The sequence below is a fragment of the Phyllobates terribilis genome, unplaced genomic scaffold (genome assembly GCF_046119375.1).
Source record: "Phyllobates terribilis strain yellow unplaced genomic scaffold, ASM4611937v1 Scaffold_6__1_contigs__length_29720123, whole genome shotgun sequence".
NCBI lineage: Eukaryota > Metazoa > Chordata > Amphibia > Anura > Dendrobatidae > Phyllobates > Phyllobates terribilis.
In genome coordinates, this window is record NW_027362766.1 from 4,494,521 (window position 1) to 4,634,972 (window position 140,452).

The following is a 140,452-nucleotide window of genomic DNA, read 5'->3' on the forward strand; positions in this document are numbered from 1 at the left end:
GGAACTCGGGAAAGTTGGGAGGAGAGTGGGACGAAAGAAATAAATAGGGAAAGTTGGGTGGAGAGAGGAACGAAAGAATGAACATGGGAAAGTTGGGTGGAGAGAGGAACGAAAGAAGGAGCTTGGGAAAGTTGGGTGGATAGTGGTTGAAAGAAGGAGCACTGGAAAGTTGGGTGAAGAGAGTGAAAGAAGTAGCACGGAAAAATTGGGTGTAGAGAGGGACGAAAGAAGGGTCAAGGGAAAGTTGGGTGGAGAGAGGGCAAAAGAAGGAGCTCGGGAAAGTTGGGTGGAGACAGGGCGAAAGAAGGGTCAAGGGAAAGTTGGGTGGAGAGAGGAACGAAAGAATGAACATGGGAAAGTTGGGTGGAGAGAGGGCGAAAGAAGGAGCCCGGGAAAGTTGGGTGGAGAGAGGGCAAAAGAAGAATCAAGGGAAAGTTGGGTGGATAGAGGGCGAAAGAAGGAGCTCGGGAAAGTTGGGTGGAGACAGGGCGAAAGAAGGGTCAAGGGAAAGTTGGGTGGAGAGAGGAACGAAAGAATGAACATGGGAAAGTTGGGTGGAGAGAGGGCGAAAGAAGGAGCCCGGGAAAGTTGGGTGGAGAGAGGGCAAAAGAAGAATCAAGGGAAAGTTGGGTGGATAGAGGGCGAAAGAAGCAACAAGGGAAAGTTGCGTGGAGAGAGGGCGAAAGAAGGAACTCGGGAAAGTTGCGTGGAGAGAGGGCGAAAGAAAGAAATAGGGAAAGTTGGGTGGAGAGAGGGCGAAAGAAGGAGCCTGGGAAAGTTGGGTGGAGAGAGGGCGAAAGAAGGAGCTTGGGAAAGTTGGGTGGAGAGAGGGCGAAAGAAGCAACAAGGGAAAGTTGGGTGGAGAGAGGGCGAAAGAAGGAGCTTGGGAAAGTTGGGTGGAGAGAGGGCGAAAGAAGGAGCTTGGGAAAGTTGGGTGGAGAGAGGGCGAAAGAAGGAGCTTGGGAAAGTTGGGTGGAGAAAGGGCGAAAGAAGGAGCTCGGGAAAGTTGGGTGGAGAATGCGAAAGAAGGAGCTTGGGAAAGTTGGGTGGAGAGTAGGCGAAAGAAGGAGCTTGGGAAAGTTGGGTGGAGAGAGGGCGAAAGAAGGAGCTCGGGAAAGTTGGGTGGAGAGAGGGCGAAAGAAGCAACAAGGGAAAGTTGGGTGGAGAGAGGGCGAAAGAAGGAGCTTGGGAAAGTTGGGTGGAGTGAGGGCAAAAGAAGGGTCAAGGGAAAGTTGGGTGGAGAGTGGGCGATAGAAGCAACATGGGAAAGGTGGGCGGAGTGAGTGCGAAAGAAGGGTCAAGGGAAAATTGGGCGGAGAGAGGGCGAAAGAAGGAGCTTGGGAAAGTTGGGTGGAGTGAGTGCAAAAGAAGGGTCAAGGGAAAGTTGGGTGGAGTGAGAGTGAAAGAAGGAACTCGGGAAAGTTGGGAGGAGAGTGGGACGAAAGAAAGAAATAGGGAAAGTTGGGTGGAGAGAGGGACGAAAGAAGGAGCTTGGGAAAGTTGGGTGGATAGTGGTTGAAAGAAGGAGCACTGGAAAGTTGGGTGGAGAGAGGGACGAAAGAAGGGTCAAGGGAAAGTTGGGTGGAGAGAGGGCGAAAGAAGGAGCTCGGGAAAGTTGGGTGGAGAGAGGGCGAAAGAAGAATCAAGGGAAAGTTGGGTGGAGAGAGGAACGAAAGAATGAACATGGGAAAGTTGGGTGGAGAGAGGGCGAAAGAAGGAGCCCGGGAAAGTTGGGTGGAGAGAGGGCAAAAGAAGAATCAAGGGAAAGTTGGGTGGAGAGAGGGCGAAAGAAGGAACTCGGGAAAGTTGGGTGGAGAGAGGGCGAAAGAAGGAGCCCGGGAAAGTTGGGTGGAGAGAGGGCGAAAGAAGAAGCTTGGGAAAGTTGGGTGGAGAGAGGGCGAAAGAAGGAGCTCGGGAAAGTTGGGTGGAGAGAGGGCGAAAGAAGGAGCCCGGGAAAGTTGGGTGGAGAGAGGGCGAAAGAAGAAGCTTGGGAAAGTTGGGTGGAGAGAGGGCGAAAGAAGCAACAAGGGAAAGTTGGGTGGAGAGAGAGGCGAAAGAAGGAGCTTGGGAAAGTTGGGTGGAGAGAGGGCGAAAGAAGGAGCTTGGGAAAGTTGGGTGGAGAGAGGGCGAAAGAAGGAGCTTGGGAAAGTTGGGTGGAGAAAGGGCGAAAGAAGGAGCTCGGGAAAGTTGGGTGGAGAATGCGAAAGAAGGAGCTTGGGAAAGTTGGGTGGAGAGTAGGCGAAAGAAGGAGCTTGGGAAAGTTGGGTGGAGAGAGGGCGAAAGAAGGAGCTCGGGAAAGTTGGGTGGAGAGAGGGCGAAAGAAGCAACAAGGGAAAGTTGGGTGGAGAGAGGGCGAAAGAAGGAGATTGGGAAAGTTGGGTGGAGTGAGGGCAAAAGAAGGGTCAAGGGAAAGTTGGGTGGAGAGTGGGCGATAGAAGCAACATGGGAAAGGTGGGCGGAGTGAGTGCGAAAGAAGGGTCAAGGGAAAATTGGGCGGAGAGAGGGCGAAAGAAGGAGCTTGGGAAAGTTGGGTGGAGTGAGTGCAAAAGAAGGGTCAAGGGAAAGTTGGGTGGAGTGAGAGTGAAAGAAGGAACTCGGGAAAGTTGGGAGGAGAGTGGGACGAAAGAAAGAAATAGGGAAAGTTGGGTGGAGAGAGGGACGAAAGAAGGAGCTTGGGAAAGTTGGGTGGAGAGAGGGCGAAAGAAGGGTCAAGGGAAAGTTGGGTGGAGAGAGGAACGAAAGAATGAACATGGGAAAGTTGGGTGGAGAGAGAGTGAAAGAAGGAGCCCGGGAAAGTTGGGTGGAGAGAGGGCAAAAGAAGAGTCAAGGGAAAGTTGGGTGGAGATAGGGCGAAAGAAGGAGCTTGGGAAAGTTGGGTGGAGAGAGGGCGAAAGAAGGAGCTTGGGAAAGTTGGGTGGAGAGAGGGCGAAAGAAGGAGCTTGGGAAAGTTGGGTGGAGAAAGGGCGAAAGAAGGAGCTTGGGAAAGTTGGGTGGAGAATGCGAAAGAAGGAGCTTGGGAAAGTTGGGTGGAGAGTAGGCGAAAGAAGGAGCTTGGGAAAGTTAGGTGGAGAGAGGGCGAAAGAAGGAGCTCGGGAAAGTTGGGTGGAGAGAGGGCGAAAGAAGGAGCTTGGGAAAGTTGGGTGGAGAAAGGGCGAAAGAAGGAGCTTGGGAAAGTTGGGTGGAGAATGCGAAAGAAGGAGCTTGGGAAAGTTGGGTGGAGAGTAGGCGAAAGAAGGAGCTTGGGAAAGTTAGGTGGAGAGAGGGCGAAAGAAGGAGCTCGGGAAAGTTGGGTGGAGAGAGGGCGAAAGAAGGAGCTTGGGAAAGTTGGGTGGAGAGAGGGCGAAAGAAGCAGCTTGGGAAAGTTGGGTGTAGAGAGGGCGAAAGAAGGAGCTCGGGAAAGTTGGGTGGAGCGAAGGCGAAAGAAGGAGCTTGGGAAAGTTGGGTGGAGAGAGGGCAAAAGAAGGAGCTCGGGAAAGTTGGGTGGAGAGAAGGCGAAAGAAGGGGCTTGGGAAAGTTGGGTGGAGAAGGGCGAGAGAAGGAGCTCGGGAAAGTTGGGTGGAGAGAAGGCGAAGGAAGGAACTTGGGAAAGTTGGATGGAGAGAGGGCGAAAGAAGGAACAAGGGAAAGTTGGGTGGAGAGAGGGCAAAAGAAGGAGCACGGGAAAGTTGGGTGGAGAGAGGGGGGGGGGATCAAGGGAAAGTCGGGTGGATAAAGGGCATAAGAAGAAGCCCGGGAAAGTTGGATGGAGAAAGGGAGAAAGAAGGAACTTGGGAAAGTTGGGTGGAGCGAAGGCGAAAGAAGGAGCTTGGGAAAGTTGGGTGGAGAAAAGGCGAAAGAAGGGGCTTGGGAAAGTTGAGTGGAGAGGGGGCGAAAGAAGGAACAAGGGAACGTTTGGTAGAGAGAGGGCGAAAGAATGTGCTCGGGAAAGTTGTGTGGAGAGAGGGCGAAAGAAGGAGCTCGGGAAAGTTGGGTGGAGAAAAGGCGAAAGAAGGGGCTTGGGAAAGTTGGGTGGAGAGAGGGAGAAAGAAGGAACAAGGGAAAGTTTGGTGGAGAGAGGGTGAAAGAAGGAGCTTGGGAAAGTTGGGTGGAGAGAGGGCGAAAGAAGGGTCAAGGGAAAGTTGGGTAGAGAGGAACGAAAGAATGAACATGGGAAAGTTGGTTGGAGAGAGATTGAAAGAAGAAGCTCGGGAAAGTTGGTTGGAGAGAGGGCGAAAGAAGGAGCTCGGGAAAGTTGGTTGGAGAGAGGGCGAAAGAAGGAGCTCGGGAAATTGGATGGAGAGAGAGTGAAAGAAGGAGCTCGGGAAAGTTGGGTGGAGAGAGGGCGAAAGAAGGAGCTCGGGAAATTGGATGGAGAGAGAGTGAAAGAAGGAGTTCGGGAAAGTTGGGTTGAGAGAAGGCGAAAGAAGGATCAATGGAAACTTGGGTGGAGAGAGGGCGAAAGAAGGAGTTCGGGAAAGTTGGGTGGAGCGAGGGCAAAAGAAGGGTCAAGGGAAAGTTGGGTGGAGAGAGGGCAAAACAAGGGTCAAGGGAAAGTTGGGTGGAGATAGGGCGAAAGAAGGGTCCAGGGAAAGTTGGGTGGAGAGAGGGCGAAAGAAGGGTCAAGGGAAAGTTGGGTGGAGAGAGGGCGAAAGAAGGGTCAAGGGAAAGATAGGTGGAGAGAGGGCGAAAGAAGGAGCTTGGTAAAGTTGGGTGGAGTGAGGGCAAAAGAAGGGTCAACAGAAAGATGGGTGGAGAGAGGGACGAAAGAAGGAGCTTGGGAAAGTTGGGTGGGTAGTGGTTGAAAGAAGGAGCACTGGAAAGTTGGGTGAAGAGAGTGAAAGAAGTAGCACGGGAAAATTGGGTGTAGAGAGGGACGAAAGAAGGGTCAAGGGAAAGTTGGGTGGAGAGAGGGCGAAAGAAGGAGCTCGGGAAAGTTGGGTGGAGACGGCGAAAGAAGGGTCAAGGGAAAGGTGGGTGGAGAGAGGGCGAAAGAAGCAACAAGGGAAAGTTGGGTGGAGAGTGGGCGAAAGAAGGAGCTTGGGAAAGTTGTGTGGAGAAAGGGCGAAAGAAGGAGCTTGGGAAAGTTGGGTGGAGAGAGGGCGAAAGAAGGAGAGCGGGAATGTTGGGTGGAGTGAGGGCAAAAGAAGGGTCAAGGGAAAGTTGGGCGGAGAGAGGGCGAAAGAAGGAGATTGGGAAAGTTTGGTGGAGTGAGTGCGAAAGAAGGGTCAAGGGAAAGTTGGGTGGAGAGAGGAACGAAAGAATGAACATGGGAAAGTTGGGTGGAGAGAGGGCGAAAGAAGGAACTCGAGAAAGTTGGGAGGAGAGTGGGACGAAAGAAAGAAATAGGGAAAGTTGGGTGGAGAGAGGGACGAAAGAAGGAGCTTGGGAAAGTTGGGTGGGTAGTGGTTGAAAGAAGGAGCACTGGAAAGTTGGGTGAAGAGAGTGAAAGAAGTAGCACGGGAAAATTGGGTGTAGAGAGGGACGAAAGAAGGGTCAAGGGAAAGTTGGGTGGAGAGAGGAACGAAAGAATGAACATGGGAAAGTTGGGTGGAGAGAGAGTGAAAGAAGGAGCTCGGGAAAGTTGGGTGGAGACAGGGCGAAAGAAGGGTCAAGGGAAAGTTGGGTGGAGAGAGGAACGAAAGAATGAACATGGGAAAGTTGGGTGGAGAGAGAGTGAAAGAAGGAGCCCGGGAAAGTTGGGTGGAGAGAGGGCAAAAGAAGAGTCAAGGTAAAGTTGGGTGGAGAGAGGGCGAAAGAAGCAACAAGGGAAAGTTGGGTGGAGAGAGGGCGAAAGAAGAAGCTCGGGAAAGTTCGGTGGAGAGAGGGCAAAAGAAGGAGCTCGGGAAAGTTGGTTGGAGAGAAGGCGAAAGAAGGGGCTTGGGAAAGTTGAGTGGAGAAAGGCGAGAGAAGGAGCTCGGGAAAGTTGGATGGAGAGAAGGCGAAGGAAGGAGCTTGGGAAAGTTGGATGGAGAGAGGGTGAAAGAAGGAGCTCGGGAAAGTTGGGTGGAGAGAGGGCGAAAGAAGGAGCTCGGGAAAGTTGGGTGGAGAGAGGGCGAAAGAAGGAGCTCGGGAAAGTTGAGTGGAGAGAGGGCGAAAGAAGGAGCTCAGGATAGTAGGGTGGAGATATGGCGTAAGAGTGGTCAAAGGAAAGTTGGGTGGATAGAGGGAGAAAGAAGGCGCTTGGGAAAGTTGGGTGGACAGAGGGCAAAAGAAGAAGCACGGGAAAGTTGGGTGGAGAGAGGGAGAAAGAAGGAGCATGGGAAAGTTAGGTGGAGAGAGGGAGAAAGAAGGAGCACGGGAAAGTTGGGTGGAGAGAGGGAGAAAGAAGGGTCAAGGGAAAGTTGGGTGGGGAGAGAGCGAAAGAAGGAACAGCGGAAAGATGGGTGGAGAGGGGGAGAAAGAAGGAGCACGGGAAAGTTGGGTGGAGAGAGGGTGAAAGATGGAGCTTGGGAAAGTTGGGTGGAGAGAGGGCGAAAGTAGGGTCAAGGGAAAGTTGGGTGGAGAGAGGGGGGGGAAAGGATCAAGGGAAAGTCGGGTGGATAGAGGGCATAAGAAGAAGCCCGGGAAAGTTGGATGGAGAAAGGGAGAAAGAAGGAACTTGGGAAAGTTGGGTGGAGCGAAGGCGAAAGAAGGAGCTTGGGAAAGTTGGGTGGAGAGAGTGCAATGGAAGGAGCTTGGGAAAGTTGAGTGGAGAGAGGACGAAAGAAGGAGCTCGGGAAAATAGAGTGGAGAGAGGGAGAAAGAAGGAACAAGGGAAAGTTTGGTGGAGAGAGGGCGAAAGAATGAGCTCGGGAAAGTTGGGTGGAGAGAGGACGAAAGAAGGAGCTCGGGAAAATAGAGTGGAGAGAGGGAGAAAGAAGGAACAAGGGAAAGTTGGGTAGAGAGGAACGAAAGAATGAACATGGGAAAGTTGGGTGGAGAGAGAGTGAAAGAAGGAGCTCGGGAAAGTTGGGTGGAGAGAGGGTGAAAGAAGGAGCTCGGGAAATTGGATGGAGAGAGAGTGAAAGAAGGAGCTCGGGAAAGTTGGGTGGAGAGAGGGCGAAAGAAGGAGCTCGGGAAATTGGATGGAGAGAGAGTGAAAGAAGGAGTTCGGGAAAGTTGGGTGGAGAGAAGGCGAAAGAAGGATCAATGGAAACTTGGGTGGAGAGAGGGCGAAAGAAGGAGATCGGGAAAGTTGGGTGGAGCGAGGGCAAAAGAAGGGTCAAGGGAAAGTTGGGTGGAGAGAGGGCAAAACAAGGGTCAAGGGAAAGTTGGGTGGAGAGAGGGCGAAAGAAGGGTCAAGGGAAAGTTGGGTGGAGAGAGGGCAAAAGAAGGGTCAAGGGAAAGATGGGTGGAGAGAGGGCGAAAGAAGGAGCTTGGTAAAGTTGGGTGGAGAGAGGGCAAAAGAAGGGTCAACGGAAAGATGGGTGGACAGAGGGACGAAAGAAGGAGCTTGGGAAAGTTGGGTGGAGAGAGGTAGAAAGAAGGAGCACGGGAAAGTTGGGTGGAGAGAGGGCAAACGAAGGAGCATGGGAAAGTTGGGTGGAGAGAGGGAGAAAGAAGGGTCAAGGGAAAGTTGGATGGGGAGAGAGCGAAAGAAGGAACAGGGGAAAGATGGGTGGAGAGGGGGAGAAAGAAGGAGCAAAGGAAAGTTGGGTGGAGAGAGGGCGAAAGATGGAGCTTGGGAAAGTTGGGTGGAGAGAGGGCGAAAGATGGAGCTTGGGAAAGTTGGGTGGAGAGAGGGGGGAAAAAGGATCTAGGGAAAGTCGGGTGGATAGAGCGCATAAGAAGAAGCCCGGGAAAGTTGGATGGAGAAAGGGAGAAAGAAGGAACTTGGGAAAGTTGGGTGGAGCGAAGGCGAAAGAAGGAGCTTGGGAAGGTTGGGTGGAGAGAGTACAAAGGAAGGAGCTCGGGAAAGTTGGGTGGAGAAAAGGCGAAAGAAGGGGCTTTGGAAAGTTGAGTGGAGAGGGGGCGAAAGAAGGAACAAGGGAACGTTTGGTAGAGAGAGGGCAAAAGAATGAGCTCAGGAAAGTTGGGTGGAGAGAGGGAGAAAGAAGGAACAAGGGAAAGTTTGGTAGAGAGAGGGCGAAAGAAGGAGCTCAGGAAAGTTGGGTGGAGAGAGGGAGAAAGGAGGGTCAAGGGAAAGTTGGGTGGAGAGAGGAACGAAAGAAAGAACATGGTAAAGTTTAGTGGAGAGAGAGTGAAAGAAGGAGCTTGGGAAAGTTGGGTGGAGAGAGGGACGAAAGAAGGGTCAAGGGAAAGTTGGGTGGAGAGAGGGCGAAAGAAGGAGCTCGGGAAAGTTGGATGGAGTGAGAGTGAAAGATGGAGCTCGGGAAAGTTGGGTGGCGAGAGCGACGAAAGAAGGGTCAAGGGAAAGTTATGTGGAGAGAAGGCGAAGGAAGGGTCAATGGTCAGTTGGGTGGAGAGAGGAAAGAAGGAATGAACATGGGAAAGTTGGGTGGAGAGAGAGTGAAAGAATGAGCTCGGGAAAGTTGGGTGGAGAGAGGAACGAAAGAAGGGTCAAGGGAAAGTTGGTTGGAGAGAGGACGAAAGAAGGAGTTCAGGAAAGTTGGGTGGAGACAGGGCGAAAGAAGGGTCAAGGGAAAGTTGGGTGGAGAGAGGGCGAAAGACGGAGTTCAGGAAAGTTGGGTGGAGAGAAGGCGAAAGAAGGAGCTTGGGAAAGTTGGGTGGAGAGAGGGCGAAAGAAGGAGCTTGGGAAAGTTGGGTGGAGAGTGGGCGAAAGAAGGAGCTTGGGAAAGTTGGGTGGAGAGAGGGTGAAAGAAGGAGCTTGGGAAAGTTGGGTGGAGAGAGGGTGAAAGAAGGAGCTTGGGAAAGTTGGGTGGAGAGAGGGCGTAAGAAGGAGCTTGGGAAAGTTGGGTGGAGAGAGGGCGAAAGAAGGAGATCGGGAAAGTTGGGTGGAGAATACGAAAGAAGGAGCTTGGGAAAGTTGGGTGGAGAGAGGGCAAAAGAAGGAGCTTGGGAAAGTTGGGTGGAGAGAGGGAGAAAGAAGGAGCTCGGGAAAGTTGGGTGGATAATACGAAAGAAGGAGCTTGGGAAAGTTGGGTGGAGAGTAGGCAAAAGAAGGAGCTTGGGAAAGTTGGGTGGAGAGAGGGCGAAAGAAGGAGATCGGGAAAGTTGGGTGGAGAATACGAAAGAAGGAGCTTGGAAAAGTTGGGTGGAGAGAGGGCGAAAGAAGGAGCTCAGGAAAGTTGGGTGGAGAGAGGGTGAAAGAAGGAGCTCAGGAAAGTTGGGTGGAGAGAGGGTGAAAGAAGGAGCTCGGGAAAGTTGAGTGGAGAGAGGGCGAAAGAAGGAACAAGGGAAATTTGGGTTGAGAGAGGGCAAAAGAAGGGTCAAGGGAAAGTTGGGTGGAGAGAGGGCAAAAGAAGGGTCAAGGAAAAGTTGGGTAGAGGGGAACGAAAGAAGGAGTTCGGGAAAGTTGGGTGGAGAGAGGGCGAAAGAAAGGTCAAGGTAAAGTTGGGTGGAGAGAGGGACGAAAGAAGGGTCAAGGGAAAGTTGGTTGGAGAGAGGGCGAAAGAAGGAGCTCGGGAAAGTTGGGTGGAGAGAGAGTGAAAGAAGAAGCTCGAGAAAGTTGGGTGGAGAAAGGTACGAAAAAAGGAAAACAGGAAAGTTGGGTGGAGAGAGGGCGAAAGAAGGGTAATGGGAAAGTTGGGTGGATAGAGGGAGAAAGAAGGAGCACTGGAAAGTTGGGTGGAGAGAGGGCGAAAGAAGGAGTATGGGAAAGTTGGGTGGAGAGAGGGCAAAAGAAGCAGCACGGGAAAGTTGGGTGGAGACAGGGCAAAAAAAGGGTTAATGTAAAGTTGGGTAGAGAGAGGGCGAAAGAAGGGTCAAGGGAAAGTTGGGTGGAGAGAGGGCGAAAGAAGGAGCTTGGTAAAGTTGGGTGGAGTGAGGGCAAAAGAAGGGTCAACGGAAAGATGGGTGGAGAGAGGGACGAAAGAAGGAGCTTGGGAAAGTTGGGTGGATAGTGGTTGAAAGAAGGAGCACTGGAAAGTTGGGTGAAGAGAGTGAAAGAAGTAGCACGGGAAAATTGGGTGTAGAGAGGGACGAAAGAAGGGTCAAGGGAAAGTTGGGTGGAGAGAGGGCGAAAGAAGGAGCTCGGGAAAGTTGGGTGGAGACAGGGCGAAAGAAGGGTCAAGGGAAAGGTGGGTGGAGAGAGGGCGAAAGAAGCAACAAGGGAAAGTTGGGTGGAGAGAGGGCGAAAGAAGGAGCTTGGGAAAGTTGGGTGGAGTGAGGGCAAAAGAAGGGTCAAGGGAAAGTTGGGCGGAGAGAGGGCGAAAGAAGGAGATTGGGAAAGTTTGGTGGAGTGAGTGCGAAAGAAGGGTCAAGGGAAAGTTGGGTGGAGAGAGGGCGAAAGAAGGAACTCGAGAAAGTTGGGAGGAGAGTGGGACGAAAGAAAGAAATAGGGAAAGTTGGGTGGAGAGAGGGACGAAAGAAGGAGCTTGGGAAAGTTGGGTGGGTAGTGGTTGAAAGAAGGAGCACTGGAAAGTTGGGTGAAGAGAGTGAAAGAAGTAGCACGGGAAAATTGGGTGTAGAGAGGGACGAAAGAAGGGTCAAGGGAAAGTTGGGTGGAGAGAGGGCGAAAGAAGGAGCTCGGGAAAGTTGGGTGGAGACAGGGCGAAAGAAGGGTCAAGGGAAAGTTGGGTGGAGAGAGGAACGAAAGAATGAACATGGGAAAGTTGGGTGGAGAGAGAGTGAAAGAAGGAGCCCAGGAAAGTTGGGTGGAGAGAGGGCAAAAGAAGAGTCAAGGTAAAGTTGGGTGGAGAGAGGGCGAAAGAAGCAACAAGGGAAAGTTGGGTGGAGAGAGGGCGAAAGAAGAAGCTCGGGAAAGTTGGGTGGAGAGAGGGCAAAAGAAGGAGCTCGGGAAAGTTGGTTGGAGAGAAGGCGAAAGAAGGGGCTTGGGAAAGTTGAGTGGAGAAAGGCGAGAGAAGGAGCTCGGGAAAGTTGGATGGAGAGAAGGCGAAGGAAGGAGCTTGGGAAAGTTGGATGGAGAGAGGGTGAAAGAAGGAGCTCGGGAAAGTTGGGTGGAGAGAGGGCGAAAGAAGGAGCTCGGGAAAGTTGAGTGGAGAGAGGGCGAAAGAAGGAGCTCAGGATAGTAGGGTGGAGATATGGCGTAAGAGTGGTCAAAGGAAAGTTGGGTGGATAGAGGGAGAAAGAAGGCGCTTGGGAAAGTTGGGTGGACAGAGGGCAAAAGAAGAAGCACGGGAAAGTTGGGTGGAGAGAGGGAGAAAGAAGGAGCACGGGAAAGTTAGGTGGAGAGAGGGCAAAAGAAGGAGCACGGGAAAGTTGGGTGGAGAGAGGGAGAAAGAAGGGTCAAGGGAAAGTTGGGTGGGGAGAGAGCGAAAGAAGGAACAGGGGAAAGATGGGTGGAGAGGGGGAGAAAGAAGGAGCACGGGAAAGTTGGGTGGAGAGAGGGTGAAAGATGGAGCTTGGGAAAGTTGGGTGGAAAGAGGGCGAAAGTAGGGTCAAGGGAAAGTTGGGTGGAGAGAGGGGGGGGAAAGGATCAAGGGAAAGTCGGGTGGATAGAGGGCATAAGAAGAAGCCCGGGAAAGTTGGATGGAGAAAGGGAGAAAGAAGGAACTTGGGAAAGTTGGGTGGAGCGAAGGCGAAAGAAGGAGCTTGGGAAAGTTGGGTGGAGAGAGTGCAATGGAAGGAGCTTGGGAAAGTTGAGTGGAGAGAGGACGAAAGAAGGAGCTCGGGAAAATAGAGTGGAGAGAGGGAGAAAGAAGGAACAAGGGAAAGTTTGGTGGAGAGAGGGCGAAAGAATGAGCTCGGGAAAGTTGGGTGGAGAGAGGGCGAAAGAAGGGTCAAGGGAAAGTTGGGTAGAGAGGAACGAAAGAATGAACATGGGAAAGTTGGGTGGAGAGAGAGTGAAAGAAGGAGCTCGGGAAAGTTGGGTGGAGAGAGGGCGAAAGAAGGAGCTCGGGAAAATAGAGTGGAGAGAGGGAGAAAGAAGGAACAAGGGAAAGTTGGGTGGAGAGAGGACGAAAGAAGGAGCTCGGGAAAATAGAGTGGAGAGAGGGAGAAAGAAGGAACAAGGGAAAGTTTGGTGGAGAGAGGGTGAAAGAAGGAGCTCAGGAAAGTTGGGTGGAGAGAGGGCGAAAGAAGGGTCAAGGGAAAGTTGGGTAGAGAGGAACGAAAGAATGAACATGGGAAAGTTGGGTGGAGAGAGAGTGAAAGAAGGAGCTCGGGAAAGTTGGGTGGAGAGAGGGCGAAAGAAGGAGCTCGGGAAATTGGATGGAGAGAGAGTGAAAGAAGGAGCTCGGGAAAGTTGGGTGGAGAGAGGGCGAAAGAAGGAGCTCGGGAAATTGGATGGAGAGAGAGTGAAAGAAGGAGTTCGGGAAAGTTGGGTGGAGAGAAGGCGAAAGAAGGATCAATGGAAACTTGGGTGGAGACAGGGCGAAAGAAGGAGATCGGGAAAGTTGGGTGGAGCGAGGGCAAAAGAAGGGTCAAGGGAAAGTTGGGTGGAGAGAGGGCAAAACAAGGGTCAAGGGAAAGATGGGTGGAGAGAGGGCGAAAGAAGGAGCTTGGGAAAGTTGGGTGGAGAGAGGGCAAAAGAAGGGTCAAGGGAAAGATGGGTGGAGAGAGGGCGAAAGAAGGAGCTTGGGAAAGTTGGGTGGAGAGAGGGCAAAAGAAGGGTCAACGGAAAGATGGGTGGACAGACGGACGAAAGAAGGAGCTTGGGAAAGTTGGGTGGAGAGAGGTAGAAAGAAGGAGCACGGGAAAGTTGGGTGGAGAGAGGGCAAACGAAGGAGCATGGGAAAGTTGGGTGGAGAGAGGGAGAAAGAAGGGTCAAGGGAAAGTTGGATGGGGAGAGAGCGAAAGAAGGAACAGGGGAAAGATGGGTGGAGAGGGGGAGAAAGAAGGAGCACGGGAAAGTTGGGTGGAGAGAGGGCGAAAGATGGAGCTTGGGAAAGTTGGGTGGAGAGAGGGCGAAAGATGGAGCTTGGGAAAGTTGGGTGGAGAGAGGGGGGAAAAAGGATCTAGGGAAAGTCGGGTGGATAGAGCGCATAAGAAAAAGAAGGGTCAACGGAAAGATGGGTGGACAGACGGACGAAAGAAGGAGCTTGGGAAAGTTGGGTGGAGAGAGGTAGAAAGAAGGAGCACGGGAAAGTTGGGTGGAGAGAGGGCAAACGAAGGAGCATGGGAAAGTTGGGTGGAGAGAGGGAGAAAGAAGGGTCAAGGGAAAGTTGGATGGGGAGAGAGCGAAAGAAGGAACAGGGGAAAGATGGGTGGAGAGGGGGAGAAAGAAGGAGCTTGGGAAGGTTGGGTGGAGAGAGTACAAAGGAAGGAGCTCGGGAAAGTTGGGTGGAGAAAAGGCGAAAGAAGGGGCTTGGGAAAGTTGAGTGGAGAGGGGGCGAAAGAAGGAACAAGGGAACGTTTGGTAGAGAGAGGGCAAAAGAATGAGCTCAGGAAAGTTGGGTGGAGAGAGGGCGAAAGAAGGAGCTCGGGAAAGTTTGGTAGAGAGAGGGAGAAAGGAGGGTCAAGGGAAAGTTGGGTGGAGAGAGGAACGAAAGAAAGAACATGGTAAAGTTGAGTGGAGAGAGAGTGAAAGAAGGAGCTTGGGAAAGTTGGGTGGAGAGAGGGACGAAAGAAGGGTCAAGGGAAAGTTGGGTGGAGAGAGGGCGAAAGAAGGAGCTCGGGAAAGTTGGATGGAGTGAGAGTGAAAGATGGAGCTCGGGAAAGTTGGGTGGCGAGAGCGACGAAAGAAGGGTCAAGGGAAAGTTATGTGGAGAGAAGGCGAAGGAAGGGTCAATGGTCAGTTGGGTGGAGAGAGGAAAGAAGGAATGAACATGGGAAAGTTGGGTGGAGAGAGAGTGAAAGAATGAGCTCGGGAAAGTTGGGTGGAGAGAGGAACGAAAGAAGGGTCAAGGGAAAGTTGGTTGGAGAGAGGGCGAAAGAAGGAGCTCGGGAAAGTTGGGTGGAGAGAGGGTGAAAGAAGGAGCTTGGGAAAGTTGGGTGGAGAGAGGGCGAAAGAAGGGTCAAGGGAAAGTTGGGTGGAGAGAGGGCGAAAGAAGGGTCAAGGGAAAGTTGGGTGGAGAGAGGGCGAAAGACGGAGTTCAGGAAAGTTGGGTGGAGACAGGGCGAAAGAAGGAGCTTGGGAAAGTTGGGTGGAGAGAGGGTGAAAGAAGGAGCTTGGGAAAGTTGGGTGGAGAGAGGGTGAAAGAAGGAGCTTGGGAAAGTTGGGTGGAGAGAGGGAGAAAGAAGGAGCTTGGGAAAGTTGGGTGGAGAGAGGGCGTAAGAAGGAGCTTGGGAAAGTTGGGTGGAGAGAGGGCGAAAGAAGGAGATCGGGAAAGTTGGGTGGAGAATACAAAAGAAGGAGCTTGGGAAAGTTGGGTGGAGAGAGGGCAAAAGAAGGAGCTTGGGAAAGTTGGGTGGAGAGAGGGAGAAAGAAGGAGCTCGGGAAAGTTGGGTGGATAATACGAAAGAAGGAGCTTGGGAAAGTTGGGTGGAGAGTAGGCAAAAGAAGGAGCTTGGGAAAGTTGGGTGGAGAGAGGGCGAAAGAAGGAGATCGGGAAAGTTGGGTGGAGAATACGAAAGAAGGAGCTTGGAAAAGTTGGGTGGAGAGAGGGCGAAAGAAGGAGCTCAGGAAAGTTGGGTGGAGAGAGGGCGAAAGAAGGAGCTCGGGAAAGTTGAGTGGAGAGAGGGCGAAAGAAGGAACAAGGGAAATTTGGGTTGAGAGAGGGCAAAAGAAGGGTCAAGGGAAAGTTGGGTGGAGAGAGGGCAATAGAAGGGTCAAGGAAAAGTTGGGTAGAGGGGAACGAAAGAAGGAGTTCGGGAAAGTTGGGTGGAGAGAGGGCGAAAGAAAGGTCAAGGGAAAGTTGGGTGGAGAGAGGAACGAAAAAAGGGTCAAGGGAAAGTTGGTTGGAGAGAGGGCGAAAGAAGGAGCTCGGGAAAGTTGGGTGGAGAGAGAGTGAAAGAAGAAGCTCGGGAAAGTTGGGTGGAGAAAGGTACGAAAAAAGGAAAACAGGAAAGTTGGGTGGAGAGAGGGCGAAAGAAGGGTCATGGGAAAGTTGGGTGGATAGAGGGAGAAAGAAGGAGCACTGGAAAGTTGGGTGGAGAGAGGGCGAAAGAAGGAGTATGGGAAAGTTGGGTGGAGAGAGGGCAAAAGAAGCAGCACGGGAAAGTTGGGTGGAGACAGGGCAAAAAAAGGGTTAATGTAAAGTTGGGTAGAGAGAGGGCGAAAGAAGGGTCAAGGGAAAGTTGGGTGGAGAGAGGGCGAAAGAAGGAGCTCGGAAAAGTTGGGTGGAGAGAGGGCAAAAGAAGGGTCAAGGGAAAGTTGGGTAAAGAAAGGGCGAAAGAAGCAACAAGGGAAAGTTGGGCGGAGAGAGGGCGAAAGAAGGAGCTTGGGAAAGTTGGGTGGAGAGAAGGCGAAAGAAGGAGCTCGGGAAAGTTGGGTGGAGAGAGGGCAAAATAATGAACATTGGAAAGTTTGGTGGAGAGAAGGCGAAAGAAGTAGCTTGGGAAAGTTGGGTGGAGAGAGGGCGAAAGAAGGAGCTTGGGAAAGTTGGGAGGAGAGAGGGCGTAAGAAAGAGCTTCGGAAAGTTGGGTGGAGAGAGGGCGAAAGAAGGAGATCGGGAAAGTTGGTTGGAGAATGCGAAAGAAGGAGATTGGGAAAGTTGGGTGAAGAGTAGGCGAAAGAAGGAGCTTGGGAAAGTTGGGTGGAGAGAGGGCGAAAGAAAGAGCTTGGGAAAGTTGGGTGGAGAGAGGGCGAAAGAAGGAGCTTGAGAAAGTTGAGTGGAGAGAGGGCAAAAGAAGGAGCTCAGGAAAGTTGGGTGGAGAGAAGGCGAAAGAAGGGTCAAGGGAAAGTTGGGTGGAGTGAGTGCGAAAGAAGGAGATCGGGAAAGTTGGTTGGAGAATGCGAAAGAAGGAGATTGGGAAAGTTGGGTGAAGAGTAGGCGAAAGAAGGAGCTTGGGAAAGTTGGGTGGAGAGAGGGCAAAAGAAGGAGCTCAGGAAAGTTGGGTGGAGAGAAGGCGAAAGAAGGGTCAAGGGAAAGTTGGGTGGAGTGAGTGCGAAAGAAGGGTCAAGGGAAAGTTGGGTGGAGAGAGGAACGAAAGAATTAACATGGGAAAGTTGGGTGGAGAGAGAGTGAAAGAAGGAGCTCAGGAAAGTTGGGTGGAGAGAGGGACGAAAGAAGGGTCAAGGGAAAGTTGGGTGGAGAAAGGGCGAAAGAAAGAGCTCGGGAAAGTTGGGTGGAACGAAGGCGAAAGAAGGGTCAAAGGAAAGTTGGGTGGAGAGAGGGCAAAAGAAGAAGCACGGGAAAGTTGGGTGAAGAGAGGGTGAAAGAAGGGGCTCGTGAAAGTTGAGTGGAGAGAAGGCGAAAGACGGGTCAAAAGAAAGTTGGGTGGAACAAAGGCGAAAGAAGGAGCTTGGGAAAGTTTGGTGGAGAGAGGGCGAAAGAAGGAGCTCAGGAAAGTTGGGTGGGGAGAGGGCGAAAGAAGGAGCTCGAGAAAGTTGAGTGGAGAGAGGGCAAAAGAAGGGTCAAGGGAAAGTTGGGTGGAGAGAGGAACGAAAGAATTAACATGGGAAAGTTGGGTGGAGAGAGTGAAAGAAGGAGCTCAGGAAAGTTGGGTGGAGAGAGGGACGAAAGAAGGGTCAAGGGAAAGTTGGGTGGAGAAAGGGCGAAAGAAGGAGCTCGGGAAAGTTGGGTGGAGAGAGAGTGAAAGAAGGAGATTGGGAAAGTTGGGTGAAGAGAGGTACGAAAGAAGGAACACGGGAAAGCTGAGTGGAGAGAGGGCGAAAGAAGGTTCAAGGGAAAGTTGGGTGGATAGAGGGAGAAAGAAAGAGCTCGGGAAAGTTGGGTGGAGAGAGGGCGAAAGAAAGATCTCGGGAAAGTTGGGTGGAACGAAGGCGAAAGAAGGGTCAAAGGAAAGTTGGGTGGAGAGAGGGCAAAAGAAGAAGCACGGGAAAGTTGGGTGAAGACAGGGTGAAAGAAGGGGCTCGTGAAAGTTGGGTGGAGAGAAGGCGAAAGACGGGTCAAAAGAAAGTTGGGTGGAGAGAGGGCAAAAGAAGGAGCTCGGAAAAGTTGGGTGGAGAGAGGGCAAAAGAAGCGTCAAGGGAAAGTTGGGTAAAGAAAGGGCGAAAGAAGCAACAAGGGAAAGTTGGGCGGAGAGAGGGCGAAAGAAGGAGCTTGGGAAAGTTGGGTGGAGAGAGGGCGAAAGAAGGAGCTCGGGAAAGTTGGGTGGAGAGAGGGCAAAATAATGAACATTGGAAAGTTGGGTGGAGAGAAGGCGAAAGAAGAAGCTTGGGAAAGTTGGGTGGAGAGAGGGCGAAAGAAGGAGCTTGGGAAAGTTGGGAGGAGAGAGGGCGTAAGAAAGAGCTTCGGAAAATTGGGTGGAGAGAGGGCGAAAGAAGGAGATCGGGAAAGTTGGTTGGAGAATGCGAAAGAAGGAGATTGGGAAAGTTGGGTGGAGAGTAGGCGAAAGAAGGAGCTTGGGAAAGTTGGGTGGAGAGAGGGCGAAAGAAAGAGCTTGGGAAAGTTGGGTGGAGAGAGAGCGAAAGAAGGAGCTTGAGAAAGTTGAGTGGAGAGAGGGCAAAAGAAGGAGCTCAGGAAAGTTGGGTGGAGAGAAGGCGAAAGAAGGGTCAAGGGAAAGTTGGGTGGAGTGAGTGCGAAAGAAGGGTCAAGGGAAAGTTGGGTGGAGAGAGGAACGAAAGAATTAACATGGGAAAGTTGGGTGGAGAGAGAGTGAAAGAAGGAGCTCAGGAAAGTTGGGTGGAGAGAGGGACGAAAGAAGGGTCAAGGGAAAGTTGGGTGGAGAAAGGGCGAAAGAAGGAGCTCGGGAAAGTTGGGTGGAGAGAGAGTGGAAGAAGGAGCTCGGGAAAGTTGGGTGAAGAGAGGTACGAAAGAAGGAACACGGGAAAGCTGAGTGGAGAGAGGGCGAAAGAAGGGTCAAGGGAAAGTTGGGTGGAGAGAGGGCGAAAGAAAGAGCTCGGGAAAGTTGGGTGGAACGAAGGCGAAAGAAGGGTCAAAGGAAAGATGGGTGGAGAGAGGGCAAAAGAAGAAGCACGGGAAAGTTGGGTGAAGAGAGGGTGAAAGAAGGGGCTCGTGAAAGTTGGGTGGAGAGAAGGCGAAAGACGGGTCAAAAGAAAGTTGGGTGGAACAAAGGCGAAAGAAGGAGCTTGGGAAAGTTTGGTGGAGAGAGGGCGAAAGAAGGAGCTCAGGAAAGTTGGGTGGAGAGAGGGCGAAAGAAGGAGCTCGAGAAAGTTGAGTGGAGAGAGGGCAAAAGAAGGAACAAGGGAAAGTTTGGTGGAGAGAGGGCGAAAGAATGAGATCAGGAAAGTTGGGTGGAGAGAGGGCGAAAGAAGGGTCAAGGGAAAGTTTGGTGGAGAGAGGGCAAAAGAAGGAGATCAGGAAAGTTGGGTGGAGAGAGGGCGAAAGAAGGGTCAAGGGAAAGTTGGGTGGAGAGAGGAACGAAAGAATTAACATGGGAAAGTTGGGTGGAGAGAGAGTGAAAGAAGGAGCTCAGGAAAGTTGGGTGGAGAGAGGGACGAAAGAAGGGTCAAGGGAAAGTTGGGTGGAGAAAGGGCGAAAGAAGGAGCTCGGGAAAGTTGGGTGGAGAGAGAGTGAAAGAAGGAGATTGGGAAAGTTGGGTGAAGAGAGGTACGAAAGAAGGAACACGGGAAAGCTGATTGGAGAGAGGGCGAAAGAAGGGTCAAGGGAAAGTTGGGTGGATAGAGGGAGAAAGAAAGAGCTCGGGAAAGTTGGGTGGAGAGAGGGCGAAAGAAAGATCTCGGGAAAGTTGGGTGGAACGAAGGCGAAAGAAGGGTCAAAGGAAAGTTGGGTGGAGAGAGGGCAAAAGAAGAAGCACGGGAAAGTTGGGTGAAGAAAGGGTGAAAGAAGGGGCTCGTGAAAGTTGGGTGGAGAGAAAGCGAAAGACGGGTCAAAAGAAAGTTGGGTGGAGAGAGGGCAAAAGAAGGAGCTTGGGAAAGTTGGGTGGAGAGAAGGCGAAAGAAGGGTCAAAGGAAAGTTGGGTGGAGAGAGGGTGAAAGAAGAAGCACGGGAAAGTTGGGTGAAGAGAGGGTGAAAGAAGGGTCAAAGGAAAGTTGGGTGGAGAGAGGGCAAAAGAAGGAGCTTGGGAAAGTTGGGTGGAGAGAAGGCGAAAGACGGGTCAAAAGAAAGTTGGGTGGAGAGAGGGCAAAAGAAGGAGCTTGGGAAAGTTGGGTGGAGAAAGGGACGAAAGAAGGGTCAAGGGAAAGTTGGGTGGAGAGAGGGCGAAAGAAGAAGCACGGGAAAGTTGGGTGAAGAGAGGGTGAAAGAAGGGTCAAAGGAAAGTTGGGTGGAGAGAGGGCAAAAGAAGGAGCTTGGGAAAGTTGGGTGGAGAGAAGGCGAAAGAAGGGTCAAAGGAAAGCTGGGTGGAGAGAGGGCAAAAGAATAAGCTCGGGAAAGTTGGGTAGAGATAGGGCAAAAGAAGAGGCACGGGAAAGTTGTTTGGAGAGATGGAGGAAAGACGGAATACGGGAAAGTTGGGTGCAGAGAGGACGTAAGAAGGAGCTCGGGAAAGTTGGGTGGAGAGAGGGCAAAAGAAGGAGCTCGGGAAAGTTGGGTGAAGAGAGGGCAAAAGAAGGAGCCATGGAAAGTTGGATGAAGAGAGGGCAAAAGAAGGAGCCATGGAAAGTTGGGTGGAGAGAGTGCGAAAGAAGGAACAAGGGAAAGTTGGGTGGAGAGATGGCAAAAGAAAGAGCTCAGGAAAGTTGGGTGGAGAGAGGGCAAAAGAAGGGTCAACGGAAAGTTGGGTAGAGAGAGGGCAAAAGAAGGATCAAGGTAAAGTTGGGTGGAGAGAGGACAAAAGAAGGGTCAAGGGAAAGTTGGGTGAAGAGAGGGCGAAAGAAGGGTCAAGGGAAAGTTGGGTGAAGAGAGGGCGAAAGAAGGGGCTCGGGAAAGTTGGGTGGAGAGAAGGCAAAAGAAGGAACTCGAGAAAGTTGGGTGGATATAGTGTAAAAGAAGGAGCACGAGAAAGTTGGGTGGAGAGAGGGACGAAAGAAGGGTCAAGGGAAAGTTGGGTGGAGAGAGGGCAAAAGAAGGAACTTGGAAAGTTGGGTGGAGAGAGGGCATAAGAAGGAACTTGGAAAGTTGGGTGGAGAGAGGGCAAAAGAAGGAGCTTGGGAAAGTTGAGTGGAGAGAAGGCGAAAGAAGGAGATAGGTAAAGTTGGGTGGAGAGAGAGCGAAAGAAGGAAGGAACAAGGGAAACTTGGGTGGAGAGAGGGCGAAAGAAAGGGCTCGGGAAAGTTGGGTGAAGAGAGGGCGAAAGAAGGGGCTAGGGAAAGTTGGGTGGAGAGAAGGCAAAAGAAGGAGCACGAGAAAGTTGGGTGGATAGAGAGCAAAAGAAGGAGCGCGAGAAAGTTGGGTGGAGAGAGGGCGAAAGAAGGAGCTCGGGAAAGTTGGGTGAAGAGAGGGCGAAAGAAGGGGCTCGGGAAAGTTGGGTGAAGAGAGGGCGAAAGAAGGGGCTTGGGAAAGTTGCGTGGAGAGAAGGCAAAAGAAGGAGCACGAGAAAGTTGGGTGGATAGAGAGCAAAAGAAGGAGAACGAGAAAGTTGGGTGGAGAGAGGGCAAAAGAAGGAACTTGGAAAGTTGGGTGGAGAGAAGGCGAAAGAAGGGTCAAAGGAAAGTTGGGTGGAGAGAGGGCAAAAGAATAAGCTCTGGAAAGTTGGGTAGAGATAGGGTAAAAGAAGGAACAAGGGAAATTTAGGTGGAGAGAGGGCAAAAGAAGGATCATGAGAAATTTGGGTGGATAGAGGGAGGAAAGACGGAATACGGGAAAGTTGGGTGCAGAGAGGCCGTAAGAAAGAGCTCGGGAAAGTTGGGTGGAGAGAGGGCAAAAGAAGGAGCCATGGAAAGTTGGGTGGAGAGAGGGCGAAAGAAGTAACAAGGGAAAGTTGGGTGGAGAGAGGGCGAAAGAAGGATCATGGGAAAATTGGGTGGAGAGATGGCGAAAGAAGGAACAAGGGAAAGTTGGGTGGAGAGAAGGAGAAAGAAGGATCATGGGAAAGTTGGATGGAGAAAGGGCGAAAGAAGGATCATGGGAAACTTGGGTGGAGAGATGGCGAAAGAAGGAACAAGGGAAAGTTGGGTGGAGAGAAGGAGAAAGAAGGATCATGGGAAAGTTGGATGGAGAAAGGGCGAAAGAAGGATCATGGGAAACTTGGGTGGAGAGAGGGCAAAAGAAGGAACAAGGGAAAGTTGGGTGGAGAGAGGGCGAAAGAAGGATCATGGGAAAGTTGGGTGGAAAGAGGGCGAAAGAAGGAACAAAGGAAAGTTGGGTGGACAGAGGGTGAAATAAGGATCATGGGAAAGTTGGGTAGACAGAGGGCGAAAGAAGGATCATGGGAAAGTTGGGTGGAGAGAGGGTGAAAGAAGGAATAAGGGAAAGTTGGGTGGAGAGAAGATGAAAGAAAGAGCTCGGGAAAGTTGGGTGGAGAGAGTAAAAGAAGGAACAAAGGAAAGTTGGGTGGATAGAGGGCAAAAGAAAGCTCGGGAAAGTTGGGTGAAAAGAGGGCGAAAGAAGGGTCAAGGGAAAGTTGGGAGGAGAGAGGGCGAAAGAAGGGTCAAGGGAAAGTTTGCTGGAGATAAGGCGATAGAAGGGTCAAGGGAAAGTTGGGTGGAGAGAGGGTGAAAGAAGGAACAAGGGAAAGTTGGGTGGAGAGAGAGCAAAAGAAGGAGCACGAGAAAGTTGGGTGGAGAGAAGGCAAAAGAAGGGTCAAAGGAAAGTTGGGTGGCGAGAGGGCAAAAGAATAAGCTTGGGAAAGTTGGGTAGAGAGAGGGCAAAAGAAGGAGCACGGGAAAGTTGTTTGGAGAGATGGAGGAAAGACGGAATACGGGAAAGTTGGGTGCAGAGAGGACGTAAAAAGGAGCTCGGGAAAGTTGGGTGGAGAGAGGGCAAAAGAAGGAGCTCGGGAAAGTTGGGTGAAGAGAGGGCAAAAGAAGGAGCCATGGAAAGTTGGGTGAAGAGAGGGCAAAAGAAGGAGCCATGGAAAGTTGAGTGGAGAGAGGGCGAAAGGAGGAACAAGGGAAAGTTGGGTGGAGAGAGGGCGAAAGAAAGAGCTCAGGAAAGTTGGATGGAGAGAGGGCAAAAGAAGGGTCAAGGTAAAGTTGGGTGGAGAGAGGGCAAAAGAAGGGTCAAGGGAAAGTTAGGTGGAGAGAGGGCGAACGAAGGGTCAAGGGAAAGTTGGGTGAAGAAAGGGCGAAAGAAGGGGCTCGGGAAAGTTGGGTGGAGAGAAAGCAAAAGAAGGAACTCGAGAAAGTTGGGTGGATAGAGTGTAAAAGAAGGAGCACGAGAAAGTTGGGTGGAGAGAGGGACGAAAGAAGGGTCAAGGGAAAGTTGGGTGGAGAGAGGGCAAAAGAAGGAACTTGGAAAGTTGGGTGGAGAGAGGGCAAAAGAAGGAACTTGGGAAAGTTGGGTGGAGCGAAGGCGAAAGAAGGAGCTTGGGAAAGTTGGGTGGAGAGAGTGCAAAGGAAGGAGCTCGGGAAAGTTGGGTGGAGAAAATTCGAAAGAAGGGGCTTGGGAAAGTTGAGTGGAGAGGGGGCGAAAGAAGGAACAAGGGAACGTTTGGTAGAGAGAGGGCGAAAGAATGAGCTCGGGAAAGTTGGGTGGAGAGAGGGCGAAAGAATGTGCTCGGGAAAGTTGGGTGGAGAGAGGGCGAAAGAAGGAGCTCGGGAAAATAGAGTGGAGAGAGGGAGAAAGAAGGAACAAGGGAAAGTTTGGTGGAGAGAGGGTGAAAGAAGGAGCTCAGGAAAGTTGGGTGGAGAGAGGGCGAAAGAAGGGTCAAGGGAAAGTTGGGTAGAGAGGAACGAAAGAATGAACATGGGAAAGTTGGGTGGAGAGAGAGTGAAAGAAGGAGCTCGGGAAAGTTGGGTGGAGAGGGGGCGAAAGAAGGAGCTCGGGAAAGTTGGGTGGAGAGAGAGTGAAAGAAGGAGCTCAGGAAAGTTGGGTGGAGAGAGGGACGAAAGAAGGGTCAAGGGAAAGTTGGGTGAAGAAAGGGCGAAAGAAGGAGCTCGGGAAATTGGATGGAGAGAGAGTGAAAGAAGGAGCTCGGGAAAGTTGGGTGGAGAGAGTGAAAGAAGGAGCTCGGGAAAGTTGGGTGGAGAGAGGGACGAAAGAAGGGTCAAGGGAATGTTGTGTGGAGAGAAGGCGAAAGAAGGATCAATGGAAACTTGGGTGGAGACAGGGCGAAAGAAGGAGTTCGGGAGAGTTGGGTGGAGCGAGGGCAAAAGAAGGATCAAGGGAAAGTTGGGTGGAGAGAGGGCAAAAGAAGGATCAAGGGAAAGTTGGGTGGAGAGAGGGCGAAAGAAGGGTCAAGGGAAAGTTGGGTGGAGAGAGGGCGAAAGAAGGAGCTTGGTAAAGTTGGGTGGAGTGAGGGCAAAAGAAGGGTCAAGGGAAAGTTGGGTGGAGAGAGGGCAAAAGAAGGGTCAAGGGAAAGTTGGGTGGAGATAGGGCGATAGAAGCAACATGGGAAAGGTGGGCGGAGTGAGTGCGAAAGAAGGGTCAAGGGAAAGTTGGGCGGAGAGAGGGCGAAAGAAGGAGCTTGGGAAAGTTGGGTGGAGTGAGTGCGAAAGAAGGGTCAAGGGAAAGTTGGGTGGAGAGAGGGAGAAAGAAGGAACTCGGGAAAGTTGGGAGGAGAGTGGGACGAAAGAAAGAAATAGGGAAAGTTGGGTTGAGAGAGGAACGAAAGAAGGAGCTTGGGAAAGTTGGGTGGATAGTGGTTGAAAGAAGGAGCACTGGAAAGTTGGGTGAAGAGAGTGAAAGAAGTAGCACGGGAAAATTGGGTGTAGAGAGGGACGAAAGAAGGGTCAAGGGAAAGTTGGGTGGAGAGAGGGTGAAAGAAGGAGCTCGGGAAAGTTGGGTGGAGACAGGGCGAAAGAAGGGTCAAGGGAAAGTTGGGTGGAGAGATGAACGAAAGAATGAACATGGGAAAGTTGGGTGGAGAGAGGGCAAAAGAAGGAGCCCGGGAAAGTTGGGTGGAGAGAGGGCAAAAGAAGAATCAAGGGAAAGTTGGGTGGATAGAGGGCGAAAGAAGCAACAAGGGAAAGTTGGGTGGAGAGAGGGCGAAAGAAGGAACTCGGGAAAGTTGGGAGGAGAGTGGGACGAAAGAAAGAAAGAGGGAAAGTTGGGTGGAGAGAGGGCGAAAGAAGGATCTTGGGAAAGTTGGGTGGAGAATGCGAAAGAAGGAGCTTGGAAAGTTGGGTGGAGAGAGGGCGAAAGAAGAATCTTGGGAAAGTTGGGTGGAGAGAGGGCGAAAGAAGGAGCTCGGTAAATTTGGGTGGAGAGAGGGCGAAAGAAGCAACAAGGGAAAGTTGGGTGGAGAGAGGGCGAAAGAAGGAGCTCGGGAAAGTTGGGTGGAGCGAAGGCGAAAGAAGGAGCTCGGGAAAGTTGGGTGGAGAGAAGGCGAAAGAAGGGGCTTGGGAAAGTTGGGTGGAGAAGGGCGAGAGAGGGAGCTCGGGAAAGTTGGGTGAAGAGAAGGCGAAGGAAGGAGCACGGGAAAGTTGGATGGAGAGAGGGTGAAAGAAGGAGCTCGGGAAAGTTGGGTGGAGAGAGGGCGAAAGAAGGAACAAGGGAAAGTTTGGTGGAGAGAGGGCAAAAGAAGGAGTTCAGGATAGTAGGGTGGAGATATGGCGTAAGAGTGGTCAAAGGAAAGTTGGGTGGATAGAGGGAGAAAGAAGGAGCTCGGGAAAGTTGGGTGCACAGAGGGCAAAAGAAGAAGCACGGGAAACTTGGGTGGAGAGAGGGAGAAAGAAGGAGCACGGGAAAGTTGGGTGGAGAGAGGGCAAAAGAAGGAGCACGGGAAAGTTGGGTGGAGAGAGGGAGAAAGAAGGGTCAAGGGAAATTTTGGTGGAGAGAGGGCAAAAGAAGGAGCTCAGGATAGTAGGGTGGAGATATGGCGTAAGATTGGTCAAAGGAAAGTTGGGTGGATAGAGGGAGAAAGAAGGAGCTCGGGAAAGTTGGGTGGACAGAGGGCAAAAGAAGAAGCACGGGAAAGTTGGGTGGAGAGAGGGAGAAAGAAGGAGCACGGGAAAGTTGGGTGGAGTGAGGGCAAAAGAAGGGTCAAGGGAAAGTTGGGTGGAGAGAGGGCAAAAGAAGGGTCAAGGGAAAGTTGGGTGGAGATAGGGCGATAGAAGCAACATGGGAAAGGTGGGCGGAGTGAGTGCGAAAGAAGGGTCAAGGGAAAGTTGGGCGGAGAGAGGGCGAAAGAAGGAGCTTGGGAAAGTTGGGTGGAGTGAGTGCGAAAGAAGGGTCAAGGGAAAGTTGGGTGGAGAGAGGGAGAAAGAAGGAACTCGGGAAAGTTGGGAGGAGAGTGGGACGAAAGAAAGAAATAGGGAAAGTTGGGTTGAGAGAGGGACGAAAGAAGGAGCTTGGGAAAGTTGGGTGGATAGTGGTTGAAAGAAGGAGCACTGGAAAGTTGGGTGAAGAGAGTGAAAGAAGTAGCACGGGAAAATTGGGTGTAGAGAGGGACGAAAGAAGGGTCAAGGGAAAGTTGGGTGGAGAGAGGGTGAAAGAAGGAGCTCGGGAAAGTTGGGTGGAGACAGGGCGAAAGAAGGGTCAAGGGAAAGTTGGGTGGAGAGATGAACGAAAGAATGAACATGGGAAAGTTGGGTGGAGAGAGGGCAAAAGAAGGAGCCCGGGAAAGTTGGGTGGAGAGAGGGCAAAAGAAGAATCAAGGGAAAGTTGGGTGGATAGAGGGCGAAAGAAGCAACAAGGGAAAGTTGGGTGGAGAGAGGGCGAAAGAAGGAACTCGGGAAAGTTGGGAGGAGAGTGGGACGAAAGAAAGAAAGAGGGAAAGTTGGGTGGAGAGAGGGCGAAAGAAGGATCTTGGGAAAGTTGGGTGGAGAATGCGAAAGAAGGAGCTTGGAAAGTTGGGTGGAGAGAGGGCGAAAGAAGAATCTTGGGAAAGTTGGGTGGAGAGAGGGCGAAAGAAGGAGCTCGGTAAATTTGGGTGGAGAGAGGGCGAAAGAAGCAACAAGGGAAAGTTGGGTGGAGAGAGGGCGAAAGAAGGAGCTCGGGAAAGTTGGGTGGAGCGAAGGCGAAAGAAGGAGCTCGGGAAAGTTGGGTGGAGAGAAGGCGAAAGAAGGGGCTTGGGAAAGTTGGGTGGAGAAGGGCGAGAGAGGGAGCTCGGGAAAGTTGGGTGAAGAGAAGGCGAAGGAAGGAGCACGGGAAAGTTGGATGGAGAGAGGGTGAAATAAGGAGCTCGGGAAAGTTGGGTGGAGAGAGGGCGAAAGAAGGAACAAGGGAAAGTTTGGTGGAGAGAGGGCAAAAGAAGGAGTTCAGGATAGTAGGGTGGAGATATGGCGTAAGAGTGGTCAAAGGAAAGTTGGGTGGATAGAGGGAGAAAGAAGGAGCTCGGGAAAGTTGGGTGCACAGAGGGCAAAAGAAGAAGCACGGGAAACTTGGGTGGAGAGAGGGAGAAAGAAGGAGCACGGGAAAGTTGGGTGGAGAGAGGGCAAAAGAAGGAGCACGGGAAAGTTGGGTGGAGAGAGGGAGAAAGAAGGGTCAAGGGAAATTTTGGTGGAGAGAGGGCAAAAGAAGGAGCTCAGGATAGTAGGGTGGAGATATGGCGTAAGATTGGTCAAAGGAAAGTTGGGTGGATAGAGGGAGAAAGAAGGAGCTCGGGAAAGTTGGGTGGACAGAGGGCAAAAGAAGAAGCACGGGAAAGTTGGGTGGAGAGAGGGAGAAAGAAGGAGCACGGGAAAGTTGGGTGGAGAGAGGGCAAAAGAAGGAGCACGGGAAAGTTGGGTGGAGAGAGGGAGAAAGAAGGAACTTAGGAAAGTTGGGTGGAGCGAAGGCGAAAGAAGGAGATTGGGAAAGTTGGGTGGAGAGAGGGCGAAAGAAGGGGCTTGGGAAAGTTGAGTGGAGAGGGGGCGAAAGAAGGAACAAGGGAACGTTTGGTAGAGAGAGGGCGAAAGAATGAGCTCGGGAAAGTTGGGTGGAGAGAGGGCGAAAGAATGTGCTCGGGAAAGTTGGGCGGAGAGAAGGCGAAAGAAGGAGCTCAGGAAAGTTGGGTGGAGAGAGGGAGAAAGAATGGTCAAGGGAAAGTTGGGTGGAGAGAGGAACGAAAGAATGAACATGATAAAGTTGAGTGGAGAGAGAGTGAAAGAAGGAGCTTGGGAAAGTTGGGTGGAGAGAGGGACGAAAGAAGGGTCAAGGGAAAGTTGGGTGGAGAGAGGGCGAAAGAAGGAGCTCGGGAAAGTTGGATGGAGTGAGAGTGAAAGATGGAGCTCGGGAAAGTTGGGTGGAGAGAGGGCGAAAGAAGGGTCAAGGGAAAGTTATGTTGAGAGAAGGCGAAGGAAGGGTCAAGGGTAAGTTGGGTGGAGAGAGGGCGAAAGAAGGAACAATGGAAAGTTGGGTGGAGAGAGGAAAGAAGGAATGAACATGGGAAAGTTGGGTGGAGAGAGAGTGAAAGAAGGAGCTCGGGAAAGTTGGGTGGAGAGAGGGACGAAAGAAGGGTCAAGGGAAAGTTGGTAGGAGAGAGGGCGAAAGACGGAATTCAGGAAAGTTGGGTGGAGACAGGGCGAAAGAAGGGTCAAGGGAAAGTTGGGTGGAGAGAGGGCGAAAGAAGCAACAAGGGAAAGTTGGGTGGAGAGAGGGCGAAAGAAGGGTCAAGGGAAAGATGGGTGGAGAGAGGGCAAAAGAAGGGTCAAGGGAAAGTTGGGCGGAGAGAGGGCGAAAGAAGGAGCTTGGGAAAGTTGGGTGGAGAGAGGGCGAAAGAAGGAGCTCGGGAAAGTTGGGTGGAGAATGCGAAAGAAGGAGCTTGGAAAAGTTGGGTGGAGAGAGGGCAAAATAATGAACATTGGAAAGTTGGGTGGAGAGAAGGCGAAAGAAGGAGCTTGGGAAAGTTGGGTGGAGAGAGGGCGAAAGAAGGAGCACGGGAAAGTTGGGTGGAGAGAGGGAGAAATAAGGAGCACGGGAAAGTTGGGTGGAGAGAGGGCAAAAGAAGGAGCACGGGAAAGTTGGGTGGAGAGAGGGAGAAAGAAGGATCAAGGGAAAGTTGGGTGGGGAGAGAGCGAAAGAAGGAACAGGGGAAAGATGGGTGGAGAGAGGGGGGAAAAAGGATCTAGGGAAAGTCGGGTGGATAGAGGGCATAAGAAGAAGCCCGGGAAAGTTGGATGGAGAAAGGGAGAAAGAAGGAACTTGGGAAAGTTGGGTGGAGCGAAGGCGAAAGAAGGAGCTTGGGAAAGTTGGGTGGAGAGAGTGCAAAGGAAGGAGCTCGGGAAAGTTGGGTGGAGAAAAGGCGAAAGAAGGGGCTTGGGAAAGTTAAGTGGTGAGGGGGCGAAAGAAGGAACAAGGGAACGTTTGGTAGAGAGAGGGCGAAAGAATGAGCTCGGGAAAGTTGGGTGGAGAGAGGACGAAAGAATGAGCTCGGGAAAATAGAGTGGAGAGAGTGAGAAACAAGGGTCAAGGGAAAGTTGGGTGGAGAGAGGAACGAAAGAATGAACATGGTAAAGTTGAGTGGAGAGAGAGTGAAAGAAGGAGCTTGGGCAAGTTGGGTGGAGAGAGGGACGAAAGAAGGGTCAAGGGAAAGTTGGGTGGAGAGAGGGCGAAAGAAGGAGCTCGGGAAAGTTGGATGGAGTGAGAGTGAAAGATGGAGCTCGGGAAAGTTGGGTGGCGAGAGGAACGAAGGAATGAACATGGGAAAGTTGGGTGGAGAGAGAGTGAAAGAAGGAGCTCGGGAAAGTTGGGTGGAGAGAGGGACGAAAGAAGGGTCAAGGGAAAGTTGGTTGGAGACAGGGCGAAAGAAGGGTCAAGGGAAAGTTGGGTGGAGAGAGGGCGAAAAAAGCAACAAGGGAAAGTTGGCTGGAGAGAGGGCGAAAGAAGGAGCACGGGAAAGTTGGGTTAAGAGGGGGCGAAAGAAGGAGCTTGGGATAGTTGGGTGGAGAGAGGGTGAAAGAAGGAGCTTGGGAAAGTTGGGTGGAGAGAGGGCAAAAGAAGGAGCTTGGGAAAGTTGGGTGAAGAGAGGGCGTAAGAAGGAGCTTGGGAAAGTTGGGTGGAGAGAGGGCGAAAGAAGGAGATCGGGAAAGTTGGGTGGAGAATACGAAAGAAGGAGCTTGGGAAAGTTGGGTGGAGAGTAGGCAGAAGAAGGAGCTTGGGAAAGTTGGGTGGAGAGAGGGAGAAAGAAAGAGCTCGGGAAAGTTGGGTGGAACGAAGGCGAAAGAAGGAGCTTGGTAAAGTTTGGTGGAGAGAGGGCGAAAGAAGGAGCTCAGGAAAGTTGGGTGGAGAGAGGGCGAAAGAAGGAGCTCGGGAAAGTTGGGTGGAGAGAGGGCGAAAGAAGGAGCTTGGGAAAGTTGAGTGGAGAGAGGGCGAAAGATGGAACAAGGGAAATTTGGGTTGAGAGAGGGCAAAAGAAGGGTCAAGGGAAAGTTGCGTGGAGTGAGGGCGAAAGAAGGGTCAAGGTAAAGTTGGGTAGAGAGGAACGAAAGAAGGAGCTCGGGAAAGTTGGGTGGAGAGAGGGACGAAAGAAGGGTCAAGGGAAAGTTGGGTGGGGGAAGGGGAAAGAAGGGTCAATGGAAAGTTGGGTGAAGACAGTGCGAAAGAAGGAGTTCGGGAAAGTTGGGTGGAGAGAGGACGAAAGAAAGGTCATGGGAAAGTTGGGTGGAGAGAGGGCGAAAGAAGGAGATCGGGAAAGTTGGGTGGAGAGAGGGACGAAAGAAGGGTCAAGGGAAAGTTGGTTGGAGAGAGGGCGAAAGAAGGAGCTTGGGAAAGTTGGGTGGAGAGAGAGTGAAAGAAGAAGCTCGGGAAAGTTGGGTGGAGAAAGGTACGAAAAAAGGAAAACAGGAAAGTTGGGTGGAGAGATGACGAAAGAAGGAACAAGGGAAAGTTGGGTGGAGAGAGGGCGAAAGAAGGGTCATGGGAAAGTTGGGTGGATAGAGGGAGAAAGAAGGAGCACTGGAAAGTTGGGTGGAGAGAGGGCGAAAGAAGGAGTATGGGAAAGTTTGGTGGAGAGAGGGCAAAAGAAGCAGCACGGGAAAGTTGGGTGGAGACAGGGCAAAAAAAGGGTCAAGGGAAAGTTGGGTAAAGAAAGGGCGAAAGAAGCAACAAGGGAAAGTTGGGCGGAGAGAGGGCGAAAGAAGGAGCTTGGGAAAGTTGGGTGGAGAGAGGGCGAAAGAAGGAGCTCGGGAAAGTTGGGTGGAGAATGCGAAAGAAGGAGCTTGGAAAAGTTTGGTGGAGAGAGGGCAAAATAATGAACATTGGAAAGTTGTGTGGAGAGAAGGCGAAAGAAGGAGCTTGGGAAAGTTGGGTGGAGGGAGGGCGAAAGAAGGAGCTTGGGAAAGTTGGGAGGAGAGAGGGCGTAAGAAAGAGCTTCGGAAAGTTGGGTGGAGAGAGGGCGAAAGAAGGAGATCGGGAAAGTTGGTTGGAGAATGCGAAAGAAGGAGATTGGGAAAGTTGGGTGGAGAGTAGGCGAAAGAAGGAGCTTGGGAAAGTTGGGTGGAGAGAGGGCGAAAGAAAGAGCTTGGGAAAGTTGGGTGGAACAAAGGCGAAAGAAGGAGCCTGGGAAAGTTTGGTGGAGAGAGGGCGAAAGAAGGAGCTCAGGAAAGTTGGGTGGAGAGAGGGCGAAAGAAGGAGCTCGAGAAAGTTGGGTGGAGAGAGGGCGAAAGAAGGGTCAAGGGAAAGTTGGGTGGAGAGAGGGCAAAAGAAGGAACAAGGGAAAGTTTGGTGGAGAGAAGGCAAAAGAAGGAGCTCAGGAAAGTTGGGTGGAGAGAGGGCGAAAGAAGGGTCAAGGGAAAGTTGGGTGGAGAGAGGGCAAAAGAAGGAACAAGGGAAAGTTTGGTGGAGAGAGGGCAAAAGAAGGAGCTCAGGAAAGTTGGGTGGAGAGAGGGCGAAAGAAGGGTCAAGGGAAAGTTGGGTGGAGAGAGGAGCGATAGAATTAACATGGGAAAGTTGGGTGGAGAGAGAGTGAAAGAAGGAGCTCAGGAAAGTTGGGTGGAGAGAGGGACGAAAGAAGGGTCAAGGGAAAGTTGGGTGGAGAAAGGGCGAAAGAAGGAGCTCGGGAAATTGAATGAAGAGAGAGTGAAAGAAGGAGCTTGGGAAAGTTGGGTGGAGAGAGGGACGAAAGAAGGGTCAAGGGAAAGTTGGTTGGAGAGAGGGCGAAAGAAGGAGCTCGGGAAAGTTGGGTGGAGAGAGAGTGAAAGAAGGAGCTCGGGAAAGTTGAATGAAGAGAGGTACGAAAGAAGGAACACGGGAAAGCTGGGTGGAGAGAGGGCGAAAGAAGGGTCAAGGGAAAGTTGGGTGGATAGAGGGAGAAAGAAAGAGCTCGGGAAAGTTGGGTGGAGAGAGGGCGAAAGAAAGAGCTCGGGAAAGTTGGGTGGAACTAAGGCGAAAGAAGGGTCAAAGGAAAGTTGGGTGGAGAGAGGGCAAAAGAATAAGCTCGGGAAATTGGATGGAGAGAGAGTGAAAGAAGGAGCTTGGGAAAGTTGGGTGGAGAGAGGGACGAAAGAAGGGTCAAGGGAAAGTTGGGTGGAGAGAGGGCGAAAGAAGAAGCACGGGAAAGTTGGGTGAAGAGAGGGTGAAAGAAGGGGCTCGTGAAAGTTGGGTGGAGAGAAGGCGAAAGACGGGTCAAAGGAAAGTTGGGTGGAGAGAGGGCAAAAGAAGGAGCTTGGGAAAGTTGGGTGGAGAGAAGGCGAAAGAAGGGTCAAAGGAAAGTTGGGTGGAGAGAGGGCAAAAGAATAAGCTCGGGAAATTGGATGGAGAGAGGGTGAAAGAAGGGTCAAAGGAAAGTTGGATGGAGTGAGAGTGAAAGATGGAGCTCGGGAAAGTTGGGTGGCGAGAGGGACGAAAGAAGGGTCAAGGGAAAGTTGGGTGGAGAGAGGAACGAAGGAATGAACATGGGAAAGTTGGGTGGAGAGAGAGTGAAAGAAGGAGCTCGGGAAAGTTGGGTGGAGAGAGGGACGAAAGAAGTGTCAAGGGAAAGTTGGTTGGAGACAGGGCGAAAGAAGGGTCAAGGGAAAGTTGGGTGGAGAGAGGGCGAAAAAAGCAACAAGGGAAAGTTGGCTGGAGAGAGGGCGAAAGAAGGAGCACGGGAAAGTTGGGTTAAGAGGGGGCGAAAGAAGGAGCTTGGGAAAGTTGGGTGGAGAGAGGGCGAAAGAAGGAGCTTGGGAAAGTTGGGTGAAGAGAGGGCGTAAGAAGGAGCTTGGGAAAGTTGGGTGGAGAGAGGGCGAAAGAAGGAGATCGGGAAAGTTGGGTGGAGAATACGAAAGAAGGAGCTTGGGAAGGTTGGGTGGAGAGTAGGCAGAAGAAGGAGCTTGGGAAAGTTGGGTGGAGAGAAGGCGAAAGAAGGGTCAAAGGAAAGTTGGGTGGAGAGAGGGCAAAAGAATAAGCTCGGGAAATTGGATGGAGAGAGGGTGAAAGAAGGGTCAAAGGAAAGTTGGGTGGAGAGAGGGCAAAAGAAGGAGCTTGGGAAAGTTGGGTAGAGAAGGCGAAAGAAGGGTCAAAGGAAAGCTGCGTGGAGAGAGGGCAAAAGAATAAGCTCGGGAAAGTTGGGTAGAGATGGAGGAAAGACGGAATACGGGAAAGTTGGGTGCAGAGAGGACGTAAGAAGGAGCACGGGAAAGTTGGGTGGAGAGATGGCAAAAGAAAGAGCTCAGGAAAGTTGGATGGAAAGAGGGCGAACGAAGGGTCAAGGGAAAGTTGGGTGAAGAGAGGGCAAAAGAAGGGTCAAGGTAAAGTTGGGTGGAGATAGGACAAAAGAAGGGTCAAGGGAAAGTTGGGTAGAGAGAGGGCAAAAGAAGGGTCAAGGTAAAGTTGGGTGGAGATAGGACAAAAGAAGGGTCAAGGGAAAGTTGGGTGGAGAGAGGGCGAACGAAGGGTCAAGGGAAAGTTGGGTGAAGAGAGGGCGAAAGAAGAAGCTCGGGAAAGTTGGGTGGAGAGAAGGCAAAAGAAGGAACTCGAGAAAGTTGGGTGGATAGAGTGTAAAAGAAGGAGCACGAGAAATTTGGGTGGAGAGATGGCAAAAGAATGAAGGAACAAGGGAAACTTGGGTGGAGAGAGGGCGAAAGAAGGGTCAAGGGAAAGTTGGGTGGAGAGAGGGCAAAAGAAGGAACTTGGAAAGTTGGGTGGAGAGAGGGCAAAAGAAGGAACTTGGAAAGTTGGGTGGAGAGAGGGCAAAAGAAGGAGCTTGGGAAAGTTGGGTGGAGAGAAGGCGAAAGAAGGAGATAGGTGAAGTGGGGTGGAGAGAGAGAGAAAGAATGAAGGAACAAGGGAAACTTGGGTGGAGAGAGGGCGAAAGAAAGGGCTCGGGAAAGTTGGGTGAAGAGAGGGCGAAAGAAGGGGCTCGGGAAAGTTGGGTGGAGAGAAGGCTAAAGAAGGAGCACGAGAAAGTTGGGTAGATAGAGAGCAAAAGAAGGAGCACGAGAAAGTTGGGTGGAGAGATGGCAAAAGAATGAAGGAACAAGGGATACTTGGGTGGAGAGAGGGCGAAAGAAGGAGCTCGGGAAAGTTGGGTGAAGAGAGGGCGAAAGAAGGGGCTCGGGAAAGTTGGGTGAAGAGAGGGCGAAAGAAGGGGCTTGGGAAAGTTGGGTGGAGAGAAGGCAAAAGAAGGAGCTCGAGAAAGTTGGGTGGATAGAGAGCAAAAGAAGGAGAACGAGAAAGTTGGGTGGAGAGATGGCAAAAGAAGGAACTTGGAAAGTTGGGTGGAGAGAGGGCAAAAGAAGGAACTTGGAAAGTTGGGTGGAGAGAGGGCAAAAGAAGGAGCTTGGGAAAGTTGGGTGGAGAGAAGGCGAAAGAAGGGTCAAAGGAAAGTTGGGTGGAGAGAGGGCAAAAGAATAAGCTCTGGAAAGTTGGGTAGAGATAGGGTAAAAGAAGGAACAAGGGAAAGTTAGGTGGAGAGAGGGCGAAAGAAGGATCATGAGAAATTTGGGTGGATAGAGGGAGGAAAGACGGAATACGGGAAAGTTGGGTGCAGAGAGGCCGTAAGAAAGAGCTCGGGAAAGTTGGGTGGAGAGAGGGCAAAAGAAGGAGCCATGGAAAGTTGGGTGGAGAGAGGGCGAAAGAAGTAACAAGGGAAAGTTGGGTGGAGAGATGGCAAAAGAAAGAGCTCGGGAAAGTTGGATGGAGAAAGGGCGAAAGAAGGATCATGGGAAACTTGGGTGGAGAGATGGCGAAAGAAGGAACAAGGGAAAGTTGGGTGGAGAGAAGGAGAAAGAAGGATCATGGGAAAGTTGGATGGAGAAAGGGCGAAAGAAGGATCATGGGAAACTTGGGTGGAGAGAGGGCAAAAGAAGGAACAAGGGAAAGTTGGGTGGATAGAGGGTGAAAGAAGGATCATGGGAAAGTTGGGTGAAAAGAGGGCGAAAGAAGGAACAAAGGAAAGTTGGGTGGACAGAGGGTGAAATAAGGATCATGGGAAAGTTGGGTAGACAGAGGGCGAAAGAAGGATCATGGGAAAGTTGGGTGGAGAGAGGGTGAAAGAAGGTAACAAGGGAAAGTTGGGTGGAGAGAAGACGAAAGAAGGAGCTCGGGAAAGTTGGGTGGACAGAGGGCGAAAGAAGGATCATGGGAAAGTTGGGTGGAGAGAGGGTGAAAGAAGGAACAAGGGAAAGTTGGGTGGAGAGAAGACGAAAGAAAGAGCTCGGGAAAGTTGGGTGGAGAGAGTAAAAGAAGGAACAAAGGAAAGTTGGGTGGATAGAGGGCAAAAGAAAGCTCGGGAAAGTTGGGTGAAAAGAGGGCGAAAGAAGGGTCAAGGGAAAGTTGGGAGGAGAGAGGGCGAAAGAAGGGTCAAGGAAAGTTTGCTGGAGATAAGGCGATAGAAGGGTCAAGGGAAAGTTGGGTGGAGAGAGGGTGAAAGAAGGAACAAGGGAAAGTTGGGTGGAGAGAGGGTGAAAGAAGGAGCACGAGAAAGTTGGGTGGAGAGAGTTCGAAAGAAGGGTCAAGGGAAAGTTGGGTGGAGAGAGGGCGAAAGAAGAAGCACGGGAAAGTTGGGTGAAGAGAGGGTGAAAGAAGGGGCTCGTGAAAGTTTGGTGGAGCGAAGGCGAAAGAAGGAGCTTGGGAAAGTTGGGTGGAGAGAGGGCGAAAGAAGGGGTTTGGGAAAGTTGAGTGGAGAGGGGGCGAAAGAAGGAACAAGGGAACGTTTGGTAGAGAGAGGGCGAAAGAATGAGCTCGGGAAAGTTGGGTGGAGAGAGGGCGAAAGAAGGGTCAAGGGAAAGTTGGGTAGAGAGGAACGAAAGAATGAACATGGGAAAGTTGGGTGGAGAGAGAGTGAAAGAAGGAGCTCGGGAAAGTTGGGTGGAGAGAGGGACGAAAGAAGGGTCAAGGGAAAGTTGGGTGGGGGAAGGGGAAAGAAGGGTCAATGGAAAGTTGGGTGAAGACAGTGCGAAAGAAGGAGTTCGGGAAAGTTGGGTGGAGAGAGGGCGAAAGAAAGGTCAAGGGAAAGTTGGGTGGAGAAAGGGTGAAAGAAGGAGATCAGGACAGTTGGGTGCAGAGAGGGACGAAAGAAGGGTCAAGGGAAAGTTGGTTGGAGAGAGGGCGAAAGAAGGAGCTCGGGAAAGTTGGGTGGAGAGAGAGTGAAAGAAGAAGCTCGGGAAAGTTGGGTGGAGAAAGGTACGAAAAAAGGAAAACAGGAAAGTTGGGTGGAGAGATGACGAAAGAAGGAACAAGGGAAAGTTGGGTGGAGAAAGGGCGAAATAAGGAGCTCGGGAAAGTTGAGTGGAGAGAGGGCGAAAGAAGGAACAAGGGAAAGTTTGGTGGAGAGAAGGCGAAAGAAGGGGCTTGGGAAAGTTGGGTGGAGAAGGGCGAGAGAAGGAGCTCGGGAAAGTTGGGTGGAGAGAAGGCGAAAGAAGGGGCTTGGGAAAGTTGGGTGGAGAAGGGCGAGAGAAGGAGCTCGGGAAAGTTGGGTGGAGAGAAGGCGAAGGAAGGAGCTTGGGAAAGTTGGATGGAGAGAGGGTGAAAGAAGGAGCTCGGGAAAGTTGGGTGGAGAGAGGGCGAAAGAAGGAGCTCGGGAAAGTTGAGTGGAGAGAGGGCGAAAGAAGGAACAAGGGAAAGTTTGGTGGAGAGAGGGCGAAAGAAGGAGCTCAGGATAGGAGGGTGGAGATATGGCGTAAGAGTGGTCAAAGGAAAGTTGGGTGGATAGAGGGAGAAAGAAGGAGCTCGGGAAAGTTGGGTGGACAGAGGGCAAAAGAAGAAGCACGGGAAAGTTGGGTGGAGAGAGGGAGAAATAAGGAGCACGGGAAAGTTGGGTGGAGAGAGGGCAAAAGAAGGAGCACGGGAAAGTTGGGTGGAGAGAGGGAGAAAGAAGGGTCAAGGGAAAGTTGGGTGGGGAGAGAGCAAAAGAAGGAACAGGGGAAAGATGGGTGGAGAGGGGGAGAAAGAAGGAGCACGGGAAAGTTGGGTGGAGAGAGGGCGAAAGATGGAGCTTGGGAAAGTTGGGTGGAGAGAGCGCGAAAGTAGGGTCAAGGGAAAGTTGGGTGGAGAGAGGGGGGAAAAAGGATCAAGGGAAAGTCGGGTGGATAGAGGGCATAAGAAGAAGCCCGGGAAAGTTGGATGGAGAAAGGGAGAAAGAAGGAACTTGGGAAAGTTGGGTGGAGCGAAGGCGAAAGAAGGAGCTTGGGAAAGTTGGGTGGAGAGAGTGCAAAGGAAGGAGCTTGGGAAAGTTGGGTGGAGAAAAGGCGAAAGAAGGGGCTTGGGAAAGTTGAGTGGAGAGGGGGCGAAAGAAGGAACAAGGGAACGTTTGGTAGAAAGAGGGCGAAAGAATGAGCTCGGGAAAGTTGGGTGGAGAGAGGGCGAAAGAATGTGCTCGGGAAAGTTGGGTGGAGAGAGGGCAAAAGAAGGAGCACGGGAAAATAGAGTGGAGACAGGGCGAAAGAAGGAGTTCGGGAAAGTTTGGTGGAGCGAGGGCAAAAGAAGGGTCAAGGGAAAGTTGGGTGGAGAGAGGGCAAAAGAAGGGTCAAGGGAAAGTTGGGTGGAGAGAGGGCGAAAGAAGGGTCAAGGGAAAGTTGGGTGGAGAGAGGGCGAAAGAAGGGTCAAGGGAAAGTTGGGTGGAGAGAGGGTAAAAGAAGGGTCAAGGGAAAGTTGGGTGGAGAGAGGGCGAAAGAAGGGTAAAGGGAAAGTTGGGTGGAGAGAGGGCAAAAGAAGGGTCAAGGGAAAGTTGGGTGGAGAGAGGAACGAAAGAATGAACATGGGAAAGTTGGGTGGAGAGAGGGCGAAAGAAGGAACTCGGGAAAGTTGGGTGGAGAGAGGGACGAAAGAAAGAAATAGGGAAAGTTGGGTGGAGAGAGGGACGAAAGAAGGAGCTTGGGAAAGTTGGGTGGATAGTGGTTGAAAGAAGGAGCACTGGAAAGTTGGGTGAAGAGAGTGAAAGAAGTAGCACGGGAAAATTGGGTGTAGAGAGGGACGAAAGAAGGAGCTCGGGAAAGTTGGGTGAAGAGAGGGCAAAAGAAGGAGCCATGGAAAGCTGGATGAAGAGAGGGCAAAAGAAGGAGCCATGGAAAGTTGGGTGGAGAGAGTGCGAAAGAAGGAACAAGGGAAAGTTGGGTGGAGAGATGGCAAAAGAAAGAGCTCAGGAAAGTTGGGTGGAGAGAGGGCAAAAGAAGGGTCAAGGGAAAGTTGGGTGGAGAGAGGGCGAACGAAGGGTCAAGGGAAAGTTGGGTAGAGAGAGGGCAAAAGAAAGATCATGGGAAACTTGGGTGAAGAGAGGGCGAAAGAAGGAGCTCGGGAAAGTTGGGTGAAGAGAAGGCAAAAGAAGGGTCAAGGTAAAGTTGGGTAGAGAGAGGGCAAAAGAAGGGTCAAGGTAAAGTTGGGTGGAGAGAGGGCAAAAGAAGGGTCAAGGGAAAGTTGGGTGGAGAGAGGGCGAACGAAGGGTCAACGGAAAGTTGGGTAGAGAGAGGGCAAAAGAAGGGGCTCGGGAAAGTTGGGTGGAGAGAAGGCAAAAGAAGGAACTCGAGAAAGTTGGGTGGATAGAGTGTAAAAGAAGGAGCACGAGAAAGTTGGGTGGAGAGATGGCAAAAGAATGAAGGAACAAGGGAAACTTGGGTGGAGAGAGGGCGAAAGAAGGGTCAAGGGAAAGTTGGGTGGAGAGAGGGCAAAAGAAGGAACTTGGAAAGTTGGGTAGAGAGAGGGCAAAAGAAGGAACTTGGAAAGTTGGGTGGAGAGAGGGCAAAAGAAGGAACTTGGAAAGTTGGGTGGAGAGAGGGCAAAAGAAGGAGCTTGGGAAAGTTGGGTGGAGAGAAGGCGAAAGAAGGAGATAGGGAAAGTTGGGTGGAGAGAGAGCGAAAGAATGAAGGAACAAGGGAAACTTGGGTGGAGAGAGGGCGAAAGAAGGAGCTCGGGAAAGTTGGGTGAAGAGAGGGCGAAAGAAGGGGCTCGGGAAAGTTGGGTGAAGAGAGGGCGATAGAAGGGGCTCGGGAAAGTTGGGTGGAGAGAAGGCAAAAGAAGGAGCACGAGAAAGTTGGGTGGATAGAGAGCAAAAGAAGGAGCACGAGAAAGTTGGGTGGAGAGATGGCAAAAGAATGAAGGAACAAGGGATCCTTGGGTGGAGAGAGGGCGAAAGAAGGAGCTCGGGAAAGTTGGGTGAAGAGAGGGCGAAAGAAGGGGCTCGGGAAAGTTGGGTGAAGAGAGGGCGAAAGAAGGGGCTCGGGAAAGTTGGGTGGAGAGAAGGCAAAAGAAGGAGCTCGAGAAAGTTGGGTGGATAGAGAGCAAAAGAAGGAGAACGAGAAAGTTGGGTGGAGAGTTGGCAAAAGAAGGGTCAAGGGAAAGTTGGATGGAGGGAGGGCAAAAGAAGGAACTTGGAAAGTTGGGTGGAGAGAGGGCAAAAGAAGGAACTTGGAAAGTTGGGTGGAGAGAGGGCAAAAGAAGGAGCTTGGGAAAGTTGGGTGGAGAAAAGGCGAAAGAAGGGTCAAAGGAAAGTTGGGTGGAGAGATGGCAAAAGAATAAGCTCTGGAAAGTTGGGTAGAGATAGGGTAAAAGAAGGAACAAGGGAAAGTTAGGTGGAGAGAGGGCAAAAGAAGAAGCACGGGAAAGTTGGATGGAGAAAGGGCGAAAGAAGGATCATGGGAAACTTGGGTGGAGAGAGGGCAAAAGAAGGAACAAGGGAAAGTTGGGTGGAGAGAGGGCGAAAGAAGGATCATGGGAAAGTTGGGTGGAAAGAGGGCAAAAGAAGGAACAAAGGAAAGTTGGGTGGACAGAGGGTGAAATAAGGATCATGGGAAAGTTGGGTAGACAGAGGGCGAAAGAAGGATCATGGGAAAGTTGGGTGGAGAGAGGGTGAAAGAAGGAACAAGGGAAAGTTGGGTGGAGAGAAGACGAAAGAAGGAGCTCGGGAAAGTTGGGTGGAGAGAGGGCAAAAGAAAGAGCTCGGGAAAGTTGGGTGAAAAGAGGGCGAAAGAACGGTCAAGGGAAAGTTGGGAGGAGAGAGGGCGATAGAAGGGTCAAGGGAAAGTTGGGTGGAGAGAGGGTGAAAGAAGGAACAAGGGAAAGTTGGGTGGAGAGAGGGTGAAAGAAGGAGCACGGGAAAGTTGGGTGGAGAGAGAGCAAAAGAAGGAGTACGAGAAAGTTGGGTGGAGAGATGCCGAAAGAATGAAAGGACAATGGAAAGTTGGGTGGAGAGAGGGCGAAAGAAGAAGCACGGGAAAGTTGTTTGGAGAGATGGAGGAAAGACGGAATACGGGAAAGTTGGGTGCAGAGAGGACGTAAGTAGGAGCTCGGGAAAGTTGGGTGGAGAGAGAGCAAAAGAAGGAGCTCGGGAAAGTTGGGTGAAGAGAGGGCAAAAGAAGGAGCCATGGAAAGTTGGGTGAAGAGAGGGCAAAAGAAGGAGCCATGGAAAGTTGAGTGGAGAGAGGGCGAAAGAAGGAACAAGGGAAAGTTGGGTGGAGAGATGGCAAGAGAAAGAGCTCAGGAAAGTTGGATGGAGAAAGGGCGAAAGAAGGAACAAGGGAAAGTTGGGTGGAGAGAGGGTGAAAGAAGGATCATGGGAAAGTTGGGTGGAAAGAGGGCGAAAGAAGGAACAAAGGAAAGTTGGGTGGACAGAGGGTGAAATAAGGATCATGGGAAAGTTGGGTAGACAGAGGGCGAAAGAAGGATCATGGGAAAGTTGGGTGGAGAGAGGGTGAAAGAAGGAGCTCGGGAAAGTTGGGTGGAGAGAGGGCAAAAGAAAGAGCTCGGGAAAGTTGGGTGGAGAGAGTAAAAGAAGGAACAAAGGAAAGTTGGATGGATAGAGGTTAAATGAAAGCTCGGGAAAGTTGGGTGAAAAGAGGGCGAAAGAAGGGTCAAGGGAAAGTTGGGAGGAGAGAGGGCGATAGAAGGGTCAAGGGAAAGTTTGCTGGAGAGAGGGTGAAAGAAGGAACAAGGGAAAGTTGGGTGGAGAGAGGGTGAAAGAAGGAGCACGGGAAAGTTGGGTGGAGAGAGAGCAAAATAAAGAGCACGAGAAAGTTGGGTGGAGAGATGCCGAAAGAATGAAACGACAAGGGAAACTTGGGTGGAGAGAGTTCGAAAGAAGGGTCAAGGGAAAGTTGGGTGGAGAGAGGGCGAAAGAAGAAGCACGGGAAAGTTGGGTGAAGAGAGGGTGAAAGAAGGGGCTCGTGAAAGTTTGGTGGAGAGAAGGCGAAAGAAGGAGCTTGGGAAAGTTGGGTGGAGAGAAGGCGAAAGAAGGGTCAAAGGAAAGTTGGGTGGCGAGAGGGCAAAAGAATAAGCTCGGGAAAGTTGGGTAGAGATACGGCAAAAGAAGGAGCACGGGAAAGTTGTCTGGAGAGATGGAGGAAAGACGGAATACGGGAAAGTTGGGTGCAGAGAGGACGTAAGAAGTAGCTCGGGAAAGTTGGGTGGAGAGAGGGCAAAAGAAGGAGCTCGGGAAAGTTGGGTGAAGAGAGGGCAAAAGAAGGAGCCATGGAAAGTTGGGTGAAGAGAGGGCAAAAGAAGGAGCCATGGAAAGTTGAGTGGAGAGAGGGCGAAAGAAGGAACAAGGGAAAGTTGGGTGGAGAGATGGCAAAAGAAAGAGCTCAGGAAAGTTGGATGGAGAAAGGGCGAAAGAAAGATCATGGGAAACTTGGGTGGACAGAGGGCAAAAGAAGGGTCAACGGAAAGTTGGGTGGAGAGAGGGCAAAAGAAGGGTCAAGGTAAAGTTGGGTGGAGAGAGGGCAAAAGAAGGGTCAAGGGAAAGTTGGGTGGAGAGAGGGCGAACGAAGGGTCAAGGGAAAGTTGGGTGAAGAGAGGGCGAAAGAAGGGGCTCGGGAAAGTTGGGTGGAGAGAAGGCAAAAGAAGGAACTCGAGAAAGTTGGGTGGATAGAGTGTAAAAGAAGGAGCACGAGAAAGTTGGATGGAGAGAGGGACGAAAGAAGGGTCAAGGGAAAGTTGGGTGGAGAGAGGGCAAAAGAAGGAACTTGGAAAGTTGGGTGGAGAGAGGGCAAAAGAAGGAGTTTGGGAAAGTTGGGTGGAGAGAAGGCGAAAGAAGGAGATAGGGAAAGTTGGGTGGAGAGAGAGCGAAATAATGAAGGAACAAGGGAAACTTGGGTGTAGAGAGGGCAAAAGAAGGAACTTGGAAAGTTGGGTGGAGAGAGGGCAAAAGAAGGAACTTGGAAAGTTGGGTGGAGAGAGGGCGAAAGAAGGGTCAAGGGAAAGTTGGGTGTAGAGAGGGCAAAAGAAGGAACTTGGAAAGTTGGGTGGAGAGAGGGCAAAAGAAGGAACTTGGAAAGTTGGGTGGAGAGAGGGCAAAAGAAGGAGCTTGGGAAAGTTGGGTGGAGAGAGGGCGAAAGAAGGAGCTCGGGAAAGTTGGGTGAAGAGAGGGCGAAAGAAGGGGCTCGGGAAAGTTGGGTGAAGAGAGGGCGATAGAAGGGGCTCGGGAAAGTTGGGTGGAGAGAAGGCAAAAGAAGGAGCACGAGAAAGTTGGGTGGATAGAGAGCAAAAGAAGGAGCACGAGAAAGTTGGGTGGAGAGATGGCAAAAGAAGGGTCAAAGGAAAGTTGGGTGGAGAGAGGGCAAAAGAATAAGCTGTGGAAAGTTGGGTAGAGATAGGGTAAAAGAAGGAATAAGGGAAAGTTAGGTGGAGAGAGGGCGAAAGAAGGATCATGAGAAATTTGGGTGGATAGAGGGAGGAAAGACGGAATACGGGAAAGTTGGGTGCAGAGAGGCCGTAAGAAAGAGCTCGGGAAAGTTGGGTGGAGAGAGGGCAAAAGAAGGAGCCATGGAAAGTTGGGTGGAGAGAGTGCGAAAGAAGTAACAAGGGAAAGTTGGGTGGAGAGAGGGCAAAAGAAAGAGCTCGGGAAAGTTGGATGGAGAAAGGGCGAAAGAAGGATCATGGGAAACTTGGGTGGAGAGATGGCGAAAGAAAGAGCTCGGGAAAGTTGGATGGAGAAAGGGCGAAAGAAGGATCATGGGAAACTTGGGTGGAGAGATGGCGAAAGAAGGAACAAGGGAAAGTTGGGTGGAGAGAAGGAGAAAGAAGGATCATGGGAAAGTTGGATGGAGAAAGGGCGAAAGAAGGATCATGGGAAACTTGGGTGGAGAGAGGGCAAAAGAAGGAACAAGGGAAAGTTGGGTGGAGAGAGGGCGAAAGAAGGATCATGGGAAAGTTGGGTGGAAAGAGGGCGAAAGAAGGAACAAAGGAAAGTTGGGTGGACAGAGGGTGAAATAAGGATCATGGGAAAGTTGGGTGGAGAGAAGACGAAAGAAGGAGCTCGGGAAAGTTGGGTGGAGAGAGGGCAAAAGAAAGAGCTCGGGAAAGTTGGGTGGAGAGAGTAAAAGAAGGAACAAAGGAAAGTTGGGTGGATAGAGGGCAAAAGAAAGCTCGGGAAAGTTGGGAGGAGAGAGGGCGAAAGAAGGGTCAAGGGAAAGTTTGCTGGAGAGAGGGCGAAAGAAACAGCTTGGGAAAGTTGGGTGGAGAGAGTAAAAGAAGGAACAAAGGAAAGTTGGGTGGATAGAGGGCAAAAGAAAGCTCGGGAAAGTTGGGAGGAGAGAGGGTGAAAGAAGGAACAAGGGAAAGTTGGGTGGAGAGAGGGTGAAAGAAGGAGCACGGGAAAGTTGGGTGGAGAGAGAGCAAAAGAAGGAGCACGAGAAAATTGGGTGGAGAGATGCCGAAAGAATGAAAGGACAAGGGAAACTTGGGTGGAGAGAGGGCGAAAGAAGGGTCAAGGGAAAGTTGGGTGGAGAGAGGGCGAAAGAAGAAGCATGGGAAAGTTGGGTGAAGAGAGGGTGAAAGAAGGGGCTCGTGAAAGTTGGTTGGAGAGAGGGCGAAAGAAGGGTCAAAGGAAAGTTGGGTGGAGAGAGGGAAAATGAATAAGCTCGGGAAAGTTGGGTAGAGATAGGGCAAAAGAAGGAGCTCGGGAAAGTTGGGTGAAGAGAGGGCAAAAGAAGGAGCCATGGAAAGTTGGGTGAAGAGAGGGCAAAAGAAGGAGCCATGGAAAGTTGAGTGGAGAGAGGGCGAAAGAAGGAACAAGGGAAAGTTGGGTGGAGAGATGGCAAAAGAAAGAGCTCAGGAAAGTTGGATGGAGAAAGGGCGAAAGAAAGATCATGGGAAACTTGGGTGGACAGAGGGCAAAAGAAGGGTCAAGGTAAAGTTGGGTGGAGAGAGGGCAAAAGAAGGGTCAAGGTAAAGTTGGGTGGAGAGAGGGCAAAAGAAGGGTCAAGGGAAAGTTGGGTGGAGAGAGGGCGAACGAAGGGTCAAGGGAAAGTTGGGTGAAGAGAGGGCGAAAGAAGGGGCTCGGGAAAGTTGGGTGGAGAGAAGGCAAAAGAAGGAACTCGAGAAAGTTGGGTGGATAGAGTGTAAAAGAAGGAGCACGAGAAAGTTGGATGGAGAGAGGGACGAAAGAAGGGTCAAGGGAAAGTTGGGTGGAGAGAGGGCAAAAGAAGGAACTTGGAAAGTTGGGTGGAGAGAGGGCAAAAGAAGGAGTTTGGGAAAGTTGGGTGGAGAGAAGGCGAAAGAAGGAGATAGGGAAAGTTGGGTGGAGAGAGAGCGAAATAATGAAGGAACAAGGGAAACTTGGGTGTAGAGAGGGCAAAAGAAGGAACTTGGAAAGTTGGGTGGAGAGAGGGCAAAAGAAGGAACTTGGAAAGTTGGGTGGAGAGAGGGCGAAAGAAGGGTCAAGGGAAAGTTGGGTGTAGAGAGGGCAAAAGAAGGAACTTGGAAAGTTGGGTGGAGAGAGGGCAAAAGAAGGAACTTGGAAAGTTGGGTGGAGAGAGGGCAAAAGAAGGAGCTTGGGAAAGTTGGGTGGAGAGAGGGCGAAAGAAGGAGCTCGGGAAAGTTGGGTGAAGAGAGGGCGAAAGAAGGGGCTCGGGAAAGTTGGGTGAAGAGAGGGCGATAGAAGGGGCTCGGGAAAGTTGGGTGGAGAGAAGGCAAAAGAAGGAGCACGAGAAAGTTGGGTGGATAGAGAGCAAAAGAAGGAGCACGAGAAAGTTGGGTGGAGAGATGGCAAAAGAAGGGTCAAAGGAAAGTTGGGTGGAGAGAGGGCAAAAGAATAAGCTGTGGAAAGTTGGGTAGAGATAGGGTAAAAGAAGGAATAAGGGAAAGTTAGGTGGAGAGAGGGCGAAAGAAGGATCATGAGAAATTTGGGTGGATAGAGGGAGGAAAGACGGAATACGGGAAAGTTGGGTGCAGAGAGGCCGTAAGAAAGAGCTCGGGAAAGTTGGGTGGAGAGAGGGCGAAAGAAGTAACAAGGGAAAGTTGGGTGGAGAGAGGGCAAAAGAAAGAGCTCGGGAAAGTTGGATGGAGAAAGGGCGAAAGAAGGATCATGGGAAACTTGGGTGGAGAGATGGCGAAAGAAAGAGCTCGGGAAAGTTGGATGGAGAAAGGGCGAAAGAAGGATCATGGGAAACTTGGGTGGAGAGATGGCGAAAGAAGGAACAAGGGAAAGTTGGGTGGAGAGAAGGAGAAAGAAGGATCATGGGAAAGTTGGATGGAGAAAGGGCGAAAGAAGGATCATGGGAAACTTGGGTGGAGAGAGGGCAAAAGAAGGAACAAGGGAAAGTTGGGTGGAGAGAGGGCGAAAGAAGGATCATGGGAAAGTTGGGTGGAAAGAAGGAACAAAGGAAAGTTGGGTGGACAGAGGGTGAAATAAGGATCATGGGAAAGTTGGGTGGAGAGAAGACGAAAGAAGGAGCTCGGGAAAGTTGGGTGGAGAGAGGGCAAAAGAAAGAGCTCGGGAAAGTTGGGTGGAGAGAGTAAAAGAAGGAACAAAGGAAAGTTGGGTGGATAGAGGGCAAAAGAAAGCTCGGGAAAGTTGGGAGGAGAGAGGGCGAAAGAAGGGTCAAGGGAAAGTTTGCTGGAGAGAGGGCGAAAGAAACAGCTTGGGAAAGTTGGGTGGAGAGAGTAAAAGAAGGAACAAAGGAAAGTTGGGTGGATAGAGGGCAAAAGAAAGCTCGGGAAAGTTGGGAGGAGAGAGGGTGAAAGAAGGAACAAGGGAAAGTTGGGTGGAGAGAGGGTGAAAGAAGGAGCACGGGAAAGTTGGGTGGAGAGAGAGCAAAAGAAGGAGCACGAGAAAATTGGGTGGAGAGATGCCGAAAGAATGAAAGGACAAGGGAAACTTGGGTGGAGAGAGGGCGAAAGAAGGGTCAAGGGAAAGTTGGGTGGAGAGAGGGCGAAAGAAGAAGCATGGGAAAGTTGGGTGAAGAGAGGGTGAAAGAAGGGGCTCGTGAAAGTTGGTTGGAGAGAGGGCGAAAGAAGGGTCAAAGGAAAGTTGGGTGGAGAGAGGGAAAATGAATAAGCTCGGGAAAGTTGGGTAGAGATAGGGCAAAAGAAGGAGCTCGGGAAAGTTGGGTGAAGAGAGGGCAAAAGAAGGAGCCATGGAAAGTTGGGTGGAGAGAGTGCGAAAGAAGGAACAAGGGAAAGTTGGGTGGAGAAAGGGCGAATGAAGGATCGTGGGAAACTTTGGTGGGGAAATGGCGAAAGAAGGAACAAGGGAAAGTTGGGTGGAGAGAGGGCAAAAGAAGGAACAAGGGAAAGTTGGGTGGAGAGAGGGCGAAAGAAGGGTCAAGGGAAAGTTTGGTGGATAGAGGGCGAAAGAAGGAGCTCTGGAAAGTTGGGTGGAGAGAGGGACAAAAGAAGGAACACGGGAAAGTTGGGTGGATAGAGGGCGAAAGAAGGGTCATGGGAAAGTTGGGTGGATAGAGGGTGAAAGAAGGGTGAAGGGAAAGTTGGGTGGATAGAGGGTGAAAGAAGGGTCAAGGGAAAGTTGGGTGGGGAAAGGGGAAAGAAGGAACAAGGAAAAGTTGGGTGGGTAGAGGGCAAAAGAAGGAGCTCGGGAAAGTTGGGTGGAGAGAGGGCAAAAGAAGGAGCTCGGGAAAGTTGGGTGGAGAGAGGGCAAAAGAAGGAGCTCGGGAAAGTTGGGTGGAGGGAAGGCGAAAGAAGGAGCTTTGGAAAGTTGGGTGGAGAGAGGGCGAAAGAAGGAGCTCGGGAAAGTTGGGTGGAGATAAGGCGAAAGAAGGAGCTTGGGAAAGTTGGGTGGATAGAGGGCAAAAGAAGGAGGACAGGAAAGTTGGGTGGAGAGAGGAACGAAAGAATAAACATGGGAAAGTTGGGTGGAGAGAGAGTGAAAGAAAAATCTATTGCTGATAGTCAACTGGACAGCTGACTATGAACGGTCCTTCAAGGTGCTGAACGCTGCCCTGGTTAGTTCCCCAATTCTGCAAGCCCGGATCTTTGCCCGGCAGTTTGTAGTCCAAACGGATCCCAGTGCTGGGTGCTGAGCTCAGCCAGGTAAACCGGCAGGGGGGAGAGCATGCGGTGATGGTATATATATATACACTACTCAAAAAACTAAAGGGACCCCTGAAATCCCCCCTCCTAGATGTGAATGAGTGAAATCTTCTCATTGAATACCTTGTTCTGTATAAAGCTGAATGTGCTGACAACAAAATCACACAAAAATCATCAATGGAAATCACATTTATTAACCAATGGAGGCCTGGATGTGGAGTCACCCCCAAAATTATAGTGGAAAAACCCACTACAGGCCGATCCAACTGTGATGTAATGTCCATAAAACAAGTCACAATGAGACTGAGTATTGTGTGTGGCCTCCACGTGCCTGTATGACCTCCCTACAATGCCTGGGCCTGCTCCTGATGAGGCTGAGTATTGTGTGTGGCCTCCACGTGCCTGTATGACCTCCCTACAACACCTGGGCATGCTCATGATGAGGCTGAGTATTGTGTGTGGCCTCCACGTGCCTGTATGACCTCCCTACAACGCCTGGGCATGCTCCTGATGAGGCTGAGAATTGTGTGTGGCCTCCACGTGCCTGTATGACCTTCCTACAACACCTGGCAATGCTCCTGATGAGGCTGAGTATTATGTGCGGCCTCCACGTGCCTGTATGACCTCCCTACAACACCTGGCAATGCTCCTGATGAGGCTGAGTATTGTGTGTGGCCTCCACGTGCCTGTGTGACCTCCCTACAACGCCTGGGCATGCTCCTGATGAGGCTGAGTATTGTGTGTGGCCTCCATGTGCCTGTATGACCTCCCTACAACGCCTGGGCATGCTCCTGATGAGGCTGAGTATTCTGTGTGGCCTCCCCGTGCCTGTATGACCTCTCTACAACGCCTGGGCATGCTCCTGATGAGGCTGAGTATTGTGTGTGGCCTCCACGTGCCTGTATGACCCCCCTACAACGCCTGGGCATGCTCCTGATGAGGCTGAGTATTGTGTGTGGCCTCCACGTGCCTGTATGACCTCCCTACAACACCTGGGCATGCTCATGATGAGGCTGAGTATTGTGTGTGGCCTCCACGTGCCTGTATGACCTCCCTACAACGCCTGGGCATGCTCCTGATGAGGCTGAGTATTGTGTGTGGCCTCCACGTGCCTGTATGACCTCCCTACAACGCCTGGGCATGCTCCTGATGAGGCTGAGTATTGTGTGTGGCCTCCACGTGCCTGTATGACCTTCCTACAACGCCTGGCAATGCTCCTGATGAGGCTGAGTATTGTGTGTGGCCTCCACGTGCCTGTATGACCTCCCTACAACACCTGGCAATGCTCCTGATGAGGCTGAGTATTATGTGCGGCCTCCACGTGCCTGTATGACCTCCCTACAACACCTGGGCATGCTCCTGATGAGGCTGAGTATTGTGTGTGGCCTCCACGTGCCTGTATGACCTCGCTACAACACCTGGGCATGCTCCTGATGAGGCTGAGTATTGTGTGTGGCCTCCACGTGCCTGTATGACCTCCCTACAACGCCTGGGCATGCTCCTGATGAGGCTGAGAATTGTGTGTGGCCTCCACGTGCCTGTATGACCTTCCTACAACACCTGGCAATGCTCCTGATGAGGCTGAGTATTATGTGCGGCCTCCACGTGCCTGTATGACCTCCCTACAACACCTGGCAATGCTCCTGATGAGGCTGAGTATTGTGTGTGGCCTCCACGTGCCTGTATGACCTCCCTACAACGCCTGGGCATGCTCATGATGAGGCTGAGTATTGTGTGTGGCCTCCACGTGCCTGTATGACCTCCCTACAACGCCTGGGCATGCTCCTGATGAGGCTGAGTATTGTGTGTGGCCTCCACGTGCCTGTATGACCTCCCTACAACGCCTGGGCATGCTCCTGATGAGGCTGAGTATTGTGTGTGGCCTCCACGTGCCTGTATGACCTTCCTACAACGCCTGGCAATGCTCCTGATGAGGCTGAGTATTGTGTGTGGCCTCCACGTGCCTGTATGACCTCCCTACAACACCTGGCAATGCTCCTGATGAGGCTGAGTATTATGTGCGGCCTCCACGTGCCTGTATGACCTCCCTACAACACCTGGGCATGCTCCTGATGAGGCTGAGTATTGTGTGTGGCCTCCACGTGCCTGTATGACCTCGCTACAACGCCTGGCAATGCTCCTGATGAGGCTGAGTATTATGTGCGGCCTCCACGTGCCTGTATGACCTCCCTACAATGCCTGGGCATGCTCCTGATGAGTATCAGTATTGTGTGTGGCCTCCACGTGCCTGTATGACCTCCCTACAATGCCTGGGCATGCTCCTGATGAGTATCAGTATTGTGTGTGGCCTCCACGTGCCTGTATGACCTCCCTACAACGCCTGGGCATGCTCCTGATGAGGCTGAGTATTGTGTGTGGCCTCCACGTGCCTGTATGACCTCCCTACAACGCCTGGGCATGCTCCTGATGAGGCTGAGTATTGTGTGTGGCCTCCACGTGCCTGTATGACCTCCCTACAACGCCTGGGCATGCTCCTGATGAGGCTGAGAATTGTGTGTGGCCTCCACGTGCCTGTATGACCTTCCTACAACGCCTGGCAATGCTCCTGATGAGGCTGAGTATTGTGTGTGGCCTCCACGTGCCTGTATGACCTCCCTACAACACCTGGCAATGCTCCTGATGAGGCTGAGTATTATGTGCGGCCTCCACGTGCCTGTATGACCTCCCTACAACACCTGGGCATGCTCCTGATGAGGCTGAGTATTGTGTGTGGCCTCCACGTGCCTGTATGACCTCGCTACAACGCCTGGCAATGCTCCTGATGAGGCTGAGTATTATGTGCGGCCTCCACGTGCCTGTATGACCTCCCTACAATGCCTGGGCATGCTCCTGATGAGTATCAGTATTGTGTGTGGCCTCCACGTGCCTGTATGACCTCCCTACAATGCCTGGGCATGCTCCTGATGAGTATCAGTATTGTGTGTGGCCTCCACGTGCCTGTATGACCTCCCTACAACGCCTGGGCATGCTCCTGATGAGGCTGAGTATTGTGTGTGGCCTCCACGTGCCTGTATGACCTCCCTACAACGCCTGGGCATGCTCCTGATGAGGCTGAGTATTGTGTGTGGCCTCCACGTGCCTGTATGACCTCCCTACAACGCCTGGGCATGCTCCAGATGAGGCTGAGTATTGTGTGTGGCCTCCACGTGTCTGTATGACCTCCCTACAACGCCTGGGCATGCTCCTGATGAGGCTGAGCATTGTGTGTGGCCTCCACGTGCCTGTATGACCTCCCTACAACGCCTGGGCATGCTCCTGATGAGGCTGAGTATTGTGTGTGGCCTCCACGTACCTGTATGACCTCCCTACAACGCCTGGGCATGCTCCTGATGAGGCTGAGTATTGTGTGTGGCCTCCACGTGCCTGTATGATCTCCCTACAACGCCTGGGCATGCTCCTGATGAGGCTGAGTATTGTGTGTGGCCTCCACGTGCCTGTATGATCTCCCTACAACGCCTGGGCATGCTCCTGATGAGGCTGAGTATTGTGTGTGGCCTCCACGTGCCTGTATGATCTCCCTACAACGCCTGGGCATGCTCCTGATGAGGCTGAGTATTGTGTGTGACCTCCACGTGCCTGTATGACCTCCCTACAACGCCTGGGCATGCTCCTGATGAGGCTGAGTATTGTGTGTGGCCTCCACGTGCCTGTATGATCTCCCTACAATGCCTGGGCATGCTCCTGATGAGGCTGAGTATTGTGTGTGGCCTCCACGTGCCTGTATGACCTCCCTACAACGCCTGGGCATGCTCCGGATGAGGCTGAGCATTGTGTGTGGCCTCCACGTGTCTGTATGACCTCCCTACAACACCTGGGCATGCTCCTGATGAGGCTGAGCATTGTGTGTGGCCTCCACGTGCCTGTATGACCTCCCTACAACGCCTGGGCATGCTCCTGATGAGGCTGAGTATTGTGTGTGGCCTCCACGTGCCTGTATGACCTCCCTACAACGCCTGGGCATGCTTCTGATGAGGCTGAGTATTGTGTGTGGCCTCCACGTGCCTGTATGACCTCCCTAAAACGCCTGGGCATGCTCCTGATGAGGCTGAGCATTGTGTGTGGCCTCCACGTGCCTGTATGACCTCCCTACAACGCCTGGGCATGCTCCTGATGAGGCTGAGTATTGTGTGTGGCCTCCACGTGCCTGTATGACCTCCCTACAACGCCTGGGCATGCTCCTGATGAGGCTGAGCATTGTGTGTGGCCTCCCCGTGCCTGTATGACCTCCCTACAACGCCTGGGCATGCTCCTGATGAGGCTGAGTATTGTGTGTGGCCTCCACGTGCCTGTATGACCTCCCTAAAACGCCTGGGCATGCTCCTGATGAGGCTGAGTGTAACATACCTGGCGGCGTCCTTGCATGGTGGTCCATCTCCCACTGTGCAAGAGGGCGCACTTGATCTCCTGTCCAGAATGTCTCTCTGGCTTCCCTCCATGCTGTCTGTTTGTGTCTGTCTCTGCTGCTTAAGGGCGGCGCCCGATCACTTCCTGCTTTTTGTACCTGCTGTGGGTCACACCCCTTGTGCGTCCTCAGCCTATTGCTGTCTGTCACTTGGTATATAGCTCAGCAGCTCCCTTCTATCCCTGCCTGAGCATATGTGTTTCTTTCAGTGTGTGCTTGCACTCTGAAGTTGCCAGGTCCCGTTCCTGTTTCCCTGTCCGCCTTTCCTGGAGGCTGTATTTCCAGGCCTGTCTGAACTGTGTCCTGTATTTCTCCTGCCTTGCGGTGTCAGCTCCCGTGTCTGAACTGTGTCCTGTTTGTCTCCTGCTTTACGGTATTAGTTCCCGTGTCTGAACTAAGTCCTGTATGTCTCCTGCTTTACGGTATTAGTTCCCGTGTCTGAACTAAGTCCTGTATTTCTCCTGCCTTGCGGTGTCAGCTCCCGTGTCTGAACTGTGTCCTGTATGTCTCCTGCTTTGCGGTATTAGTTCCCGTGTCTGAACTTAGTCTTTTCTGTGTTCTCTTGTCTGTCCTGTCTGAACACGCTCCTAGCCTGTTCCTCCCGCCTTCTAGGGGCCGATTACCTAGACCCGCTCCTGTATCCCGCTGCAGTGTCGGTCTCCTCCGTACACTCAGTTCCAGTCTGAACTCTCTCCTATCCTTTACCTGTTTTGTCTATGTCCATTCCCTTCCTTTTCCTGCAGAGTCTGAACTCGTACCTAACTCCTGCCAGTTGTCTCTGTACTTCCGTTTGTGAGTTTGTGGTCCACTCGCTACTTCACTGCAAGTACCCTGTGGGTGTCTGGCTCTGTCTTTCCCTTCCTGTCTGTTCCGTGTGAACAGAGTCCTGTCCTGCCCTGCTTCTGCCCGCTGCTCCGGCAGTCCTGTCCTGCCCTGCTTCTGCCCGCTGCTCCGGCAGTCCTGTCCTGTCCTGCCTGTATTGTTCCTGAGTCCCAGTGTGTACTGGGCCCTATCCTGCCTGTATTGTTCCTGAGTCCCAGTGTGTACTGGGCCCTATCCTGCCTGTATTGTTCCTGAGTCCCGGTGTGTACTGGGTTCTATCCCGCCTGTGTTCCTACCTGCTAGTGCCTCCTGTCTGCACTCTAGCTGTGCTTACCTTTACCCCCCGGCCTGCATACCCCCCGGCCTGCATACCCGCCTGCCTGCATACCCGCCTGCCTGCATACCAGTCTGTTCCTGTATTCCCCTGTGTGGGTCAACAGCCGTGTCCGGGGTCTGTCCTGGAGTAGCACCTGGTCCCTCTGCTCGGTTCCTCCTTGGTGCACTGGCGTCGTATGCCGTCGTGCGACCCTGGTCGGATCGGGTGAATACTTAGTCACGCCCCTCCAGGCATACACTCTCCGGCACGGTCCAGTGGAATCACTACCAATCCCATGCACACGCCGCTTAGCTCGGGCGTGTGCATAACACTGAGTATTGTGTGTGGCCTCCACGTGTCTGTATGACCTCCCTACAACACCTGGGCATGCTCCTGATGAGGCTGAGTATTGTGTGTGGCCTCCACGTGCCTGTATGATCTCCCTACAATGCCTGGGCATGCTCCTGATGAGGCTGAGTATTGTGTGTGGCCTCCACGTGCCTGTATGATCTCCCTACAATGCCTGGGCATGCTCCTGATGAGGCTGAGTATTGTGTGTGGCCTCCACGTGCCTGTATGACCTCCCTACAACGCCTGGGCATGCTCCGGATGAGGCTGAGTATTGTGTGTGGCCTCCACGTGCCTGTATGACCTCCCTACAACGCCTGGGCATGCTCCTGATGAGGCTGAGTATTGTGTGTGGCCTCCACGTGCCTGTATGACCTCCCTACAACGCCTGGGCATGCTCCTGATGAGGCTGAGTATTGTGTGTGGCCTCCACGTGGCTGTATGACCTCCCTACAATGCCTGGGCATGCTCCTGATGAGGCTGAGTATTGTGTGTGGCCTCCACGTGTCTGTATGACCTCCCTACAACGCCTGGGCATGCTCCTGATGAGGCTGAGTATTGTGTGTGGCCTCCACGTGCCTGTATGATCTCCCTACAATGCCTGGGCATGCTCCGGATGAGGCTGAGTATTGTGTGTGGCCTCCACGTGCCTGTATGACCTCCCTACAACGCCTGGGCATGCTCCTGATGAGGCTGAGTATTGTGTGTGGCCTCCACGTGCCTGTATGACCTCCCTACAACGCCTGGGCATGCTCCTGATGAGGCTGAGTATTGTGTGTGGCCTCCACGTGGCTGTATGACCTCCCTACAATGCCTGGGCATGCTCCTGATGAGGCTGAGTATTGTGTGTGGCCTCCACGTGGCTGTATGACCTACCTACAATGCCTGGGCATGCTCCTGATGAGGCTGAGTATTGTGTGTGGCCTCCACGTGGCAGTATGACCTCCCTACAACGCCTGGGGATGCTCCTGATGAGGCTGAGTATTGTGTGTGGCCTCCACTTGCCTGTATGACCTCCCTACAACGCCTGGGCATGCTCCTGATGAGGCTGAGTATTGTGTGTGGCCTCCACGTGCCTGTGTGACCTCCCTACAACGCCTGGGCATGCTCCTGATGAGGCTGAGTATTGTGTGTGGCCTCCACTTGCCTGTATGACCTCCCTACAACGCCTGGGCATGCTCCTGATGAGGCTGAGTATTGTGTGTGGCCTCCACGTGCCTGTATGACCTCCCTACAACGCCTGGGCATGCTCCTGATGAGGCTGAGTATTGTGTGTGGCCTCCACGTGCCTGTGTGACCTCCCTACAACGCCTGGGCATGCTCCTGATGAGGCTGAGTATTGTGTGTGGCCTCCACTTGCCTGTATGACCTCCCTACAACGCCTGGGCATGCTCCTGATGAGGCTGAGTATTGTGTGTGGCCTCCACGTGCCTGTATGACCTCCCTACAACGCCTGGGCATGCTCCTGATGAGGCTGAGTATTGTGTGTGGCCTCCACGTGCCTGTATGACCTCCCTACAACGCCTGGGCATGCTCCTGATGAGGCTGAGTATTGTGTGTGGCCTCCACTTGCCTGTATGACCTCCCTACAACGCCTGGGCATGATCCTGATGAGGCTGAGTATTGTGTGTGGCCTCCACGTGCCTGTATGACCTCCCTACAACGCCTGGGCATGCTCCTGATGAGGCTGAGTATTGTGTGTGGCCTCCACGTGCCTGTGTGACCTCCCTACAACGCCTGGGCATGCTCCTGATGAGGCTGAGTATTGTGTGTGGCCTCCACTTGCCTGTATGACCTCCCTACAACGCCTGGGCATGCTCCTGATGAGGCTGAGTATTGTGTGTGGCCTCCACGTGCCTGTATGACCTCCCTACAACGCCTGGGCATGCTCCTGATGAGGCTGAGTATTGTGTGTGGCCTCCACGTGCCTGTATGACCTCCCTACAACGCCTGGGCATGCTCCAGATGAGGCTGAGTATTGTGTGTGGCCTCCACGTGCCTGTATGACCTCCCTACAACGCCTGGGCATGCTCCTGATGAGGCTGAGTATTGTGTGTGGCCTCCACGTGCCTGTATGACCTCCCTACAACGCCTGGGCATGCTCCTGATGAGGCTGAGTATTGTGTGTGGCCTCCACGTGCCTGTATGACCTCCCTACAACGCCTGGGCATGCTCCTGATGAGGCCGAGTATTGTGTGTGGCCTCCACGTGCCTTTATGACCTCCCTACAACGCCTGGGCATGCTCCTGATGAGGCTGAGTATTCTGTGTGGCCTCCATGTGCCTGTATGACCTCCCTACAACGCCTGGGCATGCTCCTGATGAGGCTGAGTATTGTGTGTGGCCTCCACGTGCCTGTATGACCTCCCTACAACGCCTGGGCATGCTCCTGATGAGGCTGAGTATTGTGTGTGGCCTCCACGTGCCTGTATGACCTCCCTACAACACCTGGGCATGCTCCTGATGAGTCTCAGTATTCTGTGTGGCCTCCACGTGCCTGTATGACCTCCCTACAACGCCTGGGCATGCTCCTGATGAGGCTGAGTATTGTGTGTGGCCTCGACGTGCCTGTATGACCTCCCTACAACGCCTGGGCATGCTCCTGATAAGCCTCAGTATTGTGTGTGGCCTCCACGTGCCTGTATGACCTCCCTACAACGCCTGGGCATGCTCCTGATGAGGCTGAGTATTGTGTGTGGCCTCCACGTGCCTGTATGACCTCCCTACAACGCCTGGGCATGCTCCTGATGAGGCTCAGTATTGTGTGTGGCCTCCACGTGCCTGTATGACCTCCCTACAACGCCTGGGCATGCTCCTGATGAGGCTGAGTATTGTGTGTGGCCTCCACGTGCCTGTATGACCTCCCTACAACGCCTGGGCATGCTCCTGATGAGGCTGAGCATTGTGTGTGGCCTCCACGTGTCTGTATGACCTCCCTACAATGCCTGGGCATGCTCCTGATGAGGCTGAGTATTGTGTGTGGCCTCCACGTGCCTGTATGACCTCCCTACAACGCCTGGGCATGCTCCTGATGAGGCTGAGTATTGTGTGTGGCCTCCACGTGGCTGTATGACCTCCCTACAACGCCTGGGCATGCTCCTGATGAGGCTGAGTATTGTGTGTGGCCTCCACGTGCCTGTATGACCCCCCTACAACGCCTGGGCATGCTCCTGATGAGGCTGAGTATTGTGTGTGGCCTCCACGTGCCTGTATGACCTCCCTACAACGCCTGGGCATGCTCCTGATGAGGCCGAGTATTGTGTGTGGCCTCCACGTGCCTTTATGACCTCCCTACAACGCCTGGGCATGCTCCTGATGAGGCTGAGTATTCTGTGTGGCCTCCACGTGCCTGTATGACCTCCCTACAACGCCTGGGCATGCTCCTGATGAGGCCGAGTATTGTGTGTGGCCTCCACGTGCCTGTATGACCTCCCTACAACGCCTGGGCATGCTCCTGATGAGGCTGAGTATTGTGTGTGGCCTCCACGTGCCTGTATGACCTCCCTACAACACCTGGGCATGCTCCTGATGAGTCTCAGTATTCTGTGTGGCCTCCACGTGCCTGTATGACCTCCCTACAACGCCTGGGCATGCTCCTGATGAGGCTGAGTATTGTGTGTGGCCTCCACGTGCCTGTATGACCTCCCTACAACGCCTGGGCATGCTCCTGATAAGCCTCAGTATTGTGTGTGGCCTCCACATGCCTGTATGACCTCCCTACAACGCCTGGGCATGCTCCTGATGAGGCTGAGTATTGTGTGTGGCCTCCACGTGCCTGTATGACCTCCCTACAACGCCTGGGCATGCTCCTGATGAGGCTGAGTATTGTGTGTGGCCTCCACGTGCCTGTATGACCTCCCTACAACGCCTGGGCATGCTCCTGATGAGGCTGAGTATTGTGTGTGGCCTCCACGTGCCTGTATGACCTCCCAACAACACCTGGGCATGCTCCTGATGAGGCTGAGTATTGTGTGTGGCCTCCACGTGCCTGTATGACCTCCCTACAACGCCTGGGCATGCTTCTGATGAGGCTGAGTATTGTGTGTGGCCTCCACGTGCCTGTATGGCCTCCCTACAACGCCTGGGCATGCTCCTGATGAGGCTGAGTATTGTGTGTGGCCTCCACGTGCCTGTATGACCTCCCAACAACACCTGGGCATGCTGCTGATGAGGCTGAGTATTGTGTGTGGCCTCCACGTGTCTGTATGACCTCCCTACAACGCCTCGGCATGCTCCTGATGAGGCTGAGTATTGTGTGTGGCCTCCACGTGCCTGTATGACCTCCCTACAACGCCTGGGCATGCTCCTGATGAGGCTGAGTATTGTGTGTGGCCTCCACGTGCCTGTATGACCTCCCTACAACGCCTGGGCATGCTCCTGATGAGGCTGAGTATTGTGTGTGGCCTCCACGTGGCTGTATGACCTCCCTACAACGCCTGGGCATGCTCCTGATGAGGCTGAGTATTGTGTGTGGCCTCCACGTGCCTGTATGACCCCCCTACAACGCCTGGGCATGCTCCTGATGAGGCTGAGTATTGTGTGTGGCCTCCACGTGCCTGTATGACCTCCCTACAACGCCTGGGTATGCTCCTGATGAGGCTGAGTATTGTGTGTGACCTCCACGTGCCTGTATGACCTCCCTACAACGCCTGGGCATGCTCCTGATGAGGCTGAGTATTGTGTGTGGCCTCCACGTGCCTGTATGACCTCCCTACAACGCCTGGGTATGCTCCTGATGAGGCTGAGTATTGTGTGTGGCCTCCACGTGCCTGTATGACCTCCCTACAACGCCTGGGCATGCTCCTGATGAGGCTGAGTATTGTGTGTGGCCTCCACGTCCCTGTATGACCTCCCTACAACGCCTGGGCATGCTCCTGATGAGGCTGAGTAGTGTGTGTGGCCTCCACGTGCCTGTATGACCTCCCTACAACGCCCGGGCATGCTTCTGATGAGGCTGAGTATTGTGTGTGGCCTCCACGTGCCTGTATGACCTCCTTACAACGCCTGGGCATGCTCCTGATGAGGCTGAGTATTGTGTGTGGCCTCCACGTGGCTGTATGACCTCCCTACAATGCCTGGGCATGCTCCTGATGAGGCTGAGTATTGTGTGTGGCCTCCACGTGGCTGTATGACCTCCCTACAACGCCTGGGCATGCTCCTGATGAGGCTGAGTATTGTGTGTGGCCTCCACGTGGCTGTATGACCTCCCTACAATGCCTGGGCATGCTCCTGATGAGGCTGAGTATTGTGTGTGGCCTCCACGTGGCAGTATGACCTCCCTACAACGCCTGGGCATGCTCCTGATGAGGCTGAGTATTGTGTGTGGCCTCCACGTGCCTGTATGACCTCCCTACAACGCCTGGGCATGCTCCTGATGAGGCTGAGTATTGTGTGTGGCCTCCACGTACCTGTATGACCTCCCTACAACGCCTGGGCATGCTCCTGATGAGGCTGAGTATTGTGTGTGGCCTCCACGTGCCTGTATGACCTCCCTACAACGCCTGGGCATGCTCCTGATGAGGCTGAGTATTGTGTGTGGCCTCCACGTGGCTGTATGACCTCCCTACAATGCCTGGGCATGCTCCTGATGAGGCTGAGTATTGTGTGTGGCCTCCACGTGGCTGTATGACCTCCCTACAACGCCTGGGCATGCTCCTGATGAGGCTGAGTATTGTGTGTGGCCTCCACGTGGCTGTATGACCTCCCTACAATGCCTGGGCATGCTCCTGATGAGGCTGAGTATTGTGTGTGGCCTCCACGTGGCAGTATGACCTCCCTACAACGCCTGGGCATGCTCCTGATGAGGCTGAGTATTGTGTGTGGCCTCCACGTGCCTGTATGACCTCCCTACAACGCCTGGGCATGCTCCTGATGAGGCTGAGTATTGTGTGTGGCCTCCACGTACCTGTATGACCTCCCTACAACGCCTGGGCATGCTCCTGATGAGGCTGAGTATTGTGTGTGGCCTCCACGTGCCTGTATGACCTTCCTACAACGCCTGGGCATGCTCCTGATGAGGCTGAGTATTGTGTGTGGCCTCCACGTGTCTGTATGACCTCCCTACAACGCCTGGGCATGCTCCTGATGAGGCTGAGTATTGTGTGTGGCCTCCACGTGCCTGTATGACCTCCCTACAACGCCCGGGCATGCTCCTGATGAGGCTGAGTATTGTGTGTGGCCTCCACGTGCCTGTATGACCTCCCTACAACGCCTGGGCATGCTCCTGATGAGGCTGAGTATTGTGTGTGGCCTCCACGTGCCTGTATGACCTCCCTACAACGCCTGGGCATGCTCCTGATGAGGCTGAGAATTGTGTGTGGCCTCCACGTGCCTATATGACCTCCCTACAACGCCTGGGCATGCTCCTGATGAGGCTGAGTATTGTGTGTGGCCTCCACGTGGCTGTATGACCTCCCTACAACGCCTGGGCATGCTCCTGATGAGGCTGAGTATTGTGTGTGGCCTCCACGTGCCTGTATGACCTCCCTACAACGCCTGGGCATGCTCCTGATGAGGCTGAGTATTGTGTGTGGCCTCCACCTGTCTGTATGATCTCCCTACAACGCCTGGGCATGCTCCTGATGAGGCTGAGTATTGTGTGTGTGGCCTCCACGTGCCTGTATGACCTCCCTACAACGCCTGGGCATGCTCCTGATGAGGCTGAGTATTGTGTGTGGCCTCCACGTGCCTGTATGACCTCCCTACAACGCCTGGGCATGCTCCTGATGAGGCTGAGTATTGTGTGTGGCCTCCACGTGCCTGTATGACCTCCCTACAACGCCTGGGCATGCTCCTGATGAGGCTGAGTATTGTGTGTGGCCTCCACGTGCCTGTATGACCTTCCTACAACGCCTGGGCATGCTCCTGATGAGGCTGAGTATTGTGTGTGGCCTCCACGTGTCTGTATGACCTCCCTACAACGCCTGGGCATGCTCCTGATGAGGCTGAGTATTGTGTGTGGCCTCCACGTGCCTGTATGACCTCCCTACAATGCCCGGGCATGCTCCTGATGAGGCTGAGTATTGTGTGTGGCCTCCACGTGCCTGTATGACCTCCCTACAACGCCTGGGCATGCTCCTGATGAGGCTGAGTATTGTGTGTGGCCTCCACGTGCCTGTATGACCTCCCTACAACGCCTGGGCATGCTCCTGATGAGGCTGAGTATTGTGTGTGGCCTCCACGTGCCTGTATGTCCTCCCTACAACGCCTGGGCATGCTCCTGATGAGACTGAGTATTGTGTGTGGCCTCCAAGTGCCTGTATGACCTCCCTACAACGCCTGGGCATGCTCCTGATGAGGCTGAGTATTGTGTGTGGCCTCCACGTGCCTGTATGACCTCCCTACAACGCCTGGGCATGCTCCTGATGAGGGTGAGTATTGTGTGTGGCCTCCACGTGCCTGTATGACCTCCCTACAACGCCTGGGCATGCTCCTGATGAGCCTGAGTATTGTGTGTGGCCTCCACGTGCCTGTATGACCTCCCTACAACGCCTGGGCATGCTCCTGATGAGGCTGAGTATTGTGTGTGGCCTCCACGTGCCTGTATGACCTCCCTACAATGCCGGGGCATGCTCCTGATGAGGCTGAGTATTGTGTGTGGCCTCCACGTGCCTGTATGACCTCCCTACAATGCCTGGGCATGCTCCTGATGAGGCTGAGTATTGTGTGTGGCCTCCACGTGCCTGTATGACCTCCCTACAACGCCTGGGCATGCTCCTGATGAGGCTGAGTATTGTGTGTGACCTCCACGTGCCTGTATGACCTCCCTACAACGCCTGGGCATGCTCCTGATGAGGCTGAGTATTGTGTGTGGCCTCCACTATGCCTGTATGACCTCCCTACAGCGCCTGGGCATGCTCCTGATGAGGCTGAGTATTGTGTGTGGCCTCCACCTGCCTGTATGACCTCCCTACAATGCCTGGACATGCTCCTGATGAGGCTGAGCATTGTGTGTGGCCTCCACGTGCCTGTATGTCCTCCCTACAACGCCTGGGCATGCTCCTGATGAGGCTGAGTATTGTGTGTGGCCTCCACGTGCCTGTATGACCTCCCTACAACGCCTGGGCATGCTCCTGATGAGGCTGAGTATTGTGTGTGGCCTCCACGTGGCAGTATGACCTCCCTACAACGCCTGGGCATGCTCCTGATGAGGCTGAGTATTGTGTGTGGCCTCCACGTGCCTGTATGACCTCCCTACAACGCCTGGGCATGCTCCTGATGAGGCTGAGTATTGTGTGTGGCCTCCACGTGCCTGTATGACCTCCCTACAACGCCTGGGCATGCTCCTGATGAGGCTGAGTATTGTGTGTGGCCTCCACGTGGCTGTATGACCTCCCTACAATGCCTGGGCATGCTCCTGATGAGGCTGAGTATTGTGTGTGGCCTCCACGTGGCTGTATGACCTCCCTACAACGCCTGGGCATGCTCCTGATGAGGCTGAGTATTGTGTGTGGCCTCCACGTGGCTGTATGACCTCCCTACAATGCCTGGGCATGCTCCTGATGAGGCTGAGTATTGTGTGTGGCCTCCACGTGGCAGTATGACCTCCCTACAACGCCTGGGCATGCTCCTGATGAGGCTGAGTATTGTGTGTGGCCTCCACGTGCCTGTATGACCTCCCTACAACGCCTGGGCATGCTCCTGATGAGGCTGAGTATTGTGTGTGGCCTCCACGTACCTGTATGACCTCCCTACAACGCCTGGGCATGCTCCTGATGAGGCTGAGTATTGTGTGTGGCCTCCACGTGCCTGTATGACCTTCCTACAACGCCTGGGCATGCTCCTGTTGAGGCTGAGTATTGTGTGTGGCCTCCACGTGTCTGTATGACCTCCCTACAACGCCTGGGCATGCTCCTGATGAGGCTGAGTATTGTGTGTGGCCTCCACGTGCCTGTATGACCTCCCTACAACGCCCGGGCATGCTCCTGATGAGGCTGAGTATTGTGTGTGGCCTCCACGTGCCTGTATGACCTCCCTACAACGCCTGGGCATGCTCCTGATGAGGCTGAGTATTGTGTGTGGCCTCCACGTGCCTGTATGACCTCCCTACAACGCCTGGGCATGCTCCTGATGAGGCTGAGAATTGTGTGTGGCCTCCACGTGCCTATATGACCTCCCTACAACGCCTGGGCATGCTCCTGATGAGGCTGAGTATTGTGTGTGGCCTCCACGTGGCTGTATGACCTCCCTACAACGCCTGGGCATGCTCCTGATGAGGCTGAGTATTGTGTGTGGCCTCCACGTGCCTGTATGACCTCCCTACAACGCCTGGGCATGCTCCTGATGAGGCTGAGTATTGTGTGTGGCCTCCACCTGTCTGTATGATCTCCCTACAACGCCTGGGCATGCTCCTGATGAGGCTGAGTATTGTGTGTGTGGCCTCCACGTGCCTGTATGACCTCCCTACAACGCCTGGGCATGCTCCTGATGAGGCTGAGTATTGTGTGTGGCCTCCACGTGCCTGTATGACCTCCCTACAACGCCTGGGCATGCTCCTGATGAGGCTGAGTATTGTGTGTGGCCTCCACGTGCCTGTATGACCTCCCTACAACACCTGGGCATGCTCCTGATGAGGCTGAGTATTGTGTGTGGCCTCCACGTGCCTGTATGACCTTCCTACAACGCCTGGGCATGCTCCTGATGAGGCTGAGTATTGTGTGTGGCCTCCACGTGTCTGTATGACCTCCCTACAACGCCTGGGCATGCTCCTGATGAGGCTGAGTATTGTGTGTGGCCTCCACGTGCCTGTATGACCTCCCTACAACGCCCGGGCATGCTCCTGATGAGGCTGAGTATTGTGTGTGGCCTCCACGTGCCTGTATGACCTCCCTACAACGCCTGGGCATGCTCCTGATGAGGCTGAGTATTGTGTGTGGCCTCCACGTGCCTGTATGACCTCCCTACAACGCCTGGGCATGCTCCTGATGAGGCTGAGTATTGTGTGTGGCCTCCACGTGCCTGTATGTCCTCCCTACAACGCCTGGGCATGCTCCTGATGAGACTGAGTATTGTGTGTGGCCTCCAAGTGCCTGTATGACCTCCCTACAACGCCTGGGCATGCTCCTGATGAGGCTGAGTATTGTGTGTGGCCTCCACGTGCCTGTATCACCTCCCTACAACGCCTGGGCATGCTCCTGATGAGGGTGAGTATTGTGTGTGGCCTCCACGTGCCTGTATGACCTCCCTACAACGCCTGGGCATGCTCCTGATGAGCCTGAGTATTGTGTGTGGCCTCCACGTGCCTGTATGACCTCCCTACAACGCCTGGGCATGCTCCTGATGAGGCTGAGTATTGTGTGTGGCCTCCACGTGCCTGTATGACCTCCCTACAATGCCGGGGCATGCTCCTGATGAGGCTGAGTATTGTGTGTGGCCTCCACGTGCCTGTATGACCTCCCTACAATGCCTGGGCATGCTCCTGATGAGGCTGAGTATTGTGTGTGGCCTCCACGTGCCTGTATGACCTCCCTACAACGCCTGGGCATGCTCCTGATGAGGCTGAGTATTGTGTGTGACCTCCACGTGCCTGTATGACCTCCCTACAACGCCTGGGCATGCTCCTGATGAGGCTGAGTATTGTGTGTGGCCTCCACTATGCCTGTATGACCTCCCTACAGCGCCTGGGCATGCTCCTGATGAGGCTGAGTATTGTGTGTGGCCTCCACCTGCCTGTATGACCTCCCTACAATGCCTGGACATGCTCCTGATGAGGCTGAGCATTGTGTGTGGCCTCCACGTGCCTGTATGTCCTCCCTACAACGCCTGGGCATGCTCCTGATGAGGCTGAGTATTGTGTGTGGCCTCCACGTGCCTGTATGACCTCCCTACAACGCCTGGGCATGCTCCTGATGAGGCTGAGTATTGTGTGTGGCCTCCACGTGCCTGTATGACCTCCCTACAACGCCTGGGCATGCTCCTGATGAGGGTGAGTATTGTGTGTGGCCTCCACGTGCCTGTATGACCTCCCTACAACGCCTGGGCATGCTCCTGATGAGGCCGAGTATTGTGTGTGGCCTCCACGTGCCTGTATGACCTCCCTACAACGCCTGGGCATGCTCCTGATGAGGCTGAGTATTGTGTGTGGCCTCCACGTGCCTGTATGACCTCCCTACAACACCTGGGCATGCTCCTGATGAGTCTCAGTATTCTGTGTGGCCTCCACGTGCCTGTATGACCTCCCTACAACGCCTGGGCATGCTCCTGATGAGGCTGAGTATTGTGTGTGGCCTCCACGTGCCTGTATGACCTCCCTACAACGCCTGGGCATGCTCCTGATAAGCCTCAGTATTGTGTGTGGCCTCCACGTGCCTGTATGACCTCCCTACAACGCCTGGGCATGCTCCTGATGAGGCTGAGTATTGTGTGTGGCCTCCACGTGCCTGTATGACCTCCCTACAACGCCTGGGCATGCTCCTGATGAGGCTCAGTATTGTGTGTGGCCTCCACGTGCCTGTATGACCTCCCTACAACGCCTGGGCATGCTCCTGATGAGGCTGAGTATTGTGTGTGGCCTCCACGTGCCTGTATGATCTCCCTACAACGCCTGGGCATGCTCCTGATGAGGCTGAGTATTGTGTGTGGCCTCCACGTGCCTGTATGACCTCCCAACAACACCTGGGCATGCTCCTGATGAGGCTGAGTATTGTGTGTGACGCGCCCCCTGGGACATATTCCTTTTTGAGGGGAACACCCGGCACCGGATCAGATGGGGGGTTGTAGTCTCCGAGCGGCTGTGACCCGGCCCGTGCCCAGGGCGTCAAGCTCAGTGTTATGTGGCAGTCCTACAGATGTTATTAAGAGTTCTTTTGTGTCGACTACCCCACCCGTTGTGATGCGGTCACTGTGGCCGCCGCTGCAGCAGGGTCCGCTGAGGCTGATGGTGGGTGCGCAGCTTGGTGGGATAACCCCCAACGGGAGGGGTATAGCCTCAGGGGGGACAGGTGCAGAGGATGGGGGTTGTGGTGGTGCGGTGCAGACGGCAATGAAGACAGAGTCGGGTTGTGCAGTTAAGGGTGTTTACTTACTGCAGATGTTGTACTGGTCACTCCAGCTGCGAGTGACCACCCGAGCCGTGCTGCGTCCACCAGGTCCTGGATCCAGCCAACCCCCAAACAAGTCCGGAGCGTGGCCCTGAGCTCTCCTTCTGTCCCGTTCTCTGGCCGTCCCCACCAGTGATCCACCTAGGTCCAGCTCCCTCGGGCCTTCTGTTGGGACACCCTTGGCCTTGGGTTCCCTGACCCTTCATGTGGTGTGCCTTCGGGGTGGATGTGATGGGTGACCGTGACAAACGCTGCCCACGGTCTCCGGTCTCTGGCTGGGGTGTGTTTTCTGCCCCCACCAGCTTGGGATCCGGTACCCTGTGCCGACTCTTCACCCGGGGATTTAAGTTGGGATCTTGGAGTCCTTTTCTGCTGTTTCCCCCTCTGGGTCTCTCTTTCTCTTCTCCTCTCTCACTCTGGCTCAGGCTTCTCCTCTGCTTGCTGACTTGTTCTCTGCATCTGACTTGTTCTCTGCATCTGACTTGTTCTCTGCATCTGACTTGTTCTCTGCATCTGACCCTGTTCTTAGTTGGTGCCCACCTTATATACACCCTCTATGTGTGAGCTCAGGTGACCAGCACCCAATGAGCTCCTATCTTTACCCAGGCTGCTCCCCCTATCTGCCCCTACACTACTTGGGATGTACCACCCCCCTCCCACTCCAGCCAGGAACAGACTCGGTCGTACCTGCACATTTCTAAGTGGGAGTACCGTCGGCCTGTTCCTCGGAAATGGGATGTATGTAGTGCATGCAGCCTACCGAGCTCAGATCCACACTCCTTCCTTACCCGGGAGTGGAATATCACACCTCTGGGTTGAGGTGCAATACCCCTGTAGCAGCCGAATCCTCAGGGTGCTACATTCCCCCCTGGTAAATCACAGCACGTCCTCGGGCTGTAAGACATAAATAACACCAAAACATACATTTTTTTTTTTTTTCATAAACATATAAAACAACATATATTAGCAAATAAAACATTCTCGTCGCCTCTGGCTCCTCCTCCGGTCACTGTGCAACGTGTGACTGGGTACAGTGTGACAGTCTTTCTAGAAAACATGGTTTTCCTATAAAACCAGTAGGGGGCGCTTTAGGAAGCGCAACTATATACAGGGGAAGTTGGCCGCTCTCAGTCCTCGGCCAGGTAAAGGGAAGGGAATGGCTGCTCACAGTCCTCAGCCTGGTATGGATACGGAATTACGGGTGAACAGTTCACTCATGCTGGTCCCAACGGGGACTATATATATGTAGCAACAGTTTCTTTGTACCCGGTCGGGTAACTATTTACATCACCTGCTCTGCCGCACTCAACGGCGTCTTCCTCCTGCTCTTTGCTTGTAGCTGGTTGTAGCTTCAGACCCGTCCGGGTCCTCTTGCTCCTCCTCCTCGCACCGCAACTCCTCCTCCGTCAGGCGGTGTACGTGGAGGGCGTAAGGTCCTTTGGCACACTTGTGCCGGGTGAAGGTGACCTCGTCTCCGATGTAGAGGTCACGACCTCTGTGCCCCTCCGGCAGATGGGACTCCACGTCTCTGCGCGTGACAAAGACGTCGCCGGGGGTGTTGTTGTCTCTGATGAAGCCCCACCCATGCTGCTGGTTGAACTTGATCACTGTCCCGATGGTGCGGGGACAATGCGCTGCACGGGGGTCCCTCCTGGTCCGGCTCTTCTGCTCGGCGCTCCTTATTTGGGCCTGTTGTTCCCGGACCCGCCTCTCTCTCCGCTCCCTTGCGAACTCTTCGAGCTGCTGTCGGCAACACTCAGCACGCTCCGCTGCAGCTGCCCTGCTTTCCTGAGTGAACCCCATTAGGTCTTCTCCGGTGGGGTCCCACTCAAATTGGGCCTCTTCAAGCGGGGGCGAGATCCTTATCACGGGCTTCGGAGCCGGAATCAGGGGTGCACACATAGCCCCAACTCTCCTCTGGTGCTCCAGTTCATAATATCTCTGGGGCCAGATGAAAGGCTGCCCGTCCGGCCACGTGTGCTGGGCAAACAAGTCCTCTCCCAGACGCGGCACCCTTGGTTTTACGGGTGCGGGCGCGGTGGTGGTGGCGCCCGGGTTGCCCAGGCCTTGCGGCCAGGCCTGGGGCACCTGGAAAGTGAAGGGCACCGTAAGGACGGCGGCGCCCTGGGCTACTTGGCCCTGCGACCAGGCCGGTGGCTCCGCGGAGGTAGGGGGCGCTGTTGGTATTGCGACGCCCGGGGGTACTAGGCCCTGCGACCAGGCTGGTGGTACTTCCTGCTTGGTCACGCTCGGGGTCGAGGCGTGTGACGTCACAGGGGTCGCGGCTTCCGTTTGAGGCCTAGTCGGCGGCGGTGACATGGCGTTTTCGGGCACAGCAGGGGGACTTTCGGGCTCTGCGACGGGGAGCTGGGGCAGGTACGCGGTTTCCCGGTTTGGGGTATAGACGTCCCCTTTACCTGCCTCCATACGTTCGGCTCCCTTCTCGGCGCCGTCTCCGGCCTTGGGTCCTCCCGCGCCATCCTCAGAGGCGGTCTGTCTCCTCATCTTGGCTGGCGTGCTCCGGGTCTTGGTTTGCTGGGCCATCTCACGGCTCCACTCCGCCAACGTCTCTCGCTGTACCCGGGCCATCCTCCGTGCGAGGCCCTCCAGAGTGGTCTGTGCACACTCCCGGTCTCGGGGGAGCTGTGCTAGGACCTCCACTAGGCCTAGTGGGGTCGTGGTGTCTAGCAGGCTCCTGACCAACGGGTCGGTGCTGCTCTGCTCTTCTTCCAGCAGGCTCCTGGCCAGCGGGCCGGTGCTGCTCTGCTCTCCTTCCTTGGTCTCTAGCAGACTCCTGGCCAGCAGGCCGGTGCTGTTCTGCTTTCTCTCCATATCCGGGTAAGCTCCTCCGCTACTCCTCGTTAGACTTCTTGCCTCCGGGTGCGCTCGCTCCAGACTGCTCCAGGCGGCACCCATCTTCGTTCTTTTCTTTCGTCTCCTCCCACTTCGAGGGCGGTCCCGGGGCAACTCGGTGACTGTCAGCTCCAGGGGCAGTTCTTTCACGCTGACAGACACCTCTAGCATCACAGTCTCTGTTGGTGGGGGCGGTTTCCACTTTTGGCGCCATTTTCTGTCCCGGCCCACGATGGGAGGTGGCCTCTTGCCCTCCTTTGGCACGCCCATAATGGCGTCCGCTGCTCTTCCAAGGCGGGAAATCTGCGGATTTGGCGGGAAGCGTCGCCCAGTGGCGGGAAACTCTGCAGATGGCGGGAACAAGCTGGAAATGGCGGACAATCGGCGGGAAACGACTGGTGATGGAGTCCGATGGCGTGGACCCTCCGGAACCGGCGGGAGACTTCTTTCTGAGGTAAACTTGCACTTTTCTTCAGGCACGCAGTACCCGGGTGTTGCGGGCACGTAATCCTGCCGACTACGCCAAAGTTGACGCGCCCCCTGGGACATATTCCTTTTTGAGGGGAACACCCGGCACTGGATCAGATGGGGGGTTGTAGTCTCCGAGCGGCTGTGACCCGGCCCGTGCCCAGGGCGTCAAGCTCAGTGTTATGTGGCAGTCCTACAGATGTTATTAAGAGTTCTTTTGTGTCGACTACGCCACCCGTTGTGATGCGGTCACTGTGGCCGCCGCTGCAGCAGGGTCCGCTGAGGCTGATGGTGGGTGCGCAGCTTGGTGGGATAACCCCCAACGGGAGGGGTATAGCCTCAGGGGGGACAGGTGCAGAGGATGGGGGTTGTGGTGGTGCGGTGCAGACGGCAATGAAGACAGAGTCGGGTTGTGCAGTTAAGGGTGTTTACTTACTGCAGATGTTGTACTGGTCACTCCAGCTGCGAGTGACCACCCGAGCCGTGCTGCGTCCACCAGGTCCTGGATCCAGCCAACCCCCAAGCGAGTCCGGAGCGTGGCCCTGAGCTCTCCTTCTGTCCCGTTCTCTGGCCGTCCCCACCAGTGATCCACCTAGGTCCAGCTCCCTCGGGCCTTCTGTTGGGACACCCTTGGCCTTGGGTTCCCTGACCCTTCATGTGGTGTGCCTTCGGGGTGGATGTGATGGGTGACCGTGACAAACGCTGCCCACGGTCTCCGGTCTCTGGCTGGGGTGTGTTTTCTGCCCCCACCAGCTTGGGATCCGGTACCCTGTGCCGACTCTTCACCCGGGGATTTAAGTTGGGATCTTGGAGTCCTTTTCTGCTGTTTCCCCCTCTGGGTCTCTCTTTCTCTTCTCCTCTCTCACTCTGGCTCAGGCTTCTCCTCTGCTTGCTGACTTGTTCTCTGCATCTGACTTGTTCTCTGCATCTGACTTGTTCTCTGCATCTGACTTGTTCTCTGCATCTGACCCTGTTCTTAGTTGGTGCCCACCTTATATACTCCCTCTATGTGTGAGCTCAGGTGACCAGCACCCAATGAGCTCCTATCTTTACCCAGGCTGCTCCCCCTATCTGCCCCTACACTACTTGGGATGTACCACCCCCCTCCCACTCCAGCCAGGAACAGACTCGGTCGTACCTGCACATTTCTAAGTGGGAGTACCGTCGGCCTGTTCCTCGGAAATGGGATGTATGTAGTGCATGCAGCCTACCGAGCTCAGATCCACACTCCATCCTTACCCGGGAGTGGAATATCACACCTCTGGGTTGAGGTGCAATACCCCTGTAGCAGCCGAATCCTCAGGGTGCTACATGTGTGGCCTCCACGTGCCTGTATGACCTCCCTACAACGCCTGGGCATGCTTCTGATGAGGCTGAGTATTGTGTGTGGCCTCCACGTGCCTGTATGGCCTCCCTACAACGCCTGGGCATGCTCCTGATGAGGCTGAGTATTGTGTGTGGCCTCCACGTGCCTGTATGACCTCCCAACAACACCTGGGCATGCTCCTGATGAGGCTGAGTATTGTGTGTGGCCTCCACGTGTCTGTATGACCTCCCTACAACGCCTCGGCATGCTCCTGATGAGGCTGAGTATTGTGTGTGGCCTCCACGTGCCTGTATGACCTCCCAACAACGCCTCGGCATGCTCCTGATGAGGCTGAGTATTGTGTGTGGCCTCCACGTGCCTGTATGACCTCCCAACAACACCTGGGCATGCTCCTGATGAGGCTGAGTATTGTGTGTGGCCTCCACGTGCCTGTATGACCTCCCTACAACGCCTGGGCATGCTCCTGATGAGGCTGAGTATTGTGTGTGGCATCCACGTGCCTGTATGACCTCCCTACAACGCCTGCGCATGCTCCTGATGAGGCTGAGTATTGTGTGTGGCCTCCACGTGTCTGTATGACCTCCCTACAACGCCTCGGCATGCTCCTGATGAGGCTGAGTATTGTGTGTGGCCTCCACGTGCCTGTATGACCTCCCTACAACGCCTGGGCATGCTCCTGATGAGGCTGAGTATTGTGTGTGGCCTCCACGTGCCTGTATGACCTCCCTACAACGCCTGTGCATGCTCCTGATGAGGCTGAGTATTGTGTGTGGCCTCCACGTGGCTGTATGACCTCCCTACAACGCCTGGGCATGCTCCTGATGAGGCTGAGTATTGTGTGTGGCCTCCACGTGCCTGTATGACCCCCCTACAACGCCTGGGCATGCTCCTGATGGGGCTGAGTATTGTGTGTGGCCTCCACGTGCCTGTATGACCTCCCTACAACGCCTGGGTATGCTCCTGATGAGGCTGAGTATTGTGTGTGACCTCCACGTGCCTGTATGACCTCCCTACAACGCCTGGGCATGCTCCTGATGAGGCTGAGTATTGTGTGTGGCCTCCACGTGCCTGTATGACCTCCCTACAACGCCTGGGTATGCTCCTGATGAGGCTGAGTATTGTGTGTGGCCTCCACGTGCCTGTATGACCTCCCTACAACGCCTGGGCATGCTCCTGATGAGGCTGAGTATTGTGTGTGGCCTCCACGTCCCTGTATGACCTCCCTACAACGCCTGGGCATGCTGCTGATGAGGCTGAGTAGTGTGTGTGGCCTCCACGTGCCTGTATGACCTCCCTACAACGCCCGGGCATGCTTCTGATGAGGCTGAGTATTGTGTGTGGCCTCCACGTGCCCGTATGACCTCCTTACAACGCCTGGGCATGCTCCTGATGAGGCTGAGTATTGTGTGTGGCCTCCACGTGGCTGTATGACCTCCCTACAATGCCTGGGCATGCTCCTGATGAGGCTGAGTATTGTGTGTGGCCTCCACGTGGCTGTATGACCTCCCTACAACGCCTGGGCATGCTCCTGATGAGGCTGAGTATTGTGTGTGGCCTCCACGTGGCTGTATGACCTCCCTACAATGCCTGGGCATGCTCCTGATGAGGCTGAGTATTGTGTGTGGCCTCCACGTGGCTGTATGACCTCCCTACAATGCCTGGGCATGCTCCTGATGAGGCTGAGTATTGTGTGTGGCCTCCACGTGGCAGTATGACCTCCCTACAACGCCTGGGCATGCTCCTGATGAGGCTGAGTATTGTGTGTGGCCTCCACGTGCCTGTATGACCTCCCTACAACGCCTGGGCATGCTCCTGATGAGGCTGAGTATTGTGTGTGGCCTCCACGTGCCTATATGACCTCCCTACAACGCCTGGGCATGCTCCTGATGAGGCTGAGTATTGTGTGTGGCCTCCACGTGGCTGTATGACCTCCCTACAACGCCTGGGCATGCTCCTGATGAGGCTGAGTATTGTGTGTGGCCTCCACGTGCCTGTATGACCTCCCTACAACGCCTGGGCATGCTCCTGATGAGGCTGAGTATTGTGTGTGGCCTCCACGTGTCTGTATGATCTCCCTACAACGCCTGGGCATGATCCTGATGAGGCTGAGTATTGTGTGTGGCCTCCACGTACCTGTATGACCTCCCTACAACGCCTGGGCATGCTCCTGATGAGGCTGAGTATTGTGTGTGGCCTCCACGTGCCTGTATGACCTCCCTACAACGCCTGGGCATGCTCCTGATGAGGCTGAGTATTGTGTGTGGCCTCCATGTGCCTGTATGACCTCCCTACAAAGCCTGGGCATGCTCCTGATGAGGCTGAGTATTGTGTGTGGCCTCCACGTGCCTGTATGACCTCCCTACAACGCCTGGGCATGCTCCTGATGAGGCTGAGTATTGTGTGTGGCCTCCACGTGCCTGTATGACCTCCCTACAACGCCTGGGCATGCTCCTGATGAGGCTGAGTATTGTGTGTGGCCTCCACGTGCCTGTATGACCTCCCTACAACGCCTGGGCATGCTCCTGATGAGGCTGAGTATTGTGTGTGGCCTCCACGTGCCTGTATGACCTCCCTACAACGCCTGGGCATGCTCCTGATGAGGCTGAGTATTGTGTGTGGCCTCCACGTACCTGTATGACCTCCCTACAACTCCTGGGCATGCTCCTGATGAGGCTGAGTATTGTGTGTGGCCTCCACGTGCCTGTATGACCTTCCTACAACGCCTGGGCATGCTCCTGATGAGGCTGAGTATTGTGTGTGGCCTCCACGTGTCTGTATGACCTCCCTACAACGCCTGGGCATGCTCCTGATGAGGCTGAGTATTGTGTGTGGCCTCCACGTGCCTGTATGACCTCCCTACAACGCCCGGGCATGCTCCTGATGAGGCTGAGTATTGTGTGTGGCCTCCACATGCCTGTATGACCTCCCTACAACGCCTGGGCATGCTCCTGATGAGGCTGAGTATTGTGTGTGGCCTCCACGTGCCTGTATGACCTCCCTACAACGCCTGGGCATGCTCCTGATGAGGCTGAGAATTGTGTGTGGCCTCCACGTGCCTATATGACCTCCCTACAACGCCTGGGCATGCTCCTGATGAGGCTGAGTATTGTGTGTGGCCTCCACGTGGCTGTATGACCTCCCTACAACGCCTGGGCATGCTCCTGATGAGGCTGAGTATTGTGTGTGTGGCCTCCACGTGCCTGTATGACCTCCCTACAACGCCTGGGCATGCTCCTGATGAGGCTGAGTATTGTGTGTGGCCTCCACGTGTCTGTATGACCTCCCTACAACGCCTGGGCATGCTCCTGATGAGGCTGAGTATTGTGTGTGGCCTCCACGTGCCTGTATGACCTCCCTACAACGCCTGGGCATGCTCCTGATGAGGCTGAGTATTGTGTGTGTGGCCTCCACGTGCCTGTATGACCTCCCTACAACGCCTGGGCATGCTCCTGATGAGGCTGAGTATTGTGTGTGGCCTCCACGTGCCTGTATGACCTCCCTACAACGCCTGGGCATGCTCCTGATGAGGCTGAGTATTGTGTGTGGCCTCCACGTGCCTGTATGACCTCCCTACAACGCCTGGGCATGCTCCTGATGAGGCTGAGTATTGTGTGTGGCCTCCACGTGCCTGTATGACCTTCCTACAACGCCTGGGCATGCTCCTGATGAGGCTGAGTATTGTGTGTGGCCTCCACGTGTCTGTATGACCTCCCTACAACGCCTGGGCATGCTCCTGATGAGGCTGAGTATTGTGTGTGGCCTCCACGTGCCTGTATGACCTCCCTACAACGCCCGGGCATGCTCCTGATGAGGCTGAGTATTGTGTGTGGCCTCCACGTGCCTGTATGACCTCCCTACAACGCCTGGGCATGCTCCTGATGAGGCTGAGTATTGTGTGTGGCCTCCACGTGCCTGTATGACCTCCCTACAACGCCTGGGCATGCTCCTGATGAGGCTGAGTATTGTGTGTGGCCTCCACGTGCCTGTATGTCCTCCCTACAACGCCTGGGCATGCTCCTGATGAGACTGAGTATTGTGTGTGGCCTCCAAGTGCCTGTATGACCTCCCTACAACGCCTGGGCATGCTCCTGATGAGGCTGAGTATTGTGTGTGGCCTCCACGTGCCTGTATGACCTCCCTACAACGCCTGGGCATGCTCCTGATGAGGGTGAGTATTGTGTGTGGCCTCCACGTGCCTGTATGACCTCCCTACAACGCCTGGGCATGCTCCTGATGAGCCTGAGTATTGTGTGTGGCCTCCACGTGCCTGTATGACCTCCCTACAACGCCTGGGCATGCTCCTGATGAGGCTGAGTATTGTGTGTGGCCTCCACCTGCCTGTATGACCTCCCTACAATGCCTGGACATGCTCCTGATGAGGCTGAGTATTGTGTGTGGCCTCCACGTGCCTGTATGTCCTCCCTACAACGCCTGGGCATGCTCCTGATGAGGCTGAGTATTGTGTGTGGCCTCCACGTGCCTGTATGACCTCCCTACAACGCCTGGGCATGCTCCTGATGAGGTTGAGTATTGTGTGTGGCCTCCACGTGCCTGTATGACCTCCCTACAACGCCTGGGCATGCTCCTGATGAGGCTGAGTATTGTGTGTGGCCTCCACGTGCCTGTATGACCTCCCTACAACGCCTGGGCATGCTCCTGATGAGGCTGAGTATTGTGTGTGGCCTCCACGTGCCTGTATGACCTCCCTACAACGCTTGGTCATGCTCCTGATGAGGCTGAGTATTGTGTGTGGCCTCCACCTGCCTGTATGACCTCCCTACAATGCCTGGACATGCTCCTGATGAGGCTGAGTATTGTGTGTGGCCTCCACGTGCCTGTATGTCCTCCCTACAACGCCTGGGCATGCTCCTGATGAGGCTGAGTATTGTGTGTGGCCTCCACGTGCCTGTATGACCTCCCTACAACGCCTGGGCATGCTCCTGATGAGGTTGAGTATTGTGTGTGGCCTCCACGTGCCTGTATGACCTCCCTACAACGCCTGGGCATGCTCCTGATGAGGCTGAGTATTGTGTGTGGCCTCCACGTGCCTGTATGACCTCCCTACAACGCCTGGGCATGCTCCTGATGAGGCTGAGTATTGTGTGTGGCCTCCACGTGCCTGTATGACCTCCCTACAACGCTTGGTCATGCTCCTGATGAGGCTGAGTATTGTGTGTGGCCTCCACGTGCCTGTATGACCTCCCTACAACGTCTGGGCATGCTCCAGATGAGGCTGAGTATTGTGTGTGGCCTCCACGTGCCTGTATGTGTAGCACCCCGAGGACTCGGCTGCTACAGGGGTATTGCACCTCAGACCAGAGGTGTGGTATTCCACTCCCGTGTAAGGATGGAGTGTGGAACTGGGCTCAGTTACCTGCATGCACTACACTCACCCCATTTCCGGGGGACAGATCAACGGTACTCCCACCAGATAGATGTGCAGGTACGACAGCGTCTGTCCCTGGCTGGAGTGGGGGGGGGGAGGAACATCCCAGTGGTGCAGGAGCAGAGAGGGGAGGGACTCTGGGCATAGGAAGGAGCCCATTGGGTGCTTGTCACCTGGGCTCGGGTGTCAGAGGGAGTATATAAGGTGGGCACCATCTTAGATCAGGGTTCAGTTCAGGCAGGAGGAGAAGAGGAGAGGAGCTCAGCCAGAGAGGGCTGACAGGGAGCTGTGGCTCCGTCTGGGCCCAGCTCCAGAGCCAGGCCTGAAGCAGAGAGAGAGAAAGAAGAAGAAGGAGGAACAGAAACGCCAGGAAAGGCCCAGAGACGCAAGAAGAGAGGGAACCCTGAGATCCCACGAGAGAACGGAAACGGGTGAAGGGTTGGCAGAGCAGGGTACCGGATCCCAAACTGGTGGAGGCCAATTATCCTTAGCCAGGAACCAGAGGTCGTGGACAAGTTTTGGCGCGACCCCTCGCCATATCCACCAGGAAGGCATACCACGTATAGGGTCAGGGAAGCCGGGAAAGGTTTCACCACCAGAAGGCCCGAGGGAGCTGGACAAAGGTGGATCCCTGGTGGGGACGGCCAGTAGGAAGGAAGAGAGGGGAGCTCAGGACCACGCTCTGGAACTGCCTGGGAGTTGGCCGAGTCCCTGACCTGGTGGACGCAGCACGACTCGGGTGGTCCTACTGTGCACGGGCGACCTGGTAAAGAACTGTGAGTAAAGCTTTTGAAACTGCACTTCAAGCCTCCGTGTTTCGTCGTCGCACCTGCACCATCAGTACTGGGACACCCGCACCATCACTCCCATTATCATCTCTAACATAGCTGCCCTGAGGCCATACCCCTCCCGTTGGGGGTTATACCATCCACGCTGCACATCTGAACCACCGGCCTCAGCGGACTGCCCTGCAGCGGCGGCTTCATAGCCGCATTCAACGGGTGGCGTAGTCAAACACTCTAACATCTACTGCTAAACACCGCCACTTAGTTTGACACCCTGGGCACGGACCGGGTCACCGCCACGAGGACTACTACCCCCAACAGATCCGGCTCCGGGTATTCTCCGCGTGCGCAACGCTGCACCACAGCACAGGCCCAGGGGGCGCGTCAACTTTGGCGTAGTCGGCAGGATTACGTGCCCGCAACCACCGGGTACTGCGTGCCTGAAGAAAAGTTCATATATACCTCAAAAAGAAGTCTCCCGCCAATTCCAGAGGGTTCCCGCCATCGGACGCCATCTGGGGTCGTTTCCCGCCGTTTGCCCGCCATCTGCAGTCTTTGCCCGCCATCCACGGAGTTTCCCGCCATAGGGAGACGATTCCCGCCATCTTGGACAGTTTCCCGCCCTGGCAGAGCGGACGCCATTGTGGGCGTGCCAGAGGGTGGCAAGAGACCACCTCCCATCGTGGGCGCGGTCCCAGAAGAGCGCCAAAAGCGGAGACCGCCCCCACCAGCCGAGACTACCACCATGGAAACGTCCATCAAAGTGGGGGGTCTGCCCCTGAAACTGACTGTCACTAAGTTGCCCCGGGACCACTCCCAAGGGGGGCGGATAGAGAACAAAACGGAGAAGATGGGTGCAGCCTGGAGGAGTCTGGACACATCGCACCCGGAGATGGAGGAAGAGTCGAGCAGCACTGACCCTGTGGTCCGGAACCTGTTGCAGGCTGCCACCCCAGAAGGCCTGGTGGAGATCCTGGCACAGCTCCCCAGAGATCGGGAGCGTGCACAGACCGCGCTGGAAGCCTTGGCCCGGAAGATGGCCCGAGTACAGCAGGAAGCACTGGCCGAATGGAGGAGGGAGATGGCCCAGCAGGCTGGAACCCGCCAGCAGAGGACGCCACCCGCAACGTGGAGCAAGTCTGCCCCTGAGGATGGTGCAGGAGGGACGAAGGCCGGAGACGACGCCGCGGAGGGAGCCGCAGGGATGGAAGCAGGTAATGGGGACGTCATCACCCCGAGCCCAGTAGCCGTAAGCCTGCCCCAGCTCCCCGTCGCAGAGCCCGAAGTCACCCTCATTGCGCCCGTTGCCGCACCGCCACTGCTCCCAACTAGGCCTCAAGCGGCTGGAGCCGCGGTCACGCCCCCTTCCGCGCCACGCCCCTTGACCCTGAGCGCGGCAAAAGAGGAAGTGCCACCGGCCTGGTCGCAAGGCCGAATGCCTCCGGGCGCCGCGGTCTCCACAGCGCCCTTTACCTCCACTGTGCCACCGGCCTGGTCGCAAGGCCTGGTGCATCCGGGCGCCGTTACCCCTCCAGCGCCCTCTTCCCCAAAGGTGCCATACCTGGACCCAAAAAGGATGCCTCCGGCCTGGACACAAGGCCGAGTACCTCCGGGCGCCGCTGCCCCCACAGAACCATCAACCTCCACAGTGCTGCCCCTGGGCGAAGATCTCTTCGCGCAGCATACTAGCCCGGACGGGCTGCCCTTCGTGTGGCCACCGGAGTACATCAACCCCCGACTCCGGAGGGAACGGCCCCTGTGTGAGCCTCTAATCACGGCTCCGGCGCCCGCCAAAATTGTTCCGCTCCCGTTGGAGGAGGCCCAATTCGCATGGGATCCGACCGGTGAGGACCTCATGGGGTTCACCAAGGAGACCCGGGCGGCCGCAGCCCGGCGTGAGGAGTGCTGCCGTCAACAGCTAGAGGTCTTTGGAAGAGAGCGGCGAGAGAGGCGGATCCGCGAGGAACAGCTGCAGGTCCAAAGCGCGGAGCAGAAACGCCGAGCCCGACGAAACCCCCGTGCGGCCCACGGTCCCCGCGCCACCGGGACCGTAATAAAGTTCCAGTTGGAGCATGGCTGGGGCTTTATCCGGGATCACCGAACCCCCGGCGACGTCTTTGTCACCCGCAGGGATGTCGAAAGCCACCTGCCGGAGGGACATCGCGGACGTGACCTCTACCCGGGTGATGAGGTCACCTTCACCCGGCATCAGTGTGCCAAAGGACCATACGCCCTTCACGTGCACCGGTTGACGGAGGAGGAGATACAATATGAGGAAAGCCAAGAGGACCCGGACGGGTCTGAAGACTACCCTCAGGAGGAAACAAGGAGAGGATACCGCTACTGAAGGAAGTAGCATAAACAAAGTACTGTATATAGTTACCCGTCAGGGTATGAGAACTGTTGCTGAAACTGTTGCTAATTGAAATGTGGTCCCCGTTGGGACTAGTGTGGAACTGTTTAAAGGGACTGTATCCTGTGTGCCCCTAATCCCTTACCAGGCTGAGGACTGTGAGCAGCCATTTCCCTGTTCCCACTGGCCGAGGACTGAGAGCGGCCATACCCTGTAAATAGTTGCGCTTCCTAAGGCGCCCCCTACTGGTTTTATAGGGAACTGTTTTTCTGCTAGTGACTGTTGCACTTTACCTGGTCACAAGTTGCACCGTGGCCAAAAGATAAAGAATGTTTTATATGAAAAAGTTTTATGTTATGCTAAAAGAATTAATGATATTTTATAAGTGTGTGTAGAAAGTCTGATAATGTTTTCGTAATGTTTTATACCTGTAACATTCTAAGAAAAGAGTACCTCCCATAAAGGGATGAGTTGTCAGTTGATATATCTTATATGTGAGTGTACACTTTAAAATTTTTGTATGTTTTAATTTGCTTTTGCTCTTTTCCAGCCCGAGGACGTGCTGTGATTTACCAGGGGGGAATGTAGCACCCCGAGGACTCGGCTGCTACAGGGGTATTGCACCTCAGACCAGAGGTGTGGTATTCCACTCCTGGGTAAGGATGGAGTGTGGAACTGGGCTCAGTTAGCTGCATGCACTACACTCACCCCATTTCCGGGGGACAGATCCACTGTACTCCCACCAGATAGATGTGCAGGTACGACAGCGTCTGTCCCTGGCTGGAGTGGGGGGGGGGGAGGAACATCCCAGTGGTGTAGGAGCAGACAGGGGAGGGACTCTGGGCATAGGAAGGAGCCCATTGGGTGCTTGTCACCTGGGCTCGGGTGTCAGAGGGAGTATATAAGGTGGGCACCATCTTAGATCAGGGTTCAGTTCAGGCAGGAGGAGAAGAGGAGAGGAGCTCAGCCAGAGAGGGCTGACAGGGAGCTGTGGCTCCGTCTGGGCCCAGCTCCAGAGCCAGGCCTGAAGCAGAGAGAGAGAAAGAAGAAGAAGGAGGAACAGAAACGCCAGGAAAGGCCCAGAGACGCAAGAAGAGAGGGAACCCTGAGATCCCACGAGAGAACGGAAACGGGTGAAGGGTTGGCAGAGCAGGGTACCGGATCCCAAACTGGTGGAGGCCAATTATCCTTAGCCAGGAACCGGAGGTCGTGGACAAGTTTTGGCGCGACCCCTCGCCATATCCACCAGGAAGGCATACCACGTATAGGGTCAGGGAAGTCGGGAAAGGTTTCACCACCAGAAGGCCCGAGGGAGCTGGACAAAGGTGGATCCCTGGTGGGGACGGCCAGTAGGAAGGAAGAGAGGGGAGCTCAGGACCACGCTCTGGAACTGCCTGGGAGTTGGCCGAGTCCCTGACCTGGTGGACGCAGCACGACTCGGGTGGTCCTACTGTGCACGGGCGACCTGGTAAAGAACTGTGAGTAAAGCTTTTGAAACTGCACTTCAAGCCTCCGTGTTTCGTCGTCGCACCTGCACCATCAGTACTGGGACACCCGCACCATCACTCCCATTATCATCTCTAACATAGCTGCCCTGAGGCCATACCCCTCCCGTTGGGGGTTATACCATCCACGCTGCACATCCGAACCACCGGCCTCAGCGGACTGCCCTGCAGCGGCGGCTTCATAGCCGCATTCAACGGGTGGCGTAGTCGAACACTCTAACATCTACTTCTAAACACCGCCACTTAGTTTGACACCCTGGGCACGGACCGGGTCACCGCCACGAGGACTACTACCCCCAACAGATCCGGCTCCGGGTATTCCCCGCGTGCGCAACGCTGCACCACAGCACAGGCCCAGGGGGCGCGTCATATGTCCTCCCTACAATGCCTGGGCATGCTCCTGATGAGGCTGAGTATTGTGTGTGGCCTCCACGTGCCTGTATGACCTCCCTACAATGCCTGGGCATGCTCCTGATGAGGCTGAGTATTGTGTGTGGCCTCCACGTGCCTGTATGACCTCCCTACAATGCCTGGGCATGCTCCTGATGAGGTTCAGTATTGTGTGTGGCCTCCACGTGCCTGTATGACCTCCCTACAACGCCTGGGCATGCTCCTGATGAGGCTGAGTATTGTGTGTGGCCTCCACGTGCCTGTATGACCTCCCTACAACGCCTGGGCATGCTCCTGATGAGGCTGAGTATTGTGTGTGGCCTCCACGTGCCTGTATGACCTCCCTACAACGCCTGGGCATGCTCCTGATAAGCCTCAGTATTGTGTGTGGCCTCCACGTGCCTGTATGACCTCCCTACAACGCCTGGGCATGCTCCTGATGAGGCTGAGTATTGTGTGTGGCCTCCACGTGCCTGTATGTCCTCCCTACAACGCCTGGGCATGCTCCTGATGAGGCTGAGTATTGTGTGTGGCCTCCACGTGCCTGTATGACCTCCCTACAACGCCTGGACATGCTCCTGATGAGGCTGAGTATTGTGTGTGGCCTCCACGTGCCTGTATGACCTCCCTACAACGCCTGGGCATGCTCCTGATGAGGCTGAGTATTGTGTGTGGCCTCCACGTACCTGTATGGCCTCCCTACAACGCCTGGGCATGCTCCTGATGAGGCTGAGTATTGTGTGCGGCCTCCACGTGCCTGTATGACCTCCCTACAACGCCTGGGCATGCTCCTGATAAGCCTCAGTATTGTGTGTGACCTCCACGTGCCTGTATGACCTCCCTACAACGCCTGGGCATGCTCCTGATGAGGCTGAGTATTGTGTGTGGCCTCCACGTGCCTGTATGACCTCCCTACAACGCCTGGGCATGCTCCTGATGAGGCTGAGTATTGTGTGTGGCCTCCACGTGCCTGTATGACCTCCCTACAATGCCTGGGCATGCTCCTGATGAGGCTGAGTATTGTGTGTGGCCTCCACGTGCCTGTATGACCTCCCTACAACGCCTGGGCATGCTCCTGATGAGGCTGAGTATTGTGTGTGGCCTCCACGTGCCTGTATGACCTCCCTACAACGCCTGGGCATGCTCCTGATGAGGCTGAGTATTGTGTGTGACCTCCACGTGCCTGTATGACCTCCCTACAATGCCTGGGCATGCTCCTGATGAGGCTGAGTATTGTGTGTGGCCTCCACGTGCCTGTATGACCTCCCTACAACGCCTGGGCATACTCCTGATGAGGCTGAGTATTGTGTGTGGCCTCCACGTGCCTGTATGACCTCCCTACAATGCCTGGGCATGCTTCTGATGAGGCCGAGTATTGTGTGTGGCCTCCACGTGCCTGTATGACCTCCCTACAACGCCTGGGCATGCTCCGGATGAGGCTGAGTATTGTGTGTGGCCTCCACGTGCCTGTATGACCTCCCTACAACTCCTGGGCATGCTCCTGATGAGGCTGAGTATTGTGTGTGGCCTCCACATGCCTGTATGACCTCCCTACAACGCCTGGGCATGCTCCTGATGAGGCTGAATATTGTGTGTGGCCTCCACGTGCCTGTGTGACCACCCTACAACTCCTGGGCATGCTCCTGATGAGGCTGAGTATTGTGTGTGGCCTCCACGTGCCTGTATGACCTCCCTACAACGCCTGGGCATGCTCCTGATGAGGCTGAGTATTGTGTGTGGCCTCCACGTGCCTGTGTGACCTCCCTACAACGCCTGGGCATGCTCCTGATGAGGCTGAGTATTGTGTGTGGCCTCCACGTGCCTGTATGACCTCCCTACAACGCCTGGGCATGCTCCTGATGCGGCTGAGTATTGTGTGTGGCCTCCACGTGCCTGTATGACCTCCCTACAACGCCTGGGCATGCTCCTGATGCGGCTGAGTATTGTGTGTGGCCTCCACGTGCCTGTATTTTGGAACCCCAGGGGTGTGGTCTCCACAGTAACAGCAATGTTACGTCTGTGAGCAGGTGGGAGGTCTCCTGGTCAGGAATCCTAAGCATGCCACACCTCCTGCCCAGTCCTGGGAGGGGAAGAACTTCCCCTATATAAACTGGGGCTGAGGTGGGGTTAGAAAAGAACACAGACAGAGACAGAGACACAGTCTGGTCTGGTGTGGATCAGTTACAGGGAAAATAAGAACAGGAGCTCTGTGGGAGCAGTGATAAAAGGAGTCCGGGACTGGAAGCTGTAGAGCTCGTCCGGACTGAAGAGATCTCACCGGACACAGAGTCCGAGGCTGTGGGGACTGTTCCATACCCAGCAGCAGAAACCGACCGGCAGGGGATTTCAGGTCCTCTGGCCAAGAAACCCGAAGGCACGGTCACACGCAAGGGACCAGCACCGCCGTCGTGGAGCGGAGGCTACCAGAAGGCCCCGAGTCACCGGCCATACGGGTGAGCACCACACGGTACACTCAGGGACGTGGGCTACTTTTACCCGCTTCTAGCAAGGTAGCCAAGAAGAGTACAGTTAGTTGGGGAGGCCTACAACTCCGCCTGGCCATGGGAGATCCTGTCTGCTCACGGACTGACCAGACCCCGACCGCTAGCCAGTACTCCCGGGAGGGTCTATCTTTGTCACCAGTAAAGACCCTGAACTACACCGCACCGTCTCTGAGTGGTTCCTGGTGCCTGCGTGCAATTCTACCATCCCCATCATCCACGTCCGCTGCCCTGAGGCCATACCCCTCCCGTTGGGGGTTATACTACCCACGCTGCACAACTGTACCACCGGCCTCAGCGGTCTGCCCTGCAGCGGCGGTTTCGTAACCGCATTCAACGGGTGGCGTAGTCGAACAATATCACATCTGCCACTAAAAAAAATCGCCACTTAGTTTGACACCCTGGGCACGGACCGGGTCACCGCCACGAGGACTACCACCCCCAACGGATCCGGCTCCGGGTATTCCCCAAACATGGCCCAGGGGGCGCGTCAACTTTTGGCGTAGTCGGCAGGATCTCGTGCCCGCAACCACCGGGTACTGCGTGCCTGAAAAAGACTGTTAAACTTACCTGTGGTGAAGATTCCCGCCATCCGACGCCATCTTTTGCCTTCTTCCCGCCATCCGTGGAGTTTTCCCGCCATCCGACGCCATCTTTTGCCTTCTTCCCGCCATCCGTGGAGTCTTCCCGCCATTGGACGCCATCTTGAGGACGCCGTGCAGGAAGAAGAGGGGCGTGGACTCCGAAAGCGCGCGAGAACTGAAGCCCCGCCTCACGTCCGGACGTTGCGTAAGGTCCTGGAAGGAGCCCAGCAGACGCCGACGTCACAGGAGCGTGACGGAAGGTCCTTAACCCTGACGATCCACTGCGGAGCCGCGGCCTACGGAAGAGGATCATCGCAAGGTAGGCCACGGTCCACTAGGGGGGAGGAGGATGTCGGATACGGAGGAGAGCTTCACTGCCACAGCCACCGCCAGCACCACCGCTGCGGCGGTCATGCCTTTCACCATGCCCTATATCCCGGGGGCAGCCTGGCTACCCCAGTACTCAGGGGAGTCACATACCCTAAATGACTTCAGAGAAAGGCTGGATAGCCTCTTCCAGGTGTACCCCCTCACAGAAGAGCAAAAAGTGAGCATCCTGGTGGCTCAATTAACAGGGGCAGCCCAAAGGGAAGTAAAGTCCTGGCCACCTGGGAGGAGGACTGTCGCAGAGATACTAGCCCGGCTGAAGGACACCTTTGATACCCGTACCTCAGCCGAGATCAAGCTTAGATTCTACGGGTGCAAGCAGCGAGCACATGAGAATATAAGGGACTATGCGCTAAACCTACAAGAGGCCCTGAGAGCCATTAAGCAGGCCGACCCTGACGGCGTGGGAAACGAAGACAAACTGTTGACTGAACAATTTATAGAGGGTCTACATTGTAATGCCCACCGAACCCAGTTGCGGGCCATGGCCTTACAGGACCCTCATCTGGACTTTGCACAGTTCAAGGACAGAGCCATCCGGGTGCTCCGAGAACCGGCACCAGGTGGCGCTGTGACCCACAAACGCCCTGCTACCACTTACCACCAGGAGATGGCGCCCTTGTCGGCAGGGCCTGTGGGAGCTGATGCGCAGGCTTTAAACAATGACCCGGCTACAGACCTGCACCATCAGGTCCAAGAGCTAACTAAAAGCGTTGCCGCGCTAACCCGAACTGTGCAGTCCTTACAGGTTTCTACTCCAGGGAAGATCCAGCTGGCATCCGGACCGGAGGATATCCCGTGGCGCCGACCAAGGAGGACCCCACCGGCCAGAGGAAGACCCAGCGACCGATACAACGAGGACGGACAACCCATCTGCCGCCGCTGCAATCAACCCGGACATATGGCAAGGTACTGTCCTTTTAAACTGGCACAACCTGGGGTAGAGGGCCAACCCCTAGGAATAAGATCACCAGGCCCATCGAACTGGCGTGACAAATACGTGGGAGGACGTCCAATCTTACCTGTAGTACTGGATGGCATTCCTATGAGTGCCCTACTTGACACCGGGTCACAGGTCACCACCATCCCGTACGTGCTCTTCAAGCAGTACTGGAATGACTCGGATATAACCCGCTACCCAGACGATGACTTGAGTATCATCACCAGCAATGGTCAGCCCGTGCCACAGATCGGATTTAAAGAGATGACCATTAAAATCGGTAAAGTCGAACTGGCAGCACAGGGACTGATCATTGTAGACATTGACAAGCGCGAGAGTCACCCAAAGATAACTCTAGGAACTAATGTGATTGAAAATTGTCTTGCGGAGGTGATTCTCATTTTACAGCAGGTTGCCAAGAACGCCAGCTCCGGCCAGCAGCGAGTGCTCCAGAAAGAGATCCGGGCACTGATGCGACGGCAACAAGTGGAACTCTCCGGTGGTGAGATAGGTAGCGTGAGAATGTGTGACCCGTTCCCTATTGCCATGCCCCCAAAAAGTGAGATGATGATTTGGTGCCGGGCAGCTATTGGTCTCAGAGGTAGAGACTACCAAGCAATGGTAGAACCCGTCTACTCAGACAGTAGGCCCACCATTTTGACAGCACGGGGGGTGGTTGATGTACGCCATGGGAGGGTGCCCGTTCGCATAATAAATATCGGGAAGAGGGAAGTGTACCTGCCCCGGTATGCTACGCTAGCCAAATTGTATACCATCAACCAAAATTCTGTACAGTCCGTGGAACCCTTGCCTCCATCTCATCCAGAGGAAGGTAACGGCTCTAAGCAACAAATGGAGGACTGGTGTCAGCAACTGCATTTGGGTACTGACTCCACTCCCTCACACCAGAAACAGGGAGTCTATCGGGTGGTTCGAGAGTACGAGAGAGTGTTTAGTAAACACCCGCTAGACTTCGGGCGAGTAAAGGGGGTAGAACACCACATCCCCACGGGAGACCATCCTCCCATAAAGGAGAGATACCGACCCGTACCCCCTGCACACTACCAACACGCCAAGGGGATGCTTAGAGACATGAAGGAGGCTGGGGTAATCAGGGATAGCTGTAGCCCCTGGGCAGCTCCACTAGTCTTGGTTAAAAAGAAAGACAACACTATGAGAATGTGTGTAGAATACCGGAAAATCAACCGTATCACACACAAAGATGCGTACCCCTTACCAAGGATAGAGGAGTCTTTGGCTGCTTTAAAATCTGCTAACTTCTTCTCCACTTTGGATCTCACTAGCGGGTACTGGCAGGTTCCTGTAGCAGAGGCGGACCGGGAGAAGACCGCATTCACCACCCCGATGGGACTTAGCGAGTTTACCTGCATGCCGTTCGGACTCTGCAACGCACCAGGAACCTTCCAACGATTGATGGAATGCTGTCTGGGACACCGGAACTTTGAGACGGTCCTGCTGTACCTGGACGATGTTATAGTTTATTCCAAAACCTATGAGGACCACCTGAAACACCTGGCGGAGGTGTTTGAAGCCCTGGCAAACTACGGTCTGAAGGTGAAACCGTCGAAGTGTCACCTGCTAAAACCAAAAGTGCAGTACCTGGGACACGTGGTGAGTGCTGACGGAGTGGCCCCCGACCCTGATAAGATCACCGCGATTAAGGAATGGCCAAGACCCTCCAGCGTAAAGGAAGTGCGGCAGTTCCTCGGGTTGGTAGGCTACTACCGAAGATTCATTCCCGGTTTCACCAAAAAGGCAGCTCCTATGCAGGACCTCCTGATAGGCCAGTCCAGGAAGGCCAAGAACCAGAAGCCGCCCTTCAGATGGGAGAAGCTAGAAGAAGAGTCCTTCCGCCAGCTGAAGATGGCCCTCACGGGGGATGAAATCCTGGCGTACCCTGATTACAGCCAGCCCTTTATCCTCTACACCGACGCAAGTAACATCGGGCTAGGAGCCGTACTGTCCCAGATCCAGCAGGGGAGAGAACGGGTAATTGCTTACGCCAGCCGAAAACTGCGACCCACCGAAAGAAACCCTGAGAATTACAGCTCATTCAAGCTAGAGTTCCTGGCAGTGGTGTGGGCAGTCACCGAACGCTTTAAGCACTACCTCGCCTCTTCCCGGTTCACCGTGTACACGGATAACAACCCGTTGACACACCTGGACACTGCAAGACTCGGTGCCCTGGAGCAGAGATGGATGGCCCGCCTGTCCAACTATGAGTTCACAATCAAATACCGGGCAGGACGCTCCAATACCAACGCGGATGCCTTGTCCAGAATGCCAAACCTACCGGACGTAGGGGAAGATCCAGGGAAACTGGAAGAAGTTGAACTCCCCGCGTTTCACCGTCATGGGACTACCCAGTATTCCCACCGTGTAAGGGGTAAGCAATCCGCTACGTTCAACCCCTTACCTCATTACAACTGGGCAGAAACGCAAGACAGTGACCCCGCCGTCCGACTAGTGAAGGAGATGCTGACTCAGCCAGATGCCCGCCTTGACCCAGACGCTCCGGAGGAGACCAAGCAACTGTGGGCTGAGAAGAGTCGACTGTTCCTTTACAAGGGGAAGTTGTGCCGCAGAATGGTTAACTCCCGGACGCATGAACTGATCTGGCAAGTAGTGGTGCCAAGAAGAGACGCGGCTATGGTCCTGGAGGCATACCACGACGGAGCTGGGCACTTCGGATGGAAGAAGCTGGAGTTCCTGCTGCGCGGGCGGTTCCACTGGGTAGGCATGAGAGGAACCATCGAGAGGTGGTGCAGAGACTGTGGTCCATGCAACCTAAGAAGGAAGGACCGTGCCAGCCAGAAGACCCCCCTGCAGTCCATCGTCACCAGGCAGCCGTTGGAACTGGTAGCCTTGGACCATGTAAAACTGACCCCCAGCAGAAGTGGCTACGTCTATGCGTTAACCATCGTGGATCACTACTCCCGGTTCTTGGTTGTAGTCCCCGTCAAGGACTTAACGGCTCAAACAGCAGCTAGAGCCTTCCAGCAGCACTTCTGCCGTCCACACGGATACCCAGAGCAGGTGCTGACGGACCAAGGACCTGCCTTTGAAGCGGAAGTCTTCCAGGAGTTCTGCACTCTGTATGGCTGCCGGAAGATAAGAACAACACCCTATCATCCGCAAACCAATGGACTCTGCGAGAAGATGAACCAGGTGGTGATAGACCTTCTGAAAACATTGCCCCTGAAAGAACGCAGTCTGTGGCCTGAGAAACTGCCTGATCTGGTGGACCTATACAACCACATCCCTGTAGGTTCTACCAACTGTACCCCGGCTTACCTAATGAGAGCAAGACCTGGTAAGCTGCCTGTTGATCTGGATATGGGAGTCCTGACACCCGAGGACACTTCACCAGAAGCAGACTGGGACACAGAGAGGCAGCAGCAGTACCGGAAAGTACAGGAGAGCGTTGAGCGAAGTCTCCGTCAAGCAAGAGAAAGACAGGAGAAGACTTACAACCAGTGTGCTCACGCTGTTCCCCTGGTACCTGGAGAGCAGGTCTTGAAGAGGAAAAGACGGCTCCACAAGTTGGACGACCAGTGGGAGAAGGACCCGTACACCGTACTGCCATCAAGCCATGAAAACCCAAAAATCTGCACAATCAGTAAGGATGGAGGAGAAACCACAGCCATTGTCTCCCGAGATCACCTGAAGAAGTGTCCCGAGCAGCTACGAAACCCTGAAGAAGATCAAGAAAACCCTCGACCCGCAGAGGAAAGGGAAGAGATGGTCAGTACTGTACTCGGAGACTTCCCTCGGTCTTGGACACAGGTAAATGGCGCTGTTGTGGTACCCGTCCTCACCTTCCTCCAGCCAGCATCCCAAGTGCCTACGGAAAAACAGGTAGAGCTGGAAGAGCAGCCGGTCCAGGAGGCAGAAGACCCCACACAAGCAGACCAGGAGAATCGACCCTCTGCTTATAGTGAGTCTGCCGTGCCCCTAGTGAGCCAAAGAGTCCGTAGACAGCTGCCCAGCTTACCTTTAACAGCTCCTACACCCTGTAGTGCAGGACCAGTTAGTGAGCTCCGTAGGTCCACTAGAGCCACTAGAGGCCAGTTGCCCGTACGTTGGAGGATCTAAAGTGTTTAGACTGTTTTATTAATATTTACCTGTTTACTGTTGCTTGTAAATAATTATGTTTTTTTTTTGTTATTTTATAGGTGTCTTTTGTGGGTTAACCGGAACTCTGTTGTATATATGTTTGGAGCGTAACCCAGGAACGGACTATAGACTGTTAAAGACTCGGGGCAGGACAGACCCCTACCTGGTTACGGCTCCCTGTTCTTTGGTGAAATGGACACCCTTTTTGCTTCAAAAATTGCACCCGGTTGTGGACACGCCGTGACCACCCTAATGTGTTTTTCCTTATTGTGTTGTTCCTGTTTATACCCTGTTATGTTTTCAAAAATATGTTTAGTCCCGGAGTACTAAATTTTACTAGGGGGGAATGTGGAACCCCAGGGGTCTGGTTACCACAGTAATAGCAATATTACGTCTGTGAGCAGGTGGGAGGTCTCCTGGTCAGGAATCCTAAGCATGCCACACCTCCTGCCCAGTCCTGGGAGGGGAAGAACTTCCCCTATATAAACTGGGGCTGAGGTGGGGTTAGGGAGAAGAAGAGGAGTCCCAGACAGAGACACAGTCTGGTCTGGAGTGGAGCTGATACAGGGAGAGCAAGATCAGGAGCTCTGTGGGAGCAGTGATAAAAGGAGTCCGGGACTGGAAGCTGTAGAGCTCGTCCGGACTGAAGAGATCTCACCGGACACGGAGTCCGAGGCTGTGGGGACTGTTCCATACCCAGCAGCAGAAACCGACCGGCAGGGGATTTCAGGTCCTCTGGCCAAGAAACCCGAAGGCACGGTCACACGCAAGGGACCAGCACCGCCGTCGTGGAGCGGAGGCTACCAGAAGGCCCCGAGTCACCGGCCATACGGGTGAGCACCACAAGGTACACTCAGGGACGTGGGCTACTTTTACCCGCTTCTAGCAAGGTAGCCAAGAAGAGTACAGTTAGTTGGGGAGGCCTACAACTCCGCCTGGCCAGGGGAGATCCTGTCTGCTCACGGACTGACCAGACCCCGACCGCTAGCCAGTACTCCCGGGAGGGCCTATCTTTGTCACCAGTAAAGACCCTAAACTACACCGAACCGTCTCTGAGTGGTTCCTGGTGCCTGCGTGCAATTCTACCATCCCCATCATCCACGTCCGCTGCCCTGAGGCGATACCCCTCCCGTTGGGGGTTATACTACACAACTGTACCACCGGCCTCAGCGGTATGCCCTGCAGCAGCGGTTTCATAACCGCATTCAACGGGTGGCGTAGTCGAACAATATCACATCTGCCACTAAAAAACATCGCCACTTAGTTTGACACCCTGGGCACGGACCGGGTCACCGCCACGAGGACTACCACCCCCAACGGATCCGGCTCCGGGTATTCCCCAAACATGGCCCAGGGGGCGCGTCAGTATGACCTCCCTACAACGCCCGGGCATGCTCCTGATGAGGCTGAGTATTGTGTGTGGCCTCCACATGCCTGTGTAACCACCCGACAACGCCTGGGCATGCTCCTGATGAGGCTGAGTATTGTGTGTGGTCTCCATGTGCCTGTATGACCTCCCTACAACGCCTGGGCATGCTCCTGATGAGGCTGTGTATTGTGTGCGGCCTCCACGTGCCTGTATGACCTCCCTACAACGCCTGGGCATGCTCCTGATGAAGCCTCCACGTGCCTGTGTGACCTCCCTACAATGCCTGGGCATGCTCCTGATGAGGCTGAGTATTGTGTGTGGCCTCCACGTGTCTGTATGACCTCCCTACAACACCTGGGCATGCTCCTGATGAGGCTCAGTATTGTGTGTGGCCTCCACGTGCCTGTATGACCCCCTACAACGCCTGGGCATGCTCCTGATGAGGCTGAGTATTGTGTGTGGCCTCCACGTGCCTGTATGACCTCCCTACAATGCCTGGGCATGCTCCTGATGAGGCTGAGTATTGTGTGTGGCCTCCACGTGCCTGTATGACCCCCCTACAACGCCTGGGCATGCTCCTGATGAGGCTGAGTATTGTGTGTGGCCTCCACGTGCCTGTATGACCTCCCTACAATGCCTGGGCATGCTCCTGATGAGGCTGAGTATTGTGTGTGGCCTCCACGTGCCTGTATGACCCCCCTACAACGCCTGGGCATGCTCCTGATGAGGCTGAGTATTGTGTGTGGCCTCCACGTGCCTGTATGACCCCCCTACAACGCCTGGGCATGCTCCTGATGAGGCTGAGTATTGTGTGTGGCCTCCACGTGCCTGTATGACCTCCCTACAATGCCTGGGCATGCTCCTGATGAGGCTGAGTATTGTGTGTGGCCTCCACGTGCCTGTATGACCTCCCTACAACGCCTGGGCATGCTCCTGATGAGTCTGAGTATTGTGTGTGGCCTCCACGTGCCTGTATGACCTCCCTACAACACCTGGGCATGCTCATGATGAGGCTGACTATTGTGTGTGGCCTCCACGTGCCTGCATGACCTCCCTACAACGCCTGGGCATGCTCCTGATGAGGCAGAGTATTGTGTGTGGCCTCCCCGTGCCTGTATGACCTCCCTACAACGCCTGGGCATGCTCCTGATGAGGCTGAGTATTGTGTGTGGCCTCCACGTGCCTGTATGACCTCCCTACAATGCCTGGGCATGCTCATGATGAGGCTGAGTATTGTGTGTGGCCTCCACGTGCCTGTATGACCTCCCTACAACGCCTGGGCATGCTCCTGATGAGGCTGAGTATTGTGTCTGGCCTCCCCGTGCCTGTATGACCTCCCTACAACGCCTGGGCATGCTCCTGATGAGGCTGAGTATTGTGTGTGGACTCCACGTGCCTGTATGACCTCCCTACACCGCCTGGGCATGCTGCTGATGAGGCTGAGTATTGTGTGTGGCCTCCACGTGCCTGTATGACCTCCCTACAACGCCTGGGCATGCTCCTGATGAGGCTGAGTATTGTGTGTGGCCTCCACGTGCCTGTATGACCTCCCTACAATGCCTGGGCATGCTCATGATGAGGCTGAGTATTGTGTGTGGCCTCCACGTGCCTGTATGACCTCCCTACAACGCCTGGGCATGCTCCTGATGAGGCTGAGTATTGTGTGTGGCCTCCCCGTGCCTGTATGACCTCCCTACAACGCCTGGGCATGCTCCTGATGAGGCTGAGTATTGTGTGTGGACTCCACGTGCCTGTATGACCTCCCTACACCGCCTGGGCATGCTCCTGATGAGGCTGAGTATTGTGTGTGGCTTCCACGTGCCTGTATGACCTCCTTACAACGCCTGGGCATGCTCCTGATGAGGCTGAGTATTGTGTGTGGCCTCCACGTGCCTGTATGACCTCCCTACAACGCCTGGGCATGCTCCTGATGAGGCTGAGTATTGTGTGTGGCTTCCACGTGCCTGTATGACCTCCTTACAACGCCTGGGCATGCTCCTGATGAGGCTGAGTATTGTGTGTGGCCTCCACGTGCCTGTATGACCTCCCTACAACGCCTGGGCATGCTCCTGATGAGGCTGAGTATTGTGTGTGGCCTCCACGTGCCTTTATGACCTCCCTACAATGCCTGGGCATGCTCCTGATGAGGCTGAGTATTGTGTGTGGCCTCCACGTGCCTGTATGACCTCCCTACAACGCCTGGGCATGCTCCTGATGAGGCTGAGTATTGTGTGTGGCCTCCACGTGCCTGTATGACCTCCCTACAATGCCTGGGCATGCTCCTGATGAGGCTGAGTATTGTGTGTGGCCTCCACGTGCCTGTATGACCTCCCTACAACGCCTGGGCATGCTCCTGATGAGGCTGAGTATTGTGTGTGGCCTCCACGTGCCTGTATGACCTCCCTACAACGCCTGGGCATGCTCCTGATGAGGCTGAGTATTGTGTGTGTCCTCCACGTGCCTGTATGACCTCCCTACAATGCCTGGGCATGCTCCTGATGAGGCTGAGTATTGTGTGTGGCCTCCACGTGCCTGTATGACCTCGCTACAACGCCTGGCAATGCTCCTGATGAGGCTGAGTATTGTGTGTGGCCTCCACGTGCCTGTATGACCTCCCTACAACGCCTGGGCATGCTCCTGATGAGGCTGAGTATTGTGTGTGGCCTCCACGTGCCTGTATGACCTCCCTACAACGCCTGGGCATGCTCCTGATGAGGCTGAGTATTGTGTGTGGCCTCCACGTGCCTGTATGACCTCCCTACAACGCCTGGGTATGCTCCTGAAGAGGCTGAGTATTGTGTGTGGCCTCCACGTGCCTGTGTGACCTCCCTACAATGCCTGGGCATGCTCCTGATGAGGCTGAGTATTGTGTGTGGCCTCCACGTGCCTGTATGACCTCCCTGCAACGCCTAGGCATGCTCCTGATGAGGCTGAGTATTGTGTGTGGCCTCCACGTGCCTGTATGACCTCCCTACAAAGCCTGGGCATGCTCCTGATGAGGCTGAGTATTGTGTGTGTGGCCTCCACGTGCCTGTATGACCTCCCTACAATGCCTGGGCATGCTCATGATGAGGCTGAGTATTGTGTGTGGCCTCCACGTGCCTGTATGACCTCCCTACAACGCCTGGGCATGCTCCTGATGAGGCTGAGTATTGTGTGTGGCCTCCCCGTGCCTGTATGACCTCCCTACAATGCCTGGGCATGCTCATGATGAGGCTGAGTATTGTGTGTGGCCTCCACGTGCCTGTATGACCTCCCTACAACGCCTGGGCATGCTCCTGATGAGGCTGAGTATTGTGTGTGGCCTCCACGTGCCTGTATGACCCCCCTACAACGCCTGGGTGTAACATACCTGGCGGCGTCCTTGCATGGTGGTCCATCTCCCACTGTGCAAGAGCGCGCACTTGATCTCCAGTCCAGAATGTCTCTCTGGCTTCCCTCCATGCTGTCTGTTTGTGTCTGTTTCTGCTGCTTAAGGGCGGCGCCCGATCACTTCCTGCTTTTTGTACCTGCTGTGGGTCACACCCCTTGTGCGTCCTCAGCCTATTGCTGTCTGTCACCTGGTATATAGCTCAGCTGCTCCCATCTATCCCTGCCTGAGCATAGTGTTTCATTCAGTGTGTGCGTGCACTCTGAAGGTGCCAGGTCCCGTGCTGTGTTCTCTTGTCTGCCTTTCCTGGAGGCTGTATTTCCAGGCCTGTCTGAACACGCTCCTAGCCTGTTCCTCCTGCCTTCTAGGGGCCGATTACCTAGACCCGTTCCTGTATCTTGTCTGACCTGTCTGAACACGCTCCTAGCCTGTTCCTCCTGCCTTCTAGGGGCCGATTACCTAGACCTGCTCCTGTATCTTGTCTGTCCTGTCTGAACACGCACCTTGCCTGTTCGTCCTGCCTCTCTGGGGGCCGTATTCCCAGACCCGCTCCTGTATCCCGCTGCAGTGTCGGTCTCCTCCGTACACTCAGTTCCAGTCTGAACTCTCTCCTATCCTTTACCTGTTTTGCCTCTATGTCCGTTCCCTTCCTTTTTCTGCAGAGTCTGAACTCGTACCTAACTCCTGCTTGTTGTCTCTGTACTCCCGTTTGTGAGTTTGTGGTCCACTCGCTACTTCTCTGCTAGTACCCTGTGGGTGTCTGGCTCTGCCTTTCCCTTCCTGTCTGTTCCGTGTGAACAGAGCCCTGTCCCCCCTACTCAGCCTAGCCTGCTCTGACTCCTTTGCTCACCGCTCCGGTGGTTCTAGCCTGCTCTGACTCCTTTGCTCACCGCTCCGGCGGTTCTAGTCTGCTCTGACTCCTTTGCTTACCGCTCCGGCGGTTCTAGCCTGCCCTGCTTCTGCCCACTGCTCCGGCAGTCCTGTCGTGCCCTGCTTCTGCCCACTGCTCCAGCAGTCCTGTCCTGCCCTGCTTCTGCCCGCTGCTCCGGCAGTCCTGTCCTGCCCTGCTTCTGCCCGCTGCTCCGGCAGTCCTGTCCTGCCCTGCTTCTGCCCGCTGCTCCGGCAGTCCTGTCCTGCCCTGCTTCTGCCCGCTGCTCCGGCAGTCCTGTCCTGCCCTGCTTCTGCCCGCTGCTCCGGCAGTCCTGTCCTGCCCTGCTTCTGCCCGCTGCTCCGGCAGTCCTGTCCTGCCCTGCTTCTGCCCGCTGCTCCTGCAGCCCCGTCCTGCTCTGTTCTTGCCCACCGCTTCGGGCGTTCCCTCTCTGCTGTGGTTGTCTACCGCATCTGCGGTTCTGTGACCCAGTCTGTACTGGGTCTTAACCTTTCTGTGCTCCAGCCCGTCCTTTCGGCCAGTACCTCCCTGCCTGCATACTCGCCTGTATCCACCCATCTGCATACCTGCCGTGTTTGCTTATATCCACCAGTCTGTGCCAGCCTAACCTGCCTGTTCCTGAGTCCCAGTGTGTACTGGGTCCTATCCCGCCTGTGTTCCTACCTGCTAGTGCCTCCCTGTCTGCACTCTAGCTGTGCTTGCCTGTACCCCTCTACCTGTATTGTTCCTGAGTCCCAGTGTGTACTGGGTCCTATCCCGCCTGTGTTCCTACCTGCTAGTGCCTCCCTGTCTGCACGCTAGCTGCGCTTGCCTTTACCCGCCTGCCTGCATACCAGTCGTGCCTGCCTATACCCTCCAGTCTGTGCGCCAGCCTAACCAGCCTGATCCAGTAATCCCTGTGTGGGTCAACCCCCGTGTCCGGAGTTTGACCTGGAGTAGCACCTGGTCCCTCTGCCCGGTTTCTCCCTGGTGCACTGGCGTCGTATGCCGTCGTGCCATCTTGGTCGGATCGGCCAGATACTTAGTCACGCCCCTCCAGGCACTCTCCGGTTCATGGTCCAGTGGAATCACTACAATCACACGCACACGCCGCTCAGCCCGGGCGTGTGCATAACACTGGGCATGCTCCTGATGAGGCTGAGTATTGTGTGTGGCCTCCACGTGCCTGTATGACCTCCCTACAACGCCTGGGCATGCTCCTGATGAGGCTGAGTATTGTGTGTGGCCTCCACGTGCCTGTATGACCTCCCTACAACGCCTGGGCATGCTCCTGATGAGGCTGAGTATTGTGTGTGGCCTCCACGTGCCTGTATGACCTCCCTACAATGCCTGGGCGTGCTCCTGATGAGGCTGAGTATTGTGTGTGGCCTCCACGTGCCTGTATGGCCTCCCTACAACGCCTGGGCACGCTCCTGATGAGGTTGAGTATTGTGTGTGGCCTCCACGTGCCTGTATGACCTCCCTACAACGCCTGGGCATGCTCCTGATGAGGCTCAGTATTGTGTGTGGCCTCCACGTGCCTGTCTGACCTCCTTACAACGCCTGGGCATGCTCCTGATGAGGCTGAGTATTGTGTGTGGCCTCCACGTGCCTGTATGACCTCCCTACAACGGCTGGGCATGCTCCTGATGAGGCTGAGTATTGTGTGTGGCCTCCACGTGTCTGTATGACCTCCGTACAACGCCTGGGCATGCTCCTGATGAGGCTGAGTATTGTGTGTGGCCTCCACGTGCCTGTATGACCTCCCTACAACGCCTGGGCATGCTCCTGATGAGGCTGAGTATTGTGTGTGGCCTCCACGTGCCTGTATGACCTCCCTACAACGCCTGGGCATGCTCCTGATGAGGCTGAGTATTGTGTGTGGCCTCCACGTGTCTGTATGACCTCCGTACAACGCCTGGGCATGCTCCTGATGAGGCTGAGTATTGTGTGTGGCCTCCACGTGCCTGTATGACCTCCCTACAACGCCTGGGCATGCTCCTGATGAGGCTGAGTATTCTGTGTGGCCTCCACGTGCCTGTATGACCTCCCTACAACGCCTGGGCATGCTCCTGATGACGCTGAGTATTGTGTGTGGCCTCCACGTGTCTGTATGACCTCCCTACAACGCCCGGGCATGCTCCTGATGAGGCTGAGTATTGTGTGAATGTAGCACCCTGAGGATTCGGCTGCTACAGGGGTATTACACCTCAAGCCAGAGGTGTGGTATTCCACTCCCGGGTAAGGATGGAGTGTGGGACTGAGCTCAGTAGGCTGCATACACTACATACATCCCATTTCCGGGGGACAGATCGACGGTACTCCCACCAGTTTATGTGCAGGTACGATAGTGTCTGTCCCTGGCTGGAGTGGGAGGGGGGTGGAACATCCCAGTAGTGTAGGGGCAGATAGGGGGAGCAGTCTGGGTAAGGCTAGGAGCTCATTGGGTGCTGGTCACCTGAGCTCACACATAGAGGGAGTATATAAGGTGGGCACCATCTTGGATCAGGGTCAGTCTGTCAGAGTGTAACCTGAGGAGCAGAGCAGAGAAGCTCAGCCAGAAGGGCTGACAGGGAGTTGTGGTTCCGGCTGGGCCCAGCTCCAAGGCCAAGAGAGAGAGAGGAGTCAGAAGGACCCAGAGAGAAGGAGAAGGAACCCCAAGACCACAGAATACAAGCAACAGGGTGAAGGGTTGGCACCTAGGGTACCGGATCCCAAGCTGGCAGAGAGAAAAGCACACCTTAGCCAGAGACCGGAGGTCGTGGGCAGGATCTGCCACGACCCTCACCAAATCCACCAGGAAGGCAGACCAAGTATAGGGTCAGGGAACCCAGAGGAGGTGTACCCACCAAGAGACCCGAGGGAGCCGGACATAGGTGGATCCCTGGTGAGAACGGCCAGAAGAGAGGGAAAGTCAGGCAGGAGCTCAGGACCACGCTCCAGAATTACTTGGGGGTTGGCCGAGTCCAGGACCTGGTGGACGCAGCACGGCTTGGGTGGTCGCTTCAGGCCAGAGTGACCATAAGAACACCCGTAAGTAAAAACCCCTGAACTGCACAGCCCGACTCTGAGTCTTCTTGCTGATTCATCCTGCACCTTCACAACCACCATCCTCCACAACTGACCCCCTGAGGCTATACCCCTCCCGTTGGGGGTTATACTATCAGAAGCTGCACACACACCACCAGCCTCAGCGGACCCTGCTGCAGCGGCGGCCGTATTGACCGCAAATCAACGGGTGGCGTAGTCGACACTAAAGAACATCCAGCAACATCTGTAGGACTGCCACACACTGAGCTTGACACCCTGGGCACGGACCGGGTCACCGCCACTCGGAGACTACAACCCCCATCTGATCCGGCTCCGGGTATCCCCCAAACAGCACTGGCCCAGGGGGCGCGTCAACTTTGGCGTAGTCGGCAGGATTACGTGCCCGCAACAACCGGGTACTGCGAGCCTGAAGAAAAGTTCACTGTTACCTCAAAAAGAAGTCTCCCGCCGGTTCCGGAGGGTCCCCGCCAACGGACCCCATCACAGGTCGTTTCCCGCCGGTTGTCCGCCATTTGCAGCTTTTTCCCGCCATCCATGGAGTTTCCCGCCACTGGGAGACGATTCCCGCCATTTCCAAAGATTTCCCGCCTTGGAAGAGCGGACGCCATTATGGGCGTGCCAGAGGGTGGCAAGAGGCCACCTCCCATCGTGGGCCAGGTCGAAGAATGGCGCCAAAAGCGGAAACCGCGCCCACCAACAGAGACTGTGATGCTGGAAGTGTCCATCAGCGTAAGAGAACTGCCCCTGGAACTGACAATCACTAAGTTGCCCCGGGACCACCCTCGATGTGGGCGGAGACAGAACAAAAGAGCGAAGATGGGTGCAGCCTGGAGGAGTCTGGAGAGAGCGCACCCGGAGACAAGAAGTCTGGAGAGAAGTCCAGAGAAAGCGTACCCGGAGATGGAGGGAGAGACAGGCAGCACCGACCCAGTGGTCAGGAGCCTGCTGCAAGCAACAACCCCACTAGGCTTAGTGGAGATCCTAGCACAGCTCCCCCGAGACCGGGAGTGTGCACAGACCGCGCTGGAGGGCCTCGCACGGAGGATGGCCCAGGTGCAGCAAGACACGCTGACGGAGTGGAGCCGTGAGATGGCCCAGCAGACCGGAACCCGTCAGCGGAGCACGCCACCCGAGACGAGGAGACAGACCGCCTCTGAGGATGGTGCAGGAGGAGTGAAGGCCGGAGACGGCGCCGAGGAGGGAGCTGAACGGACGGAGGCAGGTAAAGGGGACGTCTCTACCCCGAGCCGAGAAACCGTGTACCTGTCCCAGCTCCCCGTCGCAGAGCCCGAAATTCCCCCTGCCGTGCCCGTCGCTGCATCGTCACCGTGCCGGACTAGGCCTCAAGCAGAAGCCGCGGCCGCGACCCCTGTGACGTCACACGCCTCGACCCTGAGCGCGACCAAACAGGAAATACCAACGGCCTGGTCGCAAGGTCTAGTACCTCCGGGCGCCGCAATTCCAACAGCGCCCCCTACCTCCGCGGAGCCACCGGCCCGGTCGCAGGGCCGAGTACCCCCGGGCGCCGCCGTCCTTACGGTGCCCTTTACCTTTAGGGTGCCCCAAGCCTGGTCGCAAGGCCTGGTCAACCCGGGCGCCGCTACCATCAACGCGCCCTCAACATCTCGAGTGCCGCACCTGGGCGAAGATCTATTTGCCCAGCACACGTGCCCGGATGGGCAGCCCTTTGTATGGCCCCAGGAGTACTACCAACTGGAACTCCAAAGAGCAAGGCCCCTGTGCGAGCCCCTGATTCCGGCTCCGAAGCCCGTCAGGAGAACACCGCTCCCGCTAGAAGAAGCACAATTCGAGTGGGACCCCACCGGAGGAGACCTCATGGGGTTCACTCAAGAAACGCGGGCAGCCGCAGCAGAGCGAGTGGAGTGCTGCCGCCAGCAGTTGGCAGCCTTCGAGCAAGAGCGGAAAGAGAGGCGGATCCGTGAGCAGCGGCTGCAGGAACAGAGCGCAGGGCAGAAGAGCCGGACCAGGAGGAACCCCCGTGCAGCTCATGGTCCCCGTACCACCGGGACTGTGATTAAATTCAACCTGCAGCATGGGTGGGGCTTCATAAGAGACCATCATACCCCCGGCGACGTCTTTGTAACCCGCAGAGACGTAGAGAGCCATCTGCCGGAGGGACACAGAGGTCGTGACCTGTACGTAGGGGACGAGGTCACGTTCACCCGGCACAAGTGTGCCAAAGGACCCTACGCCCTCCATGTGCATCGCCTGACGGAGGAGGAGCTGCGGTGTGAGGAGGAGCAAGAGGACCCGGACGGGTCTGAAGATAAAGAAGGAGCAGGAGGACGCCGTCGTTAAAGTACGGTAAAGAGACTGTAAATAGTTACCCGTCGGGGTACAGTGAACTGTTGCTGCTTTAAATATGTCCCCGTTGGGACAAGTGTAAACTGTTAACCCGTGTGTCCCTTAATCCCACTGACCGAGGACTGAGAGCGGTCATTCCTTCCTTATACCTGGCCGAGGACTGAGAGCGGCCATATCCCCTTGTATATAGTTGCGCTTTCTAAGGCGCCCCCTACCGGTTTTATAGGAAACTGTTGTTTTTCTTGAAGAGACTGTCGCACTTTACCCGGTCACAAGTTGCACCGTGGCCGGAGGAACAAGAATGTTATTTATGAAAAGTTTATGCTGATATATATATTGTTTTATATGTTTATGTTTTATGAAAAAAAAATTGTATGTTTTGGATGTTTATTCTCTTACAGCCCGAGGACGTGCTGTGATTTACCAGGGGGGAATGTAGCACCCTGAGGATTCGGCTGCTACAGGGGTATTACACCTCAAGCCAGAGGTGTGGTATTCCACTCCCGGGTAAGGATGGAGTGTGGGACTGAGCTCAGTAGGCTGCATACACTACATACATCCCATTTCCGGGGGACAGATCGACGGTACTCCCACCAGTTTATGTGCAGGTACGATAGTGTCTGTCCCTGGCTGGAGTGGGAGGGGGGTGGAACATCCCAGTAGTGTAGGGGCAGATAGGGGGAGCAGTCTGGGTAAGGCTAGGAGCTCATTGGGTGCTGGTCACCTGAGCTCACACATAGAGGGAGTATATAAGGTGGGCACCATCTTGGATCAGGGTCAGTCTGTCAGAGTGTAACCTGAGGAGCAGAGCAGAGAAGCTCAGCCAGAAGGGCTGACAGGGAGTTGTGGTTCCGGCTGGGCCCAGCTCCAAGGCCAAGAGAGAGAGAGGAGTCAGAAGGACCCAGAGAGAAGGAGAAGGAACCCCAAGACCCCAGAATACAAGCAACAGGGTGAAGGGTTGGCACCTAGGGTACCGGATCCCAAGCTGGCAGAGAGAAAAGCACACCTTAGCCAGAGACCGGAGGTCGTGGGCAGGATCTGCCACGACCCTCACCAAATCCACCAGGAAGGCAGACCAAGTATAGGGTCAGGGAACCCAGAGGAGGTGTACCCACCAAGAGACCCGAGGGAGCCGGACATAGGTGGATCCCTGGTGAGAACGGCCAGAAGAGAGGGAAAGTCAGACAGGAGCTCAGGACCACGCTCCAGAGTTACTTGGGGGTTGGCCGAGTCCAGGACCTGGTGGACGCAGCACGGCTCGGGTGGTCGCTTCAGGCCAGAGTGACCATAAGAACACCCGTAAGTAAAAACCCCTGAACTGCACAGCCCGACTCTGAGTCTTCTTGCTGATTCATCCTGCACCTTCACAACCACCATCCTCCACAACTGACCCCCTGAGGCTATACCCCTCCCGTTGGGGGTTATACTATCAGAAGCTGCACACACACCACCAGCCTCAGCGGACCCTGCTGCAGCGGCGGCCGTATTGACCGCAAATCAACGGGTGGCGTAGTCGACACTAAAGAACATCCAGCAACATCTGTAGGACTGCCACACACTGAGCTTGACACCCTGGGCACGGACCGGGTCACCGCCACTCGGAGACTACAACCCCCATCTGATCCGGCTCCGGGTATCCCCCAAACAGCACTGGCCCAGGGGGTGCGTCATGTGGCCTCCACGTGCCTGTATGACCTCCCTACAACACCTCGGCATGCTCCTGATGAGGCTGAGTATTCTGTGTGGCCTCCACGTGCCTGTATGACCTCCCTACAACGACCGGGCATACTCCTGATGAGGCTGAGTATTGTGTGTGGCCTCCACGTGCCTGTATGACCTCCTTACAACGCCTGGGCATGCTCCTGATGAGGCTGAGTATTGTGTGTGGCCTCCACGTGCCTGTATGACCTCCCTACAACGCCTGGGAATGCTCCTGATGAGGCTGAGTATTGTGTGTGGCCTCCACGTGCCTGTATGACCTCCCTACAATGCCTGGGCATGCTCCTGATGAGGCTGAGTATTGTGTGTGGCCTCCACGTGCCTGTATGACCTCCCTACAATGCCTGGACATGCTCCAGATGAGGCTGAGTATTGTGTGTGTCCTCCACGTGCCTGTATGACCTCCCTACAACGCCTGGGCATGCTCCTGATGAGGCTGAGTATTGTGTGTGGCCTCCACGTGCCTGTATGACCTCCTTACAACGCCTGGGCATGCTCCTGATGAGGCTGAGTATTGTGTGTGGCCTCCACGTGCCTGTATGACCTCCCTACAACGCCTGGGAATGCTCCTGATGAGGCTGAGTATTGTGTGTGGCCTCCACGTGCCTGTATGACCTCCCTACAACGCCTGGGCATGCTCCTGATAAGCCTCAGTATTGTGTGTGGCCTCCACGTGCCTGTATGACCTCCTTACAACGCCTGGGCATGCTCCTGATGAGGCTGAGTATTGTGTGTGGCCTCCACGTGCCTGTATGTCCTCCCTACAACGCCTGGGCATGCTCCTGATGAGGCTGAGTATTGTGTGTGGCCTCCACGTGCCTGTATGACCTCCCTACAACGCCTGGACATGCTCCTGATGAGGCTGAGTATTGTGTGTGGCCTCCACGTGCCTGTATGACCTCCCTACAACGCCTGGGCATGCTCCTGATGAGGCTGAGTATTGTGTGTGGCCTCCACGTACCTGTATGGCCTCCCTACAACGCCTGGGCATGCTCCTGATGAGGCTGAGTATTGTGTGCGGCCTCCACGTGCCTGTATGACCTCCCTACAACGCCTGGGCATGCTCCTGATAAGCCTCAGTATTGTGTGTGACCTCCACGTGCCTGTATGACCTCCCTACAACGCCTGGGCATGCTCCTGATAAGCCTCAGTATTGTGTGTGACCTCCACGTGCCTGTATGACCTCCCTACAATGCCTGGGCATGCTCCTGATGAGGCTGAGTATTGTGTGGCCTCCACGTGCCTGTATGACCTCCCTACAACGCCTGGGCATGCTCCTGATGAGGCTGCGTATTGTGTGTGGCCTCCACGTGCCTGTATGACCTCCCTACAACGCCTGGGCATGCTCCTGATGAGGCTGAGTATTGTGTGTGGCCTCCACGTGCCTGTATGACCTCCCTACAATGCCTGGGCATGCTCCTGATGAGGCTGAGTATTGTGTGTGGCCTCCACGTGCCTGTATGACCTCCCTACAACGCCTGGGCATGCTCCTGATGAGGCTGAGTATTGTGTGTGGCCTCCACGTGCCTGTATGACCTCCCTACAACGCCTGGGCATGCTCCTGATGAGGCTGAGTATTGTGTGTGACCTCCACGTGCCTGTATGACCTCCCTACAATGCCTGGGCATGCTCCTGATGAGGCTGAGTATTGTGTGTGGCCTCCACGTGCCTGTATGACCTCCCTACAACGCCTGGGCATACTCCTGATGAGGCTGAGTATTGTGTGTGGCCTCCACGTGCCTGTATGACCTCCCTACAACGCCTGGGCATGCTCCGGATGAGGCTGAGTATTGTGTGTGGCCTCCACGTGCCTGTATGACCTCCCTACAACTCCTGGGCATGCTCCTGATGAGGCTGAGTATTGTGTGTGGCCTCCACATGCCTGTATGACCTCCCTACAACGCCTGGGCATGCTCCTGATGAGGCTGAATATTGTGTGTGGCCTCCACGTGCCTGTGTGACCACCCTACAACTCCTGGGCATGCTCCTGATGAGGCTGAGTATTGTGTGTGGCCTCCACGTGCCTGTATGACCTCCCTACAACGCCTGGGCATGCTCCTGATGAGGCTGAGTATTGTGTGTGGCCTCCACGTGCCTGTGTGACCACCCTACAACGCCTGGGCATGCTCCTGATGAGGCTGAGTATTGTGTGTGGCCTCCACGTGCCTGTGTGACCACCCTACAACGCCTGGGCATGCTCCTGATGCGGCTGAGTATTGTGTGTGGCCTCCACGTGCCTGTATTTTGGAACCCCAGGGGTCTGGTCTCCACAGTAACAGCAATGTTACGTCTGTGAGCAGGTGGGAGGTCTCCTGGTCAGGATTCCTAAGCATGCCACACCTCCTGCCCAGTCCTGGGAGGGGAAGAACTTCCCCTATATAAACTGGGGCTGAGGTGGGGTTAGAAAAGAACACAGACAGAGACAGAGACACAGTCTGGTCTGGTGTGGATCAGTTACAGGGAAAATAAGAACAGGAGCTCTGTGGGAGCAGTGATAAAAGGAGTCCGGGACTGGAAGCTGTAGAGCTCGTCCGGACTGAAGAGATCTCACCGGACACGGAGTCCGAGGCTGTGGGGACTGTTCCATACCCAGCAGCAGAAACCGACCGGCAGGGGATTTCAGGTCCTCTGGCCAAGAAACCCGAAGGCACGGTCACACGCAAGGGACCAGCACCGCCGTCGTGGAGCGGAGGCTACCAGAAGGCCCCGAGTCACCTGCCATACGGGTGAGCACCACAAGGTACACTCAGGGACGTGGGCTACTTTTACCCGCTTCTAGCAAGGTAGCCAAGAAGAGTACAGTTAGTTGGGGAGGCCTACAACTCCGCCTGGCCAGGGGAGATCCTGTCTGCTCACGGACTGACCAGACCCCGACCGCTAGCCAGTACTCCCGGGAGGGTCTATCTTTGTCACCAGTAAAGACCCTGAACTACACCGCACCGTCTCTGAGTGGTTCCTGGTGCCTGCGTGCAATTCTACCATCCCCATCATCCACGTCCGCTGCCCTGAGGCCATACCCCTCCCGTTGGGGGTTATACTACCCACGCTGCACAACTGTACCACCGGCCTCAGCGGTCTGCCCTGCAGCGGCGGTTTCGTAACCGCATTCAACGGGTGGCGTAGTCGAACAATATCACATCTGCCACTAAAAAAAATCGCCACTTAGTTTGACACCCTGGGCACGGACCGGGTCACCGCCACGAGGACTACCACCCCCAACGGATCCGGCTCCGGGTATTCCCCAAACATGGCCCAGGGGGCGCGTCAACTTTTGGCGTAGTCGGCAGGATCTCGTGCCCGCAACCACCGGGTACTGCGTGCCTGAAAAAGACTGTTAAACTTACCTGTGGTGAAGATTCCCGCCATCCGACGCCATCTTTTGCCTTCTTCCCGCCATCCGTGGAGTTTTCCCGCCATCCGACGCCATCTTTTGCCTTCTTCCCGCCATCCATGGAGTCTTCCCGCCATTGGACGCCATCTTGAGGACGCCGTGCAGGAAGAAGAGGGGCGTGGACTCCGAAAGCGCGCGAGAACTGAAGCCCCGCCTCACGTCCGGACGTTGCGTAAGGTCCTGGAAGGAGCCCAGCAGACGCCGACGTCACAGGAGCGCGACGGAAGGTCCTTAACCCTGACGATCCACTGCGGAGCCGCGGCCTACGGAAGAGGATCATCGCAAGGTAGGCCACGGTCCACTAGGGGGGAGGAGGATGTCGGATACGGAGGAGAGCTTCACTGCCACAGCCACCGCCAGCACCACCGCTGCGGCGGTCATGCCTTTCACCATGCCCTATATCCCGGGGGCAGCCTGGCTACCCCAGTACTCAGGGGAGTCACATACCCTAAATGACTTCAGAGAAAGGCTGGATAGCCTCTTCCAGGTGTACCCCCTCACAGAAGAGCAAAAAGTGAGCATCCTGGTGGCTCAATTAACAGGGGCAGCCCAAAGGGAGGTAAAGTCCTGGCCACCTGGGAGGAGGACTGTCGCAGAGATACTAGCCCGGCTGAAGGACACCTTTGATACCCGTACCTCAGCCGAGATCAAGCTTAGATTCTACGGGTGCAAGCAGCGAGCACATGAGAATATAAGGGACTATGCGCTAAACCTACAAGAGGCCCTGAGAGCCATTAAGCAGGCCGACCCTGACGGCGTGGGAAACGAAGACAAACTGTTGACTGAACAATTTATAGAGGGTCTACATTGTAATGCCCACCGAACCCAGTTGCGGGCCATGGCCTTACAGGACCCTCATCTGGACTTTGCACAGTTCAAGGACAGAGCCATCCGGGTGCTCCGAGAACCGGCACCAGGTGGCGCTGTGACCCACAAACGCCCTGCTACCACTTACCACCAGGAGACGGCGCCCTTGTCGGTAGGGCCTGTGGGAGCTGATGCGCAGGCTTTAAACAATGACCCGGCTACAGACCTGCACCATCAGGTCCAAGAGCTAACTAAAAGCGTTGCCGCGCTAACCCGAACTGTGCAGTCCTTACAGGTTTCTACTCCAGGGAAGATCCAGCTGGCATCCGGACCGGAGGATATCCCGTGGCGCCGACCAAGGAGGACCCCACCGGCCAGAGGAAGACCCAGCGACCGATACAACGAGGACGGACAACCCATCTGCCGCCGCTGCAATCAACCCGGACATATGGCAAGGTACTGTCCTTTTAAACTGGCACAACCTGGGGTAGAGGGCCAACCCCTAGGAATAAGATCACCAGGCCCATCGAACTGGCGTGACAAATACGTGGGAGGACGTCCAATCTTACCTGTAGTACTGGATGGCATTCCTATGAGTGCCCTACTTGACACCGGGTCACAGGTCACCACCATCCCGTACGTGCTCTTCAAGCAGTACTGGAATGACTCGGATATAACCCGCTACCCAGACGATGACTTGAGTATCATCACCAGCAATGGTCAGCCCGTGCCACAGATCGGATTTAAAGAGATGACCATTAAAATCGGTAAAGTCGAACTGGCAGCACAGGGACTGATCATTGTAGACATTGACAAGCGCGAGAGTCACCCAAAGATAACTCTAGGAACTAATGTGATTGAAAATTGTCTTGCGGAGGTGATTCTCATTTTACAGCAGGTTGCCAAGAACGCCAGCTCCGGCCAGCAGCGAGTGCTCCAAAAAGAGATCCGGGCACTGATGCGACGGCAACAAGTGGAACTCTCCGGTGGTGAGATAGGTAGCGTGAGAATGTGTGACCCGTTCCCTATTGCCATGCCCCTAAAAAGTGAGATGATGATTTGGTGCCGGGCAGCTATTGGTCTCAGAGGTAGAGACTACCAAGCAATGGTAGAACCCGTCTACTCAGACAGTAGGCCCACCATTTTGACAGCACGGGGGGTGGTTGATGTACGCCATGGGAGGGTGCCCGTTCGCATAATAAATATCGGGAAGAGGGAAGTGTACCTGCCCCGGTATGCTACGCTAGCCAAATTGTATACCATCAACCAAAATTCTGTACAGTCCATGGAACCCTTGCCTCCATCTCATCCAGAGGAAGGTAACGGCTCTAAGCAACAAATGGAGGACTGGTGTCAGCAACTGCATTTGGGTACTGACTCCACTCCCTCACACCAGAAACAGGGAGTCTATCGGGTGGTTCGAGAGTACGAGAGAGTGTTTAGTAAACACCCGTTAGACTTCGGGCGAGTAAAGGGGGTAGAACACCACATCCCCACGGGAGACCATCCTCCCATAAAGGAGAGATACCGACCCGTACCCCCTGCACACTACCAACACGCCAAGGGGATGCTTAGAGACATGAAGGAGGCTGGGGTAATCAGGGATAGCTGTAGCCCCTGGGCAGCTCCACTAGTCTTGGTTAAAAAGAAAGACAACACTATGAGAATGTGTGTAGAATACCGGAAAATCAACTGTATCACACACAAAGATGCGTACCCCTTACCAAGGATAGAGGAGTCTTTGGCTGCTTTAAAATCTGCTAACTTCTTCTCCACTTTGGATCTCACTAGCGGGTACTGGCAGGTTCCTGTAGCAGAGGCGGACCGGGAGAAGACCGCATTCACCACCCCGATGGGACTTAGCGAGTTTACCTGCATGCCGTTCGGACTCTGCAACGCACCAGGAACCTTCCAACGATTGATGGAATGCTGTCTGGGACACCGGAACTTTGAGACGGTCCTGCTGTACCTGGACGATGTTATAGTTTATTCCAAAACCTATGAGGACCACCTGAAACACCTGGCGGAGGTGTTTGAAGCCCTGGCAAACTACGGTCTGAAGGTGAAACCGTCGAAGTGTCACCTGCTAAAACCAAAAGTGCAGTACCTGGGACACGTGGTGAGTGCTGACGGAGTGGCCCCCGACCCTGATAAGATCACCGCGATTAAGGAATGGCCAAGACCCTCCAGCGTAAAGGAAGTGCGGCAGTTCCTCGGGTTGGTAGGCTACTCCCGAAGATTCATTCCCGGTTTCACCAAAAAGGCAGCTCCTATGCAGGACCTCCTGATAGGCCAGTCCAGGAAGGCCAAGAACCAGAAGCCGCCCTTCAGATGGGAGAAGCTAGAAGAAGAGTCCTTCCGCCAGCTGAAGATGGCCCTCACGGGGGATGAAATCCTGGCGTACCCTGATTACAGCCAGCCCTTTATCCTCTACACCGACGCAAGTAACATCGGGCTAGGAGCCGTACTGTCCCAGATCCAGCAGGGGAGAGAACGGGTAATTGCTTACGCCAGCCGAAAACTGCGACCCACCGAAAGAAACCCTGAGAATTACAGCTCATTCAAGCTAGAGTTCCTGGCAGTGGTGTGGGCAGTCACCGAACGCTTTAAGCACTACCTCGCCTCTTCCCGGTTCACCGTGTACACGGATAACAACCCGTTGACACACCTGGACACTGCAAGACTCGGTGCCCTGGAGCAGAGATGGATGGCCCGCCTGTCCAACTATGAGTTCACAATCAAATACCGGGCAGGACGCTCCAATACCAAAGCGGATGCCTTGTCCAGAATGCCAAACCTACCGGACGTAGGGGAAGATCCAGGGAAACTGGAAGAAGTTGAACTCCCCGCGTTTCACCGTCATGGGACTACCCAGTATTCCCACCGTGTAAGGGGTAAGCAATCCGCTACGTTCAACCCCTTACCTCATTACAACTGGGCAGAAACGCAAGACAGTGACCCCGCCGTCCGACTAGTGAAGGAGATGCTGACTCAGCCAGATGCCCGCCTTGACCCAGACGCTCCGGAGGAGACCAAGCAACTGTGGGCTGAGAAGAGTCGACTGTTCCTTTACAAGGGGAAGTTGTGCCGCAGAATGGTTAACTCCCGGACGCATGAACTGATCTGGCAAGTAGTGGTGCCAAGAAGAGACGCGGCTATGGTCCTGGAGGCATACCATGACGGAGCTGGGCACTTCGGATGGAAGAAGCTGGAGTTCCTGCTGCGCGGGCGGTTCCACTGGGTAGGCATGAGAGGAACCATCGAGAGGTGGTGCAGAGACTGTGGTCCATGCAACCTAAGAAGGAAGGACCGTGCCAGCCAGAAGACCCCCCTGCAGTCCATCGTCACCAGGCAGCCGTTGGAACTGGTAGCCTTGGACCATGTAAAACTGACCCCCAGCAGAAGTGGCTACGTCTATGCGTTAACCATCGTGGATCACTACTCCCGGTTCTTGGTTGTAGTCCCCGTCAAGGACTTAACGGCTCAAACAGCAGCTAGAGCCTTCCAGCAGCACTTCTGCCGTCCACACGGATACCCAGAGCAGGTGCTGATGGACCAAGGACCTGCCTTTGAAGCGGAAGTCTTCCAGGAGTTCTGCACTCTGTATGGCTGCCGGAAGATAAGAACAACACCCTATCATCCGCAAACCAATGGACTCTGCGAGAAGATGAACCAGGTGGTGATAGACCTTCTGAAAACATTGCCCCTGAAAGAACGCAGTCTGTGGCCTGAGAAACTGCCTGATCTGGTGGACCTATACAACCACATCCCTGTAGGTTCTACCAACTGTACCCCGGCTTACCTAATGAGAGCAAGACCTGGTAAGCTGCCTGTTGATCTGGATATGGGAGTCCTGACACCCGAGGACACTTCACCAGAAGCAGACTGGGACACAGAGAGGCAGCAGCAGTACCGGAAAGTACAGGAGAGCGTTGAGCGAAGTCTCCGTCAAGCAAGAGAAAGACAGGAGAAGACTTACAACCAGTGTGCTCCCGCTGTTCCCCTGGTACCTGGAGAGCAGGTCTTGAAGAGGAAAAGACGGCTCCACAAGTTGGACGACCAGTGGGAGAAGGACCCGTACACCGTACTGCCATCAAGCCATGAAAACCCAAAAATCTGCACAATCAGTAAGGATGGAGGAGAAACCACAGCCATTTTCTCCCGAGATCACCTGAAGAAGTGTCCCGAGCAGCTACGAAACCCTGAAGAAGATCAAGAAAACCCTCGACCCGCAGAGGAAAGGGAAGAGATGGTCAGTACTGTACTCGGAGACTTCCCTCGGTCTTGGACACAGGTAAATGGCGCTGTTGTGGTACCCGTCCTCACCTTCCTCCAGCCAGCATCCCAAGTGCCTATGGAAAAACAGGTAGAGCTGGAAGAGCAGCCGGTCCAGGAGGCAGAAGACCCCACACAAGCAGACCAGGAGAATCGACCCTCTGCTTATAGTGAGTCTGCCGTGCCCCTAGTGAGCCAAAGAGTCCGTAGACAGCTGCCCAGCTTACCTTTAACAGCTCCTACACCCTGTAGTGCAGGACCAGTTAGTGAGCTCCGTAGGTCCACTAGAGCCACTAGAGGCCAGTTGCCCGTACGTTGGAGGATCTAAAGTGTTTAGACTGTTTTATTAATATTTACCTGTTTACTGTTGCTTGTAAATAATTATGTTTTTTTTTAGTTATTTTATAGGTGTCTTTTGTGGGTTAACCGGAACTCTGTTGTATATATGTTTGGAGCGTAACCCAGGAACGGACTATAGACTGTTAAAGACTCGGGGCAGGACAGACCCCTACCTGGTTACGGCTCCCTGTTCTTTGGTGAAATGGACACCCTTTTTGCTTCAAAAATTGCACCCGGTTGCGGACACGCCGTGACCACCCTAATGTGTTTTTCCTTATTGTGTTGTTCCTGTTTATACCCTGTTATGTTTTCAAAAATATGTTTAGTCCCGGAGTACTAAATTTTACTAGGGGGGAATGTGGAACCCCAGGGGTCTGGTTACCACAGTAATAGCAATATTACGTCTGTGAGCAGGTGGGAGGTCTCCTGGTCAGGAATCCTAAGCATGCCACACCTCCTGCCCAGTCCTGGGAGGGGAAGAACTTCCCCTATATAAACTGGGGCTGAGGTGGGGTTAGGGAGAAGAAGAGGAGTCCCAGACAGAGACACAGTCTGGTCTGGAGTGGAGCTGATACAGGGAGAGCAAGATCAGGAGCTCTGTGGGAGCAGTGATAAAAGGAGTCCGGGACTGGAAGCTGTAGAGCTCGTCCGGACTGAAGAGATCTCACCGGACACGGAGTCCGAGGCTGTGGGGACTGTTCCATACCCAGCAGCAGAAACCGACCGGCAGGGGATTTCAGGTCCTCTGGCCAAGAAACCCGAAGGCACGGTCACACGCAAGGGACCAGCACCGCCGTCGTGGAGCGGAGGCTACCAGAAGGCCCCGAGTCACCGGCCATACGGGTGAGCACCACAAGGTACACTCAGGGACGTGGGCTACTTTTACCCGCTTCTAGCAAGGTAGCCAAGAAGAGTACAGTTAGTTGGGGAGGCCTACAACTCCGCCTGGCCAGGGGAGATCCTGTCTGCTCACGGACTGACCAGACCCCGACCGCTAGCCAGTACTCCCGGGAGGGCCTATCTTTGTCACCAGTAAAGACCCTAAACTACACCGAACCGTCTCTGAGTGGTTCCTGGTGCCTGCGTGCAATTCTACCATCCCCATCATCCACGTCCGCTGCCCTGAGGCGATACCCCTCCCGTTGGGGGTTATACTACCCACGCTGCACAACTGTACCACCGGCCTCAGCGGTCTGCCCTGCAGCGGCGGTTTCGTAACCGCATTCAACGGGTGGCGTAGTCGAACAATATCACATCTGCCACTAAAAAACATCGCCACTTAGTTTGACACCCTGGGCACGGACCGGGTCACCACCACGAGGACTACCACCCCCAACGGATCCGGCTCCGGGTATTCCCCAAACATGGCCCAGGGGGCGCGTCAGTATGACCTCCCTACAACGCCCGGGCATGCTCCTGATGAGGCTGAGTATTGTGTGTGGCCTCCACATGCCTGTGTAACCACCCTACAACGCCTGGGCATGCTCCTGATGAGGCTGAGTATTGTGTGTGGCCTCCATGTGCCTGTATGACCTCCCTACAACGCCTGGGCATGCTCCTGATGAGGCTGTGTATTGTGTGCGGCCTCTACGTGCCTGTATGACCTCCCTACAACGCCTGGGCATGCTCCTGATGAAGCCTCCACGTGCCTGTATGACCTCCCTACAATGCCTGGGCATGCTCCTGATGAGGCTGAGTATTGTGTGTGGCCTCCACGTGTCTGTATGACCTCCCTACAACACCTGGGCATGCTCCTGATGAGGCTCAGTATTGTGTGTGGCCTCCACGTGCCTGTATGACCCCCTACAACGCCTGGGCATGCTCCTGATGAGGCTGAGTATTGTGTGTGGCCTCCACGTGCCTGTATGACCTCCCTACAATGCCTGGGCATGCTCCTGATGAGGCTGAGTATTGTGTGTGGCCTCCACGTGCCTGTATGACCCCCCTACAACGCCTGGGCATGCTCCTGATGAGGCTGAGTATTGTGTGTGGCCTCCACGTGCCTGTATGACCTCCCTACAATGCCTGGGCATGCTCCTGATGAGGCTGAGTATTGTGTGTGGCCTCCACGTGCCTGTATGACCCCCCTACAACGCCTGGGCATGCTCCTGATGAGGCTGAGTATTGTGTGTGGCCTCCACGTGCCTGTATGACCCCCCTACAACGCCTGGGCATGCTCCTGATGAGGCTGAGTATTGTGTGTGGCCTCCACGTGCCTGTATGACCCCCCTACAACGCCTGGGCATGCTCCTGATGAGGCTGAGTATTGTGTGTGGCTTCCACGTGCCTGTATGACCTCCTTACAACGCCTGGGCATGCTCCTGATGAGGCTGAGTATTGTGTGTGGCCTCCACGTGCCTGTATGACCTCCCTACAACGCCTGGGCATGCTCCTGATGAGGCTGAGTATTGTGTGTGGCTTCCACGTGCCTGTATGACCTCCTTACAACGCCTGGGCATGCTCCTGATGAGGCTGAGTATTGTGTGTGGCCTCCACGTGCCTGTATGACCTCCCTACAACGCCTGGGCATGCTCCTGATGAGGCTGAGTATTGTGTGTGGCCTCCACGTGCCTGTATGACCTCCCTACAATGCCTGGGCATGCTCCTGATGAGGCTGAGTATTGTGTGTGGCCTCCACGTGCCTGTATGACCTCCCTACAACGCCTGGGCATGCTCCTGATGAGGCTGAGTATTGTGTGTGGCCTCCACGTGCCTGTATGACCTCCCTACAATGCCTGGGCATGCTCCTGATGAGGCTGAGTATTGTGTGTGGCCTCCACGTGCCTGTATGACCTCCCTACAACGCCTGGGCATGCTCCTGATGAGGCTGAGTATTGTGTGTGGCCTCCACGTGCCTGTATGACCTCCCTACAACGCCTGGGCATGCTCCTGATGAGGCTGAGTATTGTGTGTGTCCTCCACGTGCCTGTATGACCTCCCTACAATGCCTGGGCATGCTCCTGATGAGGCTGAGTATTGTGTGTGGCCTCCACGTGCCTGTATGACCTCGCTACAACGCCTGGCAATGCTCCTGATGAGGCTGAGTATTGTGTGTGGCCTCCACGTGCCTGTATGACCTCCCTACAATGCCTGGGCATGCTCCTGATGAGGCTGAGTATTGTGTGTGGCCTCCACGTGCCTGTATGACCTCCCTACAACGCCTGGGCATGCTCCTGATGAGGCTGAGTATTGTGTGTGGCCTCCACGTGCCTGTATGACCTCCCTACAACGCCTGGGTATGCTCCTGAAGAGGCTGAGTATTGTGTGTGGCCTCCACGTGCCTGTGTGACCTCCCTACAATGCCTGGGCATGCTCCTGATGAGGCTGAGTATTGTGTGTGGCCTCCACGTGCCTGTATGACCTCCCTGCAACGCCTAGACATGCTCCTGATGAGGCTGAGTATTGTGTGTGGCCTCCACGTGCCTGTATGACCTCCCTACAAAGCCTGGGCATGCTCCTGATGAGGCTGAGTATTGTGTGTGTGGCCTCCACGTGCCTGTATGACCTCCCTACAATGCCTGGGCATGCTCCTGATGAGGCTGAGTATTGTGTGTGGCCTCCCCGTGCCTGTATGACCTCCCTACAATGCCTGGGCATGCTCATGATGAGGCTGAGTATTGTGTGTGGCCTCCACGTGCCTGTATGACCTCCCTACAACGCCTGGGCATGCTCCTGATGAGGCTGAGTATTGTGTGTGGCCTCCACGTGCCTGTATGACCTCCCTACAACGCCTGGGCATGCTCCTGATGAGGCTGAGTATTGTGTGTGGCCTCCACGTGCCTGTATGACCCCCCTACAACGCCTGGGTGTAACATACCTGGCGGCGTCCTTGCATGGTGGTCCATCTCCCACTGTGCAAGAGCGCGCACTTGATCTCCAGTCCAGAATGTCTCTCTGGCTTCCCTCCATGCTGTCTGTTTGTGTCTGTTTCTGCTGCTTAAGGGCGGCGCCCGATCACTTCCTGCTTTTTGTACCTGCTGTGGGTCACACCCCTTGTGCGTCCTCAGCCTATTGCTGTCTGTCACCTGGTATATAGCTCAGCTGCTCCCATCTATCCCTGCCTGAGCATAGTGTTTCATTCAGTGTGTGCGTGCACTCTGAAGGTGCCAGGTCCCGTGCTGTGTTCTCTTGTCTGCCTTTCCTGGAGGCTGTATTTCCAGGCCTGTCTGAACACGCTCCTAGCCTGTTCCTCCTGCCTTCTAGGGGCCGATTACCTAGACCCGTTCCTGTATCTTGTCTGACCTGTCTGAACACGCTCCTAGCCTGTTCCTCCTGCCTTCTAGGGGCCGATTACCTAGACCTGCTCCTGTATCTTGTCTGTCCTGTCTGAACACGCACCTTGCCTGTTCGTCCTGCCTCTCTGGGGGCCGTATTCCCAGACCCGCTCCTGTATCCCGCTGCAGTGTCGGTCTCCTCCGTACACTCAGTTCCAGTCTGAACTCTCTCCTATCCTTTACCTGTTTTGCCTCTATGTCCGTTCCCTTCCTTTTTCTGCAGAGTCTGAACTCGTACCTAACTCCTGCTTGTTGTCTCTGTACTCCCGTTTGTGAGTTTGTGGTCCACTCGCTACTTCTCTGCTAGTACCCTGTGGGTGTCTGGCTCTGCCTTTCCCTTCCTGTCTGTTCCGTGTGAACAGAGCCCTGTCCCCCCTACTCAGCCTAGCCTGCTCTGACTCCTTTGCTCACCGCTCCGGTGGTTCTAGCCTGCTCTGACTCCTTTGCTCACCGCTCCGGCGGTTCTAGTCTGCTCTGACTCCTTTGCTTACCGCTCCGGCGGTTCTAGCCTGCCCTGCTTCTGCCCACTGCTCCGGCAGTCCTGTCGTGCCCTGCTTCTGCCCACTGCTCCGGCAGTCCTGTCCTGCCCTGCTTCTGCCCGCTGCTCCGGCAGTCCTGTCCTGCCCTGCTTCTGCCCGCTGCTCCGGCAGTCCTGTCCTGCCCGCTGCTCCGGCAGTCCTGTCCTGCCCTGCTTCTGCCCGCTGCTCCGGCAGTCCTGTCCTGCCCTGCTTCTGCCCGCTGCTCCGGCAGTCCTGTCCTGCCCTGCTTCTGCCCGCTGCTCCGGCAGTCCTGTCCTGCCCTGCTTCTGCCCGCTGCTCCGGCAGTCCTGTCCTGCCCTGCTTCTGCCCGCTGCTCCTGCAGCCCCGTCCTGCTCTGTTCTTGCCCACCGCTTCGGGCGTTCCCTCTCTGCTGTGGTTGTCTACCGCATCTGCGGTTCTGTGACCCAGTCTGTACTGGGTCTTAACCTTTCTGTGGTCCAGCCCGTCCTTTCGGCCAGTACCTCCCTGCCTGCATACTCGCCTGTATCCACCCATCTGCATACCTGCCGTGTTTGCTTATATCCACCAGTCTGTGCCAGCCTAACCTGCCTGTTCCTGAGTCCCAGTGTGTACTGGGTCCTATCCCGCCTGTGTTCCTACCTGCTAGTGCCTCCCTGTCTCCACTCTAGCTGTGCTTGCCTGTACCCCTCTACCTGTATTGTTCCTGAGTCCCAGTGTGTACTGGGTCCTATCCCGCCTGTGTTCCTACCTGCTAGTGCCTCCCTGTCTGCACTCTAGCTGCGCTTGCCTTTACCCGCCTGCCTGCATACCAGTCGTGCCTGCCTATACCCTCCAGTCTGTGCGCCAGCCTAACCAGCCTGATCCAGTAATCCCTGTGTGGGTCAACCCCCGTGTCCGGAGTTTGACCTGGAGTAGCACCTGGTCCCTCTGCCCGGTTTCTCCCTGGTGCACTGGCGTCGTATGCCGTCGTGCCATCTTGGTCGGATCGGCCAGATACTTAGTCACGCCCCTCCAGGCACTCTCCGGTTCATGGTCCAGTGGAATCACTACAATCACACGCACACGCCGCTCAGCCCGGGCGTGTGCATTACAGCATGCTCAGGCCATGGTTCCCGTTGAGCCCCACGGCCTTCGCTCTCTGAGAAGTTTTCCATCGAATACATGCATTAAAATAAATAAATAAATATTTTTTTTTCCTTTAGCTGAGTTCCAGGCGAATTACGCACCCGTCCAGATGGATCTATCTGCTCTCGTTCCCGCGGATCCGCTACGTTATTATGGGGATCCTAGACAAAGTCGTGCATTTGTGGAGCAATGCATGCTACACTTCAAGTTCTACCCTCTATGTTTTCCCACCGATCGGGTTAAGGTGGCATTCATTATGTCTTACCTGGCGGGTGATGCCTTGGAATGGATCAACCCCCTATATGAAACACAGGATCCGATCCTCCTTGACCTAATGCCCTTCCTGGTGGCCTTTCTAATGGTCTTCGATGATCCTAACCCGGAGGCTCCTGCTGAAGCTTCACTTCCCAATATCCCGGAGCAGCCCCAATGGGTAATGTGTGTGGGTAGCGCAATAGTCCTCCAGCCCAATGAGACTACTGCCCACCCAGAATCCTCACAGGGTGACTACGCTTTCCGGAATACTTCTCCCAACCTCAAGAGGCAGTCCAGACGTGCTAGACGTAGAGGCAAGCCGTCACGCCAGGGTCTGTCCTCCCTGAGACCTCCTGACCCCAACCTTGAAGTCCCTACTGAAGCTTCATCTCCCTGTATCCCGGAGAAGCCCCAACGGGTAATGTGCGTGGGTAGTGCACCAGTTCTCCTGCCCGAAGAGACTTCTGCCCATCCAGACTCCACACAGGAGAACTTCCTGCACCCGGCATCAGATGCTTCACCCACTTTAACCGGTGTGCATGTCCAAGGATGCTCCAAAGCTGTGGTTACCTCAGAGTCTGTGCACCTCTACTACCTGGCGGAGGACCCCCTGTTGCCTCCTGAATCCTCCGGGATACCACTCGATGACAAATGGAGAGAGAATTCTCTACACCCGGTACTCGATACTTTGTCCGCTTCGTCCTGTGAGCCTGACAATGGGTACCCCAAAGTGGTAGTTACCCCCGAGTCTCTACACCCCTCCGACCAGGCGGAGGACCTCCAGTTGTCTCCTGAACCCTTCGGGGTGCTACCTGGTAGCGAAAGGACAGAGACTCTCCTATACTCTGTACCTGATACCTCGCTCGCTTCGTTCAGTGAGTCCAACCTAGTGTACTCCGAAGCAGAGGTTACTCCCGAGTCTCTACACCCCTCCGACCAGGCGGAGGACCTCCAGTTGTCTCCTGAACCCTTCGGGGTGCTACCTGGTAGCGAAAGGACAGAGACTCTCCTATACTCTGTACCTGATACCTCGCTCGCTTCGTCCAGTGAGTCCAACCTAGTGTACTCTGAAGCAGTGGTTACTCCCGAGTCTCTACACTCCTCTGACCAGGCGGAGGACCTCCAGTTGTCTCCAGAACCCTCCGGGGTGCCACCTGGTGGTAAATGGACAGAGACTTTCCTATATCCTGGATCTGATACCTCGCTTGCTTAGTCCAGTGAGTCCGACCTAGTGTACTCTGAAGCAGAGGTTACCCGTGAGTCTCTACACCCCTCTGACCAGGCGGAGGACCGCCAGTTGTCTCCAGAACCCTTCGGGGTGCCACCTGGTGGAGAATGGACAGAGACTTTCCTATACTCGGTACCCGATACCTCGCCTGCTTCGTCCAGTGAGTCCGACCTAGTGTACTCTGAAGCAGATGTTTTCTCTGAGCCTCTGCACTCTTCTGACCCGGCGGAGGACCTCCAGTTGTTTCCTGAATCCTCCGGGGTACCACCAGAAAACAAAGAGACAGTGACTTTTCCTCATTATGTACCTGATAACCCGTCTATTTCTTCCTGTGAGCTTGACAAGATGTACCTCGAAGCAGAGATTACCCCCAAGTCTCTGTCCCCCTCCAACCCGGTGGAGGACTTCCAGTTGTCTCCTGTACCCTCTGGGGTGCCACCTGAAAATATGTGGAGAGAGACTTCCTTGTGTGCTGTTCCTGGTACTCCACCCGTTTCGTCTGTTGCTAAGGGTGGCTGGATGGGAGGTAGCATCCTAGCTACCCAGAGGAGACCAGTTTTTCCGGTGGACAGGGGAAGTGATCTCTTCGAAGTGAAGAATTGGCCCTCGAATTCCCTGCGGAAGATTCTGGCAGGCCTGAAGAAGAGGGGGCGTAAGGGGGGGGGGTACTGTAACATACCTGGCGGCGTCCTTGCATGGTGGTCCATCTCCCACTGTGCAAGAGCGCGCACTTGATCTCCAGTCCAGAATGTCTCTCTGGCTTCCCTCCATGCTGTCTGTTTGTGTCTGTTTCTGCTGCTTAAGGGCGGCGCCCGATCACTTCCTGCTTTTTGTACCTGCTGTGGGTCACACCCCTTGTGCGTCCTCAGCCTATTGCTGTCTGTCACCTGGTATATAACCCAGCTGCTCCAATCAATCCCTGCCTGAGCATAGTGTTTCATTCAGTGTGTGCTTGCACTCTGAAGGTGCCAGGTCCCGTGCTGTGTTCTCTTGTCTGCCTTTCCTGGAGGCTGTATTTCCAGGCCTGTCTGAACACGCTCCTAGCCTGTTCCTCCTGCCTTCTAGGGGCCGATTACCTAGACCCGTTCCTGTATCTTGTCTGACCTGTCTGAACACGCTCCTAGCCTGTTCCTCCTGCCTTCTAGGGGCCGATTACCTAGACCTGCTCCTGTATCTTGTCTGTCCTGTCTGAACACGCTCCTAGCCTGTTCCTCCTGCCTTCTAGGGGCCGATTACCTAGACCCGTTCCTGTATCTTGTCTGACCTGTCTGAACACGCTCCTAGCCTGTTCCTCCTGCCTTCTAGGAGCCGATTACCTAGACCTGCTCCTGTATCTTGTCTGTCCTGTCTGAACACGCTCCTAGCCTGTTCCTCCTGCCTTCTAGGGGCCGATTACCTAGACCCGTTCCTGTATCTTGTCTGACCTGTCTGAACACGCTCCTAGCCTGTTCCTCCTGCCTTCTAGGGGCCGATTACCTAGACCTGCTCCTGTATCTTGTCTGTCCTGTCTGAACACGCACCTTGCCTGTTCGTCCTGCCTCTCTGGGGGCCGTATTCCCAGACCCGCTCCTGTATTCCGCTGCAGTGTCGGTCTCCTCCGTACACTCAGTTCCAGTCTGAACTCTCTCCTATCCTTTACCTGTTTTGCCTCTATGTCCGTTCCCTTCCTTTTTCTGCAGAGTCTGAACTCGTACCTAACTCCTGCTTGTTGTCTCTGTACTCCCGTTTGTGAGTTTGTGGGCCACTCGCTACTTCTCTGCTAGTACCCTGTGGGTGTCTGGCTCTGCCTTTCCCTTCCTGTCTGTTCCGTGTGAACAGAGCCCTGTCCCCCCTACTCAGCCTAGCCTGCTCTGACTCCTTTGCTCACCGCTCCAGTGGTTCTAGCCTGCTCTGACTCCTTTGCTCACCGCTCCGGCGGTTCTAGTCTGCTCTGACTCCTTTGCTTACCGCTCCGGCGGTTCTAGCCTGCCCTGCTTCTGCCCACTGCTCCGGCAGTCCTGTCCTGCCCTGCTTCTGCCCGCTGCTCCGGCAGTCCTGTCCTGCCCTGCTTCTGCCCGCTGCTCCGGCAGTCCTGTCCTGCCCTGCTTCTGCCCGCTGCTCCGGCAGTCCTGTCCTGCCCTGCTTCTGCCCGCTGCTCCGGCAGTCCTGTCCTGCCCTGCTTCTGCCCGCTGCTCCGGCAGTCCTGTCCTGCCCTGCTTCTGCCCGCTGCTCCGGCAGTCCTGTCCTGCCCTGCTTGTGCTCGCTGCTCCTGCAGTCCTGTCCTGCCCTGCTTCTGCCCGCTGCTCCGGCAGTCCTGTCCTGCCCTGCTTCTGCCCGCTGCTCCGGCAGTCCTGTCCTGCCCTGCTTCTGCCCGCTGCTCCAGCAGTCCTGTCCTGCCCTGCTTGTGCTCGCTGCTCCTGCAGCCCCGTCCTGCTCTGTTCTTGCCCACCGCTTCGGGCGTTCCCTCTCTGCTGTGGTTGTCTACCGCATCTGCGGTTCTGTGACCCAGTCTGTACTGGGTCTTAACCTTTCTGTGCTCCAGCCCGTCCTTTCGGCCAGTACCTCCCTGCCTGCATACTCGCCTGTATCCACCCATCTGCATACCTGCCGTGTTTGCTTATATCCACCAGTCTGTGCCAGCCTAACCTGCCTGTTCCTGAGTCCCAGTGTGTACTGGGTCCTATCCCGCCTGTGTTCCTACCTGCTAGTGCCTCCCTGTCTGCACTCTAGCTGTGCTTGCCTGTACCCCTCTACCTGTATTGTTCCTGAGTCCCAGTGTGTACTGGGTCCTATCCCGCCTGTGTTCCTACCTGCTAGTGCCTCCCTGTCTGCACTCTAGCTGCGCTTGCCTTTACCCGCCTGCCTGCATACCAGTCGTGCCTGCCTATACCCTCCAGTCTGTGCGCCAGCCTAACCAGCCTGATCCAGTAATCCCTGTATGGGTCAACCCCCGTGTCCGGAGTTTGACCTGGAGTAGCACCTGGTCCCTCTGCCCGGTTTCTCCCTGGTGCACTGGCGTCGTATGCCGTCGTGCCATCTTGGTCGGATCGGCCAGATACTTAGTCACGCCCCTCCAGGCACTCTCCGGTTCATGGTCCAGTGGAATCACTACAATCACACGCACACGCCGCTCAGCCCGGGCGTGTGCATAACACTGGGCATGCTCCTGATGAGGCTGAGTATTGTGTGTGGCCTCCACGTGCCTGTATGACCTCCCTACAACGCCTGGGCATGCTCCTGATGAGGCTGAGTATTGTGTGTGGCCTCCACGTGCCTGTATGACCTCCCTACAACGCCTGGGCATGCTCCTGATGAGGCTGAGTATTGTGTGTGGCCTCCACGTGCCTGTATGACCTCCCTACAATGCCTGGGCGTGCTCCTGATGAGGCTGAGTATTGTGTGTGGCCTCCACGTGCCTGTATGGCCTCCATACAACGCCTGGGCACGCTCCTGATGAGGCTGAGTATTGTGTGTGGCCTCCACGTGCCTGTATGACCTCCCTACAACGCCTGGGCATGCTCCTGATGAGGCTCAGTATTGTGTGTGGCCTCCACGTGCCTGTCTGACCTCCTTACAACGCCTGGGCATGCTCCTGATGAGGCTGAGTATTGTGTGTGGCCTCCACGTGCCTGTATGACCTCCCTACAACGGCTGGGCATGCTCCTGATGAGGCTGAGTATTGTGTGTGGCCTCCACGTGTCTGTATGACCTCCGTACAACGCCTGGGCATGCTCCTGATGAGGCTGAGTATTGTGTGTGGCCTCCACGTGCCTGTATGACCTCCCTACAACGCCTGGGCATGCTCCTGATGAGGCTGAGTATTGTGTGTGGCCTCCACGTGCCTGTATGACCTCCCTACAACGCCTGGGCATGCTCCTGATGAGGCTGAGTATTCTGTGTGGCCTCCACGTGCCTGTATGACCTCCCTACAACGCCTGGACATGCTCCTGATGACGCTGAGTATTGTGTGTGGCCTCCACGTGTCTGTATGACCTCCCTACAACGCCCGGGCATGCTCCTGATGAGGCTGAGTATTGTGTGAATGTAGCACCCTGAGGATTCGGCTGCTACAGGGGTATTACACCTCAAGCCAGAGGTGTGGTATTCCACTCCCGGGTAAGGATGGAGTGTGGGACTGAGCTCAGTAGGCTGCATACACTACATACATCCCATTTCCGGGGGACAGATCGACGGTACTCCCACCAGTTTATGTGCAGGTACGATAGTGTCTGTCCCTGGCTGGAGTGGGAGGGGGGTGGAACATCCCAGTAGTGTAGGGGCAGATAGGGGGAGCAGTCTGGGTAAGGCTAGGAGCTCATTGGGTGCTGGTCACCTGAGCTCACACATAGAGGGAGTATATAAGGTGGGCACCATCTTGGATCAGGGTCAGTCTGTCAGAGTGTAACCTGAGGAGCAGAGCAGAGAAGCTCAGCCAGAAGGGCTGACAGGGAGTTGTGGTTCCGGCTGGGCCCAGCTCCAAGGCCAAGAGAGAGAGAGGAGTCAGAAGGACCCAGAGAGAAGGAGAAGGAACCCCAAGACCACAGAATACAAGCAACAGGGTGAAGGGTTGGCACCTAGGGTACCGGATCCCAAGCTGGCAGAGAGAAAAGCACACCTTAGCCAGAGACCGGAGGTCGTGGGCAGGATCTGCCACGACCCTCACCAAATCCACCAGGAAGGCAGACCAAGTATAGGGTCAGGGAACCCAGAGGAGGTGTACCCACCAAGAGACCCGAGGGAGCCGGACATAGGTGGATCCCTGGTGAGAACGGCCAGAAGAGAGGGAAAGTCAGACAGGAGCTCAGGACCACGCTCCAGAATTACTTGGGGGTTGGCCGAGTCCAGGACCTGGTGGACGCAGCACGGCTCGGGTGGTCGCTTCAGGCCAGAGTGACCATAAGAACACCCGTAAGTAAAAACCCCTGAACTGCACAGCCCGACTCTGAGTCTTCTTGCTGATTCATCCTGCACCTTCACAACCACCATCCTCCACAACTGACCCCCTGAGGCTATACCCCTCCCGTTGGGGGTTATACTATCAGAAGCTGCACACACACCACCAGCCTCAGCGGACCCTGCTGCAGCGGCGGCCGTATTGACCGCAAATCAACGGGTGGCGTAGTCGACACTAAAGAACATCCAGCAACATCTGTAGGACTGCCACACACTGAGCTTGACACCCTGGGCACGGACCGGGTCACCGCCACTCGGAGACTACAACCCCCATCTGATCCGGCTCCGGGTATCCCCCAAACAGCACTGGCCCAGGGGGCGCGTCAACTTTGGCGTAGTCGGCAGGATTACGTGCCCGCAACAACCGGGTACTGCGAGCCTGAAGAAAAGTTCACCGTTACCTCAAAAAGAAGTCTCCCGCCGGTTCCGGAGGGTCCCCGCCAACGGACCCCATCACAGGTCGTTTCCCGCCGGTTGTCCGCCATTTGCAGCTTTTTCCCGCCATCCATGGAGTTTCCCGCCACTGGGAGACGATTCCCGCCATTTCCAAAGATTTCCCGCCTTGGAAGAGCGGACGCCATTATGGGCGTGCCAGAGGGTGGCAAGAGGCCACCTCACATCGTGGGCCAGGTCGAAGAATGGCGCCAAAAGCGGAAACCGCGCCCACCAACAGAGACTGTGATGCTGGAAGTGTCCATCAGCGTAAGAGAACTGCCCCTGGAACTGACAATCACTAAGTTGCCCCGGGACCACCCTCGATGTGGGCGGAGACGGAACAAAAGAGAGAAGATGGGTGCAGCCTGGAGGAGTCTGGAGAGAGCGCACCCGGAGACAAGAAGTCTGGAGAGAAGTCCAGAGAAAGCGTACCCGGAGATGGAGGGAGAGACAGGCAGCACCGACCCAGTGGACAGGAGCCTGCTGCAAGCAACAACCCCACTAGGCTTAGTGGAGATCCTAGCACAGCTCCCCCGAGACCGGGAGTGTGCACAGACCGCGCTGGAGGGCCTCGCACGGAGGATGGCCCAGGTGCAGCAAGACACGCTGACGGAGTGGAGCCGTGAGATGGCCCAGCAGACCGGAACCCGTCAGCGGAGCACGCCACCCGAGACGAGGAGACAGACCGCCTCTGAGGATGGTGCAGGAGGAGTGAAGGCCGGAGACGGCGCCGAGGAGGGAGCTGAACGGACGGAGGCAGGTAAAGGGGACGTCTCTACCCCGAGCCGAGAAACCGTGTACCTGTCCCAGCTCCCCGTCGCAGAGCCCGAAATTCCCCCTGCCGTGCCCGTCGCTGCATCGTCACCGTGCCGGACTAGGCCTCAAGCAGAAGCCGCGGCCGCGACCCCTGTGACGTCACACGCCTCGACCCTGAGCGCGACCAAACAGGAAATACCAACGGCCTGGTCGCAAGGTCTAGTACCTCCGGGCGCCGCAATTCCAACAGCGCCCCCTACCTCCGCGGAGCCACCGGCCCGGTCGCAGGGCCGAGTACCCCCGGGCGCCGCCGTCCTTACGGTGCCCTTTACCTTTAGGGTGCCCCAAGCCTGGTCGCAAGGCCTGGTCAACCCGGGCGCCGCTACCATCAACGCGCCCTCAACATCTCGAGTGCCGCACCTGGGCGAAGATCTATTTGCCCAGCACACGTGCCCGGATGGGCAGCCCTTTGTATGGCCCCAGGAGTACTACCAACTGGAACTCCAAAGAGCAAGGCCCCTGTGCGAGCCCCTGATTCCGGCTCCGAAGCCCGTCAGGAGAACACCGCTCCCGCTAGAAGAAGCACAATTCGAGTGGGACCCCACCGGAGGAGACCTCATGGGGTTCACTCAAGAAACGCGGGCAGCCGCAGCAGAGCGAGTGGAGTGCTGCCGCCAGCAGTTGGCAGCCTTCGAGCAAGAGCGGAAAGAGAGGCGGATCCGTGAGCAGCGGCTGCAGGAACAGAGCGCAGGGCAGAAGAGCCGGACCAGGAGGAACCCCCGTGCAGCTCATGGTCCCCGTACCACCGGGACTGTGATTAAATTCAACCTGCAGCATGGGTGGGGCTTCATAAGAGACCATCATACCCCCGGCGACGTCTTTGTAACCCGCAGAGACGTAGAGAGCCATCTGCCGGAGGGACACAGAGGTCGTGACCTGTACGTAGGGGACGAGGTCACGTTCACCCGGCACAAGTGTGCCAAAGGACCCTACGCCCTCCATGTGCATCGCCTGACGGAGGAGGAGCTGCGGTGTGAGGAGGAGCAAGAGGACCCGGACGGGTCTGAAGATAAAGAAGGAGCAGGAGGACGCCGTCGTTAAAGTACGGTAAAGAGACTGTAAATAGTTACCTGTCGGGGTACAGTGAACTGTTGCTGATCTAAATATGTCCCCGTTGGGACAAGTGTAAACTGTTAACCCGTGTGTCCCTTAATCCCACTGACCGAGGACTGAGAGCGGTCATTCCTTCCTTATACCTGGCCGAGGACTGAGAGCGGCCATATCCCCTTGTATATAGTTGCGCTTTCTAAGGCGCCCCCTACCGGTTTTATAGGAAACTGTTGTTTTTCTTGAAGAGACTGTCGCACTTTACCCGGTCACAAGTTGCACCGTGGCCGGAGGAACAAGAATGTTATTTATGAAAAGTTTATGCTGATATATATATTGTTTTATATGTTTATGTTTTATGAAAAAAAAATTGTATGTTTTGGATGTTTATTCTCTTACAGCCCGAGGACGTGCTGTGATTTACCAGGGGGGAATGTAGCACCCTGAGGATTCGGCTGCTACAGGGGTATTACACCTCAAGCCAGAGGTGTGGTATTCCACTCCCGGGTAAGGATGGAGTGTGGGACTGAGCTCAGTAGGCTGCATACACTACATACATCCCATTTCCGGGGGACAGATCGACGGTACTCCCACCAGTTTATGTGCAGGTACGATAGTGTCTGTCCCTGGCTGGAGTGGGAGGGGGGTGGAACATCCCAGTAGTGTAGGGGAAGATAGGGGGAGCAGTCTGGGTAAGGCTAGGAGCTCATTGGGTGCTGGTCACCTGAGCTCACACATAGAGGGAGTATATAAGGTGGGCACCATCTTGGATCAGGGTCAGTCTGTCAGAGTGTAACCTGAGGAGCAGAGCAGAGAAGCTCAGCCAGAAGGGCTGACAGGGAGTTGTGGTTCCGGCTGGGCCCAGCTCCAAGGCCAAGAGAGAGAGAGGAGTCAGAAGGACCCAGAGAGAAGGAGAAGGAACCCCAAGACCCCAGAATACAAGCAACAGGGTGAAGGGTTGGCACCTAGGGTACCGGATCCCAAGCTGGCAGAGAGAAAAGCACACCTTAGCCAGAGACCGGAGGTCGTGGGCAGGATCTGCCACGACCCTCACCAAATCCACCAGGAAGGCAGACCAAGTATAGGGTCAGGGAACCCAGAGGAGGTGTACCCACCAAGAGACCCGAGGGAGCCGGACATAGGTGGATCCCTGGTGAGAACGGCCAGAAGAGAGGGAAAGTCAGACAGGAGCTCAGGACCACGCTCCAGAATTACTTGGGGGTTGGCCGAGTCCAGGACCTGGTGGACGCAGCACGGCTCGGGTGGTCGCTTCAGGCCAGAGTGACCATAAGAACACCCGTAAGTAAAAACCCCTGAACTGCACAGCCCGACTCTGAGTCTTCTTGCTGATTCATCCTGCACCTTCACAACCACCATCCTCCACAACTGACCCCCTGAGGCTATACCCCTCCCGTTGGGGGTTATACTATCAGAAGCTGCACACACACCACCAGCCTCAGCGGACCCTGCTGCAGCGGCGGCCGTATTGACCGCAAATCAACGGGTGGCGTAGTCGACACTAAAGAACATCCAGCAACATCTGTAGGACTGCCACACACTGAGCTTGACACCCTGGGCACGGACCGGGTCACCGCCACTCGGAGACTACAACCCCCATCTGATCCGGCTCCGGGTATCCCCCAAACAGCACTGGCCCAGGGGGTGCGTCATGTGGCCTCCACGTGCCTGTATGACCTCCCTACAACACCTCGGCATGCTCCTGTTGAGGCTGAGTATTCTGTGTGGCCTCCACGTGCCTGTATGACCTCCCTACAACGACCGGGCATACTCCTGATGAGGCTGAGTATTGTGTGTGGCCTCCATGTGCCTGTATGACCTCCTTACAACGACCGGGCATACTCCTGATGAGGCTGAGTATTCTGTGTGGCCTCCACGTGCCTGTATGACCTCCCTACAACGACCGGGCATACTCCTGATGAGGCTGAGTATTGTGTGTGGCCTCCACGTGCCTGTATGACCTCCCTACAACGCCTGGGAATGCTCCTGATGAGGCTGAGTATTGTGTGTGGCCTCCACGTGCCTGTATGACCTCCCTACAATGCCTGGGCATGCTCCTGATGAGGCTGAGTATTGTGTGTGGCCTCCACGTGCCTGTATGACCTCCCTACAATGCCTGGACATGCTCCAGATGAGGCTGAGTATTGTGTGTGTCCTCCACGTGCCTGTGTGACCTCCCTACAACGCCTGGGCATGCTCCTGATGAGGCTGAGTATTGTGTGTGGCCTCCACGTGCCTGTATGACCTCCTTACAACGCCTGGGCATGCTCCTGATGAGGCTGAGTATTGTGTGTGGCCTCCACGTGCCTGTATGACCTCGCTATGTAGCACCCTGAGGATTCGGCTGCTACAGGGGTATTGCACCTCAACCCAGAGGTGTGATATTCCACTCCCGGGTAAGGATGGAGTGTGGAACTGAGCTCGGTTAGCTGCATGCACTACACACATCCCATTTCCGAGGAACAGACCAACGGTACTCCCACTTAGAAATGTGCAGGTACGACCGAGTCTGTTCCTGGCTGGAGTGGGAGGGGGGTGGTACATCCCAGTAGTGTAGGGGCAGATAGGGGGAGCAGCCTGGGTAAAGATAGGAGCTCATTGGGTGCTGGTCACCTGAGCTCACACATAGAGGGAGTATTTAAGGTGGGCACCATCTAAGATCAGGGTCAGTCAGTCAGTCAGTCTGTGAGAAGTCAGAGGAAGAGGAGCAGAGCAGCCCCAGAGCAAGAGTGAGAGAGGAGCAAGAAAGACCCAGAGAGGGGGAGACAGAAGGAACTCTGAGAACCCAAGTACAACCCCAGGGTGAAGAGTTGGCAATAGGGTACCGGATCCCAAACTGGTGGGGGCTAAAGCATACCTCAGCCAGAGACCGGAGGCCGTGGGCAGAATCTGTCACGGCCACCCACCACATCCAGCCTGAAGGCAAACCACGTGTAGGGTCAGGGAACCCAAGGCCAAGGGTCTCCCAACAGAAGGCCCGAGGGAGCTGGACCTAGGTGGATCCCTGGTGGGGACGGCCAGAAGAAAGGACAAGAAGGAGGGCTCAGGGACACGCTCCGGACTTGCTTGGGGGTTGGCTGAATCCAGGACCTGGTGGACGCAGCACGGCTCGGGTGGTCACTCAAGGCCGGAGTGACCGGAATATCTGCAGTAAGTAAACACCCTGAACTGCACAACCCGACTCTGTCTTTACTTATCATCTACGCTGCACCACCACAACCCCCATCCTCTGCACCTGACCCCCTGAGGCCATACCCCTCCCGTTGGGGGTTATACTATCTAAAGCTGCACCAACACCATCAGCCTCAGCGGACCCTGCTGCAGCGGCGGCCGTAGTGACCGCAATCCAACGGGTGGCGTAGTCGACATAAAGAACTTTGTAACATCTGTAGGACTGCCACATACTCTGAGCTTGACACCCTGGGCACGGACCGGGTCACAGCCACTCGGAGACTACAACCCCCATCTGATCCGGCTCCGGGTATTCCCTAAAGAATATGGCCCAGGGGGTGCGTCAACTTTGGCGTAGTCGGCAGGATTACGTGCCCACAACAACCGGGTACTGCGTGCCTGAAGAAAAGAACGAGTTTACCTCAAAAAGAAGTCTCCTGCCGGTTCCGGAGGGTCCCCGCCATCGGACTCCATCACAGGTCGATTCCCGCCGGTTGTCCGCCATTAACAGCTTTTTCCCGCCATCTGCAGAGTTTCCCGCCACTGGGAGACGATTCCCGCCATTTCCAAAGGTTTCCCGCCTTGGAAGAGCGGACGCCATTATGGGCGTGCCAGAGGGTGGCAAGAGGCCACCTCCCATCGTGGGCCAGGACCGAAAATGGCGCCAAAAGTGGAAACCGCCCCCACCAACAGAGACTGTGATGCTAGAGGTGTCTGTCAGCGTGAAAGAACTGCCCCTGGAGCTGACAATCACCAAGTGGCCCCGGGACCGCCTTCGAAGTGGGAGGACTGAGAACAAGAGAACAAAGATGGGTGTCGCATGGAGGAGTCTGGAGAGAGCGCACCCGGAGACAAGAAGCCTAGAGCTGAGTCCAGAAGAAGCTTACCCGGAGATGGGAGAAGAGCAGAGCAGCACCGGCCCGCTGGCCAGGAGCCTGCTGGAGACAACGGAAGGAGAGCAGAGCAGCACCGACCCGTTGGTCAGGAGCCTGCTAGAAGCAACGACCCCACTAGGCTTAGTGGAGGTCTTGGCACAGCTCCCCCGAGATCGGGAGTGTGCGCAGACTGCGCTGGAGGGCCTCGCACGGAGGATGGCCCGGGTGCAACGAGAGACGTTGGCGGAGTGGAGCCGAGAGATGGCCCAGCAGACAAGAGCCCGTCAGCGGAGCTCGCCACCCGAGAGGAGGAGACAGACCGCCTCTGAGGATGGCGCAGGAGGACTGAAGGCCGGAGACGGCGCCGAGAAGGGAGCCGAACGAAAGGAGGCAGGTAAAGGGGACGTCTCTACCCCAAACCGGGAAACCGCGTACCTGCCCCAGCTCCCCGTCGCAGAGCCCGAAGTACCCCCTGCCGTGCCCGTAACCGCAACGTCACCGCTACAGACTAGGCCTCAACCGGAAGCCGCAGCCGCGACCCCTGTGACGTCACACGCCTCGACCCCGAGCGTGACCAAGCAGGAAGTACCACCAGCCTGGTCGCAAGGCCTAGTACCCCCGGGCGCCGCAATACCAACAGCGCCCCCTACCTCCGCGGAGCCACCGGCCTGGTCGCAGGGCCAAGTAGCCCAGGGCGCCGCCGTCCTTACGGTGCCCTTCACTTTCCAAGTGCCCCAGGCCTGGCCGCAAGGCCTGGGCAACCCGGGCGCCACCACCACCGCGCCCATAAAACCAAGAGTGCCGCATCTGGGAGAAGATTTGTTCGCCCAACATACGTGCCCGGATGGGCAGCCCTTTATATGGCCACCGGAGTTTCACCATCCCCGACTCCGGAAAGAGAGATCCCTAGATGAACCCCTGATTCCGGTTCCAAAGCCCGTAAAAAGGACCTCGCCCCCGCTAGAGGAGGCACAGTTTGAGTGGGACCCCACCGGAGAAGATCTCATGGGGTTCACTCAGGAGACCCGGGCAGCTGCAGCGGGGCGTGCAGAGTGCTGCCGGCAGCAGCTCGAGGTCTTTGAGAGGGAGCGGAGAGAGAGGCGGGTCCGGGAACAACAAGCCCAGATAAGGAGCGCGGAGCAGAAGAGCCGGGCCAGGAGGAGTCCCCGTGCAGCTCATGGTCCCCCTTCCACCGGGACTGTGATCAAGTTTAATATGCAGCACGGGTGGGGCTTCATCCGAGATCACCGCACCCCAGGCGACGTCTTCGTGACAAGAAGAGACGTTGAGTCCCACCTACCGGAGGGACACAGAGGACGTGACCTGTATATAGGGGACGAGGTCACCTTCACCCGGCACAAGTGTGCCAAAGGACCCTACGCCCTCCATGTGCATCGCCTGACGGAGGAGGAGCTGCGGTGTGAGGAGGAGCAAGAGGACCCGGACGGGTCTGAAGTTAAAGGTAACCACAAAGAAAGAGCAGGAGGACGTCGTCGTTGAGTACAGCAGGGTACAAGCTGTATATAGTTGCCCGTCGGGGCACAGTGAACAGTTGTTGCTATGATAGTCCCCGTTGGGACCAGCAAATTGAACTGTTACCCGTATTTCCCTTAACCCCTCTGACCGAGGACTGAGAGCGGTCATCCCTTTCCTAAATACCTGGCCGAGGACTGAGAGCGGCCGTATCCCCTTGTAAATAGTTGCGCTTCCTAAAGCGCCCCCTACCGGTTTTATAGGAAAACCATTTTTCTAAAGAAACTGTTGCACTTTTCCCGGGCACACGTTGCACAGTGTCCGGAGGAGGAGTTAGAAGCAAGAAACGACTACGAGAATGTTTTATATGAAAAGTTTTATGATGCTGCTAATATATGTTGTTTTATATGTTTTATTATGTTGTTTATGCAAAAATGTATGCTTGGTGTTGTTTTATATCTTACAGCCCGAGGACGTGCTGTGATTTACCAGGGGGGAATGTAGCACCCTGAGGATTCGGCTGCTACAGGGGTATTGCACCTCAACCCAGAGGTGTGATATTCCACTCCCGGGTAAGGATGGAGTGTGGAACTGAGCTCGGTTAGCTGCATGCACTACACACATCCCATTTCCGAGGAACAGACCAACGGTACTCCCACTTAGAAATGTGCAGGTACGACCGAGTCTGTTCCTGGCTGGAGTGGGAGGGGGGTGGTACATCCCAGTAGTGTAGGGGCAGATAGGGGGAGCAGCCTGGGTAAAGATAGGAGCTCATTGGGTGCTGGTCACCTGAGCTCACACATAGAGGGAGTATTTAAGGTGGGCACCATCTAAGATCAGGGTCAGTCAGTCAGTCAGTCTGTGAGAAGTCAGAGGAAGAGGAGCAGAGCAGCCCCAGAACAAGAGTGAGAGAGGAGCAAGAAAGACCCAGAGAGGGGGAGACAGAAGGAACTCTGAGAACCCAAGTACAACCCCAGGGTGAAGAGTTGGCAATAGGGTACCGGATCCCAAACTGGTGGGGGCTAAAGCATACCTCAGCCAGAGACCGGAGGCCGTGGGCAGAATCTGTCACGGCCACCCACCACATCCACCCTGAAGGCAAACCACGTGTAGGGTCAGGGAACCCAAGGCCAAGGGTCTCCCAACAGAAGGCCCGAGGGAGCTGGACCTAGGTGGATCCCTGGTGGGGACGGCCAGAAGAAAGGACAAGAAGGAGGGCTCAGGGACACGCTCCGGACTTGCTTGGGGGTTGGCTGAATCCAGGACCTGGTGGACGCAGCACGGCTCGGGTGGTCACTCAAGGCCGGAGTGACCGGAATATCTGCAGTAAGTAAACACCCTGAACTGCACAACCCGACTCTGTCTTTACTTATCATCTACGCTGCACCACCACAACCCCCATCCTCTGCACCTGACCCCCTGAGGCCATACCCCTCCCGTTGGGGGTTATACTATCTAAAGCTGCACCAACACCATCAGCCTCAGCGGACCCTGCTGCAGCGGCGGCCGTAGTGACCGCAATCCAACGGGTGGCGTAGTCGACATAAAGAACTTTGTAACATCTGTAGGACTGCCACACACTGAGCTTGACACCCTGGGCACGGACCGGGTCACAGCCACTCGGAGACTAAAACCCCCATCTGATCCGGCTCCGGGTATTCCCCTAAAGAATATGGCCCAGGGGGTGCGTCAGCTACAATGCCTGGCAATGCTCCTGATGAGGCTGAGTATTGTGTGTGGCCTCCACGTGCCTGTATGACCTCCCTACAACGCCGGGGCATGCTCCTGATGAGGCTGAGTATTGTGTGTGGCCTCCAAGTGCCTGTATGACCTCCCTACAACGCCTGGGCATGCTCCTGATGAGGCTGAGTATTGTGTGTGGCCTCCACGTGCCTGTATGACCTCCCTACAACGCCTGGGCATGCTCCTGATGAGGCTGAGTATTGTGTGTGGCCTCCACGTGCCTGTGTGACCTCCCTGCAACGCCTAGGCATGCTCCTGATGAGGCTGAGTATTGTGTGTGGCCTCCCCGTGCCTGTATGACCTCCCTACAACGCCTGGGCATGCTCCTGATGAGGCTGAGTATTGTGTGTGGCCTCCACGTGCCTGTATGACCTCCCTACAACACCTGGGCATGCTCCTGATGAGGCTGAGTATTGTGTGTGGCCTCCACGTGCCTGTATGACCTCCCTACAAAGCCTGGGCATGCTCCTGATGAGGCTGAGTATTGTGTGTGTGGCCTCCACGTGCCTGTATGACCTCCCTACAATGCCTGGGCATGCTCCTGATGAGGCTGAGTATTGTGTGTGGCCTCCACGTGCCTGTATGACCTCCCTACAACGCCTGGGCATGCTCCTGATGAGGCTGAGTATTGTGTGTGGCCTCCACGTGCCTGTATGACCTCCCTACAACGCCTGGGCATGCTCCTGATGAGGCTGAGTATTGTGTGTGTGGCCTCCACGTGCCTGTATGACCTCCCTACAATGCCTGGGCATGCTCCTGATGAGGCTGAGTATTGTGTGTGGCCTCCACGTCCCTGTATGACCTCCCTACAACGCCTGGGCATGCTCCTGATGAGGCTGAGTATTGTGTGTGGCCTCCACGTGCCTGTATGACCTCCCTACAACGCCTGGACATGCTCCTGATGAGGCTCAGTATTGTGTGTGGCCTCCACGTGCCTGTATGACCTCCTACAATGCCTGGGCATGCTCCTGATGAGGCTGAGTATTGTGTGTGGCCTCCACGTGCCTGTATGACCTCCCTACAACGCCTGGGCATCCTCCTGATGAGGCTGAGTATTGTGTGTGTGGCCTCCACGTGCCTGTATGACCTCCCTACAACGCCTGGGCATGCTCCTGATGAGGCTGAGTATTGTGTGTGGCCTCCACGTGCCTGTATGGCCTCCCTACAACGCCTGGGCATGCTCCTGATGAGGCTGAGTATTGTGTGTGGCCTCCACGTGCCTGTATGACCTCCCTACAACGCCTGGGCATGCTCCTGATGAGGCTCAGTATTGTGTGTGGCCTCCACGTGCCTGTCTGACCTCCTTACAACGCCTGGGCATGCTCCTGATGAGGCTGAGTATTGTGTGTGGCCTCCACGTGCCTGTATGACCTCCCTACAACGCCTGGGCATGCTCCTGATGAGGCTGAGTATTGTGTGTGGCCTCCACGTGCCTGTATGACCTCCCTACAACGCCTGGGCATGCTCCTGATGAGGCTGAGTATTCTGTGTGGCCTCCACGTGCCTGTATGACCTCCCTACAACGCCTGGGCATGCTCCTGATGAGGCTGAGTATTGTGTGTGGCCTCCACGTGTCTGTATGACCTCCCTACAACGCCCGGGCATGCTCCTGATGAGGCTGAGTATTGTGTGTGGCCTCCACGTGCCTGTATGACCTCCCTACAACACCTGGGCATGCTCCTGATGAGGCTAAGTATTCTGTGTGGCCTCCACGTGCCTGTATGACCTCCATACAACGCCCGGGCATGCTCCTGATGAGGCTGAGTATTGTGTGTGGCCTCCACGTGCCTGTATGACCTCCTTACAACGCCTGGGCATGCTCCTGATGAGGCTGAGTATTGTGTGTGGCCTCCACGTGCCTGTATGACCTCCCTACAATGCCTGGGCATGCTCCTGATGAGGCTGAGTATTGTGTGTGGCCTCCACGTGCCTGTATGACCTCCCTACAATGCCTGGGCATGCTCCTGATGAGGCTAAGTATTGTGTGTGGCCTCCACGTGCCTGTATGACCTCCCTACAATGCCTGGACATGCTCCAGATGAGGCTGAGTATTGTGTGTGTCCTCCACGTGCCTGTATGACCTCCCTACAACGCCTGGGCATGCTCCTGATGAGGCTGAGTATTGTGTGTGGCCTCCACGTGCCTGTATGACCTCCCTACAACGCCTGGGCATGCTCCTGATGAGGCTGAGTATTGTGTGTGGCCTCCACGTGCCTGTATGACCTCCCTACAAAAACTGGGCATGCTCCTGATGAGGCTGAGTATTGTGTGTGGCCTCCACGTGCCTGTATGACCTCCCTACAACGCCTGGGCATGCTCCTGATGAGGCTGAGTATTGTGTGTGGCCTCCACGTGCCTGTATGACCTCCCTACAACGTCTGGGCATGCTCCTGATGAGGCTGAGTATTGTGTGTGGCCTCCACGTGCCTGTATGACCTCCCTACAACGCCTGGGCATGCTCCTGATGAGGCTGAGTACTGTGTGTGGCCTCCACGTGCCTGTATGACCTCCCTACAACGTCTGGGCATGCTCCTGATGAGGCTGAGTATTGTGTGTGGCCTCCACGTGCCTGTGTGACCTCCCTGCAACGCCTAGGCATGCTCCTGATGAGGCTGAGTATTGTGTGTGGCCTCCCCGTGCCTGTATGACCTCCCTACAACGCCTGGGCATGCTCCTGATGAGGCTGAGTATTGTGTGTGGCCTCCACGTGCCTGTATGACCTCCCTACAACGCCTGGGCATGCTCCTGATGAGGCTGAGTATTGTGTGTGGCCTCCACGTGCCTGTATGACCTCCCTACAACACCTGGGCATGCTCCTGATGAGGCTGAGTATTGTGTGTGGCCTCCACGTGCCTGTATGACCTCCCTACAAAGCCTGGGCATGCTCCTGATGAGGCTGAGTATTGTGTGTGTGGCCTCCACGTGCCTGTATGACCTCCCTACAATGCCTGGGCATGCTCCTGATGAGGCTGAGTATTGAGTGTGGCCTCCACGTGCCTGTATGACCCCCCTACAACGCCTGGGCATGCTCCTGATGAGGCTGAGTATTGTGTGTGGCCTCCACGTGCCTGTATGACCTCCCTGCAACGCCTAGGCATGCTCCTGATGAGGCTGAGTATTGTGTGTGGCCTCCACGTGCCTGTATGACCTCCCTACAACACCTGGGCATGCTCCTGATGAGGCTGAGTATTGTGTGTGGCCTCCACGTGCCTGTATGACCTCCCTACAAAGCCTGGGCATGCTCCTGATGAGGCTGAGTATTGTGTGTGGCCTCACCGTGCCTGTATGACCTCCCTACAACTCCTGGGCATGCTCCTGATGAGGCTGAGTATTGTGTGTGGCCTCCCCGTGCCTGTATGACCTCCCTACAAAGCCTGGGCATGCTCCTGATGAGGCTGAGTATTGTGTGTGGCCTCCCCGTGCCTGTATGACCTCCCTACAATGCCTGGGCATGCTCCTGATGAGGCTGAGTATTGTGTGTGGCCTCCCCGTGCCTGTATGACCTCCCTACAACGCCTGGGCATGCTCCTGATGAGGCTGAGTATTGTGTGTGGCCTCCACGTGCCTGTATGACCTCCCTACAAAACCTGGGCATGCTCCTGATGAGGCTGAGTATTGTGTGTGGCCTCCACATGCCTGTATGACCTCCCTACAAAGCCTGGGCATGCTCCTGATGAGGCTGAGTATTGTGTGTGTGGCCTCCACGTGCCTGTATGACCTCCCTACAATGCCTGGGCATGCTCCTGATGAGGCTGAGTATTGTGTGTTGCCTCCACGTGCCTGTATGACCCCTCTACAACGCCTGGGCATGCTCCTGATGAGGCTGAGTATTGTGTATGGCCTCCCCGTGCCTGTATGACCTCCCTACAACGCCTGGTCATGCTCCTGATGAGGCTGAGTATTGTGTGTGGCCTCCACGTGCCTGTATGACCTCCCTACAACGCCTGGGCCTGCTCCTGATGAGGCTGAGTATTGTGTGTGGCCTCCACGTGCCTGTATGACCCCCCTACAACGCCTGGGCATGCTCCTGATGAGGCTGAGTATTGTGTGTAGCCTCCACGTGCCTGTATGACCTCCCTACAACGCCTGGGCATGCTCCTGATGAGGCTGAGTATTGTGTGTGGCCTCCACGTGCCTGTATGACCTCCCTACAACGCCTGGGCATGCTCCTGATGAGGCTGAGTATTGTGTGTGGCCTCCACGTGCCTGTATGACCTCCCTACAACGCCTGGGCATGCTCCTGATGAGGCTGAGTATTGTGTGTGGCCTCCACGTGACTGTATGACCTCCCTACAACGCCTGGGCATGCTCCTGATGAGGCTGAGTATGGTGTGTGGCCTCTACGTGCCTGTATGACCTCCTTACAACGCCTGGGCATGCTCCTGATGAGGCTGGGTATTGTGTGTGGCCTCCACGTGCCTGTATGACCTCCCTACAACGCCTGGGCATGCTCCTGAAGAGGCTGAGTATTGTGTGTGACCTCCATGTGCCTGTATGACCTCCCTACAACGCCTGGGCATGCTCCTGATGAGGCTGAGTATTGTGTGTGGCCTCTACGTGCCTGTATGACCTCCTTACAACGCCTGGGCATGCTCCTGATGAGACTGAGTATTGTGTGTGGCCTCCACGTGGCTGTATGACCTCCCTACAACGCCTGGGCATGCTCCTGATGAGGCTGAGTATTGTGTGTGGCCTCCACGTGCCTGTATGACCTCCCTACAACGCCTGGGCATGCTCCTGATGAGGCTGAGTATTGTGTGTGGCCTCCACGTGCCTGTGTGACCTCCCTACAACGCCTGGGCATGCTCCTGATGAGGCTAAGTATTGTGTGTGGCCTCCACGTGCCTGTATGACCTCCCTACAACGCCTGGGCATGCTCCAGATGAGGCTGAGTATTGTGTGTGGCCTCCACGTGCCTGTATGACCTCCCTACAACGCCTGGGCATGCTCCTGATGAGGCTGAGTATTGTGTGTGGCCTCCCCGTGCCTGTATGACCTCCCTACAACGCCTGGGCATGCTCCTGATGAGCCTGAGTATTGTGTGTGGCCTCCACGTGCCTGTATGACCTCCCTACAACGCCTGGGCATGCTCCAGATGAGGCTGAGTATTGTGTGTGGCCTCCACGTGCCTGTATGACCTCCCTACAACGCCTGGGCATGCTCCTGATGAGGCTGAGTATTGTGTGTGGCTCCACGTGCCTGTATGACCTCCATACAACGCCTGGGCATGCTCCTGATGAGGCTGAGCATTGTGTGTGGCCTCCACGTGCCTGTATGAGTTCCCTACAATGCCTGGGCATGCTCCTGATGAGCCTGAGTATTGTGTGTGGCCTCCACGTGCCTGTATGACCTCCCTACAACGCCTGGGCATGCTCCGGATGAGGCTGAGTATTGTGTGTGGCCTCCACGTGCCTGTATGACCTCCCTACAACGCCTGGACATGCTCCTGATGAGGCTGAGTATTGTGTGTGGCCTCCACGTGCCTGTATGACCTCCCTACAACGCCTGGGCATGCTCCTGATGAGGCTGAGTATTGTGTGTGGCCTCCACGTACCTGTATGGCCTCCCTACAACGCCTGGGCATGCTCCTGATGAGGCTGAGTATTGTGTGCGGCCTCCACGTGCCTGTATGACCTCCCTACAACGCCTGGGCATGCTCCTGATAAGCCTCAGTATTGTGTGTGACCTCCACGTGCCTGTATGACCTCCCTACAACGCCTGGGCATGCTCCTGATGAGGCTGAGTATTGTGTGTGGCCTCCACGTGCCTGTATGACCTCCGTACAACGCCTGGGCATGCTCCTGATGAGGCTGAGTATTGTGTGTGGCCTCCACGTGCCTGTATGACCTCCCTACAATGCCTGGGCATGCTCCTGATGAGGCTGAGTATTGTGTGTGGCCTCCACGTGCCTGTATGACCTCCCTACAACGCCTGGGCATGCTCCTGATGAGGCTGAGTATTGTGTGTGGCCTCCACGTGCCTGTATGACCTCCCTACAACGCCTGGGCATGCTCCTGATGAGGCTGAGTATTGTGTGTGACCTCCACGTGCCTGTATGACCTCCCTACAATGCCTGGGCATGCTCCTGATGAGGCTGAGTATTGTGTGTGGCCTCCACGTGCCTGTATGACCTCCCTACAACGCCTGGGCATACTCCTGATGAGGCTGAGTATTGTGTGTTGCCTCCACGTGCCTGTATGACCTCCCTACAAAGCCTGGGCATGCTCCTGATGAGGCTGAGTATTGTGTGTGTGGCCTCCACGTGCCTGTATGACCTCCCTACAATGCCTGGGCATGCTCCTGATGAGGCTGAGTATTGTGTGTTGCCTCCACGTGCCTGTATGACCCCTCTACAACGCCTGGGCATGCTCCTGATGAGGCTGAGTATTGTGTATGGCCTCCCCGTGCCTGTATGACCTCCCTACAACGCCTGGTCATGCTCCTGATGAGGCTGAGTATTGTGTGTGGCCTCCACGTGCCTGTATGACCTCCCTACAACGCCTGGGCCTGCTCCTGATGAGGCTGAGTATTGTGTGTGGCCTCCACGTGCCTGTATGACCCCCCTACAACGCCTGGGCATGCTCCTGATGAGGCTGAGTATTGTGTGTAGCCTCCACGTGCCTGTATGACCTCCCTACAACGCCTGGGCATGCTCCTGATGAGGCTGAGTATTGTGTGTGGCCTCCACGTGCCTGTATGACCTCCCTACAACGCCTGGGCATGCTCCTGATGAGGCTGAGTATTGTGTGTGGCCTCCACGTGCCTGTATGACCTCCCTACAACGCCTGGGCATGCTCCTGATGAGGCTGAGTATTGTGTGTGGCCTCCACGTGACTGTATGACCTCCCTACAACGCCTGGGCATGCTCCTGATGAGGCTGAGTATGGTGTGTGGCCTCTACGTGCCTGTATGACCTCCTTACAACGCCTGGGCATGCTCCTGATGAGGCTGGGTATTGTGTGTGGCCTCCACGTGCCTGTATGACCTCCCTACAACGCCTGGGCATGCTCCTGAAGAGGCTGAGTATTGTGTGTGACCTCCATGTGCCTGTATGACCTCCCTACAACGCCTGGGCATGCTCCTGATGAGGCTGAGTATTGTGTGTGGCCTCTACGTGCCTGTATGACCTCCTTACAACGCCTGGGCATGCTCCTGATGAGACTGAGTATTGTGTGTGGCCTCCACGTGGCTGTATGACCTCCCTACAACGCCTGGGCATGCTCCTGATGAGGCTGAGTATTGTGTGTGGCCTCCACGTGCCTGTATGACCTCCCTACAACGCCTGGGCATGCTCCTGATGAGGCTGAGTATTGTGTGTGGCCTCCACGTGCCTGTGTGACCTCCCTACAACGCCTGGGCATGCTCCTGATGAGGCTAAGTATTGTGTGTGGCCTCCACGTGCCTGTATGACCTCCCTACAACGCCTGGGCATGCTCCAGATGAGGCTGAGTATTGTGTGTGGCCTCCACGTGCCTGTATGACCTCCCTACAACGCCTGGGCATGCTCCTGATGAGGCTGAGTATTGTGTGTGGCCTCCCCGTGCCTGTATGACCTCCCTACAACGCCTGGGCATGCTCCTGATGAGCCTGAGTATTGTGTGTGGCCTCCACGTGCCTGTATGACCTCCCTACAACGCCTGGGCATGCTCCAGATGAGGCTGAGTATTGTGTGTGGCCTCCACGTGCCTGTATGACCTCCCTACAACGCCTGGGCATGCTCCTGATGAGGCTGAGTATTGTGTGTGGCTCCACGTGCCTGTATGACCTCCATACAACGCCTGGGCATGCTCCTGATGAGGCTGAGCATTGTGTGTGGCCTCCACGTGCCTGTATGAGTTCCCTACAATGCCTGGGCATGCTCCTGATGAGCCTGAGTATTGTGTGTGGCCTCCACGTGCCTGTATGACCTCCCTACAACGCCTGGGCATGCTCCGGATGAGGCTGAGTATTGTGTGTGGCCTCCACGTGCCTGTATGACCTCCCTACAACGCCTGGACATGCTCCTGATGAGGCTGAGTATTGTGTGTGGCCTCCACGTGCCTGTATGACCTCCCTACAACGCCTGGGCATGCTCCTGATGAGGCTGAGTATTGTGTGTGGCCTCCACGTACCTGTATGGCCTCCCTACAACGCCTGGGCATGCTCCTGATGAGGCTGAGTATTGTGTGCGGCCTCCACGTGCCTGTATGACCTCCCTACAACGCCTGGGCATGCTCCTGATAAGCCTCAGTATTGTGTGTGACCTCCACGTGCCTGTATGACCTCCCTACAACGCCTGGGCATGCTCCTGATGAGGCTGAGTATTGTGTGTGGCCTCCACGTGCCTGTATGACCTCCGTACAACGCCTGGGCATGCTCCTGATGAGGCTGAGTATTGTGTGTGGCCTCCACGTGCCTGTATGACCTCCCTACAATGCCTGGGCATGCTCCTGATGAGGCTGAGTATTGTGTGTGGCCTCCACGTGCCTGTATGACCTCCCTACAACGCCTGGGCATGCTCCTGATGAGGCTGAGTATTGTGTGTGGCCTCCACGTGCCTGTATGACCTCCCTACAACGCCTGGGCATGCTCCTGATGAGGCTGAGTATTGTGTGTGACCTCCACGTGCCTGTATGACCTCCCTACAATGCCTGGGCATGCTCCTGATGAGGCTGAGTATTGTGTGTGGCCTCCACGTGCCTGTATGACCTCCCTACAACGCCTGGGCATACTCCTGATGAGGCTGAGTATTGTGTGTGGCCTCCACGTGCCTGTATGACCTCCCTACAACGCCTGGGCATGCTCCGGATGAGGCTGAGTATTGTGTGTGGCCTCCACGTGCCTGTATGACCTCCCTACAACTCCTGGGCATGCTCCTGATGAGGCTGAGTATTGTGTGTGGCCTCCACATGCCTGTATGACCTCCCTACAACGCCTGGGCAT